This window comes from Rosa rugosa, chromosome 4, assembly GCF_958449725.1.
Source record: "Rosa rugosa chromosome 4, drRosRugo1.1, whole genome shotgun sequence".
Taxonomy (NCBI): Eukaryota; Viridiplantae; Streptophyta; class Magnoliopsida; order Rosales; family Rosaceae; genus Rosa; species Rosa rugosa.
In genome coordinates this window covers 11275240-11419418 of record NC_084823.1, presented here as the reverse complement: position 1 = coordinate 11419418, position 144179 = coordinate 11275240, and the positions used below count along the sequence as shown (strand labels likewise).

At 38.0% G+C, this 144179-nt stretch overlaps 7 protein-coding genes, 3 long non-coding RNA genes, 1 other non-coding gene and 1 pseudogene across 12 annotated transcripts in view; 7 read left to right on the top strand and 5 right to left on the bottom strand.

Annotated features, from left to right (window-relative positions):
- The window catches only part of LOC133743880 (probable rhamnogalacturonate lyase B), a 5269-nt gene extending 2085 nt beyond the window's left edge, over positions 1–3184 (top strand). Inside the window, exons 7-15 of the mRNA XM_062171948.1 lie at positions 162–332; positions 458–613; positions 700–806; positions 1170–1260; positions 1810–1951; positions 2042–2198; positions 2422–2538; positions 2627–2750; positions 2829–3184. Coding sequence (XP_062027932.1) covers positions 162–332; positions 458–613; positions 700–806; positions 1170–1260; positions 1810–1951; positions 2042–2198; positions 2422–2538; positions 2627–2750; positions 2829–3083 — 1320 coding nt within the window. The 3' untranslated portion in view covers positions 3084–3184. The remainder of the gene's footprint in view (positions 1–161; positions 333–457; positions 614–699; positions 807–1169; positions 1261–1809; positions 1952–2041; positions 2199–2421; positions 2539–2626; positions 2751–2828) is intronic.
- Positions 3185–3672: 488 nt separating this feature from the next.
- Positions 3673–10595, top strand: LOC133743881 (probable rhamnogalacturonate lyase B). The gene is made up of 15 exons (XM_062171949.1): positions 3673–3794; positions 3908–4029; positions 4275–4331; positions 4757–4876; positions 4981–5100; positions 5457–5598; positions 7260–7430; positions 7542–7700; positions 7802–7908; positions 8338–8428; positions 8733–8874; positions 8972–9128; positions 9547–9663; positions 9748–9874; positions 10159–10595. Exons 1-15 carry the CDS (start codon positions 3753–3755, stop codon positions 10405–10407), a joined length of 1923 nt encoding a protein of 640 aa, XP_062027933.1. The 5' UTR covers positions 3673–3752; the 3' UTR covers positions 10408–10595.
- On the bottom strand, positions 10595–13029 carry LOC133743882 (flavonoid-6-hydroxylase-like). Its single transcript, XM_062171950.1, has 2 exons — positions 11993–13029; positions 10595–11484 (listed from the first exon to the last, which is right to left on the bottom strand). Exons 1-2 carry the CDS (start codon positions 12980–12982, stop codon positions 10855–10857), a joined length of 1620 nt encoding a protein of 539 aa, XP_062027934.1. The 5' UTR covers positions 12983–13029; the 3' UTR covers positions 10595–10854.
- A 375-nt stretch (positions 13030–13404) lies between these two features.
- On the top strand, positions 13405–16167 carry LOC133745863 (uncharacterized). The gene is made up of 4 exons (XR_009863842.1): positions 13405–14060; positions 14142–14431; positions 14985–15063; positions 15994–16167. It is a non-coding gene; the product is annotated as an uncharacterized LOC133745863 (long non-coding RNA).
- An 11861-nt stretch (positions 16168–28028) lies between these two features.
- LOC133744336 (uncharacterized) lies at positions 28029–28436 on the top strand. The gene has a single exon (XM_062172465.1). The coding sequence runs from the start codon at positions 28029–28031 to the stop codon at positions 28434–28436; it is 408 nt and encodes a 135-aa protein (XP_062028449.1).
- A 16960-nt stretch (positions 28437–45396) lies between these two features.
- On the bottom strand, positions 45397–46793 carry LOC133745906 (uncharacterized). The gene is made up of 2 exons (XR_009863863.1): positions 46433–46793; positions 45397–46312 (listed from the first exon to the last, which is right to left on the bottom strand). It is a non-coding gene; the product is annotated as an uncharacterized LOC133745906 (long non-coding RNA).
- A 9258-nt stretch (positions 46794–56051) lies between these two features.
- On the top strand, positions 56052–78354 carry LOC133746075 (uncharacterized; annotated as a pseudogene).
- Positions 78355–81787: 3433 nt separating this feature from the next.
- Positions 81788–89410, top strand: LOC133746072 (probable rhamnogalacturonate lyase B). Its single transcript, XM_062174236.1, has 15 exons — positions 81788–81939; positions 84625–84746; positions 84835–84894; positions 85002–85115; positions 85327–85446; positions 85524–85671; positions 86089–86259; positions 86555–86710; positions 86858–86964; positions 87166–87256; positions 87981–88122; positions 88231–88387; positions 88518–88634; positions 88752–88878; positions 89006–89410. The coding sequence occupies exons 1-15, from the start codon at positions 81898–81900 to the stop codon at positions 89252–89254; spliced, it is 1923 nt and encodes a 640-aa protein (XP_062030220.1). The 5' UTR covers positions 81788–81897; the 3' UTR covers positions 89255–89410.
- Positions 89411–93876: 4466 nt separating this feature from the next.
- Positions 93877–95917, bottom strand: LOC133746076 (uncharacterized). Of its 2 annotated transcripts, none has more exons than XR_009863926.1 (2): positions 95807–95917; positions 93877–95290 (listed from the first exon to the last, which is right to left on the bottom strand). It is a non-coding gene; the product is annotated as an uncharacterized LOC133746076 (long non-coding RNA). The 2 variants fall into 2 exon arrangements; XR_009863927.1 differs by having other exon boundaries at positions 95782–95907.
- Positions 95918–103464: 7547 nt separating this feature from the next.
- LOC133746073 (probable rhamnogalacturonate lyase B) lies at positions 103465–122947 on the top strand. Its single transcript, XM_062174237.1, has 15 exons — positions 103465–103554; positions 115632–115753; positions 115840–115899; positions 116312–116425; positions 116541–116660; positions 116819–116960; positions 118000–118170; positions 118448–118603; positions 118721–118827; positions 119626–119716; positions 121378–121519; positions 121710–121866; positions 121957–122073; positions 122198–122324; positions 122450–122947. The coding sequence occupies exons 1-15, from the start codon at positions 103513–103515 to the stop codon at positions 122696–122698; spliced, it is 1917 nt and encodes a 638-aa protein (XP_062030221.1). The 5' UTR covers positions 103465–103512; the 3' UTR covers positions 122699–122947.
- On the bottom strand, positions 118971–124003 carry LOC133746074 (uncharacterized). The gene is made up of 3 exons (XM_062174238.1): positions 123736–124003; positions 122951–123072; positions 118971–119400 (listed from the first exon to the last, which is right to left on the bottom strand). Exons 1-3 carry the CDS (start codon positions 123862–123864, stop codon positions 119391–119393), a joined length of 261 nt encoding a protein of 86 aa, XP_062030222.1. The 5' UTR covers positions 123865–124003; the 3' UTR covers positions 118971–119390.
- On the bottom strand, positions 123339–123410 carry TRNAW-CCA (transfer RNA tryptophan (anticodon CCA)). Its single transcript has one exon. It is a non-coding gene; the product is annotated as a tRNA-Trp (tRNA).
- Positions 124004–144179: the final 20176 nt, after the last annotated feature.

Genomic DNA, 144179 nt, shown 5'->3' with positions numbered 1-144179 from the left:
GCGGAAAGCTCACCAGTTAGTGGGTTATGCCCTTTTATATTAAATGAGTGATTTTTGATCTTACACCTGTGGAGAATACAGTGCTTTTCTCTGTATATTTTTGTTATGTATAGGATGGTTTGTTTTCTGATTCATTTGTTACACAATTTCCTGAGATGCAGGTAGATGACAAGTACCAGTACTCATGTGTGAACAAAGACAATCAAGTTCATGGTTGGATATGCACCAACCCACCAGTCGGCTTTTGGCAGATCACACCAAGTGATGAATTCCGGTCTGGTGGACCTCTGAAACAGAATCTAACCTCACATGTTGGCCCCACCACTCTTGCAGTATGTGGCTGATATTAGAATACTAGTCATTAGTAGAATTCTGCAATGTGGGTGACTTGCTCAATATAGATGTTATTATAATTTGGTGACATTAGCTATGCTTATAAACTTTGCGTTATTGTCAGATGTTTCATAGTTCTCATTATGCGGGACAAGATCTGGTGCCAAAATTTAGAGGTGGTGAACCATGGAAGAAGGTTTTTGGCCCTGTTTTTATCTATCTCAATTCTGTGGGAATTAGAGATGATCCATTCTTTTTTTGGGAAGATGCTAAAATTAAGGTTTGCCAGAATACTTGTATTTTATCATTCATTGTAAACTAAGAAAGCAATGTTATGGGTAAATGATGATGCAAAATGATGTTCAGATGATGGCAGAAGTCCAAAGCTGGCCATATAGTTTTCCAGCTTCTGAGGATTTCCAAAAGTCGGATCAACGGGGTAATGTGAGTGGTAGACTACTTGTCTTGGACAGGTTGGTAATTAGGACACCTGCAAATACAGGGAAGAGGATTCTCTATCTCTGGTGCAATGATTTTTTCTATGTATTCATGCATATGGTTTGGTTGTTTGTTTAAATTGACATTTATCCTCTCTCTCTCTCTCTCTCTCTCTCTATCTCTATCTCTTATTTTTTATTTTATTTGTTCAGTTTAAGTATACCAAATAGTAGGTTGATACTAAGAAAGTAATGACATGCGTGGGTTATAAATTGATTCAAGTTTGTTTCCAAGTATTGAATTGATGGTTCTCATTGCCAAAAAGAAAAACATTGATGATTCTCAAGTACCTTTTTTCCCATAAATGTAATTAAAGTCTTTGTAATTATAATGTTCAGGTATGTTAGTGAAGAATATATACCAGCAAATGATGCTTATGTTGGTTTGGCTCCACCAGGAGATGTAGGATCATGGCAACGAGAATGCAAGGTGACCTTTGTGAAACCTCTATTTGGTCTGCATAACAAACTCGTAAAGTTTGATTCTATAGCTAGTGACTAGGTTTTAATTTCCTAACATCTCCTGTAACTTTGGTATAGAAAATTACTGGTTGACAGTATTCAAGGTTAGCGAACAATAAGAAATTCGTCTATGTGCTTTGTGTTAAATGTAATTTGAAATTTTCCACCAATTTCATATCAATTCAGATATAAATCATATAACAGAATCCTCATGGTTCCAATTTTCGTTACTTTTCCAGGTTTTTTTTTTATTCTTGCCAGCTGAATGACGATTAACTGGAATTATTGAATTTCATGATTTTCTAGGCCTCAAATGAGATATAGATACTGTTGTGGTACTGCTGTTAGCATGGAGCTTTGTGTCACCTGTTTAAGCATCTGCTCTTGTGATTAAGGCAGAAAAATGTTCAAATGATCTGTTATATGCTATACTTAATTATGCGCAAAGCAAATTTATATTTCATACATCATTCCTGAACAAACCCTTATGGATGGTTGTTATACTTATGCTTCTTAGGACTATCAATTCTGGTCGAGGGCAGATAACAGAGGTTACTTTTGCATTAACAACATACGTACTGGCACGTACAATCTTTATGCCTGGGTCCCTGGTTTTATTGGAGATTACCGGTATGAAGCAGTCATTAACATAACCTCAGGTGTTGTTCTCAACTTTCTAATTCCAAGTCAATTGTTTCCTTTCTTTCATTTGATTTAATGATAATCGGTTTGGTTAACTTGTTATCCAGGTTCTTTTACTGAAATGGGTGATCTTGTGTATGAACCTCCAAGAGATGGGCCTACATTGTGGGAAATAGGCATTCCTGATCGTTCCGCTGCAGAGTTTTATGTTCCCGATCCCGATCCGAAGCATATTAATAAGCTTTTTGTTAATCATCCTGACAGGTTAGTCATCTTTGATTGCAATTTGAAAGAGTTAACGGTTTATGGATCTTCATATCAGGGTGGTCAAAACTATCATTTTTTACTCCCAATGTGCAAATGGTTGAAACAGTACTTATATAATCTAATAGCACCTGGCTTCGCTGATAGTCATTTCAAATGCCATCAAGGGAGTTTACGACTTATTCATGTTACGAATTTAACATTGAGTTTATGCTTATGGCAGGTTCAGGCAGTATGGTCTGTGGAACAGATATACCGAATTATATCCTCATGAAGATTTGGTTTATACTGTTGGTGTTAGTGATTATAGTAAAGATTGGTTCTTTGCTCAGATTCCCAGGTTTGGATGGTTCTTTGAAACAAATGGTGGTCATTCTGAAATCATAATGACATAATGATATCTGCTGGTTAATGCTGGTGTACTGCAGGCAAAAGGACAACACACATGAAGGAACAACATGGCAAATTAAGTTCAAACTTAACAATGTGGATCGAAACGTTACCTATAAACTGCGAGTGGCAATTGCATCTGCAACTCTAGCTGAAATGCAGGTAAAATCTTGATTTGTTCATTACTGTGTTACAACTTACAAGTGGCACTGATTTTTTTTTTCTTCGTTTCATTTGTAGGTTCGTATCAACGATCCAAACGCAAGACGACCTCTATTTACGACTGGACTGATAGGGAGAGATAACTCAGTTGCGAGACATGGAGTTCATGGGATCTACTGGCTGTTCAACATCAATGTACCGGGTGCTCAGCTTGTTGAGGGTGATAATACTATCTTCCTGACACAACCAAGATGCACCAGTCCTTTCCAAGGGCTTATGTATGATTACTTACGACTTGAAGGCCCCCCATCTTGTGGTTCGAGCCCGTCTTAAGTACGAAATTCATATATTTATATGTAATATTTGATTTGCATTTTCATATTTGTAGTTGAATCCTGCTATATGTTTGATATATGGTCTTATCCGATGACTTATTCCATGTGTATATAATGACCAAATCTCTCTCTCTCTCTCTCACATCTGGCACTAATCCCAAATTGAATCTAACTTGATTATCCATGTCAGCAAATCTACATGTTAAGCCCATAATTAACTAGGTGCTTATGTAATTGTCAAATGACACTTTCGTAGCACTCCAGGAAATAACTATCATAATAGCTACAGTACAACTGCTCCACAATCTACACAAACGACTCTTGCACGCTTACAGTGGTGCCGACTAAGTAACGACATTAAAGAAAAGGGTATCTTGGAAAAGATTGCTTTATCTTAAGTTCAAGAATACTATACCTAAACGTAATATTAATAATGTTCTTATAAACCTATATAAATCCTATTTTGTTTTACACAATGCAGCTAGCTTTCAGCTTTTAGAGAGGTAAGAACAAATACTCTTATGTTTTTCATTTTATAAATAGTCATCATCTTGCTAGCTTTTAATCAACCTATAGTGCCATTGTTCTTTATTTTTCAGGAATCCCCAGCTGCTGTAGAAACTGCTGTACAAGCTGCGGAAAATAGCAGTCGGCTGGTCTCGTCATCATGCCACCTATTGGGGTGCAACTGCTTATTCAAGATCGTCATGTAATCCATTTCAAATTTTCAATTACTGGCTACTACTATATATGGTTTGCATAGAAATGTTAGTTTCTGCATAAAAATTTAAGCTAAATAGATTCATGTCACGTGTACTGCAGGTAATGATGGATAATGGGTTTGTCCAAGTGACATTGTCAAATCCAGAGGGAATAGTCACTGGAATACGATACAATGGCATCGATAACTTGCTCGAGATTCGTAATGAAGAAATTAATAGAGGGTATGTACAGTTAGCTAGCCTCAAAAGTTATTTCCAAACGGACGGACGGAGAATTATTTTTGGTTGGAAATTGTGTTATTTCCAACGAAATAATATCCTCATCGGTAAAAGTTGGTCGGAAATGATCACCTTTGTTGTAGTGACATGAGGCTTAGTTAGAGATACATCACATCTGTCTTTCTACTGATTTTTCGTCATGCAATACTAAGTTTAATTTAGTTTCGGGATAATGAACATTTATGTAGCTACTGGGACCTAGTTTGGAGTGAAGCGACCACCGGAACAACAGGAATATTTGATGTGTAAGTCTCAAACCCTCCATCTCTCTCTTGTGGTTAGGGTTTAGGGTACTCACTGAGTTAGTTTTGGTAAATACTTGAAGCGAGGTTTGAAGCCATTTGAGTAGAAGAAATACCATCATCTCAGAAATGGCGTCCTGAAATTATAGTCTTCGATCAGTTTATATTGAATTTTGAATTGTTAGAATGTGATGTATGTTGCATGGAGCTGAGAGAAACCCACACATAACAAATTAATGTTCAAATATAAATAACTAACCAACAACCTATCACATAATGTATGCTTCCAACTAAACGATATTATTTAGTACATTTTCTTTCTCAATAAACTGATTTTGTTTTGGGACAAATTTTCAGTAAACTGAATGACATAATTATATGAATCAGTTGGGAATTTCTGTAATAATTAATTGCCAATATAAATGCAGGATCAAAGGAACTAACCTCAAGGTTATAGTGGAAAACGATGATCAGGTGGAGCTCTCCTTCACACGAACCTGGGATTCCTCCCAGAAGGGCAAGCTCGTTCCCTTAAATATTGATAAAAGGTCCTCATTGTTGATCAATGTAATAAAAGTATAAAACAAAATGAAGGTATTGATAACAGCAATATTGATTTGATGATCATAAATGATATTCTGTTTATATATAGGTTCATAATGGTTCGAGGTTCTTCAGGCTTCTACTCATACGCTATCTACGAGCACTTACAGGAATGGCCTGCTTTTGAGCTCGGAGAAACTAGAATTGCGTTCAAACTCAGAAAAGACAAGTACACAAATATATCCTAACTTCATAATCCTTGTTTTAAATTGTATATCAATTGGACCTATTGACTCACTAGTCAATGATTCATTGATTAGGGAGTCAATAGATCCGATTTGCACAATATGCATAGGTGATCATTACACATGAATATGCCATTACCTATTCATGAGTTTGAGTTTTACATTCATTATAAATCCAAGAGCTATCACACATCTTTGACTATCATATTGAAAGTCTTGGATTTGAGACACGTTATATTACTACTAAAAAGGTTCACGAGTATAGAATCCATATCTTCGAACATTTGCAATACCAAGAAAACATTGCGTGCTGAGGTGTATAAGCATTGTGAATGGGCAGGTTTCACTACATGGCCATGGCAGATAACAGGCAAAGATACATGCCGTTGCCTGATGACCGTTTACCACCTAGAGGCCAACCCCTGGCGTATCCCGAGGCAGTTCTACTCGTCAATCCTATCGAGCCTGATCTTAAAGGAGAAGTAAGTTACTATTACTTTTAGGGAAAAATTCACCAACAGTGTCTGGACACTTAGGGGACTTTCAGAATGATACCTGAACTTACAAAATTATCAATGTGATACCTGAACTCATTTTTTCGTATCAACGTAGTACCTACGACCAATTTCCGTCACGGCTCTGTTAAATTTTGCACGTGGAACACACATGAGGTCGAAAATGAGGGCAAAAAGACTTATTTACCCTCAAAAGTTTTTTTTTTCCATTTTCTTTCTTTCTTTTTCTTTTCTTTTCTTTCTTTCTTTCAATTTTTTTTTTATTAAAGATTGTGTTTGCTCAAAATCCTGAATTGGAAACAGGTTCTTATCCCAACTCCGTGAAATGGGTTCTTCCCAGAAAAGCTCCCAATGGAGGAGCGTCTTCGACGACGTGAAACTCAAGACCATCCCATCAATGCCAGAAGCTCTAATGGCCGAGATCAACACTGCAATTTGCAATCTTGAACACGCACGCGCCTCTGTTCTTCTCGAATCTACGTCCCCTTCTTCTTCCTCTTCTTCAATCTCAAAGAATGAGAGCTCTGCTCAACCTCAGTTTGATGCCCGGAAAGAGGATCAGGCTTACAAGGCAGGCTGTGCTGCCTTGGCTGCTGGGAAGCTCGATGAGGCTCTTCTGTCATTGAATGTTTCGCTTTCGAAATGCCCACCTGATCAGACCTCTGCCGTTGCGAAGCTTCATTCGCTTATCTCTCTCACATCTCAGTAGCTGCACAAACCCACCAACTGAATTTATTGATGCAGCTTTTTCAGGTGTTGTATCAGATCGAAACAGTAGCCAGACCCAACAACAGCGGCCATGGAAGATCCAAATAGCAACCTGTCCAAACCATTGGTAATGATGTCGCCGTCACTGCAAGTCGCCGCCGTCGTAATTGAACTCCCACCGAACCCAATCTGGAGCCACCCCTACCAAACGTCACCCCCGGTGCGTTACCGTCTCCAAACCCGATCGAACCGGCAACCAGATCCCACTCCGGCAGCCATGGCGATCCGATCTGGTCCCATACTCCTCTCAGCCCTTCGACCCACTTACCTTCATCTCCCACAACGAAACAACCTCAAGCACAACACCAGTCCAACAATACCATGAATTGAACACTGAACCTAGCACATAGAACCCAAGCACAACACCAGTCCAACAATAAGGCGTACTCGCGCCGTCGGGGAAGAACTCCGAAGAAGAAGAAGAAAGAAAGAAATAAAAAAGAAGAAAGAAAGAAAGAAATAAAGAAAGACAATAAAAAAAACCTTTTGAGGGTAAATAAGTCTTTTTGCCCTTATTTTCGGCCTCACGTGCGTCACACGTGCAAAATTTAACAGAGCCATGACGGAAATTGGTCGTAGGTACTACGTTGATACGAAAAAATGAGTTCAGGTATCACATTGATAACTTTGTAAGTTCAGGTATCATTCTGAAAGTCTCCTAAGTGTCCAGACACCGTTGGTGAATTTTTCCCTTACTTTTATCTCATTAAACTAAATATTCTACATCTAACATCACTTAGATATATATATGGTGGCTATTGGCTATCTTCAATAATTTCAGGGAGCCTAGTATTCTTTTTATTGAAACCTGGCCTAATTTTGTTTAATTGGATGCTTGATGTGCTTCATTGATTTATAAGGTGGATGACAAGTACCAATACTCATGTGACAACAAGGATAGCCGGGTACATGGGTGGATATGCACTGATCCGCCGGTGGGATTTTGGCAAATTACACCCAGCAACGAGTTCCGATCTGGTGGACCTGTTAAGCAAAACCTTACTTCTCATGTTGGCCCTACCACCCTTGCGGTAATTAGAACTAAAGCTCAATGTCATATACGTGCCCTATCATGATAATTAACTAGTACTAAAAGTTTGTCATTGATAATTTAACATTATACAATGATGGTCATCAATCAGGTGTTTCTAAGCGCTCATTATTCCGGAGACGATCTGGTGCCAAAATTTGCAGCTGGTGAATATTGGAAGAAAGTTTTCGGCCCTGTTTTTATGTATGTCAATTCGGAATATGCAGGAAATGACCCGTTGATTTCACTATGGGAGGATGCTAAAATACAAGTAAATTTATTTTCTTGTACAAATATATTTCTCTGAGCTAAATAAATTGATAACTGGCACATTTCTCTGAGCTAAATAAATTAATGGATTGCTTCACTCAGATGATGATTGAAGTCCAAAGCTGGCCATACAGCTTCCCAGCATCTGAAGATTTTCCCAAGTCGGACCAACGTGGTGACGTTAGTGGTAGACTACTTATCCGAGACGGGTATGCATACATAATAATCCTAGAAATGACCAGTTAGACCATATTTGCAGTTCGTTCACCACATGATGTGACAGTTGGTGGACTAATCTGTTTATCAATCAATATGACAAACTTTAATTCGGTCTAAACATGGACTTCTTTAGCACTAGTACAGTAGTATTTAACATGCTTCGTCTGTGGTTAATTAGCATATGTGTGGTAGAATGGGTAAACCAAAATGTTATATAGGACGTCTATATAGTTTCTCTCTGCGTTGTATTTTGCAGTATGAGTTTATGTGAATTCAATCTGACAATGTCTACATGAATTTGGTTATTTCCTGCTCATTTGTTGTTCAGGTCGATCTTTAATTTTCTTACTACTATTATTTTGAAGTATAAGTAATTAGCTTTGATATCTATGTTATTCTAATAATTTTGACATATCTAGATATATTAGCGATGATTATATATCAGCCAATGGTGCATATGTCGGGTTAGCCCCGCCAGGAGACGTTGGGTCATGGCAAAGAGAGTGCAAGGTGACTGAATTTTGGACTGCATAATTTTAACATATTCTTAACTTTCTGCCGAATGATGTGTTAATTTGACAAACTATCAGTCAAAATCATTAACCTATGGATTCTTGTATTAAGTTGAAGTCTAGATTGATGTAATTCTCACTTCAAAATGCATTAGTAATTGAAAAGTGAATTATCTTGATCAATAAATTGAAAGTGAGAGAAATGGCATATCTATTTGTTCTTCCATTTGTTAGATCAACATGCATATCCGCAAATTTACTTTAATTTCCTCCTAATCTCATAGTTAGTTACTTATTTCCAGGACTATCAATTTTGGACAACAACAGACGAGGATGGCTACTTTTCTATCAATGACATACGGACTGGTGATTATAACCTTAATGCATGGGTCCCTGGTTTTATTGGAGATTATCAATATGATGATGTTATCAATATAACCTCAGGTAGGGTGAGCTTCCTTAGTTTTTCTTGTACAAGATTATGGTGAACTGAATGTATATCTCATGCATTCAAAAATGGAAACAATGTAATGCAATGTAGGTTGCGAGGTTGATATGGGTAAGCTTGTGTATGAGCCTCCTAGAGATGGCCCAACCTTATGGGAAATAGGCATCCCAGATCGATCTGCTGCAGAGTTCTATGTTCCTGATCCTAATCCCAACTACATTAACAATCTCTTTGTCAACCATCCGGACAGGTTAGCCTTGCATGCTAGCTACTGTAATATTTGATCATTTACGTTGTCATTTGACCATTCCTCTACAAGTAAATGTTTTGGGTCCGGGATTGTCTAACATGTTATTAGAGCATTGGTTGCATGCATGCTAGCTCCAATTAAATCTGTTTGTATCCGTATCTTGTTGAAAGGCTGCATTTAAGGAAGAGTGTTGGCATTTATATTTATATTGCTAACTCAGTCTTTGGCATTTAAGCTTTTAGGCAGCTAACATCGTTCATAACATATTCATATTAGATGGCCAAAGATTGGTTCTATTGTCAGTGTCAGATTGCTCACAAACTATTTCGAATATTAGTGATCATTGTAATTATCAGAGGTAGACATAAAAAATATCAAACTAAGATATTGGTGTATAATGTTGCAACTAACTTGGCAGGTTTAGGCAGTATGGACTGTGGGATAGATACACAGAGTTATATCCTGATGCAGACTTGGTTTACACGGTTGGTGTTAGTGACTATAGCAAAGACTGGTTCTTTGCTCAGGTTACCAGGTCAGCACCCCTTTCCTCTCGTATTGTGATTGCAGTGATTCAGGATTTACCTGTAACATAGTTTCCTTGTTTCTTTTATTGCAGGAAGAAAGATGACAATAAGTATCAAGCAACAACTTGGCAAATCAAATTCAAGCTTGATGATGTAGACAAGAACGGTACCTATAAGCTGAGAGTAGCACTAGCATCTGCAACTCTTTCTGAATTACAGGTATGAAACTATGCACTAAACCACTATCCACTATTTAACTTGTAATGATATGTAGATGAGTGCAGATTTAGAAATTCTTCTTAGCTTGAGATGGAGAATCCGGCAGGCCAAATCACATTTTACTTGTCCAGCTTTCGTTGACTACACTCAAGTCTTTTGAGGCAATTTGTCGAATTCCACATTAGCATTTTTTTTTTTTTTTCCTCTCTCTCTTTATGTGAATCTTGTTAGCTATATATATCTTCTTTTTCATTATTAACTTGTAAATTTTAACATCTTTGTAGGTTCGAGTAAACAATCCAAAGGAAAATCCTCCTCTATTCACAAGTGGTTTGATAGGGAGGGACAATTCCATTGCAAGACATGGAATCCATGGCCTCTATTGGCTTTACAATGTCAATATACCGAGCTCTCGGCTTGTTGAGGGGGACAATACTATCTTTCTAACTCAACCAAGAAGCACTGGCCCTTTTCAAGGGATCATGTATGATTATATTCGCTTAGAAGGTCCCCCATCTGTAAGTTCCAAATAAGGAACTTGATTGTACACATTGCATGAGATTGATCCCTGATACAAATGCTCGAAATCAATTGTAATATATATAAGCAAAAAGAAACTATATGAAACCTACACTCAATAAACAAAGTTGTAATGTAACCACATACAGCTAGCAGTTTGCCTTATTAGCAAGTGAAAAGTCACAAATAGCATACATTTCAATGTTGCTCCTGTAGTAGAAAAGTTTTTACCAACACCGGCCCTTGGGATGTTCGTTATCAATCTCAGTGCAAACTTAAAATTCTGTCCAACGTTAGAGATCACTGGTTGATCGAGTCTAATTGATGGACCTTGGACAGAATCCTGAACTACTTGGACTGAGATGGTAACGTTCATCTTTACAACTTTGTTATTAGAAACCTTTTTGTTGCAACAAGAGTACATAAAAATGAGAACTAACCCCAAACTACAGCAAGAAACATTAATGCTCGTAGAGTCGAGCGGGAAGGCGTGGAGTGAGAAAGACTTCAACTTTGCCAGCTTTATGGTTGGTCAGTCCCCCTGCCTCACTCATGTCAACCGGCTCATCCCCTAGGGTCGAAAATTCAAAACTGTGAAGCAAAGAAGCGAGAAGAAGAGGCATACTCTTTAGGGCAAGATACATTCCAGGACAAATTCTTCTGCCACTGCTGAAGGGTATCAACTCAAAATCCTGACCTCTAACATCAACGCTCTTGTGAGTTGTGAGAAACCTCTCAGGTCGAAACTCATTCGGGTCAGGCCACACCTTCGGATCACGTTGAATCTTGGAAATATTTATCACGAGGCGAGTTTTTGCTGGGATATGGTAACCGCCGACGACGCAGTCTTCCGTGGACTCGTGATCAGGCCTTGGGATTGGTCCAGGAGGGTATAAGCGCAGGGTTTCTTTGATAACGGCTTGGAGATAAACCAAGTTTTCAGTGTCTGATTCCTTGACTTGCCTCTCTCTACCAACATGTTGATCTAACTCTTGTTGAGCCGTCTTTAGCACTCCGCGGTTGTTGAGAAGTAAAGTCAGAATCCATGTCAATGTCCCGGTTATAGTATCTATACCTCCTAAGATAATAGTCTGCAAAACACGTACAAATCAATATTTGAGTAACAATATTGCTTGGGACTTAGCAACATGCAAAGAGTATATTGCTCGAGAGAAAAAAAATTATAACTGCCTACCATAATTATCTTTCAAAATAGAACTACATGTACCTACAGACCCAAAAAAGAAGATGAAAAACAATAAGGAAGAAAGGAAAAGAAGAAGATCGATGCTTGAGAGGTGACCAAATTGTTTGTTTTATTGAGATATTCATTTGGTCACCAGTGATCATGAAATTTTTGGTCACCAGTGACCATGAGATTTTTGGTTACATATCATTAAATTTAAATTCGATGATAGGTGATCATTAATTTCTTCAAATCATGTAAATACTCACAAAGATAATTTTTTTTAGAAGTGCAAATAACTGTTTTTTTTTCCAATATATAGTAATCCAATCTATAATGAAGAAAAAAAAACACAAACAAAAAGGAAGCTAGTATAGAGCAAGTGAGAATTTGGGTGTTCAAAATGCGCATACCAAGGAGACAGCTTTATTGATAGTATCAGCATCATAAGTAGAAGTAACATTGTCATCACCATCTAGAATTGAAATCATCGCATCCATGAAATCTCTCTCCTCATTATCATCACCATCACCCTTTGAGTTATTCATCTTCCTCTTCTGCTTATGCTCTTCCAACCATCCTTCAAGCAGAACGTCCACCTCTTTAGCCATCTTCTTCATCTCTCTCTTAACCCTAAACAAGTCCAACCACCTCAAGAATGGAATCGTATCGGACACTGCGAAAGCCGCAAGCAATTTCACATATCCCCTAATCTTCTCCCTCAAAATCAAATCACCTTTCTCAGAGTTTAAGATCTTCCCAGCTTCCGAAAATCGTTTCCCTACTATCATCCGAAATATCACGTTCTCGTTTATGCCCTCAAACCATTCTTCCATCTCCACCACCACCCCGGAATCCTTCTCCGAATTCGAACCACCACCATCCCTCCTCCTGATTCTGTCGAAGATTCCCTTTATCGCCGCCTTTACTTCGGATTCCCGAATGTGTTTTAGGGTTTCGAGGCGGTGGCTGGACAAGGCTTCCTTCATGACTATCCTCCGTATCTTACGGAAGTAGTGGTCGTAACGGCTGAAGACAAAGAAGGCACCGTCGTAGCCGAGGGTTTCTCTGGCTAGACTCTTCGGACGGCCGGCGAAGATGACCTCATTTGTCTTTAAACACTCCTTGGCCATTTCCGAGTTGCTGACGACTATGGTTCTCTTCATCCCCATCTTCATAGTGAAGATGGGTCCGTACTGATCGGCCATCTTACCCAACACTATGTGGGCTGGTTCTGATGAGCCTCTCAATAAGTGGAGGTGGCCGATTATCGGCCTAGCGCCGCCGGCTTGCGGTGGAAGGTTGAGTTTTCTCGCTACCCTTGAGGAGTATTTTAGTATCAGAGAGTAGAGAAATATTATTGAAAATGCCAAAACAACAGGTAAGAGGTGGGAGTACTCCATCTCTATGACTGATCGTCTGGATTTCGAGTGGGTTTGAGAGTTACTTTGAGGATTTGGAATGGAGAAAACGTGTTGGGATATGCGGATTAGACCGCTGATGTTAAGTACAGCTCAGTGGAGTTGGTGCATGAGTGCAAATTGGCAAGATATTGCGCATGGAATTGGAATTGGTCATTATTACATGGCATTTTTTTCTTTTTCCAAATTTGGAATTTTTTTCTTTTTCCAAATTTGTTCCAAATCGGGACCCTTTCTTTTAAGGGATTTTGTCCATTTACTCTAATTCTAAAGATTTTTTTGCCTACTTACCCCATTAAGTTTTTTTAATTCCCCTTTTGTAATACCCCGAAAAATCTAAATTATTTTTCCGAGGACATTTTAGAAATGATTTCGTGGTCATGGGAGAAAGTATGAAGCTTGGAGGAGTGGTGAAATTGGTTCGAACAATTTTTATTCGAAAACTGAACGTTTTAGGGGAGGTCAAAGGAGTTGACTTTTTATACGTTCATAATTGGGGAAAACTTCCTTCATGAAAGTTGTAGAGCTCGTCGATACGATCTCGTGCATATGTGGTATGCAAAAATCAGAGTTCGTATGAATTAGTTATGATTTTTTTGAAAAAGTTTCCAGTTTAGTATAAAGCTGCCATTTTTGGAAATTACCAAAAATAATTTCAGTTCCATTTCTGGAAACCGAACTCTCTCTCTCTTGCGCGCGTCCGAGCCCAGAAAAAACAGAGCAAAGCTCTCCGGCCGAGTTCTCCCTCCTCCGGCCACCAATCGACACCAGACCACCTCCCTTGCCTTCGCCTCGACGCCGCCTACCTGCTAGACGTGATCACTTCCACCGGAACGGCCTCAAATCCGGCAGTCGGAGCCGCAAACTTTGAAACAAAAATCGGTCAACGCCGGTTTTCTCCTAGCTCCGGCCACCAAAACTCACGATCCTTAGCTCCCTGAACTCGCCTCAACCTTCTGATCATCATTCTAGAAGGATCGCACCTGGAGTGATCGGATTCACGTTCGTCGGAGCTCGCCGGATTCTGGAAATTTTCCACCACCACCGAAGCTTTTGATAGGTATATCTCGAGTTGTAGTGCATCGTTTTGAGTGATTCTTGAACTGGTAAACTCACCTTGAGTTTCTTAACAACTCTCTAGAAGGAATCGAAGCCTGAAATTGAAGTTTTGACGTCGAAATCAAGCCTTGCCGGATTCTGCAAAATTCTGGAATTTTTCCGACCACCGAAGCTTTCGATCGGTATATCTCGAGCTACAGACCATATTTTTCTGTGATTCTTGAACCAGTGAGTTCTTCTTGAGTTTCTTAACAACTCTTCAGAAGGAATCGAAGCCTTAAATTGACGTTTTTACGTCGAATTGGAGCTCGCCGTTTTCTGCAGTTTCTCGCCGGTTTCTGGAAAATTCCGGCCACCTTCATACTGTTCAAGGTAATTTTCGACCCCTTCCGGTCATTTTCAGACTTCGTGCTAGTTATGAAAGTTGTCAAGCATGATGAGAGGAAGAAGAGCAGCCCGGCCCCGACACCATTGGTGGTGGTCGGCGGCGGCTCTGCCACTAACTCCGGCGGCCCTTTCCGGCCACCTCCGGGGATCAAAAATATGGTTTCTGTACATTTTCAGATTCTATATTTCAATACGATCATTTCGATATATTATACGCAATTTTTGGATATCGTATGATTAAGTTATGAATTTTTAAGTTTAGATCGATTTCGATCGTTAGATTTGTGATCTGTGAAGTTAGTACCGTCAGATGGACTTGTAGTTTTGATATGATGATCTTATGACAGTCCCAGTGGCTTTGTGTAGTCATGGGCGAAGATCCGACCGTTGGATCTTCGTATAAATGCAAAACAGTGATTAGGAAGGCGATCCGTGAGGATCCGACCGTTGGATCATCATTTAATTTCAATCCGACCGTTGGATTGTCGTTTGATTATGTTTTTGAGTTATTTGCTAAGTTAAGGTCATGTTTGATTAGGTGATCGACGGTTTGATTTGGCGGACGATTCGTGAAATTGTATTTTGAGCTGTTAAGAAGACGCAGCGGGAATTTAGAGGTGAGTAAACCTCACGTGGTTCATATTACGAACCGAATAAATTTAATTACCTTATTTTGTCGTAATTGCGTGAAAATATTTATGGAATAAATATTTGTTTTTAAATCATATGGACTTGATCAACTACGGTCCATGGGTAAGTAAAATGATTTTTACTATACAAATGAATTTCTCGGTTTTATTGCATGTGAACTATAGTTGGTATTAGTGATTATCCCTGAGCGGATAATTACGTATATATATATTTACTTGATTATATATGAATGGTGTGACATTGAAGAGTGTGGAATTGGGATGATTAAATTATTATGAATTGACATGTGACTTACCATATTTATATGTGATGAACATGATTGATGAGTTCTTGTTAATATTCATGATTTACATTGGAGGATGTATAGAGTTAGAGAATGTAGGGTTCTGAGGATGAGGTGTCCGAAGTTCGACGGTTAAGGATAACCGGAGTGTTTGTGTGCTGAGGACGGGGATGTCCAAGGTGCGACGGTTTATTATTAACCGAAGTTGTGTGCTGAGGACGGGGATGTCCAAAGCGCGACGGTTTATTATTAACCGAAGTATATGGTGCTGAGGACGGGGATGTCCAAAGCGCGACGGTTATAGTGTTAACCGAAGTATTTTTGCCGTTGCTTGACCCTAGGCCAAGGTGTCAGAGGTAACGAGGCAGTTAGAGCTCTAACGTGTTATGGGATGGGACCAAAGTGGTGATAGTGTTGTGTGATAGGACCAAAGTGGTGATATTGAATTGGTTGACGTTTGCGTCGTGGATGTTGAGATTGTTGGTTGTGTTGTTGAGTTATAAGAATTGTAATTTAAAATCAACAGTTCTTTCTTGTTTACTCATACTGGCTGTAAAAAGCTTACCGGGTTTTGTGTTGTTGCAACTCCCGGTACACTATTCAAATTGTGTAGCGGGTAATCCTACAGGTCAGGAGAACCAGGACGGTGATCGGGCTGCTTAGAGTAGTGTTATGTGAATTACAGCATTATATTGTGAGGTTTGTTATGCTCATTTAGAGCTTTACGATTTTACTTTGTAAGAGTGAATTGTAATAATTAACTCGAGGTTTTCGAGTTTTGTGTTGAGTGGCGAGTGGTGTGTTTGTTTCTGAGAAAAAAAAATTCAGAACGTTATTTGTATTAATTGTTTATTCATGTTTCGGATTTGAATTTATTATTCAAAATTCGGGGCGTGACACCTTTATCTATGAAGACTCTAATAAGGTCTTCCCTATTACCTAATTATGTTTTTTTTTTTAGACTATTTTACCCTCACCCATTTGTTACATAGAGAGAGAGAGAGAGAAGCCATAGGAGACTTCGCAGGAGTTAGGTCATCGGCTGTCAGATTCCAGTCGTCGGAATCTAGCCAACGATGTCCTGATTCAGGTCACCGGCAGTCGGATTCTCGCCACCGATCGCCGGAATCCTGTCACCGGCCGCCACTCACCAGATTTCTCTGAAAACCTCGCCGGAGGTCCCCAAAGAGGTCGTTAGAGATCTTATAGGTCGCTAAAAAAGTTTATTGCCCCAAACAGACGTCTATTGCCTCTCAATAGACGTCTATTGCCCTTTATGAAACCTCACCGGAAGTCCCCAAAGAGGTTGTCGGAGATCTCATATGGGGTTGGAGAGGTTTATTGCCCCCCCCAATAGACATGAATTGCCCCCAATAGACATTTCAGTCATCGGAATTAGAACTAATCACCATAAAACTTTGATTAAGGAAAAAAACGAGGAAATTACATCAATTCAAAACATTTATTGCCCCCCAATAGCCCTTTATTGCTCCGGGATAAAACTGTTTTTTTTTTTCCTTTCATTCTGAGCCTTCCGCCCCCATTTTACCAAAAAAAAAAACAAAACAAAAACAGATTGTATAATGAAAACAAGACCAAATTAGATGATGGAATTCTTTTCAAAGCTGTGCATGTATAAAACAAGATCAAATTGTATAAAACTTCTTCTTTTTTTTTCGTTTTTCTTTCATTCTCAGACCCACAATTTACCAAAAAAAAAAAAAAAAAAAAAAAGACAGAAAAAAACAAAACAAAATGGTTTGGCCACCCAGATAATGCTCTGGGCACCAAATCGGAGCAAACCATGAAGCCTTCTGCTCAGAAGAGGACCATCATGGCTCAAACACTTCAATATTGCTTCGTACTCTGCAAATCGGAAAATTTCTTCGCCGGTAGCAGACCCGTGACTGGAAGAATAGTTAGAGCTCCGTGGAATTTAAATTTCAGTGCTCTGTTATCTCTTGCTCCTTGAATTTCAGTGAGACCTTATCGAACTCGGAAATTGCTGATTCAGTAACTGCTTCAGAACCTCCAATTACCTTTGCAATTCCGCTCTTAGTCTTCAGCTTCACCTTTCTCTCAACGAAGCCTCCAAAATCAGCTCCAGAATTAGACTCTACGCACGACGACTAAGAAGCCTCAACTTCACCGCCTCCGGCGGCCGATTTCCTCACCGCGTTTCCTCCATAACCCAATCGAGTAACTTCCGAGACGGTGCTTTGGTTTCCCCGAAGCTTCTCTTCTTCAAACTCGACCTCACCTCACTCTCCAATCCAACCGAGGCTCTGCTTAACTCGCACGAAATCTCGCTGCCGAAGTACGAGTTCACAGAGAAACCAGAGGCCTCACTGCCTCAGATGCTATGTTGGGGCAAAAACGGCGTCGTTGGCAGAGGAAAAGATGTACGGTGGTGGAGGAGATGAGGATGAGAGAGACACCGTGCCGCCATCGTCGTCGTCGGCGTGGAGAGAGAGGAGAGAGAGAAAGAGTGACACACTGGCATGGATGCAGTTTCTTAATTATGCGAAGGGTAAAATTGTCATTTTATTTTAAAATGTGTAAGTGGGAATAAAAATCTGTTACTGGGGTAAGTGAGATAATTTTTGTCAATTTTAGTGCTTTGGGTCAAGGACCCTTCTTTTAAATAGTCTGTCACCTATCCCAAGTCTCAACAGCAGATACTAATTAATATAATTTTTTTTGTAACATTGATAATTTAATATTTAATAAATTAATAATTTTTAATTAAATAATATTTTTGATTAGGACAACGTGCTAATTTTTTTTTTTTTTAAGAGGATCAAAAGATTTCACTCCTAGCCCCATGGTGACTCGAACCCATGACCTCGATCTTAGGTAGTGGGTGCTAAATTAATAACTCGCTAAATTTATAAAATAATACATTTATAAAAATTTATATAGACCCCATGTAATCTATAAATTAATTATTCTTTGATACATAGTGTTTATGATTCGATTATGAGGCATTCATAAATAATGGCTCAATCGTTGTATGTTTTTTCTTGAAATTGATGTCACCTTGGGTCTAATCTCTGTTTTTTCTTCACATGGTGAGAAGTTCTGATGTGGTTTTCTCATGTTGCAACAAAAAATTATTTAATGTCATCATTGCTTTGGGAGATTTCTTTCACGAAACAGGCTCCATAGTAGAACTATCATTTTCAACTTCATCATCTTGATAATTTCCCATGACGCTCACAATTATCTGCTCCTCAGTCAATATAGCATATTGAACAAAATACAACAATATTTAAGAAAAATAAAGTATATATATATATATATATATATATATATATATATATATATATATATATATATATATATTGATAAACTAATAAGTTATTAGTTTATCGATGATTTAATATTCGCTAACTTAGTATAATTTTCTTGGTTCTAAGTAGGGCTGTCAATAGGTCGTGTCGGGTTGGGTTCGTGTCGGGTCAAGGTATTTGTCGTGTCGCAAGATATAAACCCAAACCCAACCCATTTAATAATCGTGTCAAAAATTTAAACCCAAACCCAACCTGTTTATTAAACGGGTTACCCGCTTAACCCATTTAATAAATAAGTCGTGCCTTGTTAGACAAAATGACCCATTTAAGCTTTAACAATTGGACCCATTTAACTTAAAAAATGCATAAATTAATTAAATTCACTAAAAACTCCACAAAACGAAGAATATAAATAATTATATATAATTCATAAATAATTAAATCCAATAATTAAAAAGCGAAATATTTCAAATTGTCTAATATTATGATCAAATACTCCGAACGTTCAAAATTTTAAGAAGAAACATAGCACAATCGGGTTAGACGGGTTCACTTCGTGTTGGCAGGTTGACCCGTGGCCGACCCATTTATTAAATGGGTCATGGCGGGTTGACCCACCGCCGACCCGCTTTTTAATCGTGCGGGTTCAACCCACTTTATTTCGTGCGGGTTTCGAGTCGTGTTATCGGGTCGTGTCGGAATTGACAGCCCTAGTTGTAAGGCTATTAATATATAGAGGTTTAAATGTATTTGGACGAGAGAGGCAGCCCACCAGTCCAGGAACATTTGAACCGCTCGTGGCTTGCAGGAACCCAGCTAACATCTGGGTCCAGCACCAATTACCACGTGAGAGCAATCATACCTTGTTGGTCAAAAGTTTTCCACCTTGAAACCCTGCAGGCATTTGGCCCTCATGGCCAATACTCACCAATGAGGGACTTGTGAATGTTGGGGCTCGAACTTGGGTGGGGGTTCTACTCAAGCAAGTGCCTTGCCATCCCTGCAACCCTCATTATAACTAATTAATAAAATTTAGTCTTCTTTTGTTTGGTAACTTACTAGCACATAATCCGGAATATTGCCGTAGTGATTATAGGGTAAAGTAATAAATGGTTCATGTGGATTGGGGTAATGCTCATTATTATTATTTTTTTATCAAAAGAATGATTCATTCGTAAACAAAAACTACATCAAGGAGTATATAGTGACCTCATTAAACCCACCACAGTCGGTTGGGAAGAGTACCACACTCCATTTCACAAACTTTCAACTACCAGACTCATTGACTAAAATTTGAGCAAGCCAATCTGGCGCCATCATCCACCAATAAGTAGGGTAGGATAGTGACAAAGCTGCTCTGGCCACACAATGGGCAGCCTTATTACACTCTCTAGGGACAAAACCCCAACTACAAGACTGAAATTGACTTAAAAGTATCTTTGCTTCATCTACTATAGCTCCATCCATGCTAAAGTCTTCTTGAGTGGTGTCCAAAGCCAAAAAGACGTTATGGGCATCCCCTTCAATTTCCACATGTGAGAAACCTGCTTGAATACAGAAGTGTAACCCATTGACAAGAGCAAGGAATTCACACGTCTGGGGGCTCACGTAGCCAACACCTGGCACGGCCAAAACCCCAACACAAACTCCTAACTCATTGCGACACACAGCCTCAGTTCCTTACACTCCTTGATCCAATTGTAGGGCACCATCAATATTCAATTTGATGACACCATGCCTAGGCTTTACCCACCGCTTCAACCTCAAATTGGAGGACCCCACTGCCATAACATGGCCACCCTCCTTTGCTGCACCATCTTCCATACTCACCTTTACATAATTCTCCCACCAACAAACTGCTTTCTCTATCACCTTCTCTGGGCCCAAGGCATAATTACCATGTACTCTATTATTCCTTTCATGCCACAATTGCCAGGCTACTACACCAAACCACTCTAAGTCATTCTCTCTAGCAACAGAGTCTACATGCAAGAAAAGCTCAAAAAAAAACCCCTCTCTCTCCACACCTTACACACATAGCAAGGTGAAAATTTTATTAAAATAATGGAAGATGCAAGCATAAGGAGAGAACATATCCTACCCCTTCAAAAAACAAAGTACCAATGATCAATGTTCTGAAAGTCGCTAGGCGTTGGGCGGTCGGTGGAGAGAAGCCTAGCGCCTAATTGCTTAAGCAAGGATTAGGCGGGCGCCTAAGCGGATATTTTATTTTTTAACTTTATTATATAACATATAATTAAGTGTCTAATTAAAATAATAAAAAATTATAGTTTGCAATAATTGATTGAAAACATGGGAAAAAGTAAGTACATAAGAGCATCTTTAGCAATGCTAGCCATTTTTGAGTCAAATTTTAGCTAAAGTAGCTAAAAAGTCATTTTGGCTAGCCACTTTAGAAATACGTCTGCATCAGTGCTCTCTATTTTAGCTAGTTTTGAATTTATATTATTTTTTAAAAGAAGATTAAATGGTTTAAATATATTTATAAATTACTTAAAATAAGTCAAAATGAATGTTTTAAATTATAGAGAGCATCATCTCGCTCTCTATATTTAGGAGCGAGATAACTAAAAATTATAATAGAGAGCCATTTAGGAGTCTGGTGCAGCTGCTAAAATATATAAAAAGCTAAACATGCTCTCCAAAATAGCTAAGAAGCCAAAATAGAGAGTGTGCTAAAGATGCTCTAATAAGTACTCACAAATCAAAAGTTAGTTTTAAATATTTCTCAAAAAAAGAAAAAGAACATTTTTTCTTTAACCCTGCATGCCTAGGACCTGTCTAGACTAATCGAGGTGGCTAACAACCTTTTAGCGCCTAGGCCCGGCCCAAAGGATTTTTAGAACACTGCAAAAGACGAGGAAGGCTAGGACATACAACAACCCGCCTCAAGGATAAAATTAATCATTCTTAAACTACACAATTAATATTAAGCATCAATCCAAACTAGAGAGACCATTTATAACTTTTAGCGGTGATTATGTTGATATTTGTTATGTAGGGAAATAAATCTAACTATAAAAGATAGAGGGCCTAAGCAGCAGGACGTTGCTGGTAATTATTTATAGATTATCATTTGTGTGGCATGAGTTAGTTCTTTTGTTTTTCATTCTTTTTCTGTACTTTGATTTATCAAAGAAATCATTTTCTTGTTTGTTCTAGCTAGCTGAAAACAAGTGGTTTACATTGGCAATGGTGCTTGTATTTCTCTCTCTGAGGGAGTTGGATTATTGCTGTCATATATTGAACAATTTATTTTTGACTGTTGTTGCTATGATTCCTTTTGTTATTTAAATTTTTCATAAAAATATCACTATATTACTTTGAAAAATTCATTATATTTAGGGCAATATGGACGATTATATATAAAGACAAATTAAAAAGCAGTGTATACCTAAATTGACACGACCAATCACCTATTCCGTAAAAGGCCTCAGTGCAATTAGCATAAATCACTCTCCTACATGTTATATTTTATTTTGACACTTTTCTAATATGAGGTTCTCCTTGAACAATTTTGTTCAATTTCGTACAACAATAAGATGCCTACATAACTCGTTTAAAACATTTGAAAGATGCTTCAACTACAAAGCAAGTCTATTCTCAAATTCTGACTATTTATTTATTTATTTTGTTATTTGATGAAGTGAACAATTTTTTTTTGAGTTAAAAAAGTCATCCATTTATGAATTACAGCAAGCAGTATAATAACGGCTTATACATGGGGCCATCAGAAAAAGCCATTACATAGAGTACACCAAACAAGCACACCCGAAATCCAAGCATACTTCAAAGTACACCCCTAACACACCAACCTTTTTTGAATAAGGGCAAAAATAAAAAACTAAATAACTCTGAAATTAAATAAAGCTACCCACGAAGCTACTAGCATCTTGTCAATCTTTTCCACTGCATAAACCAAAATAGTGTCCACATCCTTAGTTGAGGTAATCACCTCTGCAGATGAATCAGGAATCACTTCCTAGTCCTCCATCTCAACGACAACATTATTCACTTCCTCAGGTTTCTCCACTATTGAAGTCATCACTTCTTCAATAACTTCAGTAGGCTCCTTAACAACAGGAGCTTCAGTCACCACATCCTCAGCCTCAAGTATTTTGAGGAAATGTTCCCCCCTTTGACCTCCACATGAGAAGTCTTCAGATGTTCAGAAGTGCCATCCACCTTGGCTTTGTTTTTGAACCCTTTTGGGCGTCTAGGTTTCTTCTTCTTCTGAGGTGAAATTGTCAGCCTATCATCCTTCTGAGGAAGAGGGGAGAGAGAGAGAGAGAGAGAGCTATATCTATCGTACCTTTAACCAACAGAGGTTCGGTTCTTGGTCGCTGTTGAGTCACAAATTACTTATGCAATTGTGCCCCATAATTACGATTTGTCTTCCATGTTATTTTACCATCTTTAATCCATTTCCTTTTATTTGTAGGAAACCATGCATTGAGAATAAAATGACAATTTGAGGCTTGAAATGCAGAGATTTGAAGCTAGAAGAAGAAGACACGGAGATTGGAAGAAAATTGCAAATATACTTTTCCGGCGAACTTTTCTAGCGATTTTTCTGGTGAACTTTTCCTGCGAGATGCCACTCATAGAGGATCCTTTCTTTGGAAAAGGAAGACCATGGTTGTGAGGATCTTCCACCACTTGAAATTCAAACATTTCCTTACACTTTGTCACCTTGCAAATTTGGGACCATTTGGGGACCAATGGTGTAAGAGCATCTCTTGCACATCTTGGGACCAACATGACATAGCTGATCAAAAGAGACAAAAGACCTAATCTTCATCATTCTTGACTCCATTCCATCATCTTCATCCTAGCCAAGACCCATTTTTTTCTCTAGAGAAAACACCAATCTCCATCTCCACCACTTCCACCACCCATCAATTCCACAGCCACCTCAACACTATAAACCATCACTAACTACTCAAGAACCCATAATCCCTACACCATTAAGGAGCTTGAGGAACAAGGATGAGAAGACAACCACCACAACATCACACCATGACATGGGAGATCCATCTCCACCACCACTTCCACCACCATCAATAGTCACTTCTCACTCTCTATCTCTCTCTAATTACTTGATGTATTGTAGTATGTTAAATCTTGTTTATTTAGTTATGAGTAAGTAGTGAACTTATTAGGGCTAGGATTGAAAGCCCTAGCCAACCTTACTTGCTTGTAATTGATTTTATTTTTATTTTTTATGATTTGATGAAATTCATGTCGTCACCTTCACATGTTAGATCAAAAGTCGAATGCATTTACTTAAACCTAATCAATTTGAGTTAATGTGTTTGCCATGACATGAAGTTTTTGCTAAGAGATTGATTACCTTTAGGCAAAAGAAAGCATATATGAAAGCACACCATGTGTGCATGTGAGGGTGGGGTGAGCTAAAATCACATAGAGATAGGATTGGTTTGCTTGCTTGGTTATCTAAACTCTAAGCTTTATGCATTTAGGGGCAAAGGATTGAGATCTATCTGGTAATTGAATTTGTCCCTAGGTATTAACTCTAGACTTATCCGGTTCGAGTCAATAAAATCAAAGGAGTTTAATTAGGCCTTAGAGGTCTTATTCGGAAGCTAAGAGGGTAATTAGGCAATAGGTTTAGCATCATTCATATTCAATTGCATTGTTGCATCAAGAGAGGTTAGTGGTAGACAATCCAAACCCTAACTCCCATCCATTTTTCTACAACCTTAAGCGACTAGTCTTAGTTTACTTTCCTTGCATTTAGTTTAGTTAATCAACCAATCATTCAAACAAACAAACAAACATTCACTATCCATTTGTGCATAACATCATTCACTTGCCACAACTTTTAATGAGCTTTGGTTTTGTGAACTTGTAAATTGTGTGCATTCTTTCTAGTTTTCCTTAAGTCTTCCCTAGCTAGGAAAAGATTTGCCAATCCTCATGGGTTCGACATCCTTACTTAATCCACCTATTCCATAACTTGGCCCTTATACTTGAGGGTGAATTTAATGCTAACAGTCGCTGGTTTGAGGAGGGGTAAGGGATTTTCAGTGCGAAAATCTAGCGTTGCATGAGATCTTCTACTCGCCATTGATTGGCAGTAGGCCGGCTAACCTGCTTGGATATAGATTTGGTGTTATTTTGGATTCCAATTTGGGTTCATTGACGGAGGAGGCCTCCGCGGGAGATGTCAGTGCAATGATGGCTATTGGATGGAGGTGGTGGGGTGGTAAATGTAGTGGCGGCAAGTTGGGAGTGGCTATGCATGCTATAGGCTTGGCTTGCCTTGTGGGTTCAAGCATTCTCCTTGCTTCTTTGGTTTAGGCTTGGGCCTGGGCTTTATTTTGGGGTGCTTAAGGTTGGGCTTTTGCTTTGGGTCTAGGTTATTTGGGTAACTTTGTTGTTTATATGGTTTGGTTTTTACTTTTTTTAGATTGTGGCTTTATGCCAGTAATAGGCACCTACCGCTTAGTGGTAGGGAGATGCAGAACTTTTCCAAGGTTGTGCGCTTTAGGTGCCTTGTCTGCTCTAGTCAAGCGGCCAGTTCTTTACTTCGTCAAATAGTCGCAACCTTCCAGTGACATTATGAAACTCAGTGCTACTGATTGTTTTTCTGGGGGCAACATAGTGGGAGAACTGAAAATATTAATTATTTATGGCTTCGCGTAAACAGTATCTTTCCGGTATTAGAGCATTCTTCACCACAATTGTAAAGCGAATGGAGTAGCCATTAGAGCATTCTTCGCTAGTTGGTGCAAATAAGAATGCATGTGTTTAGTTGAGACTCCTATTATTATCAAGATATTCTCTTGATGCTTATTGCAATTTAGGGTTTAGGCTCAATGTCCTCCCTCTCTTCCATCTTCCCCCATATTTATTCAGCAATTTCATTGATGATAGACAGTACTTAAGGGCAGCCGTATTTAGCCCCTCCTCAAAAAAAACAAAATGACTTTAGCAATCTGGTCAAATTGAAATCTTAGGCCTGAAGTGCCAGAATATGGTCCAAACTCGAAAGTACAATTCCTAACAGATAAATCTCATTCATACTATTAGGAGATCATTCCTACCTATTCTGGTTTACTTTCGTGCTACAGCGAGTCTAATACATTTCATTCAAAACATTTTAGAAGATTCTCAAACAGCTCAGATTATTAGCTCTGATTTTTTAATCTGGGATTAACTCCATTAAGGTTTTGACATTTGCCTTTGCACAAAAGAAATTAAAAAAAAAAATTGTGAAACAGTAATCTATAACAAGAAGTTGGACACAAAAACCGGTTAAAATACAATCCAATGCCAAAACCTATTTTGATTCTATTTGCGTGACATAATGAGGTCTCTAAACAGTGATTCAAGATTTCAAGATATTTATACGATGTACCAACCGCTAAGCTATTCATGCATACTTTTAGGCAAAATCATCTTTCCTTGAAAAGAAGTTTAAATTTTAAAAGGAACACCACGAATATGCAAGTTTCATTAGTCACGTCAACGGACTTCAACATCGGATATTAATTGTTGTGTTTTAAATGATTACTCGCAAGTGCACGAATCGATTGTAGTATAATTAGTGCAAGCACGAGGTCATTCCAACAAGGACTGAAACTCAAATTGATTCTAACTCAAATAACCAATTGAACACACAAATAAACAAACATTTGGGAAGATTGTGATGATTGAAATTATAACTAAACAACTAAGAATAGAAACAAAAGAATTGAGAGAATGGTTTTTTAGAATGTTGAAAAATATGAGAGTTGAATGCTAAGACTTTGAATCCACCACCTAGTACTTCTACTCTATTGCTAGCTGACAACCATTGAATTCCCTAGATTTTATGTTAATGATTCCCGTACATAAGCCTTATTGATCCCGGACATATGCCAAAGTTCTTCTAACTTATGAATTCTAACTTATTGATCCCATATAGAACTCAAGTAGCCAAACTATAATTTACTTCACTTAATGATCAGGTTCAAGCAAACATGTTCAACTCCATTAAGCACAAAAGAACTAGAAAATCATGCAAACAAGAATATCGACTATGATCAAGCACTTGTATTCTCAATTCACAACTCTTTAATCACAAGATTGAATTATCTTTTGGCATCCTAGAAAACATCTACTCTTTGATCAAGCATCATGTTCTCCAACCAAATAACTCATAAACAAAACCTAGGTCTTATTGATCCCAAGCAAAGGATTTTGAATAAAAGTTCTATTGAAACGGTGATTAAGAGTTTAACATAGAAATCAGAAATTCAATAGTAAACCAACTAAACAAATAGAATAGTCATACTAGGGGCTTCATCTCAGCCCTAGCTTAGAAGTTTAGCAAAAAGAAACAATAAAAATAACTAAGAAAAACATAGTAAAGGAGGAATAAAGATGGAGGTGACTCCTCTTGCTCTTGTTGCGTCCCAATCTGCTCTCCAAGCCGCCTCTTGTCTCTAGACGTCCTCTTTTTCTGCCTTGTATGTCTCTTTTTAATTCTTGCTTGACTTGGGCTTCTTAAGTCTTCTAGTCCAACTTGGAATAGATTTCTTCTCTCCAAAGAAACACAAGGTTATTATAGTCAACACAAGAAATTACTCCAAATATGTCAGATACGTTCAGTCTTGTTCCATTCGAGTGCTAAGAACAACGGACTTGGGCCTCACAAGTCTGATTCCGAAAAGATATGCAAGATCCGTCAGAATCTGCCTTCCTGAACTAGGTTCACTTAAATCATCATAACTTCCTCCAGAAGAATGCGAATCCACTTCCGTAAAATTCTTAAGAAAGCTAACATCCGTATCTTTCCAATGGTATATGGCTCTCCTGCTAATTCTTTGTGAGAAGGTACAGTTTAATCCTCAAAGTTGACGCACAGCAGAGACAATTCTGGACGCTCAGGATAGCAAGCACCCTTTCAATCCAGCCTTTGACTTTAAGCTCCAAATCCTTCTTTTCTCCAATTTAACCTACAAAACACAAAGACAAAGTAAATGACTCAAAGATGACAAGTTCTAAGCCTAGAATCCTACATTTAAGGGTATAAAAATGTATGAAATTATGAACCTATCATTAATCTAATATTAATTGGCCTACATTATCTACTGCATGATTTTTGACGCAATTTGGTTCAAGTCAACTTCGGAGTTGTTGTAAGATATTGATAGAGTTCCCTATTTTCCTAGTTTGATTAGGTTTTCAAATTCTGGTCGAATTAATTTTATATATCCTAATTGCACAAGTATTTTCTACAAATACCTCCACCCGAGGATATAACTAATCTCAGATTTTCTCTTATATTCTAACAAGCTAGGGATTTGTCAGAGATCTCAGTGCGATGGGGAAGAAGAGAAAATCCATAGCCACGAGCCTTGACGAGGTGGATCGAAGCATGCACGCCTCCTTCTGCAGCGCTGCTAATTCCCTCTCTCAGTTATACACACAAGGCATGAACAACCAGAAGCTCTCCTTCCAAGCCGGCGAACGCCATGCCCTAGATAAAATTTATCAGTGGATCCGCAGTACACAACAAGGAGGATCGAGAGTTACGACGGACAATGTACTCAGTTACCTTCAGAATGAGCTGGGCTATTGTGGAGACGAGGCAACGCAGGCGATATGCCGTAGAGTACTGCCAGTTCAATATCAGCATACACATACCAATGTGCAATTTACAAATTCTGCTTTCCCTCCGAGTTTCAACGACTCATCAATGGACATACATGATAGTCCTTCTCAATACTGAAAATAGTTAGAAGGCAGAACATAGAAGTGGATAATGCAGCTTATATGTAGTTACCGTATTGTTTGAGATTTTATTTTATTATTATTACTATTTTTTTTTCTTTTCAATCTTCTATGGAGCATTCTTTTTGGTGCCTAGAATCTAGATGTATCTCGTTGTGTTTTACCAAATACTATTGGTCTACATATTGTGTTTTTATAGGAATTGTATTTCCTGGAAAGGTATCTATGATTTTGCAGAAGTGATGTACTCGTCTCTCACTGGAAGGCCCTTAATATAACTGCATGCTTGATGAAAGAATGAACTTTGAACCCTATGCAGTTACTTGCATAGGCTCCTAAAAATGCTTTCAAATGTAAGAGACGGTTACTTCTGTTATTGAGTTGGTTCAGGATACAAATCGCAAAGAGAAACTGATATCGATGATACATGAAGTGATGGAAGCTTATTAAGATATAAACTTTTTTTTTTTTTTTAGAAGAAAAGGAAAATTACAACTTGAAACTCCTAAAACAGAACTAAATTGATCGAAATTAAAGACACTAAGTGCAGACATCGGCAGCTTCTTGATCAAGACAGTTTGGTGAGTAGAATGTGTCCTAGATTCGTAATTGCAGATGAAAGTTGGCTTCATGGGAACATGCTTGAAGCTTATACTTTCAAAGTTGGTTGCCAGGATTTGGATGTCTTTGATAAGAGATCGAATTCTCCAGGGCGGGGTACATACATTATGAATGAGTCGATGATTTTATTTTTGATACGTGAAGATATATAAAGATTGAAACGATGACGGAAAAAATTCTGCATAATTTATAAAATGTAGGAAATTTATGTCTTTTGACACTCAAAAAATGTTAAAAAATTAAATTATTTTGTAAAGGTGTGTTATAATTCAATTCAAGATCTTAAAAGAGGTTATTTTTCTAAATTTCTCGAGTTTATGAGTTTTGTTGCTAATAACGATTGAAAAAAAATGATGTGCAAAGTCTTAAAGAAAATTAAACACGACCTAGCGCTCTGCTAGGGTTTCGGAATCCTTCTCCTCTGGGCGGCGGGTTCTCGCTTTCTTGCTGTTGCTTGTCAATGGCGGTGCTGGCAGATTTTGGTCTGCTTGTTCTGTTCTTCACTGCGTTGTGGGACGCTGAGGCGGTGTTGAGTTCAGGGGTTGCAGGCGTTGTTGTTTCTGCGTCCAAGCTCGACGGTGACATGAATGATGCGGCCTCCAGGAGGGAGTTGGCATCTAAATGGCAACTGAGCAGCGATCCGGTCTTGGTTTGGTCAAGATCGGATCGGAAAGGTCGATTCCGATCGAGTCCAGGGGAAGATGTTCTCTGGCGTGCAGGCGATCTTGATCTCCCGGACGGTGACAGAGCGCGGGTTTGCTCGGACGCAGGGACTATTGCTTCTGCTGGTGGTGCTGATCGGTATACCGACGGTAAGTACGGAGGTAAGAGTGGCTGTCAATTTGCACCGGGGATTCCGGAGCTGAGGGAGGATCTGCTTTTCTCCGACCCGGGTAGATCGTTGGTGGGGATAATGGTGCGTCTCTGCGCATCGAAGATGCTTACCTTTGATGGTGAGGATGCTTGGTGCAATGACGGGCCCTACCACGTCTTTGGTGGTCACAGCTTGCTGGTTGGCGGCGGCGGTGTGCAGGTCCGGTGGGGTGCATCCTGTGGGGTGCTCTTAGCAATTTTTGCTTGGGCCCTCTGGGCTTCACTCTTTTCTGTAGACTTAGGCTGGGCCTTCAGTATCAGGTTTTGGGCTGCCTTGGTTAAGGGAGTGGATGGTGATCTGTCACAATCCGCTCATATTATTGTTTAATTTTTGTTTTGGGTCGCAAAAACCAGTGCCTTAGTTGGAATCTTTTTATGTAAGCTTCGAGGTTTCTTGGTTTTTGTTAGAATAAAGGCGCGTAAATTTACCAAAAAGTGGGTGTACTCGGGATTTTTTGGGGTTTTATTCTTCTAGAATAGGGTTCCTTGAGGTTCTAAGGAACGATTTTTTCTGTCGACCCCAAAGGGGTGTTTCGTTTTTGTACTGCTTGCTGAATTATAATGAAAGGGCTGACCTATTTCTATAAAAAAAAACAATTGAAAATTACTAGTTCTTCGTTTCTAGACTTTTACTTATTCAGCCCGAAAACCCAACCTGAAATATATCGGTCCGGGCTTTTACCGGTCCATGCCTTTCAATTCCATAAAGCTGGCATATAAAATACTAATTGGGCATGTCCCGGACCTTGATATTTCAGAAAGAAACCGGCCCGTGTCCAGGCCTACTTGTTACCGAAAGGAAGCGGCGCCCTTTTACATTACTAATCAACAAATAACACCAAGCGACGTTGATTCAGGCCGAGATAGTTACCTAGTGACTAATCAACCATCTTGGTCGTGTCGTGGTCGCAAAGTGTTGGAGGCGGGACCCTTGATCTTGACCCAGACGGGAAGATGAGACACCTTGCTCTACCTCATCAAGATCACATTGCATGTCAAGGAAAAAAAAAATTCAAGGGCTATCACAAAGGACACTATCCTTGTCTTCCAAGTTGAATCAGACTAGGTATTTATATATCTTCTATCTATTCTCGGATCAAAACCTGTCTGCGAACAGGCCGTACGAGGGACATAGTTGCTTTGATGGAAGTGGACCAGATCAGATTTAAGTTGGATGACATAAGCCGTGCAACCAGAAAATGGCCTCTTTTTTGCAGCCAATAGGTTAAACCCCCAGCGCCACCAATGTGGAGGACTAGAGTCGCCACCAGTCTAACGATCATGACATCAACGCTAGTCATGGGAGCATGAGGGTGAGGGTTGTGTAGCAAAGGATAGAGAAGAAGGAGATTATTATGGGTTTGGAAATGATAGTTGTTGCAGCTATAATATAAGAAACGAGAGGGAACTCTCAGTAAGGTTTCTTTGTTACCTCTAAATCATGTTAGAACCTTATTATAGGCGAAAGTCAAACAGAAATAGGTTTTGCTACTCATTAGGAATTTGACCATGGTTAGAGTACGTACACAGTATTCCTTGAAAAATATACGTGGACGCTAGGAATATTGAATGACTGGAGGAGATCAGTAACCCAATTTTGTGACGTTTTAAGCACTTAGATAAAAAGAAAAATAATAATAAAAAAATATTTTAAAAAAATCTCCATCTTAATTACCATTTTTAATGCTAATAAGTAATTTGTGTGATACATTGTGGTGTGCTTTTTGACCTATTTATCAACTTAAATGTTTACTGGCATAAGTATCTTGTATGTATGTATGTATACCTAGTAAGGAAGAATAAATAGGGAGCTTATGTTTTACTCATATTTGGAGCGTGATTTCAATTCGATCCAAGTGAACCATATATCAAAGTTTCTCTTCTTGATCTATCCTTATGTGTTTCCTCTACCTTGAAGCACTTTTGATTGAGAATTCTTTCTTGTACTCCTTCTTGTGCTTGTAAACTTTTCCTCGATATAAAAAGTAGAACTACAAATGAATGTGACCTTTAAGGATCTTCACCAAGTGGATTAAGAGTTGAAGAACGATGAAATAAAAGAAAGAAGTATGCACGTGTTGTTCCTTCCTTGTTATAACCAACATATGTACTAGAGAAAGAGAAAACTTTCTTCTACCAACTAAAAATAGTGGTACAAAGACACACAATAAATTTTGGTTATGACTTTACCTTCAATAGTTAGAAACTTATTCCAACAACTAAAAGTGAAATATTTACTTTCACAAAGCCAAATACATTGGCTGGACATTCCGAAAGCCAAAAATGTTGGATGGTCTATGCATGTTATTGAGCTTTAAAATTGTGTCTTAGGATTACAATTAAGTTTAACTTTATAAAGGCCAAGTCTATACCAAAAAAAGGTTGATAACATTTACGCCCCATAAACTCGGTTTTACCCGAAAAGTTTAACTACGTCTAAATAATAAATCTACTATCTATTTGGTCATAACCTACTCTTGTTTAATCTTCTTCATGTACATTCTCAATGATCCACTTATATAGTGATTTTTTACGTTCTAATTCACGAGGCAATGAAGTTTGTGAAACCACTTATGAATCAAAACTTCATTTTGATTCTCCCTTGTCATTAGGATTAAAATTGTTTATCAATCCTCATGGACTTTGTTAGACCATAATTTACATATATATGCATTCTCCTAAATATCGAATTCAACTTGTTTTGGATTATGTATTAGCTTTCACTAAATCATTTCTTGTTTATCTAGGAATATTGGAAAAATGAGGAAATCATCCACTTTGGGAAATTGAAGTAGAGAATCGGAGCAAGGAAGAATGATGATCTAATAGGAGAAAAAAAGTAAAATTCTGGAAGAATGTCAATCCAATGGGAGAAAAAAATAAAATTCTAGATTCTAATGAACCACCACAAATGGCGGCACATATGGCGGTCCACCACCACTTATGTTGGTGCTATGCTTTTTCGGTCACAGTTAAGAAAAAGCAAGGAGTAGGAGTATCGTTACATCCATCCTATAGGCATCACTATGCATACCTTCTCTCTCATGCTTGTCCGCTTGACTTTAGTGACCCAAAACCATTTGCACACTTCTCCCTTGCTTATTCACCATGCACAATAGAGAAAGCTAGTTGCTCTGTTTACTCCTTAGTCACCTTTTTCTACTCTGCACTCTCTAATATCATCATTATGCCCCTACGCATCATCCCTAAAGTCTAACTCCCATTGTTGACTTTTCTCCTTATTCTTCCTTTGTTTCCTAATATAAGAAGAAAGAGCTAGCTGCTCTTCTTTCTCTCCTTCCTCTATATAAACTTTTCTCTCCCCTACAAGTTTCCCAACACTCATCTTCCCTCCCACCACCTTCATTACATCTTTCCCCATCTCTCATAATCAAAATCTTCTGTTTTTCAAACTCTATCTCATCCATCACCACCACTATTTCTTATCTTCTACCTCCATTAATATCACTACTACTACATCATTCCTCCACCCTTAAATCTGTCATCTTTTTTTTTCCATCTACTCCACCTATTCACATAATACATATATAATTAAAGTTTTACTATCTTTTATCATCAAATCTTCAAGAGTGAGAAGGAGATGGTATCACCACCACCACCGACCATCAGTACCAAGACGTGAGCTTGGGTCCAGTTTGCACACCAATAAGCCAACTCTATCCTTTTTACTCTAGATATATTTTGGTGTTTAATTTGATTATGAAGTTAGTGTATGTAATTATGAGTGAGTACTAATTTGTTGGGGTTAGGGTTGAGAGCTCTAGACAAACTTGTATGGATTGATGTTTTAGTTTACATTTGATGCTATTTATGATTATCATTTTTATATGATAATTCAAGAGTGCATTCATTTGAACTTAACTACTCTGAATGTGTTGTATTTGTCATCTCTTGAAAAATATTGATAGCTAAATTAAAAGTTATTGATTTTCCTTATTCACACTTAAGATTGTCAATTGTAGCAAGGGTATACAAAAGTCTTTCCTGCAGAGGACAAAGGTTCTAACTACTCAAAATTAACAATGTCACAAAAGTGATCACTGTTCCTAACAAACAGCAGTCAAAAATCTAATTAAAAACTTAATCTAAACTATTCAAAAAATTATGAAAATTTACAAAGAAGTAATATACACAGAGGGCGTCCGGCACACAAAATTTCAGATTATTCGGAGATCATTTACTATATTAAAAAAAAAATCGTAACAACAAGGGACATAACATAAAACGAAGTAAAACAGTTTCTAATAGAGGTTGAGATTAATGAGATGAAGCTAGTTAGGGAGCACGCATCCATTCCGAAAATCACACACAAGATAATTTATTCAATCCTAATTCAATTAATCTAGATGAAGTTGCTCAGATTGGCTCGATACGCTTGAACGTACACAACTGATTACCCTTTCTTACTTTGTACACTAGGCAGGAAGTGCTCTACACCTAGACTATTCTCTAAAATGCAACCTGTAGGTATGTTTATTAGATTTAACAAGAAGAGATCATTAAGTTTTAAAAGAGGTAATTGAGACATCACTAGGCATCGCAATAAACTTTGCACCTTGCTAAACCTAGGACTTAGTTTACCTGATAGTGAAGACTAACAATTGCTTCTCTAGAAGGTTTGAGGAGTCCAACTATTGATACAAGCATCGAACAATCAAAGTGTTAGAATCCTAACATGCATACTAAGCGTGCACTCAAAGCATAAAAGCAAGCATTCATCAATGGAAAAGTAGTAAACTAAAGTCTCATCTTAAATTAAAAGTAAATAAAATCAAAGGCCAAATCATCTTGTTAATAAAAACCTAGTTAAACATATAAGAAAAAAAACAAGAAAGGGTTTAGAGGTACTACACATGGATCCTCTTTTATATGCTTAGAGGTTGCCCTCATCTTTCTTGTTGTGTAGGAAGTCCAAAACCTAAAAGTATTAGGGTTAGCATGCTTAGGTGGAATTTTCCTATTAGCTCTTGAACTTGATGACTCATTCCAACCATTCACGTCACGCCATTTGTCCATATTAAGTTGGAATATGAAGCACAAATCCGGTCTGGGCTTCCCAATGTGATTTGGGTCTCGAAACATACGTTCTCGTCCAACCTCAGATTCATGCGCAAACTAACCTTCTTATACTAAATCAGCCATAACTTCTTGAAAAATGATATTGACAAATCGTAAAAATATCTGGAAAGTAGACATCTAAGGCTTTCCATAAAATCTAAGGCTTTCCATAAATATAAAGATCATCATCTGGTTCATCCTGAGCTGGTCTCAATTTGTTGAAGTTGACTGATATGCATAAGTAGATTTGCCGATTTTGCCTCAATCCCTCTTTTGCTTCATTTATTCTTCTTTGCTCCAAGATACCTATAAAACAAATATACAAAGTAAATAACTAGAAAATACACTAAACTAACAAAGAAAGTATAGAGACTAATGTTATAAACATTGCATAATTATGCTCCTATACAATATTTAGCATTAAAAGCATGATATATAGCATCCTCTATGTGTATGTGAAGGAATTGTGTGCACAAACTCACCATGAACCTAGATTTTCTTGTGATTCAAGATTTATGATTGTACATTTGCATATTCTAACTCTCTTTATGTTCACACCTTATCTAGTGAAAGGAAATATCCTCGTAGGTTTGATAACCTTTCTTGAATCCCTATACTATTACTTGTACTCCTTATACTTGAGGGTCATGACTATTTGGCTAACAGAATTCACAAATCATGAATGATGTCTTGCAACATATCATGACTAACCTAGTTAATATATATGACATAGAACTCATTCAGTTGGAATTACAATACAATACATTCTTGGGATAATGACCATTTACAAAATTTTGGGGTTAATTAACCTCACTTACCTAAACACTCTAAGAGATTGCTCACTTACCCAATAATTTATATATATTTTGCCTATTTACCCAATTAAGTTTTTTTTTTATTGCTTTTTATTTATTTTTAGGACAATTTTGCCCTCTCCTTGTTTGTTACTTAGAGAGATAAGTCATTGGAGACCTCGCGAGACTCCGGTGATCGGTGACCGGCCATGGACTCTGGTGACCGAAATCAGGCACCGGTGACCGGATTCCGGCATCCGATTTTATTGCCCCCTAATAATACCCAATAATCATATTATTGTCCCCCAATAATCATGTTATTACCCCCCAATAAATATATTATTGTCTCCCAATAATTATATTATTGGCCCCCAATAAACATATTTTTGCCCCCCAATAAACATAATTCCGATCAATACAAGTCAAGTTTACATATCCAATTAACCCAAATAGATCATCACAACCCAGGTTGAAAATGGCCCGATAGAACTAGAACCCAAATCTTCAGATCCAGAGCTCGAAGATTACGACGACGACATCGGGTCTCTGACAACCCGATGGACCCGGACATGTACAACCAATGGAAGATGCTCCAGTGGCACTGGAAGACCGGCGATCTGATTCGCGAGAGGCCTAGGTTGCCAGAGGCCTGGGTTGAGCGTCAGTGAGAGAGAGAGAGAGAAGTCGTCGCGGTCTGATTCGCCAAAGGCCTGGTTCACTAGAGACCTGGGTCGAGCGACAGTGACAGTGAGAGGGAGGCTGTCGCGGTCTGGGTCGCGGGAGTTGTCGAGCGCGGCGGAGTCCAAGACAGAGAGAGGCTAAGAGAGAGAGAGAGAGAGAGAGAGAGAGAGAGAGAGAGAGAGAGAGAGAGAGAGTCTGAGACGAGTTGAGAGAAAGAGAGAGAGAAATCGGTGAGGGGGGAGGAGACAGAGAATAGATCGAAGAGGGGAGGAGGAGAGAGAGATGTGTGTAATTTATTAATTAAAATGAGGGCAATACTGTCAACAGATGTTAGTGGGCAATTTTTAGGCCAAAATTGTGTAAATGGTCATTATCCCTACATTCTTTCCCTAATACAATGTTTTAAATCATATAATCCGACATGGAATTGATATGTCAATCTCATAATGTGATTTCTATACTTATTTGATTCTAAGAATTTGATTAGAAACTCTTTTTTAATCTTATTCAACATTTTTACCAAAGACTCGTTGAAACACATCTTTGAACATACACCTCATTTACTTAAGGATAGAAATTCTTTACTGTACATTCACATGTCTCTATGAGCAAATTGAGTACACCAATGAATGTATGGATCATATCCATTAAGGGACACAATATTATTGTATCATCAAAACTTGATTAACTAACATATAAGGCAACTATAGTGTCTTAGGTCAAAAGACAAATTTGTATTTGACATGACCCGCCCCAGATTTCACCATGAAATCATAAGTGGCCTTGCATGCCCACCTTAGGAGAAATCTTACAAAAAATTTGGCAGAACTTCTCCTAAAAGTGGACTACCCAAATATCAAACGTGCAAAAAAGATTTTAAACTAATGATCCCAACAGCCAAATTCAAATTCCAAATGCTTAACTTTACAATTAAATTCAATAGCCTGGTGATCAGACCAATCTAAGAATTAAATTGATATACTACATATGTATGTTAAACAGTAACCTATAACGAAGATAGAAGTGGTGAACACTATGCCACAACTCTTATGCACGCCTGACCTCAATTAATCTGCAAGCTGGGCACGAAAAACCTAAAAGCTAAGGGAAAAATATTTATATAAACTATTAGAGTGAGTTGACCAAAAATAAATAATTTCGATGAACATGAAATAAAATAAAATTAAATGCTTTCTCAAATTTTATTTTCATATAAAACCAAACATGCAGTAAAGTCTTGTGAAAATACTTTTAGTTATTCTCTGGTACTGAAATCTCAAATCATGCTGTAAATTATCTCATTTAAAACTATTTCAAATCCTATCATGATAAAATATCTCAATAGATACTGTAAATCAACTCAAAATTCGTTTCAAAACCTCTAATAAAGATATCTCAAAATATATTGTAACTCATCACATAAAATATGCGATACTAAAGGATACTGCCGACTAGTCATCTCATGTCACTTGGAGGGTACTGCCAACTAGCTGACGCATCGGAGGGTGCTGCCGACTGGAATACGAGGAGGCAATGACTAGAGAGTACTATCGACTAACCATCATATGCTATATGGAGGGTACTGCCGACCAGATCGGAGGGTACTGTTGACCAGATCAGAGGGCACTGCCGACCAATATAATATGAGGCAATGGTTAGAGGGTATTGCCGACTAACCATCTCATGCAATCTGGAGGGTACTTGTCACGCCCCTAACTAGGTGGAGGTGAGATCAGGTACCTAACACAGAATCTGAGGTGTGAACATAAAAATGTGAAGTGAAAATTAAAAATAACACCAAATACATTTTTCCAAAATGGTCGAAAATAGAACATTTGAGATAACAATACTCAATTAAAAGAAAATTACATCGTGCTCTCTAGTCTAACTCGCTTTTGTCTTCTACAATCCTTTTTTGAATCTCGTAAACATAAGTAACATCTCACTTAGTCCTCTCCATAAACGTGTCGAACCTCCTGAACAAGGTAAATATCTATAAGGGTGAGCTTCCGCTCAATAGGGCCAAACCTCTTTATGTCATTCTTAACTACGTAAAACAATCAAGTTATCTATAAATGATAATAATTGATACATGTAAGTCAAATGAACTCCACTTAATTACCCGTTAGTCCATATATTAAAACAAGAGAGCATACACATCTCATACCGTGTATTTTACCAACTGAGGGTGGCCCTAGATGTTTCGGATATATGATCTAACACCCGTAACAATTCAATCCACATTCCTCTTTTTTTAGTCATCTTGTTTACTCATGATCTTAAGACTCGAAACTCGATGTCGTTTTACCAACACTCTTTGTTGAAAAGGCTTGCTTTCCCTCAATGTGCACTTACAGGCTGACTATAATCACAGTTCCGAAACTTGTTTTAGGTTTATCATAGATCTTGAATGCCTTATGACGTAAACTCAACTACACAAAAGAATACAATTCTTTCAATCTCATTTTGATATCAACATCCCTCACATCCTTCCGCATACACCACTTTCAAATGCATACCCACAATGCCTCTTTATGCATTAAGTATTGACAATTTGAATATCAATACTCGTAATATAAGGTCCACCACATGCTTTTATAGAAAGCAATAACATTCGCGATTTAAGTCAAGCAATGTCAAACAATTCACCGATTTCAATTATAATACTATTTAACATTTAATAGAAAAGATTCCCCAAGATACCCTACTTGGAAATCCAAGCTTTAACTGCATCGCTACTCGAAGTTAGTAACACTGCGACTCGCATTCTAAAATCTTTGTTCTTATGCTTATGACATTGGTAGCACCACATTCCATCTTCGAATCGAATCCTTTTTCAATGATAGTAACCGAAGTACTTCAAATCAACTCGATCAATTATTCTAAAATAGAAATCGGCCAAATCCCTCAATTTACTAAGGACACCTAAATTTTCATTCCCGATTTTTCAATACTTTCCCAATCAATATCACATAGGTTCAATTCTGTCAGCGTACCCAATCTGGCTCCAAACACTAATCCAAACTTCGAATGTTCCATCTTCAATAATGACATCAAATCATAACTTCATTCAATCTAAATCTCCAATATTACTATGGACACCCAAAAATAATCATCTAAACTAATTCGTCGTAATTGTCTGATCTGAAACGTAAATCAATTCTAATTCCCCGATAACTGATGTTCTTGAACTAATTCCGACTTCCTGCATTCAATAAATCATTTCAATCCCAAATATGTTAGCACAATGACTGTTCTGTTATAAAGTAGAGAGAAGATGGAGAGAGAATAGTTGGGAGAAGTAGAAGTGTTCTCATTCAGTCTCATTAGTCTCCTTTATATAGAGGTAGGGTTTACATCAAAGTACATAACTAATGAGTATTTACGTGGACAGCCACATAGATAATAATATTTACAACACTCCCCCTTGGATGTCCACAAATGAATGATGGTATTGGACGCGCTTATTGTTGCCTAAAAACCTTGCCAGGTAACAAAAACCCTGTGGGACAAAAATAACCCTGGTCAAAGGACAAAGAGAGCACAACGCGCATATGTCCTAGGTAGCATGCTTCTGGATGCTCCCCCTGATGAAAATCTCCCCCTGATTGTTGCAAGCCTCATTCATGTATGTGATAAGCTACATGTAACATGTATAGTAGTTTGATGTGTCTTTCACTGAAGTGAGACCATGTGTGCTTTGCATATAGGGGCTCATCACAAATTTTCTTACCTGCAAAGATTAAGCAATACCAACAAAGCTAGACGATTTTCAATAAGCCTTACCTCATATGATAAGGTTAGAAACAATCTCATATGATCAAATTCATACACAAAGTAATAGCTAAACAATATAAAGAAATTGACACATTTAACTTTGTATAGTTTAAAACATTGAAAAATCATCATGGCATACCTAGCCATACACATCAATATCTTTGTGTGTTGATATGTCTCATATAAGCTCTTCAAGAGCTCTAAGTAATTCATAACTTTGCGAAAGTTAGAATATGTTGCAACATTATAATCATAATTCGAATTCGATAGTAGTCTCGTCATAGTACTCATTAAGGCAATTTAGATCTCATTGACTAGAATGAAATGAGTACATATGAGCTAGCTTTAGACTCTTTGATTCCACGAGTGAGCTTCAGGCTCTTTCAACCATTCATGGACTTGCATTTGAATCCTTCAAGGACTTGATAAGCAATAGGCTTATAATGACACTTTACTTTTGAGATTTTGCTTTTAGCAATGTATCTTTAAGATCTTCATAATATACGATGACAACGGGCCATAAATCTCTCATCAATATAACAGCTATATGTAACACTGTATTTATAGAAAATTGTCATTCGTATAAGGGAAGATGTTCACAATCTCGTGTCTCTATAAATAGACATTGTGTCATAGTGATTTATCTTCACTTTTGATAAATACCCTTTTGTAACTTGTAGGGTTAAAGGTCCAAGTATTTCATCACGTTTCAAATATTCAATTTCATTGGAATTGCCTCTTTCCAATTTGGCCAGTAATATACTTTGTCGACATTCATAATGAAACGTGGTATGGTATCCATACAGCCCTTAATGATTTTGGTAGCTACCAAATGTAAATTATCATATCGATGATCATTGATCATAGATCCCACACATTCTTATATGCATGCATTAGCTATAGTAAGCTTATTGATATTGGGTACCCATGCCACTTCTGGGGCATATATTGTCGCTTCTAGGACAATCATCTCTCATAGATGAATCACGTAGAGAATGTGGATCATTTTACTTATAATCTCATGTAGAGCATTATAGGGCTTGTATTATCTTCCCTTTTTGGGGGCTTAAAACTTTAGACCTGGTGGATACATTCCACACAAATTCACGCCGTTATTCAAATGACAGTACTATTTCCTCCCCCTAACGGCGGGAAAACTGTCTTATTATGACCATGCGCAAAAGATGCGTTCAAATATCTATCACTTTCTTTGGAGTGAAGATGTTCATTGGTTGGTGGCGAACTCAAACCAAGATTTAGGTCAAAACATGCTTTGTTCATTAGCATCAACCATATTGATTTATTATTGTATCACCAAGACATCATTTCCTAATGGCGTACCTACACCCTTTGTATGTGTAGCCATATTAGGAGCTGTGATATTGTTTAATGACATTCTCTTCAGGAGAATCATGTTAATTGGATACACTTGCATCCCACAAATCAAATGGAGTCTACATTGTTTGTATTAATATGGTTGGTCTCTGGGACTTTAACCCAGGCAGATGTCTTTGCATTTAGCATATAATTTTGTCACTATCTTTTATCAAATCACTAGCTTAGATATTTCCCAAAATCAAAATGAGACGGTGGATAAATATCTCACACCAATTCATGTCGTTCTTCAGGAACAATCTTTCTCCCCCTCATGGCAGGAGGATTGTCTCATTAAAGTGACAACTCGCAAATATACGGTAAATAAACAATTTCCTTGTGTGTAAGGTTAGCAGTCATCAAGACTTGTAAGTGATTCCACGCAACATGGTAGACAAAAGATGACGCAACTTTACATGCCAAAATAGTGTATTTGATTCAATGAACTTCTGGTTCATGACATTACATATATGCCTCGATTTACTGTGAAAATTTGACACAGTATATATCAGATAGCAAAAAACATCTTCTCCAACCATATTGAAGGCACTTAGTGTTACAATATTTCAAATTTGGTAACATGATAGTAGCTCATTCGAAGCCATAAATCAAGATCTACAACTCCTGATATGAGTGTTACCTTAACTTTAGTAAACATCAATTGTGAAATATCAACAATTGCAATGGACCAAATTTATTTTGAACTGCTGGCCAAAATGATATACTCGAAATTTCGAGTTGAAAACTACAATCCATAAAACTTTATCATGTGGAGAACCTCACACATATAAATGTGTAGTCATAAAGAGGAGGGACTTCAGGCCCTCATATAATTGGAGATCCAAGAAACTTGAGGTTTCAATTTTTCAATTTATAAAAACCTCTTAAGGAACATCAGGTTCCTAGATAATCGGATTAAGAAACATTTAGTTTCAGTGGAAAATCAAGAGGTTACAATAAATCAGTGGAATAACATAATAGTGCTTTCAATTTGCTTATTGTAAGCAAAAGACATAAGACATATGTGATGAATCACAATGTTATTATTAGTCAATGCAATTTAATTTGAACAATGCCTTTTTGAAAGTGGCTTGAGAAAAATCCACCATATAGTATACCATAGACACACGCCCATTTCTCAATTTCCTCACATGTGTGAATGCTAGGGCAGTATTTGCATTGACTCATGATTTCTCTCTTGCCATGATCCACTTCTGGTGGGATTTCATGGTGTAGCCATGTCAATCGGCTTTCTCACCAGACAATGAGGCCATGATAGTGCGAGATTGAACATCTATGGTAATAATATTATGTGCTCTACTGGAGCCATTTGTTAAGGTCTTTAGGATCAGAAAAGCTTGTTACATAAGCTTAATTGTACGAAATAATTTCAGCGAATCATGAACATCCATTTGGTCACATCCAAGCCTTGATTTTTACTCAATTATATATGACACTTCAGGGTCTTGAGCAATTTACATATATCCAAAACTTCTAGTTTGGCATTTTATACTAGTCTTGGGAGGACCAATTTATAATGAACTTTAGATTCATTTCAAATTCATTTTGAGCTTCTGGCTAAAGAAAAAGATGTACTCGAAATGTTGAGTTTGACTTCATGATCATAACTTTTAAGTGAGAAACTTCAGGTGCTCATCTAGTCAGTATGATCATTGAGGAACTTCAGGTCCTCATGTAATTAAGGATCAAGGAACTACAGGTTCTGATCTCTTTTAATTACAAAAGTCACGATCACAAATTTTGGGGTATACTCATACTCATTCATCATAAGCCAACGGTTAAATATATGCTTACTTTTAAATTGGTGTCAATATAATTCCCTCAAAAACTTCAGATTTGAGGTTGACCGAGATTAAAACTCTTCGATAAATTGTCCATATATCCACTCGAAACTTAAGGCTCGAGTCTGCACAATTAGAACTTCAGGTTCTAAGGTGAAATGCTTTAAGCAGGCATAAAGAAGAATGTATCAATCGACATATGAAAATTTACTCGAAACTTCTAGTTCGAGTTGACATAAAGTCAAGTAAACTATGAATGAATTATATGTGTAATCGAAGCTTCAGGTTCGAATTTTTTTTCTATGAACTGTAAGTTCTAAGATTTTGTAATTTGAACTTCGGGTTCAAATAAATTTGGTGCTCGAAACTTCAGGCTCGAGGTGACTAAAGTGAATCTTCAAGTTCACTTTTAACTAATTTATATTTTATACTCAAAGCTTCAGGTTTGAGTTTTACTGTTAGAACTTCAGGTTCTACTATGAAATTTTGAACTTCTGGTTCAAAAATATTACATTCGAAATTCATATGTTCGAGATATAGGAGGGCTGCTAGCCCATATGAATAACAAAAAAAATTAAAAGATAAGTACTGTAATGAAAGTACATAACAAAATACGAAAATTGCAGAGAAGAAAAAGATAAATTATGGATTAATTTTACAGTGGAAACTTCTGGTTCCATGAATGAAGAAAATACGTAGAATTTCAGGTCTGGTTAACTTCATAAATATGATAATCTTGTTTCTCTCCTCTAATTGCACAACAACATAATATTGTCTTCTAGACAGATTCTCTTTATAAAAAAAAAAATGTAAAGCCAAAAGGCTTCTGGCATTGACCAAGTGTGCAACCTCAAACTACATCTTCTAGAGGTAATTTGAAACTCCAAATTCACAAATAGTCATAAGGCGGAAGGAAAACCCCAACATCAAAAAATAATCGGAGGAACTTCAGGCCCTCTTATAATTGGGGATTAAGAAACATTTGAGTTCATATACGTGATTATATAGCTCTAAGGATCTTCTCGCCCTCGTAATTTCATAAGTTATGAGGAGCTTCATTTCATGACCCTTGAGGAACTTCAGGTCCCCATATGATCTGATCAAGAAACTTCAGGTTTCGATCAGTTTAAATTACAAAACCGAATAATGAGTAAGAAAAATAAATGAACTTGATCAATTATGCTTAAAAGAACATACCTGAAGCTATAAGTTATCAAATAACTGGTGCCATGATATTGTTCTTGCAATATATAATCGATATGCATATGGACTGATATATGGCATCTAAGCCAAAAAAAGCCAATAAGATGGACTAGGATGACATATTAATTAAAGAATCAAAATAAATTCTCATTTTACGTGACCACATACAGAGTTATAGATGGTTCACATTAAGTAGTAATGGACAAAATTGGCTGTATCAAGCCAACAAAAAAAACTGTGTCGATAAGGGATAGAACAATAATTAGAGGTTATCAAGGATTCTAAAGCTACCTCGCTACGTAATATGTCATAAGAAGTCTATTCATAATGAAATTTCAATTTTCATGATTGTGTAATTATGGTATGACATAATAAATAACGAAACAAAATAATAAAATAATATACAAATAATATTGCATCGGGAATCATATGTATATATATAAATCATTCAAGTTGCATGTATGATCAGCATATACTTGAAAACGAAAATCGTAGAAACTATGAATTATGGATGCAGGGATACAAAGGAATCAGAATCGATGAAACAAAAACAATCAAGGTAATTGACGAAATTATAATAGCTGTGCCATGATATAATCTAAAAATTTTGACTCGTAGATTATGAGTTATGGTCAAAAGCAATAAAGTTGCACCAAAAACTCTTAAATCATCATAGAGTGAAAAAAAAAAAAAATTATAGAGCAGAGCGTGCTGATAACGTGTTATAAAGTAGAGAGAAGATGTAGAGAGAATAGTTGGGAGAAGTAGAAGTGTTCTCATTCAGTCTCATTAGCCTCCTTTATATAGAGGTAGAGTTTACATCAAAGTACATAACTAATGAGTATTTACGTGGACAGCCACAAAGATAATAATATTTACAACATGTTCTTTTTTTTTCAGAATTTCTGAACCTAAACGACCCAAAATAAACAAATTGCACACTAATTCTTCATTTATATATTTTTCAAATCATGGGAAAATCATCCGTACAATACTTGATGTTTGACCCATTCTAAACTTTTGTATCTCATGTTCATATAATATCAGAATGATACATGAAGTTCTGACCCCGGCCGAAGATTAATACATGAAGTTGTTAGCTCCGTAACCTGGAGCATTTAGCTCCGTTAAAGATTTTTTCGTCTTTTCATGTCTTAATCCATTATTTTTTTATCTAAACATTTCACCCCCTCTCTCTCTCTCTCACGGCCCCATTCAAACCCAGAATTCTCTCTCTCGCGTCCCCTCTGGCCTATTCAAGTTTGGAGTGGAGTCTTCAGACTAACCATTCCGCTATCAGTTTCCTCTGTTTCTCTTCCCTTAATCGATGAATATATCTCTCCCATCTGTTTATTTCACACAAAAATCAAATCCCAGAAAGCATAATCTTCAAAAGACAATAATTACAAGCAAACTAAAACAGAATGGTCGGCGAAAAACATGGAAACTCGCCGGGAATTCCAAAATTCTTCTCCCCTTCGATTCTCTCTCATGCCTTTGGTGAAAATCAAAGTAACCATTCCCATTTTGGAGTTCAATTACTCCTCCATTTCTTGAATTCAAGCATAATCAACAATCAAAATCGTACTCTTAGGTTAGAACTTGCTGATTAGATGATATTTGATATACCTGGTTTGAAGCTAATCGTCGCCGGAAAGTACACAGATTAACTGCGGAAAACACAACAAAAACGTCGGAGACCCAAAACAACCAAATCTTAAAACATGAACCGAATCTGAAAACCAATTGCACCAACATGTAGAGCTCAACGAGGGGATGAAGTTTGATACCTTTACTCGTCGAAGATAATGGCCGAAGTTGCCGGAAAAGCAAGAAAACCCGCCAGAAGCACCGAAGCTTACTGGCTTTGATTCTTTCTCATACCTTATCATCTGGAAAAACATGCACCATAGATAGATCGGCAAGGTCGAGAGGAAGCTGCCGCTTCCCGTCCGTCTCCGAGAAGTGGCCAGAATTAGAGAATCTGCCGGCCAACACGAAAAGCTTTCGGGCTTCTTCTTACCATCGTCGCCGGTCTTTCGAGTCGGAGCGACCGCGCTATGATTCGCACATCCGAGACGAGCCGAACTACTCCAGTGTGACGTCTGGAGGTGGCTGGACGGAGGAGAAAAGGTCGGGCTGCAAAACAAGTCGTCGACTTGGATCGGTCTGTGCTGATCCGTTGTATATCTGTTTCTTCAACGGTCTACATCTTCTGCCTTTTGAAATCCACGGTCCAGATCAAGCCACCTCAAAAAGATTTATTTTTAAATAATTCTTGGATAATTTCAACTGCCAAAAATCATTAAAAATAGCTTCGGTGTTCGAAAAATCCTCCGAAAATTTCTACGAACTCGTAACAACCTCTAGTTTAATCTTACAGGCTCAAAATATAAAATTTGATAAAATAAAAATTTAAATAATTTTTGAAAGCTATAAAAACTATAGGAAATAATAGAAATTAAATAAAAATATGGCTCTGTTTTAGAGAAACGGTAATTGAGAGGAATTTGATGTATATTCTCATTGATAATATGGGCCTCTTTATATAGAAGATTACAATGCATAGAATCCAAATCATACAAGGGAAAATAATCATACATTGAATAGGAATCTAGATCCTTCTAATGTAACCCTATTACCACTAGGTCAAGTAACCTATAGTTTGGGCCAGACGCAGAATAGAGATTTACTTAAACACTCATCCTTGTGTCTCCCAAACGCGGTGCTTCTCTCGTTGTCTCGCTAAAAACCTTGCTGAGTAACAAAAACCCAGTGGGATAAAAATAACCTCGGTCGAAGGGGAAAAAGAGCACAATACACCCTTCACGACTTCACGTTTCGAGACCATACATGTAGACATCTCCCCCTAATAACTACGTTCATGGGAGTTCGGATAACTTCCGCAAAAGATGCTACCAACATGTTTCTCGAAAGTGGGATTTAGGAAATGACTTAGTGAGCAAGTTTGCCACACTGTCCTCAGATCGAACCTAGTTCACTTTGATCTTGAGGAGAGTCTGTTGTTGCTGATTATTCTTGGTGTTGTCACTTTTGATGTAGCCTTGCTTCATTTGTTCAAAACAAGCAGCATTATCCTAAATGCTCGTAGGCTTATCTGTGGTAGACTTCAAACCACAATTGTTCGAACATGTGTAATTATGGATCCAATCCATATACATTCACAAACCACTTCGTGAAGAGCAATAATCTCTGCATTGTTCGAAGATATAGCGACTATGGTCTATTATGTAGAACTCCAAGATATCACGGTCTTTACCCATAGTGAACATATAACCTATTTGGGAACGACCTTTGTGAGGGTCAGAGAGGTACCCAGGATCAACAAAACCTTCCAAAACGCTTATGTCGTTTTGGGATGGGGAGAGGGGACGCAGGCCAGTGTTGGCGGCGTTCCTGGTGTGTGATGGGTCAGAATCAATCGTCTCTCTGTAGGGATAGAGCAAGCCCATATCAATCGGACATCTCAAGTACCGAAAGATATCTTTTACACCAATCCAATGACATTGCGTTGGCACAAAGCTATATCTAGCTAAAAAGTTCACAACGTATGAGATGTCCGGTTTTGTGCATGGAGCTAAGTACAATAATGCTCCTATTGTACTTATGTAGGGCACTTCCGCCTCTAGCACATCTTCGCCATCATCCTTCGGACGAAGAGGTTCCTTTTCAGGATTAAAACTACGGACGATCATGGGGGTGCTTGAAGGCTTGACCTTGTCAAAATGCCTAAGCATCTATCAACACGATCCTCAAGTTCCAAACCGAGACATAATCATGTTCTCCCAAAATCTTTCATCTCAAAATCGGATTTCAAGTGTTTAGCGGTTTCCCTTAACTCTTGAAGGGCTTCCAATAAAGATCATGTCCAACATGAACCGCGATAGAATCCAAAAACTTGTTATGGAAACGAGCGGGCATATCCCTTCCCAATCAAGTAGTCACTTTAGTGAGCGTTTCAACCTTATTGTAAACACGCTCCGTGGTCTAGAGCCACATGACTTGGGTAAATGAAGTTCACCATGAACCTTCATATACATTCTGTATCTAGATCCCCATAGAGATAGGTAGTGACCACATTTGTAAGCTGCATGTTCAGTTATTTGGAAACTACCAAACTGACAAGATAGTGGAGTGCAATGACATCCATTATGAGAGAATATGTCTCATCGTAGTCGATTCCAGGGCGTTTTGTGAGAAGCCTTGCGCTATAAGGCGAGATTACCATCTCTTTTTCTCATCACGCATTCTAACGAAGACCCATTAGTCAATAGGTTTTCTGTTAGGAGGTGTTGGCATCACTGGCTCGAAAACCTTCCTCTTCGTTAGAGAATCCATCTTAACCTGGATCGCATCTTTCCATTTAGGCCAAATTTTTCTACGTTGGCATTCATTCATCAACGGAGCGTGGTTCGATATCATCTTACTTAACAAACTCATGCGCAATGAAATGCGTGCCTACATCATCAATTATGATGGAGTTTCTATCCCACGTCTCATGTACACTAGTGTAATTTTCATAGAGCTCTATATTCTCAGGAATAGGTTCTGACATTGAGGCGTCCCCCAACGATAACCATAACCCGGAAGATTCTCATGAGACGGATTTTGAGTCTTGATGATCAAAGGATTAGGTTGTTCCAAAGTATCATTCGAACCCATAGGCTTCCCATGCATCTTAGCTGGGTCCATGGCCTATAACGCCAGAATGTCACTCTCTTTGGCGTTGGCGCCATACCTACCTCTGTATAGGGTGGCGCTATGTCCTCTCGTAGGGACGTCCTTCCTTGCAGGCATGTTTGCAGTGTATTTGTGTGATCTCGTCACTTTAACAGGGATCGAGATGAGACATAGTGAGGACAGACCACGACAATTCTTGTCGTTCCTGTTGAACATTCATGTTGTTATCTCCCCCTAACGACAGGAAGATTGTCCCATCAAAGTGACATCCGCAAATCTAGCGGTAAGGAGATCGCTTTGCAATGACATTTAAGGGGCAGACGATTGTTGGAGTCTCAAATCCAACTGAGTTGCTCATTCGTTTTTAAGGACCTATCATAGTGCGCTGTGGCGGCGCAATTGGCACATAAATGGCTCACTCAAATGTGCGTAAGTACAAAATACTTGTACCCAGTCACTAGCAAGGTTCTAAAAAACGCTAGGCGATAGTCGGGCGGAAGGCCGGGGACTAGCGCCTAGGGGCCTATGTGGGAGCCTAGGCGGGGACTAGGCGGTTTTTTTTATTTATTTTATTTTTATTTTTATAACATATAATTAATCAAAACATTCAATTCCCATTCAGTCATTCACAGAGGCCAAAACCAGCTGCAATTCAATTAATCAAAACATTCAATTCCCATTCAGTCATTCACAGAGGCCAAAACAAGCTGCAATTCAATTAATCAAAACATTCAATTCCCAAAACAGAGGCCAAATATCATTATCTCAAAACAATACAGTAACTCAGTAAGCAAAGTTCAACACAGCTCCAAGCCTCCAACAATCATGAATCAGAAACACCAAAATCCAAAACTTGAGAATGAGATACACAAGTACAAAACATTCACAGTTTGATACTTTGAGATAATGATTCAATGCCCAGCATTCCAGCAACTTAACAAGACTCACAATGTATTACAGAATCACCGAGCTTGAACTCCTTGAAGCCTTGAACCCAGAAATCGAACCCAGAAAGCCCTGAAAAGTGTGAACCCAGAAATTGTGAGATTGAAACAATGAAACCTAGAAATTCGATTGAAAGTTTGAAAAATTGAAAGACAAAAACCCATAAATCGAACCAAAGTTTGCTGCTTGAGGAGTGGCTTGACAGCTTGAGTGAGTGGCTTGACCGCTTGACAGCTTGAGGAGGAGTCGAAGAAGCAAACCAAGAGTGAATGAGTGATGACTGGAAAGTGAAAACCCAGAATGAGTTCTTGAGATTGTGAGAATCATGATTCCAAATTCGATTGAATCATTGAAAACCCAGAAATTCGTTGTCACCGGCGACTCCGACAGTCGGATAGAGGTTGAGCCACTGAGAGCCTGAGAATCGTGCGGCAGGACCACAGAGAGAGGGAGAGACTGAGACTCTGAGTCTCTGAGAGAAAGAGACTGAGAGAGGGCGACTCCAGTTTTGGTTCAAAACGTGAAAACGGCGACTTAGTTCATGATAGGGTTCTGTCTTCGATTCTTCGATTTGGGAATTGGGATAAATTGGCTTCAGTCTAGAAAAAAAAAAAAAAAGGGGTGAAACGCCTAATCGCTCCCGCCCAGCTTCCGCCCAGAACCTCCCAGCACCGCCTAGGCGGCCGATTTTCTCCTCAGCGCCTAGCTCACTCGACTAGTCTGAAATCGGAACGGGGTGGAGGCGCTTAGCGCCTAGGCGGCCGCCTAGCCCGATTTTTAGAACATTGGTCACTAGCTGTAACGCAGAGATACATTGAGTGGCGGTAGGTCGTAGACGAATTAGCATAGCTGCATGCGATATTGCATCACCTCAAGCGGATATAAGGAGATTGGTGCGCATTACCAATTTTCGGACTACCATCGTAGTCGTTTCCGCGAGACCATTTGGGTGTGTACATGGGAATGTGATGTCCAACATCAGTCCCATTGAGATAACCATAGAAAGTCTTCGATGTAAACTCTCTAGCATAGTCAAATCCAATTGACTGAATAGGATGATCCGGGGAGTGAGCCCGTTGTCATATGATATGTGCTAGGAGTGTAGAATAAGTAGCATTACAAGTGGACAATGGCACAACACGTGACCAGTGTGTTTGCGTGTCAACCAACATCATGAGATATTTAAACGTCCGCAAGTCGGTTGAATCAGTCCACAAAATCCCCACAGATTCTATGTAAGAACAGAATGAGTATTGTCATATTCTTTGCATAGGACGGTCTCAGTCCTAACTTCCCTTAAGGAACGGGCTTTGCAAAAATGAGCGAAGTGCCTTAGAAGCAACCAATGAGGAGTTTGGTTGGGCATGAGCGTCTGTAACGCTATTAGAAGCAAAATGTGTGACTACATCACCCATCATGGCGTTGGAACCATGGAAAGTGGCATCCATGGCGGCATGGCCATGGGGAAGAACATCCATGGCGACATGGCCATGGTTGGCGCCATTTATGGCGTTATCACAAAGGACTTTCGCGGCCCTACGGTGGCTAAGGACAGCGGCAGCGCCAAATGCGGCGGTAGCGGCGGTCACACTAAGTCCGGGAATCAATTTTCGATTTTTGCTTCGTTTCGCTCAAAAGAATGGATGTCCGTGTGAAGTCTTTAGTAGACGGATCATCATATCATGACTAGGATGATCTATGCTGTCGTGGCAAAGCCAATATGTGTCTAAATCCAAGAGATCTTCTCTCATAACTTTATTGAATTTAATAGCTCGAATAGTGACATAGAGTCCACTAGAGAGACACATAAACTTCTCTAAGATGCGCCTTTGTTAGCAATCGTTAGAGGCATTGCAAAGGAACTCATTTCCGTTCTCTACATGCATTTCGCATGGAATCCGTTGGCTATTCATAGGTGTGATTTGCCTTAGGAGCGTAGATAGTTACTGTGACAGTAATCAAGGTGCCATTTGGCAAGGGGAACTTGGGCTATTCCATGTCCTTGAATTAATACTGATGGCCCAGCCATAGTAGTCACAAAGTCAATGCTCAGAATCAAAATAGAGTCATAATGAAAAGAACTCGAAATTTTATTCATAAGCCAACGGAGTTACATCATTGTCTCTTTGGCCAGAGAAAATCTAATCCAAAATGCTAGCTAATGCAAAACAATGGTAGTCGTCTAACTTCTTTCGGTAAGTCCAAAATAAATGTGACCAGGTGAGTAGAGAGATGTCGATGGAGCAAAGCTCGCTTAAGTACCACTAATCTCATAACCTTCCTAGACATCACACTTACTTTGGGTGAGCCTACTTTGAAGAAAGACTAAACCATTGGCATCTACTACAAAAATATATATGGCAATTGCCTATTACATCTCTTGGAAAATAAAGACTTAAACAAAATTGGCGATCTATTGATCTCAGCCAGATTTGTAGTCTTCAACCCTTCACTCTAGATCATCTCCTTGATCTTCTTGTTCCACATAGTGAGCTTCTCTTGCTTCACAATATGCTTTGTAGGCGGTGACAATTTCTTCACGAGCTCTACAAATGTGTGCCCAATGACCGGATACTCCACATCGAGAACATCATCTCTTTGCTCAGACTCCATTGATTGAGGCGCTTTGAAAGCGTCATTTAGATGGCTCTTAGTATTGGTGGCACTACCAACATGGCCAGAGGCGTTGCCTCCCTCTCTCTTTCCACGTTAACCTCTTCGGTTCCGTGTTTGCCTATTATGACGGTTACCTTCCCGAGTAGAGCGATTATATATACCAGAACGTCCAGAAGTATCCCTGAGATTAGGGTTTCACTCTTGGCTCATTCTCTTAGGGGCGCGACTATAATTGGACTCCGGAATATGCTCTGTTTCCACGGATCTCGAATTATAGTTCTTCACAAGGATGTTGTCATGCTTTTCAGCGACATTCATAGCTCCAATAAGCTCATGAAACCTTGTGATCCGTCCTGCAGGAACATCGATTCGATAGTTCTTAGCAACCATCAATGCAGAGACCGGGAAGGTAGAGAGAGTCTTCTCAATCAACATCGCATCTGTGATCTCTTGACCACAGAATTCCATTAAGGATTTAATGCGAAGTGCTTCCGAGTTGTAGTCAAGAACTGACTTGAAATCACAGAAGCGGAGGCTATGCCATCTCACTTCTAGGTCAGGAAGCAGGGAGTCACGGACGTTGTCAAATCTTTCTTCGAGTGAGACCCACAGCCTTTTAGGGTCTTCTTCATTCATACACTCGTACTGGAGCAAATCATCCATATGACGAGTCATTAGGATGACGGTTTTCACTTTATTTGCCTCTAAGGCTGCTCTATTTGCTTCCAAAGCTTGAGCTTGCTCAATAGTTAGCATGTCCTGGCTAGGCTCGAGAATCATATCCAAGATTCCATCAGCCTTGAGATGCTGACGGACATCACGAACCCACCTGCGATATCCAGAGCCAGTTGTTCCCAATGGAGCGAAGTCCAGTTTGTTCAGGTTATTCATCCTGAAAGAGAATAAGAAATTAGGGTTAGTTTCGGAGCGAAAAAGGCTACCACGAAAACAATATAAATTTCTAAGCATAGTCGCTTCCAAGAAATTTAAGGATTTCTGAGCGTAGTCGCTTCCAAGAAATCCGATTCCAAGAGGAATTGGATTAGATCGAAACAATGATGTGTTTGTGGTCGATCATAACATCTCAACAAACTCTAAGTTTGGAGGACTCTACAAGCTCCAAGCTTGGAGTGAGCACGAACCCCCACAGTTCGGCTATTGGTCTCCCCTATGATGAAGAAAGGGGGGGGGGGTAGAAGAATGGAGATTGCAAGTCCCCGAGAAAAAGAAGAGAAAAAGAAGAAAAACTCAAAATCGGGAACTTATAGTAAAACATACCTCTTAGGAGTTAGGATTGCGGAACGTATTTGGTCCTTGTCGTAGGATTGCAGCGTGGTCGCGGAGTCGCGGGGGTCGCGGAATCACAGATTCCCGTGGTTGTGAGGTTGCGGGGTCGCGAGCGAGTTGCGGTGACACTGGGGTCGCAGGGTCGCTGGTGAGTCGCGGTTGCGAGGGCATGCGAGCGCGCGCTGGGGCAGAAGGAAAACAGGACTTGCGGGCGCTGCAGGGGCAACGAGGCTAACCTGGTAGGGTTAGCGTTGAGTTGCGACGCTGGGGCTGCGAGGGCAGTGGTAGCGCAGGCAAGGCTAATCCGGTGGAGCTTGATCAATTTCTGGGGTTTTGGTTTCTAAAGCTAGGGTTAGGGCTCGTGCTGATAACGTGTTTTCTCTTTGAGAGGAATTTGATGTATATTCTCATTGATAATAGGGGCCTCTTTATATAGAGGATTAAAATGCATAGAATCCAAATCATACAAGGGAAAGTAATCATACATTGAATAGGAATCTAGATCCTTCTAATGTAACCCTATTACCACTAGGTCAAGTAACCTAGAGTTTGGGCCAGACACAGAATAGAGATTTACTTAAACAGGCTCAAAATATTTTTCCCTTTCAAAAATAGGAAACCAAATTTCAGAGGTCTCACAATACTACCCAAGATGACACATCAGATGGTACTGCTGACCCGAATATATAATATATTGGAGGATATTGCCAACCAAAATACTGTCCAGAGGGTACTGCCAGCCAAACTATTACTTCGAGAGATTCCTCTACTCCAAAGAAGGCTATGGCGTGTCTAGTGAGGATTATTCTCAAATGAGCCTGTTTCCAGTAAATTACTTTTAGCTGCTTCGACCAAGGGTAACAAGTATTACCTATTACCTAAATATATTATTTATTCACTGTCGTAGAATGAAATTATGATTAATCATACAGGAATTGAAGGAATAAAAATAAATTGAAGATTCCTTAAAAGAAAAAAGAAAAACAAATCGAAGATTAGATTTGGTTATTAAAGATTGCAGGAACCAAAGAAGAACATATTTAGTCGATCATAACAGAGAGGATATTAATGATATGATTTGTAAATATTCATCAATTGCGGTGTTAATGAACCCGTGTATGATAAATCTAAATGGTATCCTGAATTAATGTTACTTTGGGTATGTATGATTTGAGATCAAATATCATGGACAGAAAAAGAGTTTCGCTCTTAGCCAAAAAAAAAAAAAAATGTTGCGATTTATCCAAACAAATACAAACAGAAGATGCATCTCAGTATAGACTGTGATTCAGTATTATACTTAACAATGGTCAAAGTGCTTGTCCAAAGAAAAAAAACAATGGTCAAAGTGCTAATTTGCTAAGTATTCTATATATAGAACGAAATAATTATGCATCGTTAGATATTTCAAATGTATACCAAACGATGTATTAATGATTCATGATTTTAAGACTTAAATATTTCTAACAAATGCACATATTACATTTTCCATAAATGTAATGACATTGAAATTTCTTAATAATCTGACCCAATTATATTTATGACTGAATCTTGACAGTTCACCAAATCAATAAGCAGACCGTTAAGATCATGCATGAGATCACTTCCTAATTGTAATTCGGTAGTAATTAAACAGCTACCTAGCTAAGTCTCCCCTCCCAACTCATATAAATATTTTCATCTGTTTCTCAACAAAGGAATCATGCTTCACCCACATCTGGTTCACCAAACACAAATGTACAGTGGTAGCGACAAAGTAAAGCAATCAATCAGAAGAAAGTGAAAGCAACGTAGAGAATATCTACATATCATCATAAGCCTAGCCTTTTGTTTGTTGTTCACGGAAGCTTGGCCAAAAAGTTCACATGTCGACCTTTCCTGTTGGATTAGGCAAAGGACAAATCCGCACCATTTTTTCGCTTTCCACAATAACATGGATTTCGGCAAAGTTGGGTACCATGATTCTCCTCCTCTTCTCCAGCCAGACATTTCTGGATGAGGATATATTCATCCAAGCCACTGCTTCAGAAAATACAACAGGCCTGCAACTGCATATCTTCAATCAATATGTAAGTTTAGTCCGAAACTCAACCATGCACCAGTGTTTTACGTACTGTTGGAATAGATGAACAAAGCCGGTGCATGGTAGAAATAAGTGGTCTCTGTATAATAGTGTTCTTACCATTTTGATTTAAACATTGAGGTAAGGAATCAGTTTCTGACCGATTTTACTTTATATGCGCAGGTGGTCATGGATAATGGCATTCTCCAAGTCAATCTTTCAAAACCACAGGGGATGGTTACTGGAATACAATATAAAGGCATCGACAATCTGCTTGAAGTTCTTGAAGATGAAACCAATAGAGGGTACCGGCCTCTTGCTTGCTACTATTTCATGTCATGATACAACATAATTTTCAAATTAAGGATTATATTAATTGATTATTTTCAAATTAAGGATTATATTAATTGATTATGACATACAAGGAATCTCAATATAACCCCGGTTAGATAAGGCATGTTCAGTATTCAATGCTGTATGTATCAATTCACGTACGACTCGCTTTATTTGGAATCCATATAAATAATTCCTTCCCTAAGTGGCTAGTCATGATGAGAAAATAATTACGATTACTTTTATTTCAACCAAAACGTACAGAAAGATGTATCTAACTAATGTTTTAGTCAATATATGCATGCATGCTTATCAACTCATAATATAACGATGTAGGTACTGGGATATGGTTTGGTCTGCACCAGGAATTACGAGAAAGAAAGGCGCATTTGATAGGTACTACATTACATAGAGTGATTGTCTATTTAATTTGGTCAATAAGATTACTACAATCATCGATTATGACAAGAAATGTTCTCTTGCTAGATAGTTGAACATGCATTTTGCTCAACTATAGTGTTCTACTAAGACCCTCTAATAAAATAATGCAAGTTTTCTGTTTAAGTTAACATAATAAGCTTGCTACATCTATGTGCAGGATGGAAGGAACAAATTTTACGGTTATAGTGGAAACTGAGGATCAGATAGAGCTTTCATTCACCAGAATGTGGGATCCCTCTTTAGAGGGCAAAGTTGTCCCTTTAAACATAGACAAAAGGTCTTTTATATTACACTAGTTTCCTTTGATTAATAGGTGATTAAAATGATAATAACACAATGACATGTGAATTTTGAAGGTTCGTGTTGCTTCGTAACTCGTCGGGTTTCTACACTTACGCCATTTATGAACACTTGAAGGAATGGCCTGCTTTCAACTTGACCAACACCAGGACTGTGTTTAAGCTCAGAAAAGACAAGTAATTTACAACTTCCTCCATTTTTTCTTTTATTTACTCAACTTTTCATTTTCTTCCTGGGTTAGTTGGGAGCTTAATTCTTACCCCATATATAAACAAAGAGATAAAAGAAAAATGTACGGCTAACCTTTCTCGTGATTTCTGATCCAAAAGACAACAAACGGTCGCTTTCTCGTGATGGTTATGATCCTTTCAAATATATCTCATGCAAGCAGATCCAGAAATATTATTAAACCTCCAATAGAGAGGCACCAGCTTTAGCTTCAACAAAGAGTAAATCAATGCATTAGGATTTAGAACCTAACTGTAGTGTAGGATTTAGTTTGTGTTAGGTTTGTCTTGGCCAACAAACCCAGGAAGGTCGAGAACGCTGGTCAATATTTTATCCTCGTTAGCTATTTAACCTCAAATGATTTACAAACTTATACTTCTAAGTAGGTAAACGTGTTCACTAGTGAATATGAGGTTTTTAATTGTAAAATTTGTTCATCATGTGTGTTTTTTCATTAGTTTTGATGTTTGCATAGGTTTCATTACATGGCAATATCAGACAGCAGGCAAAGACACATGCCCCTTCCAGATGATCGGTCAGAAAAAAGAGGGCAAGCCCTGGCTTACCCGGAGGCGGTCTTGCTCGTCAATCCGGTCGAGCCAGAGTTCAAAGGAGAGGTATGCATTGTTTTCTTCCTGATATAACTTATAAAATAAATAAAATAAAACAATAAAACCTTGCACTGTATTTATATTGGACTTTTATATTCACATTATCGATAAAATTTTCTTGCGCACCAAGAATTTGACACGCCATAAAAAATGAGCATAATAACCCATAATTCAATGGTGCCAACTGATATGTTGGCAAATACATGATAATAGTCTAGCAATAAAACATAACATCTTTGATACAACAGAGTTAGGGTTTAGTGTTGCGACTAACTAATCACATTAATCTCCTTCTTCTACTTTTGGTTGATCTATTTTTCAGGTGGATGACAAATATCAATATTCGATTGAGAACATACATAATCGGGTGCATGGATGGATAGCAAATGACTCACAGGTTGGATTTTGGCAGATTACTCCCAGTGAAGAGTTTAAATCTGGAGGTCCCTTCAAGCAGTGCCTTACTTCACATGTGGGACCCATCACCCTTGCCGTAAGTATTGTTCAACAAGTAAAGTTGTTTTTTGTTGAATATCTGTTATGTTGTTAGGTTCTGAATCTAAATGATGCTTGTAATTAGGATTCTTTATACACATAACGTTTTCTCTACTACAATATGATCGAAGATCACTAAGTAACAATATGCAACTACCATGCTAATTTCGATTGCAATGGAATAATCAACAGATCTTTCATAGTACCCATTACTCAGGAGAGGAACTGATAATACAATTTGGGTCCAATGAGCCATGGAAGAAAGTGTTTGGCCCAGTTTTTTTCTATCTTAATTCTTTGGTTGATGGAGCTAACCCTTTCCAGTGTCTATGGGAGGATGCTAAGCAACAGGTCCAAAGCTTCAATATTTAAAGTTATGCATATAATTACAACTTCAATGGGTAAATGGGTGGAAATTTACTATAAAAATAACATTTTGCAGATGAACGATGAAGTTGAAAGGTGGCCATATGATTTTCCAGCTTCAAAGGACTTTCTGTCGCCTGAGCAACGAGGAACAGTTAGCGGCAGACTATTGGTCCGCGAAAGGTACTTACTTTGCTGATTCTTAGCTTATATATAATTGAACTTCTAGCCTGATATATTGTTTTATAAGAATGAGTGCAATCTGCTCGATAAAATGTCTCAAACGACCGGCAAAATTTATTTGTTTGAGAGCTTTTTCCACTTGGGATTGTCTAGAGTACTTGGATGTTTATCATACACTCATTTACATCTAATTGAACCAAAATTACAATTTAGTTTAACCAAATTTACAACATTAACAACAAAGTTATCACATTTGTTTTACACATTTACATATAATTGAACCAAATTACTACATCGACAACAATTTGTTCATAAACTTGTAAAAATATAGTAGGTGGAGTAATTACCTGTAATAGAACTAAAATTACTCAAAAAATAACTTTATTTACCACAATGACAACAAAATTGTTGTCAGATCTGTAAATTAGTGTATCACATACATACAGATACCGTAGAATTTCCCTTTCCGCTTGCCCTATATATCGAGAAATGTTCACAAGTTGATCAGAAAAATTTTCACCAAGTACGTATATACACTTGCATATATAGGTATGTTACGGATGATAAAGACGTACCGGGAAATGGAACTTTGGTAGGATTGGCAGCTCCAGGAGTTGTTGGATCGTGGCAGTTAGAATGCAAGGTACATTATTTTAAATCTCTCATGCAAGGTCTGTTAAGATAGCAATTTTGTATTTTCACATAACATATTTTCATATAAAACCGTAGGGTTACCAATTCTGGACCAAAGCAGACAATAATGGCTACTTCTCTATTCATGGCGTACGCCCAGGGACCTATAATCTTTATGCATGGGTTCCTGGTTTTATTGGTGATTACCGAGATGTTTCTGAAATTGTTGTAACTCCAGGTCTTATTCTACTTCGATCTTTACATAAATTGTCATACATAATATTTTGGTTTATCTTATACTAATGTAAATTACGCTGCAGATGTTGATGTTGATGTGGGTACACTTGTATATGAGCCTCCACGAACTGGCCCAACTCTGTGGGAAATAGGCGTCCCCGATCGAACTGCAGCAGAATTTTACGTCCCAGATCCTAATCCAAAGTACATTAACAAACTCTACGTCAACACTGACAGGTTTGTTACACTAGTTGGTAATTATCTTCTTAATGATTGGAAAAGGTATGTTATGAAACTTATGTGCTTATTATGATCGACAGGTTTAGACAATATGGATTGTGGGAAAGATATGCAGAGTTATATCCTGACAATGACTTGGTATACACAATTGGAGTTAGCGATTATAGAAAGGATTTCTTCTTTGCTCAGGTTACCAGGTTCGGTTACTCTTCAATTGTTCTTCTTCTTTGGAAAAATTCATGAAACCACCGTTACTTAGCTACTACTACACATGCATGCCAGCTTCTAGCGTATAGTAGAAAAAATGATCAATTAAATATCGATCTACTGCTTGTTTAATAGCAGGATTTCATTTAATATTTAATATTACGTGTTTCCAATTCATATATCATCAGATAACAACATTAAACCTTGTTTTATTGTTCGCAGGAAGACAGGTAATAACACATACAAAGGATCAACATGGCAGATTAGGTTTAACCTAGACAATGTGGACAAGAACACTACCTACAAACTACGAGTATCACTTGCAACAGCACATGTTTCTGAATTACAAGTATTACTCTTGAACTCGATTAATTTTTTATTAGCTTTCCCTAAAATCATTATACTCACGAAAATTTCAATCTCATATATATATATATATATATATATATATATATATATAGGAAAATTCTACAAAATGTTAATGTATGACATGCATACAATTGCCTTAAAAGTGGTAATTTGAGTCCTCAAAATAGTAATATTAGTTCTCAAAGTGGTAACATGAGTCCTTAAAGTGGTAAATTTTCTCAGTTACCACATGAGTCCTCAAAATAGTAATATTAGTCCTCAAAGTGGTAACATAAGTCCTTAAAGTGGTAAATTTTCTTAATTTACCATATGAGTCCTCAAAATAGTAATATTAGTCCTCAAAGTGGTAACATGAGTCCTTAAAGTGGTAAAAATAGTTGATGTATGAGAAATGTTAACATACCATAGCTTTACCCATATATATAATATCTATTTAGATGCAGTACTCGAAAAATGTTCTCTTTCCAAGAAATAGTACATCTAATATTTTACTGCGCACTTACAAAATATAGCAAATGATTTATTTAACTAGATAACATAATATGACGTGTACATTTTATATGCAAGGTTGTTATTCTAATAACAATCTACTGGCTTGATAAATGAGAATTGGTTGAGAATGAAAATCTGTCAACATAGCATATTAAATTGTTTTACTTTAGTATTCTAGTGCATGATCATGTAATTAACATATATTATTATTTGCTAATGATAACTTTTTTTTCAACTCTTCAAGGTTCGGATCAATGACCCCGATACAGAGAATCCTCCTCTATTTACTACCGGACAGATTGGGAACGACAACACGATCGCGAGGCATGGAATTCATGGACTGTACAGGCTATACAATGTGGTCATTCCAAGCGCTCAGCTAGTCGAAGGGAACAATACCATATTTCTAACTCGAGAATTGAGTATCAGCCCCTTTCAGGGAATCATGTATGATTATATTCGGTTAGAAGGCCCCCAATCTTCTAATGACAACAATACTATTGGATTTAGTTCATAGAAAGAAATAAGAAATTAATCATTCATTTTACTATGTAGCCACTAATCTGATAGTATAGAAAAGAAGAAAAAAATATTTCTCGTACGGAAAAATTTTATAGAAAATCTCTTCATCTATTTCTGACTGGAGTGAGAGTGAAAACTTCACGCTCAAGAAATTGACTATGCGTATTCAAAACTTGAATCGCTGTTTCACAAGCTGACCTTAAAAAAGATGGTACCTGCAAAAGATAATTCAATGCCTAAGTCAATGATACATAGGTAATCTTGATTCTCAGGACGATTCTCCACCTTCTGGAAGCGCCGCTGGTGCATCAGGCGAACGAGACATGTCCAAAGATCGTAGATGTAGATGAGATTGATTACTTGCCTCAAATGTTCACTTTACCAAGTATTTATAAGCAACTTGAACGAAATCTCGACTAGTGTGCAAAGTCCTCAAGTCATGCGTGGATTTACTACGTCACTCTCAAGTCTCAAGATAACATGGGAGAATGCTTCCCGCTCGCTACGGATTCGGTCGAGCTGACTGGTTCCGCCTTATCTAAATTCACCTCGAGAGGATTTCTTCTTGAGGGGATCTAACAATTTTCAGAGCTCCACAAATAGATCGGACCGTCTCTCTTTTAGCTCATCTCTTAACTAGAACATGATTTCACCACACTATGATCCGCCTTGAAGAGATTTCACATCACTTTGATATGTCTTGAGGGGATTTCGATCACCTCACTTGGATCTGTCTTGAGCGGATTGCACCTCATTTAGATCTGTCTTATGAGGATTTCACCTTATTTAGATATGTCTTAGGGGGATTACACCTCACTTAAATCCTCCCTGAGGGAATTTTAGCTTGAGAAATTTTTCTCAACATGTTTGGCTCTCTCTATCAAGCAATTTTGTGACTAAAATGGTTTTAAATTTTATTTTATTTATTTATTTATTTATTTATTTATTATTATTATTATTATTATTATTATTTAATATCCCCACAATGTTCCCTTTTAATGAGCTTTTACTTTAAGGCTGTTGTTTGTCTTTTCAATAATTCCCTTCATTTAGGGAACTCTATTTCCTTTGTTTTTGGGAAATTATAAGTTTTTACCGTAGACTTGCTTATTTACTATGTCTTTTCATAGTCTGTAGGCTTGCTTAAATAAGTGAGCATGGGTACTGTCAAATGATCGGACCTAATCTATGTATCGCTGTGGTTTTCCACAAACTCTTTATCTACCCAGAGATGGTAGAGGGAGGATATGTAATGGTCCTTTCTGGCCTGAGAATTAATATATATCGACATGATATTCTTCAAAAAAAAAAAAATGAGCTTAGAGTGGGAGAGGAAAAACTCTTCAAGCTTTGCCGTCGGACTTTCACAACTTTGTCAGTTCTGAATATATCGTTTGAGGTTCGTCACTGTTACCACCTTGATGTGATCCTCCTATGCATAATTTCTTGTCAGTGTCTTGATATCTCATGCCTCAATGAATTAATTTCATACTTGCGTGACCCTCCTTTCAGAACTCTGGACCACCTCCTTTCATAATTTTTTGGTGTAGTAGATCTAGTAACGCATGATTTGCGAATTTTGCACACCATTGTAAGCACTAATCGAGATATTCGTTTAAACTCAACTATAAATACTTGGTAAAGTGAACATTTGAGGTAAACAATCAATCTCATCTACACCTATTACAACGTAAACTTTCACTGGCTTAGACATCATAATATCTTTAATTTGCAAGTTCTCCCTTCTCAAGCTTGGCTTGACAAACACCGATCTAAGTTCTGAAGACGCCTAGTCAATTATTTGACCGTGAAGTTTTTGCTCCTACTCCAATTACAAAAAAAAAAAAAAAAAAAAAAAAGTGAGGAGTTTTTCCGCACCAAAAGGTAAAGAATCAAATTTACTCAAAAAAACATATAGGGGAAGTTCACGTTTCCGTTGGACATAGTTTTCAATATTGGCATTGGATTGCATATTGTGTTCTGGTGCACGCATCACGCTTGTAAGCAATTTGCAACCATTAGTGCTTTATTGGTTGGTGAATGTGATTCTTGATGTGACACGCACGTTGCAAGATCACATCCTTTTACAGTTGAGTTTTACCGTCATATATATTTGCTTTCGAAGGTGTAAACTCACATGGAACTACATTTTGATGTCGCCCAGAACACATGCATATGCTTGGGCGACCAACGTTGAATTGTCCTAAGTTTACATCATTTGTTGAGTCTAATCAAGTAGTCGTTGGAGGGTTACTTTCATGTGAGTTTATGAAAATTGAGCTTTAGCGATATGTTACTTCCACTGGAATGACTTCCAATGCAGTCAAGCTAACTTAATCTTGAAGATAAGCTCCCTTGAGTCCGTGACCTTTAGCCTCTAAACAACAATCCAACATCAACATCCAGATCTTATAATAGAATATAGACAGAAAACTACAAATTAATCACATACATTTTTGGTTGTTTATTACAGCCTCGTTCACATGTATTTGAAGATGTTAGCAGATATTCCAATGTCGTTTGATCGAAAAGTAACTAATTGAAGAAGGATACAAAGAACTTCACGCATTATATTATACATGTGTAAATAAGAACCACACGCAAGGGAAAAGTAAAGAAAGAACGCATCTTTTGATCAACTACTAAGTTGAAGCCAACCATTATATATAACAGATTAATGATGAAGAAGCAACGCGCGTGTACGTCTTTCATAAAATTCAGTTCTGCCTACAAACCCATATTGAGATTTTCTTAGGGAGGTCTTCACACAATGTCGTCCCTGGGTGTGCAATTGCATATTCAGGACCATCATGTAAGTCATGCTCTAAGGTTTTCATTTTATTTATTTATTTTTATTTTATTTTATTTTATTTTTTTATCGTGAGTGTATGGTTGTATGCCTATAAATTGTATGAAATGTTTGTTAAGAAAACATGTATAGAAAACTTGCTAAAACCGATAAGTTTTATAATCGATTCTCTTTTTTCACACATTTAATTAAATAAATTAAATATTACTTCAATCAAATTTTCATAATTCCGTCAATTCATCAAACTTTCAAAAAGAAAGCAATATTATACATATTATCCACTACATAATTAAATGATTAGAAAAAGGAAAAATATACTAATAGGTGAAAGAATGATGAGTTTTATGTTTTGTGCTACTTTTGAAGTAAATTTAGTTTTATTTGTATCCATCAGTCACATATTAGAGTTTGAGTGACAGAAGTTTCAAAGAAGAATCTACACTTTCACTTAAAGAAGAGTTTGGTGGAAACTTTTATATACTGCAAAGTAAATTCTTTTATATACTGAAGAACTAGTCAGCTTTGAATTATTTATATATTAATAAACTTTAATTTCTTCGAATATTTCATTACTATGTAGAGCTAATGAATTTTTTTTTTCTTTTGTATATAAGCTAATTAATGGATTCTTTTTGAGTTTTTGGTTAGCATTTTCAGAGGTTAATATATGTTTCCATCACACAAAATTTAGTATTGCTCAACATCATGTTAATTTTATCTAGTAAAGCATCCTTCGTCATACACTATGCATTATTTTTTCATTCATCTTTTATCGATCAATCAGTATGTGAGAAGGGGATTCAAATTAACTTGAGGCACTTTCTACAAATACCAAAAGAAATCAAAATACTAATAGACTAACATGTACCAAATAACAAATATATTATATACACACAATGCATGCAGGTGATTATGGATAACGGCATACTCCAAGTTACATTATCAAATCCAGATGGAATTGTTACCGGGATCCAATATAACGGCATTGACAATTTACTTGAAGTTCTTGATGAAGAAGCTAATAGAGGGTACGTACATAGCTACTTCACCTACTTGCAACTACTTACAATTCGTTCCTCTTTTCATGATCGAGATACTACAATTTGAACTTTGAAGGTATTGGGACCTCGTTTGGAGTGAAACGGGAAGTACCGGAACAACTGGAACCTTTGATCCGTACGAGACTACTACACCTAAACGGCTAAACTCTAACACACACACACACATAACATATATGTATGTGTATATATGTATATGTATACATATGTGTGTGTGTTTGTGTATATAGGGACAAAACTCACCTCGTGATACGTAAGTTTCTGCATGTGAGATTTAACCATGTTTATCCATTGCAGAATGATAGGAACAAAACTCACCGTTATAGTGGAAAGTGAAGAACAAGTAGAGATCTCATTCACCAGAGAGTGGAATCACGAGGACAAGAATGTCCCGCTAAATATAGACAAAAGGTTTGATTAGGTGATGCCATAGATAATCTTTATATACATACTGTACGATATGACAAAAAAATGATATGTTTTTCAGGTTTGTAATGCTTCGTAATGTTAAGTGAGCTAATATCAACATGAAGAACAAAGTCTGTCATGAGTGGACTATAGTGTAGTTAGCATTATCATTAGTGTAGTTAGCACTATCATCATGGAGTTAGCATTATCATTAGTGGAGTTAGCAATTCCTATATATATTAGCAACAGTTTATTCTGTAATCTTCCTATATAATCCTCTGTTTTGAGGTAAATGAAACAAGACAATTAAGTCTCTCAATTGTGTTATACTTAACATGGTATCAGAGCATTTTTGCTCTTGAGACCTATACCCATTTCTAGAAATCTAGATTACCTATACCCATATTCCGCTGCCAGAAACACCAAGAGAAGAACTCTGTTCTTCATCTTACTCAGTAACCAGAAAACATAACCATACCAGTGCCAGTACCCAGTGTCCAGAAGAACTCTATTCTTCACACTACCTATAACCCATAACCAAGTTTTTTGCTCAAGATCGAGCACAAGCTCATACCCAGAATTGACAAACATTACCTGATCTCTTTATCGCTGGTGACCTCGGAGATTTTGACTTTGAAAAAATTGGCGTACGACCTATCGCCAGGACACCTTGCCCGGACTGCGATCGCTGACCTCGACTCTCTCCGCCTGCAACTGGTTCCAGTAAACTGCAGTCTCTCTGTCGCTCGGATCCACCGCTTGCAACTAGTTCCGTTGCCGGGAACTAAACTACAGTCGAGCTCCGCATCTAATAGATCGGAATCCTCGTCAGACAAGATTCTCCGGCGGAGCTTCAGAGCCCAGAAGAAGGTCCATCATCGTAGCGCTCGGCTTGCTCCGCAAGCTTGGCCGTGTAGACATGGTTCTCAGCCAAGGAGGTCGATCTCGCCCTCTCTTCTTTAAATAACTCCTAAAACTTTGATTTGTGCACGTGAAGAAAGCAAAAGTGGATGCTCTGTCGGCCATCCTTGCCTCTATATCTCCACCCACCTACTTTCCTGTTTTGTTTTATTCCACCCACCACTACAACCCCACGGCAACTTCTCTACTTTTCCTTTCTCCTGTCTTCTTTACTTTATTCTTCCTTTCTCCATCCACAAATCCACTTTCTTTTTTAATAAAGAAAGCTTTTTAGCCTTTTCTTTTTCTTCCTCTACTCCATCATTTTTTTTTTTTTAATTTCATTTGCTCACTATCACTCGGTGAGACGTTCCAAAGCCTTATTTGTCAATTTGTTGCTGATTTGGGCCGGCCCACTTCACCAGACCTATTCAAAAAAAAAAAAAAAAAAAAAAAAAAAAAGGTAAATTGGATTAGAAATTTTATTCTTGTACCGTCGAGCTTACTCGTTCAACCACATAGGTCCATCCAATTAATGGGGTGTCTAGGTTGATTGGATACGAGAAGTGCTAGCAAAGGGTCTCGTCCCCTGCTAAACAAGTGAGCTGAGCTCCGCCAAAATCGTTCCTCTACTACCTGGCTTCATTAAAAGGAGTTACCGAAAGGTTGCTCGATAGGCAACACCCAAGAATCAGATTTCTCTTCTCTTTACTTAGATCTGCCATGCATACTCAATACCGGCCACCACATATTCGTAATTCCCAGTCTTCACCATCTGCCTCCTCTTGGAAAGCACCACCTCCAGGACCTATGAAATGCACTCATTGTAAGTCTTTGAAGCATACTGTGGATAATTGTTTTCCATTGAAAGGTTATCCAGAATGGTGGGATAAGCATGTTGCCCGTCGTAAGGAAATCCAAGCGAAAGAGGAAAAAGGATATCGGCCCAAAGGTAAACCTAAGGCGACCCTTCCAATTGCCTCACCAGCTCCGGAAGAACCTACTGAAGGTGATTACACTAGTGACCCTGCCTTCACTTTCATGACTAATTCAGGTACACTGAGTTCCTCTCTGTCTAGTGTTTCTGACTTTAATTGGAAAGATATGTGGATAATTGATTCAGGCGCAACAGACCATATGACTAATGACTCTAGGAACCTTCAAAATTTGACCCCCGTTCAACGATCTGGCGTAACCAATGCAAATGGTGTTTCCTATCCTATTACTAGTGCTGGATCTGTCATTTTGACAGATTCTATTACACTTGATACTGTTTTACATGTGCCATCATTATCACATAACCTTTTATCTGTCAAACAGATAACTAAACAGTTCTATTGTTGTGTGATTCTTTACCCATGGTGTTGTATATTTCAAGACATCCTAACAGGGGAAATCATTGGGCGTGGTATTGAGAAGGGGGGATTGTACTACATGGAAATGACATCTGCTGGTAATCGTCGTGTAAGTGAGGTGAATCAAGTTCAGAAGCATTCGTCTACTGAAGCAGAGATCTGGTTATGGCATAAAAGATTGGGACATCCATCCTTTGGTTATCTTCAAACTCTACTACCTTCATTGTTTAAGCATCATAAAGCATCAGACTTTAAATGTGATACTTGTATTTTGGGCAAGAGTCACCGTGTGAACTATCCTTTGAGTTCTACTAAAAGCATTGCACCTTTTGATTTAGTTCACTCTGATGTTTGGGGGCCAGGCCCAGCAACCCCTTCTGGTATGAAATGGTTTATTCTCTTCGTTGATGATTGCACCCGAATGAGCTGGATCTATTTGATGAGACATAAGAGTGATGTGTTCTCTGTGTTTCAGTCCTTTCATGCCATGATCCATACCCAGTTTCAAACTCCCATTAAAGTTTTACGCTCAGATAATGGTGGAGAATATGTCACACATACCTTCCGCCAATATCTCAACACTCATGGAATCATACACCAGACCACCTGTCCTTATACACCTCAGCAGAATGGTGTGGCGGAACGCAAGAACCGCCACATTCTTGAAGTTGCCCGATCTATGTTGCTTGGAGCTCATATGCCAGAGTATTTATGGGGTGATGCCATCCTTACTACTGCCTACCTCATAAACCGACTTCCCACACAAGCTCTCTAAACCTCTCTTGGGGAAAATAGTCCACCACCAAAAACACCTATCCAAGCCTTGTCCAAACACTTACCTTTACCACCTACCCATGCCCTTGATCCAAAGATTTTTGGTTGTGTCGCTTATGTACATATCCATCGAAACCAGAGAACTAAGTTGGAGGCTTGTGCTGAAAAGTGTGTCTTCATTGGTTATGCTTCTACTCAAAAGGGATATCGGTGCTTTAATCCCATCACTAAACGGACATATGTTACTATGGATGTCACGTTTTGTGAACATGATCTCTATTTTGCCCCGAAGACTCCTCTTCAGGGGGAGAATCGTGATATAGAAGAGCAGCCTTCGGATATATCTTGTCCTTTCGAGATAATAGACAATCAAGTACATAGTGACAAATTACCAACTGCAGGCGCAGATTCACCAGATTTTGCGATAACTGAGAGTAACAATCACTCACCAGTATCAGAAGGTGATACAGACGACACCCTCCCCCCTTCTACTACTACATCAACTCCAATGCCCCTTCAGGATGATCCAGAGGTAATTACTGACCCTGCCTTTCAATCCCATGATAATACAAATGTTGAACATTCCCCTGAAATAGGACCAAGTAACACCACCAGCATGTATCAATTGCCATTTCGAAAAAATAGAGGTCAACCAAAGGCTCAATATGAACCAGATCCTAAAGCCAAGGCCAAATATCCCATAAGCAATTACATGTCATCCCATAGGTTATCCAAGTCATATGCGTCTTTTGTATTTCATTTATCTGCTATTGTCATTCCAAATAAAGTGCAGGATGCTCTAGCAGATCCTAAGTGGACTAAAGCTATGGAAGATGAAATGGAAGCCTTGCAAAAAAATCACACATGGGAACTAGTGCCAAAACCCGCAGGGAAAAGAACAGTAGGGTGCAGATGGATCTATACATTGAAGTACGCAGCTGATGGTACACTGGATAGATACAAAGCCAGGTTGGTTGCAAAAGGGTATACTCAGACATATGGTATTGACTATCAAGAAACTTTTGCACCAGTGGCCAAGATGAATACCATTCGAGTACTACTGTCATTAGCGGCTAACCTAGACTGGCCTCTGAAGCAGTTTGATGTAAAGAATGCCTTCCTACATGGAGACTTGAAGGAAGAAGTCTACATGGATCTACCTCCTGGCTATTCTCTACCTTCACAAGCAGGAATGGTGTGCAAGTTGAAAAAGTCCCTTTATGGACTAAAACAGTCCCCCAGGGCATGGTTTGGAAGATTCAGCCAATCTATGAAACAGTTTGGTTACAAACAAAGCAACTCTGACCATACACTGTTTCTGAAGCACAGGAAAGATAAACTTACTGCACTTATCATTTATGTTGATGATATGATTGTGACAGGAAATGACCCAGAAGAAGTCAAGAAACTGGAAGCACATCTATCATCTGTTTTTGAGATGAAAGATCTTGGAGGACTGAAATACTTCTTGGGAATTGAGGTGGCTAGATCAAACGAAGGCATTACCCTATCTCAAAGGAAGTATGTGGTTGACTTACTCATTGAGACCGGTTTACTAGCATGTAGACCAGCAGATACACCGATGGAGCAAAATCACAAATTAGCAGAATATCCAGACCAAGTGCCTACTAACAAAGAGAGATATCAAAGGTTAGTAGGCAAGCTCATTTATCTCTCACACACCCGACCTGATATTGCATATGCTGTAAGTGTTGTAAGTCAATTCATGCATGCACCAAGTGAAGATCACATGGAAGCAGTACATAGAATTCTGAGGTATTTGAAGACAAATCCCGGTAAAGGGATCATGTTCTCCAAGAACAACCATACAGACATAGCTGGATACACAGATGCAGATTGGGCTGGTTCTATCACTGATAGAAGATCTACTTCAGGTTATTTTACTTTTGTGGGAGGTAACCTGGTCACATGGAGAAGCAAGAAGCAAAAAGTGGTTGCTAGATCTAGTGCAGAAGCAGAGTATAGAGGAATGGCTCATGGAGTATGCGAAATGTTATGGCTTCGTAATTTAATGAAAGACTTGGGATTCAAACCCAAGTATGCTATGAATTTGTACTGTGACAATAAAGCAGCCATTGATATAGCACACAATCCAGTTCAACATGATAGAACAAAACATGTTGAAGTTGATCGACATTTCATTAAGGAGAAGTTGGAGTCAGGAATCATCAACATGCCACATGTACCTACTGAAGATCAACTTGCAGATATTCTTACCAAAGCTGTTTCTGGAAAAGTGTTCCACAGCTCACTAGACAAGTTGGGAATGCGAGACATCTATTCCCCAACTTGAGGGGGAGTGTTAAGTGAGCTAATATCAACATGAAGAACAAAGTCTGTCATGAGTGGACTATAGTGTAGTTAGCATTATCATTAGTGTAGTTAGCACTATCATCATGGAGTTAGCATTATCATTAGTGGAGTTAGCAATTCCTATATATATTAGCAACAGTTTATTCTGTAATCTTCCTATATAATCCTCTGTTTTGAGGTAAATGAAACAAGACAATTAAGTCTCTCAATTGTGTTATACTTAACACGTAATTCATCAGGCTTCTACTCGTACGCCATCTACGAGCACTTGAAAGAATGGCCTCCTTTCAACCTTCCCCAGACTAGGATTGTGTTCAAGCTCAGTAAAGAGAAGTGAGTACTTAGCCATGTTAACTCCTTTATATATATGATCATTGTTTACTGCTGTCATATATGATTGGACGTACAGGTTTCAGTATATGGTGATAGCTGATAACAGGCAAAGAAACATGCCCCTTCCTGATGACCGATCACCAGAGAGAAGCCAAATCCTAAACTCAGAATTCCCAGAAGCACTCCTTCTTGTCAATCCTATAGAGCCACAATATAAGGGAGAGGTAATATCTACACCGACATTAGGATATATATCTATTATAACACACACACACACACAAACTACCCCCATGTTATCCGCTATATTATTATATTTAAGAGAAACTCTCAGTATCATTGCATCACAAAAGTCAATTACGTCTACCCTATGGCGTTGAATAATTTTCAAAATTAATTCTAAGCCGTTGTTAATGGCAGTTAAATTAAAGGAAATGCCCCTATATATACACCTAGGGTTAGCAATTCATGTTCAGATTTTCACCGGCTTATAAACAAGTCGTGTTTGGATTTACCTATATCTGGTGACCTAAATATCTGAAATATATTAAACGAAATTAATGTCCCATAAGTCCAAACTTTCAGGTGCAAGAAATGAGAAACAAATAAGCATTTCCTCGCACATTACTATTTAATCGTGCCACCCGCTTTGTTTCGTGTTTAGCTTACCAATAAAATAAGGTTGAAATAATTTTTTTTCAGGTGGATGACAAGTACCAATACTCATGCGAGAACCAAAATTTGTGGGTTCACGGTTGGATATGCATGGACCCTCATGTAGGGTTTTGGCAGATAACGCCCAGTGATGAGTTCCGATCTGGCGGGCCTCTTAAACAAAACCTCACCTCCCACGTCGGTCCTTATTGTCTTGCAGTAAGCTGAATGAACTTTATACATTTAGCATATATTTAGGGTAATGAAGCTCTCTATATATAATACTGCTTAAACAAGCACCTACCTATCAATTGCATGCTTCCTTTAGAAATGTTTGATCGAGAAGTGATCCAAGGTTTGAGATTTGAGAAGTACTAGAACTTTTATCGAATTATTTGTGTTTCTCATCAAGAGGTTTTCATCAAAAGCATTTCCCAGTAGATATGAGTTTTTTGTATCTTATTCCAGAATAGTGAATTGATCAAGACGGCCTTGAATATTAATGTTACTATATATAATTCAGATGTTTCTGAGTGCTCACTATTCAGGAGAGGACCTTGTGCTGAAGCTTAAACCAAATGAGCCATGGAAAAAAGTTTTCGGCCCTGTTTTTATCTATCTTAATTCTGCATCTGATGCAATAGATTCATCACCACTTTGGGAAGATGCAAAGAAATTAACAGGTTTTTATTTCATATATAAGTTTGTCTCAATTATTATTAGGAGGATATATTTGAAAACAGAGAATCAACAAGTTTCCAAATTATGGTACTTTTCTCTTATTCTATAATTTCATTCTTAAGGTTACTTACGTGCGCGTTTTCAACATTTCAGATGATGACAGAAGTACAGAGCTGGCCTTATGAGTTTCCAGCTTCCAATGATTTTCCAACGTCAAAGCAACGGGGTAATGTTAGTGGTAGAATACGTGTTCGAGATAGGTACTAATTAATCAACTCCGTCATTCTTTTTGTTTCTTTTTCCTGTTAATCATGATGGCCGTTATATTTAATCTAATTAAGCACTAATATGTTGTTAAATTAGCTTATTAACAAAGTTGAACAGATAGAACCACGTAGTTTATATATTTAGATTTCTAATCAAGTTAGTTGAAAGTCTTACGTAAAAAGTAATGGTTGTTTAGCTTTGTTAGCGACAATCACATACTCGGCCATGGTGCTTATGTTGGGTTGGCACCCCCTGGAGATGTTGGATCATGGCAAAGAGATTGCAAGGTGAATGTACTTTCAAACAATCTTTCTTAAATGATACTTTAGATAACATAATTAAAGGGGCACATTAATTATGCCTGATTAATCTTATACTTCAGTATTGGCTTAAATTAATTATCTCCCTCATTAGTTACTTTTCATAAGATTACATGACATGTATATGAAAGATCGAGATATATAATTACCCTCTATTTTTCCACCCTGATTAGTAATCCAAATAGCATCATTTATCTCAATAACACATTATTCTATCTTATCAAAGAATATAAAATTAATCTCTTCCAATATCTGTCTTCGATCCTACGGTTGAGGACTTGAGGTTAGTATACACCAAATAGTATAATTTAGCTTAATAACCAGTGGCGGAACCACTATTTGGTCTGCAGGGGGCCAGACTCCCTGAGGAATTAAACTAATTAGCTAATTAACATGGTCATAATTATATATTTAATATATAATACTAAAACATATGATGAAGAAGAAAACTGAAAAATAAATTGATACAAGATGATGAGATAGAAATGTTAATTACACCTCATAATTATGTACTTATCAAAAAATAATTTTCATTAAGTATTCACTAGCTAAAATATAAAAGAACTTGTTTAATGAGACTAAATCACATATAAGGAAAATCAAATAGAAAATGTATAAGAATGGACGTTGCATTAAGCAAATCAATTTTTTTGTTTGGTAATAAGTATATTATTCTTGCCCCTGTTTTTTTTTTTGAACCAAGTAATCATTCATTCATCTCAAGCCAGAATGGCACAGATACATACCTTCTCTTGCCAATCTCAAGGGCAAGTTTAGGACGTGGTATGCTAGCACCACTCATTAGACAACCAGTGCTCACTGATTAAAAGCAAACCTATAACTATGACAAAACTAGGACACAGTAAATAGGCATAGTTCAACAAAAAACTAACTTTTCTCCTTGTCTTCCACACCCTGGCTAGGAGGTTTGGTTGGGTCCATCCTCCTGGATCCCAAATACGAAACCCCATAGAATTTGAATCCAAGAGTTTGTCCCACGAAAGAGGCACAATCCATAAGAGACCCCGATCTGTTTTGGCCACCCAACACCTATTTAGTACCCAAACAGAGTTGGGCTTCCACTTCTCTCTGGACACCCAAGTCATGCCAGGCATTACCTTGAATATCCAAATTGCAATGGGCCACCACCGTGACTTGGGCCACAAAACCGATCTGGGCACCCAACCCACTGTTGGCCTACCCTCTTCTGCATCCGCGGTCAACATCGCCGCCGCCCAGTGCATGCTGGGCACCGCAGCCTCCAACCGTGCTACCACCTTTCGATCAGCAGCAGTACCAACACCCAGCATCGCCACAACCCGCCATGGTCTTCTCGCTGCATCTGGACGCAACTCAATGGCAAGACCAACGTGCGATTTCACAGCTTCTGCAATTCGAAGTCGAATTGTTGCATTGCTGGAATACCAGATCGCCACCACCTTGTTTTGGGGGCGGAAGCGATCCTCTACCGCATCCCACAACCGGCCAGAGCAGATCCCTTCTAGCTGTGCAAGCCAATCATCCCGATTCTTCAGACGTCCTCTGCGTGGTCGATTGACAGAGGATCTCATCTCCATCACCCACGACTGCCAACGCCGGCCCCCGACGTTCACATGAGAAGAGTATTTCGTAGTCCCCCATCTACATCGCTCGTCACTTGTTGTTGGACGCACAACAGCGCCTTCCTTTGAAGATTGGAGCACGAGTTCGGCCGGCAGAGGCGTATTCTCGACACTCTTAGGGCGGTTATCATTCTTCTCCTCTCGAGGCAAAGAAAGATCACCGATTTGGATTGACGCAAGGGAGCGCCATTGGAAACCTAGCAAGCGGCGGCTAGGGTAGAGCATCTTTTAAATTATTCTTGCCCCTGTTAATAACACATTATTCTATCTTATCAAATAATATAAGATTAATCTTTTCCAATATCTCACGTTATCTGAATCTTTCTACGGGTTGAGGTTAGTATATAAGTTGGTATCATATGCAAATAGTCTATCCATCCTTAGCCATGCACTATACATGCATGATTTAATCACAAAGTTAATGTTAATTGGAAATTACTCAGGTACATTTCATTTTTTCTATAAATGTTGTAAATGTGACCAAGAGAAATGAGACATATCTAGGGTACACCAAATAAAAGAGCCTTGATATACTCGTTGCACGAGTTGTTGGACCAGTTTGTGTGACTAAGGGCATCTCCAACAGACTACTTATTTCAAAATAAATTTAATATTTAGCTAATTTTAGGCTAAAATTCTACTCCAGCAGAATACCTAAACAAAAGTTAAATTTAGCTTTTGCTAAATTTTCTAGCTATATTTAGCTAGGATGAGAGAAAATTTAACTAAAACCTAAATTTAATTTAGAATTTATGTATTCTGCTGGAGCATAATTCAATAGCTAACTAGTTATATTTCACTTTTAGCTATTTTTAGCTATGAATATAAGTATTACTGTTGGAGATGCTCTAAGGTCTCCCTTATTTGTTCTTTATTGTACATTAATTTTGGGGTTGCTCCATGGTGTAGAGTTTGGAAAGGAGAATTTTATCCAAAAAAAAACTGTTTAAAGTTATTGCTTTCTTTGTACCTTCTTTATTCTATTTAATTAGACACGCAGACTAATTACCCTTCTAGAAATACCTCATCAAGTCTCAACTCCTAACAGAATTTGCCAAATTTGAATGGAGTTGTGACTTCAATAGGATGTAATATTGACGGTGGAGTACTGTGGTTTGTGGTATGTTGATTCATTTCATGCCAAATGAGCCGGAGATGTCAATTAAAAGTTCAAAACTCAGAAAATGCTGTAAAACTGTGCTTCAAGAGTTTAATGTTTTAATTCCTCACACAAAACTGAAATGGGCCCTGAAAAAAAAAAGGTAATTGCCTAATACCGAATTAAAGCGACCGAATACCGAAATATCGGTTTGCTCTTTGACCGGTTCGGTTTTGGAGTTTGGCAGCGGTTCGGCCCAAATAAGGTCGGTTATGGGCCGACTCCAACACTATTCTAGATTAGTTTTCTATGCTAGCTTGATTAAAATACTTGCTAGCAGGGTTACCAGTTCTGGACAAGGGCAGACGAGAATGGCTACTACTCTATCAAAAATATACGTGAGGGGGACTACAATCTCTACGCGTGGATTCCTGGGTTTATCGGAGACTACCGCTATGGTTTAACCATTAACATCACTCCAGGTCTACTTCTCTTGTTCTTTTACCTTTCTTTTTCTGAACTCTGATGAATTTATACGTAGAACTAAATTACAACTGATCGATATCATCCATATGTATATATGAATTGGGCAGGTTGTAATATTGACCTTGGTGATCTTGTATATGAGCCTCCAAGGGATGGACCAACATTGTGGGAAATTGGTTACCCGGATCGCTCTGCTGCTGGATTCTATGTTCCCGATCCTAATCCAAAGTATATCAATAAACTTTATGTAAACCATCCTGACAGGTGAAGCTCGAACTTTGTTATATTTGAGCAGTCCATGAAACTTTAATCTAGTCACACCAATCTAACTTCCATCAACTTTTTGAGTTTTTTCTATATGTCTGAAGTTTTGTGTCCTGACATATTTTGTTACACTTGAAGGTTTAGGCAGTGGGGGTTATGGGAAAGATATGCCGAGTTATATCCTAATGAGGATTTAGTTTATACTATTGGAACTAGTGACTATACTAAAGATTGGTTCTTTGCTCAAGTTACCAGGTCAAGTTCTTTATATATTCTCAAAGTTAATGTGTAAATAGAATTTGGTAATCCCATTGATAAGATATTAAAAAACTCATAGCCTTACCTTCAAGTTATTGTTGGGTACTAGGAAGAAAGATGATGGCACGTATCAAGGGACTACATGGAAAATCAAGTTTCAGCTTGACAATGTCAGTCAGACCAAAATCTACAAACTTCGATTGGCCCTCGCTACTGCAAATATTGCAGAATTACAGGTCAGTAACGCTAGAGCGACCATATTTTTAGATCCACTTACGTACATTAGCTAACAACATGAAGTGCGGTGGAGATATACACATGCTAAAGCTCTGATCTAAGTTTCCGTTTTTTTTTCAAATGAAGATTCGCATAAATGATTCCAAAGCAGACCCTCCTCTGTTTACGACCGGTGTGATTGGACACGATAACACAATTTGCAGACATGGAATTCATGGTCTCTACCGGCTGTATAGCATAGACGTATCCAGCACATTGCTTGTGAAAGGTGACAATACAGTGTATCTAACTCAAGCAATGAGCACCAGCCCTTTCGTGGGAATCATGTATGACTATATTCGTTTAGAAGCTCCATCATCTTCAACTTCCGCCTAAATTACATATACTTGCAAATGAAGTGAAATACCTCTGCTGCATGTTGTGTTTGTCAAAGAATAAAACTTTTAAACATCGTGTAACAAAACTTGTTGATCTTCATTTGCAAATGAAGTGAAATATCTCTGCTGTTGTGTTTATTTTTGTTGATTTATTTCTGAAATATTTGTTGGTTCATCATTCGCAATAATATTTTAGCTAGCACTGTCATTATTGTACGTACCACAAGAAATCAAATGTATCGTGCGAAGTAAAGGTGTTACTTTCGACCAAAACGAGGAAGTAACGGTGTTACTAGCTAGCTATATACGCTTGACAAAATTAATGATTTTTGGACAATAATAATCTTTAGTGATAATAAATGGTTATGTTTTGTGTGGATTTCATCTCACTTAAATCTGTCTTAAGAGAATTGCACATCTGCTTTGAGAGGATTTCATTGCACCTTATTTGGATGGAATTTTACCTCGACGAATTTATCTCAAACAAGTTGGCCTCTCTCTCTATCAGACCATTCCGTGACTAAAACCTAAGTTAAAAAATTTTCATCCCCACAATGCCCTCTGTTTTCTTTCCACATGAGCTCAGAGTGGGGTAAGAAAAAACTTTTCAAACTTTACCGTCAGCCTTCACATGCAACTTTGACAATTCTGAATATTTAGTATGAGGTTCGTCACTACCACCTTGTCCTCCTACGCATAATTTCTTGTCAAGGTCTTGATGTACCATGCCTTGATGAATTTCGTACTTGCGTGACCCTCATTTCAGAACTCCAGACCACCTCCTTTCATAATTTCTTGGCCGGTTTAGTGGATCCACTAAGGCATGACTTGCGCACTATGCACACCACTACGTGCAGTACTCGAGTATCGAGATATGCATTCAAACTCACCTATATATACTTGGTAAAGTGAACATTTGAGGTAACCAATCAATTCTGGCCATCTAAACCTACTACAACTCAAACCATCACTGATTTAATCAGGCATCGCAAGTACCCCAAAATACTGATCTAAATTCCGAAGACGTATAGTCAATTACTTGACAGTAAAGTTTTCACTCTCACTCCTGTCAAAAAAAAATAGGAAAAGAGATTTTCTATTGAATTTTGGGAAATTCGTCCAAACAGTGTCTGAACTTTTCCAGACTATTAATTTTCATACCTATACTTTGAAAAATGTCATAATGGTACCTGAAGTTTTGGCCCCGACCTAATTTCTGTACCTAGCAACAGTAAAGTCGTCAAGGGCGTTAAATTTTGAGGGGTAAATCTGGAACTTCAGGTATTCTCAAGGGAAAATCTTCTAAACAGTGTCTAAACTTTTTCAGACTATTAATTTTCATACCTATACTTTGAAAAATATCAAAATGGTACCTGACGATTTAAGCCTGACCCAATATTCATACCTAGGAACAGTAAAACGGTTGACTCCGTTGAACAGTACCAGAAAAGTATGCCAATAACTACCGTTGGGTTCAAACATTGCCCCCCAGACCTCGAAGTCGAAGTCAAAGGTCTTTGTCTTACCTCAGTTGAGAGCAGAACTCAGCTACCTACCTCAGTTTTCTATCAGGAGAAAAAATTGAACTCGGGTTCTTTACTCCTAACAGAAGCTCTGGTACAAGAAGATATGTTGGAATTCGCTATTACAGATCGAATCCACAATGTGAGGCGTCAACCACCCAATTATTCCCTCTCAGTGATGGCTTCGCCGGCAACGCGATCTTCTCCAGCATCTTCTCTGCTTCGATTTCAATCAAAAATCCCAAAACCCACAATCCAAAAAATCAAATTCAATTATTTGCAGCTGAAATCAATTTCAATTTTTCTTTTTTTGATGGGTTTGGGAGAAGACAACAGAGAAGAAGCATTGAAAGTGGAATTACCAAAATTTCAGATTCCTTTGCTATCAGACTCGTCGGATTCCAACATAAAGCATTGAAATTTCCTTGTGCATCCACCCGAATAATCTCCATGATTCCAATTATCTGGTGAACTAGGCTTAAAACCGAGCAAACACTTGCAAACCAAACCATTTTTGCTGTTATAGCTACCAAAATTTCCACATGCATCTACCTAATCACGACTTTTCTTTCCTTCTTCTCTGTTGTCTTCTCCCAAACCCATCAAAAAAAGAAAAATTGAAATTGATTTCAGCTGCAAATAATTGAATTTGATTTTTTGGATTGTGGGTTTTGGGATTTTTGATTGAAATCGAAGCAGAGAAGATGCTGGAGAAGATCGCGTTGCCGGCGAAGCCATCACTGAGAGGGAATAATTGGGTGGTTGACACCTCACATTGTGGATTCGATCTGTAATAGCGAATTCCAACATATCTTCTTGTACCAGAGCTTCTGTTAGGAGTAAAGAACCCGAGTTCAATTTTTTCTCCTGATAGAAAACTGAGGTAGGTAGCTGAGTTCTGCTCTCAACTGAGGTAAGACAAAGACCTTTGACTTCGAGGTCTGGGGGGCAATGTTTGAACCCAACGGTAGTTATTGGCATACTTTTCTGGTATTGTTCAACGGAGTCAACGGTTTTACTGTTCCTAGGTATGAATATTGGGTCGGGCTTAAAACGTCAGGTACCATTTTGATATTTTTCAAAGTATAGGTATGAAAATTAATAGTCTGGAAAAGTTCAGACACTGTTTGGAAGATTTTCTCTTGAGAATACCTGAAGTTCCAGATTTACCCCTCAAAATTTAACGCCGTTGACGACTTTACTGTTGCTAGGTACGGAAATTGGGTCGGGGCCAAAACTTCAGGTACCATTATGACATTTTTCAAAGTATAGGTATGAAAATTAATAGTTTGGAAAAGTTCAGACACTGTTTGGACGAATTTCCCTTGAATTTTTGTTGGTATATAAAGGAAGAAAAAAAAAAGGGGCAAGTTCACGTTTCCTTTGGACATAATTTTCAATATTGGCATTGGATTGCATATTGTATTCCGGTGCACGCATCACGCTTGTAAGCAATTTGCAACCATTAGTGCTTTATCGGTTGGTGTATGTGATTCTCGATGTGACCTGCATGTTGCAAGATCACATCCTTTCACCGTCATATATATTTGCTATCGAAGGTGTAACATATGGAACTACATTTTGATGTGGCCCAGAACAGATGCATATGCTTGCGCAGTTGGGCGACCAACGTTGAATTGTCCCAAGTTTTCATCATTTGTTGAGTCTAATCAAACCTATGGGAACTTCATGAAAATTGAGCTTGAGCGAGATGTTACTTTTACTAGCATGACTTCCAATGCAGTCAAGCAAACTTAAGCTTGAAAATAAGCTCCCTTGAGTCCGTGACCTTTAGCCTTTAAACAACAATCCAATATCAACATCCAGATCTCCTTTCAAAAAAAAAAAAAAACCATCCAGATCTTATTATAGAACATAGACAGAAGACTCCAAATCACGGACATTTTTGGTTTCTTATTACAGACTCGTTCACACGTATTTGAAGATGTTAGCAGATATTCCTGTGTCTTTTGATCGAAAGCTAATAATTGAAGAAGGATACAAAGAACTTCAAGCATTATACATGAGTAAATGAAAACCACACGCAAAGGAAAAGTAAAGAAAGAATGCTTCTTTTAATCAACCCCTAAGTTGAACCCAACCATCTAGGGGTAGGGTAGGTAGGATATATTATATATAACAGATTAATGAAGAAGCAATGTGCATATCTTTCATAAAATTCAGTTCTGCCTATAAACCCATATTGAGATTTCATAGGGAGTCTTCACACAATGTCGTCCCTGGGGGTGCAATTGCATATTGAGGACGATCATGTAAGTCATATATACTTTAAGTTTTTCGTTTTGTTTAGTTCTTATTTTTTTGTAATCTGTGTATGCATGGCTATATGCATATAAATTGTATATATGACATGTTTGTTAAGAAAACATGCGTATAAATCCTGCTAAAACCGATAAGTTTTACACAATTAATTAAATAAGTTAAATATTTAGAGAACTTCAATCAAATTTTCATAATTCTGGTCAATTCATCAAATAAGTTTCAAGAAGAAAGCAATATTATACATATGTAGTGGATAATGATCAAATGATTAAGAAAAAGAAAAGGAAAAAAAAAATTAACTAGGAATACTATAGCATGTTTTACTAATTAACTGGTAATCGCTCATAGAAAGTTCATGTATTAGACTTTTGGAGAAAGAATGATGAGTTTTTTGTTTTGTACAACTTCTGAAAGAAATTTAGTTTTATTTGTAATTATCAATCACATACTGAAATTTTAGTGACAGAGATTAAACATACACTGTACTTTCACTTAAATTCTTTTATATATGAAAAAAAGTGTCAGCTTTGGATTATTAATTTACGAATGGGTAGATATATTAACATGTTGAGCTAATGGATTGTTTTTTATTTACATTGGATTGAACTTTGAACTTGAGGTTAACATATGTTTATCACACAAAGTTTAGTATACTCAACATCATGTTGATTTTAACAAGTAAGCATCTTGGTCATACATTTTGCATTAATTTTTCATTTTTCTTTGAATTAAATACTGTTTAGTTCCAGAACTTTTATTGAAAAAAAACACTTCAATGCATGTCCTTCTAATTTCACACACTTCAATGCATGTCCTTGTAATGTCATATGTTTAATCATTGTAATCTCAATTTTAGACCAATAGATTCATTCTTTTACTCTCAATCCAAAAACTCCGTTAAATTGCTGACTTGGTAATTTTTTAATGCGAAAATGTTTATACCCTCACTTCTTCTTTCATTTTTAATTTTTTTTCTTCTCTTTTTTCTTTTATTTTTCCCGTTTATCTCTTCTTCTTCCACCTTCAAGAGTTCAAGGGTGTATCTGCTTTTGGCTTCGGCCATTGTTCCTTGATAAATATACAATACCATGAATCAGATCAAACGCACGACAAAATCATAACACCAATGTATTAATAGACAATTCTAATCAAAGAAGATAAACTACCAGAGACGGAGAGACCATAAAGAATGGTTCTTTCCAAACATTTGAGCTAAACATATTACACTACAACCCCAGATTAGATTTTGCAATAAAGAATGGTTCTTTCCAAACAACACAGCAGATTAACAACAAATGGTACACAACCCAGAAAAAGTCTCACACAAAGAAACAAACTTTTTACAGAATTCATATAGATTCACACATCCAAGAACAGATCAAAACTCCAAGATACAAAACAGAACGTTGTAGAAAAAGCTGCGAGCTTCATAATGAGGCAAAACCAGATCGAAAAGACTGACCTTGATTGCCGAAACCCACCACCAGATCTTAGAGGAATGTCGTCGCTAAACACAATATTCTACTACAATCCCAACCAAATAAACCAGCCCAGATAGCAGTTCAGCACAATTTGACCAAGATAAAGACTTGGCAGTTGGTACTTGGTACCTTTGGCTTCTCCCACACTCTGTCAGATTCACTCGCCGGTAGACCCGACGCTCAAGAACTTCACCCAGATTTCAGCCCAGACATCCGATCAGTCCCAGAACCCCGACGCACTGATCGGAGCCTTCTCCACAGTCACCACTTTACCAGTACTCTCTCCGGATACTTCTCCCTGATTCGACAAGCTGCTGCTTGCCTCCTCTCCAGACCGTGTTCTTTCTTGAACAAGCTTTTGTCATTGGCCATGGCTAAACTTGCACTCCGACCTTCCTCTAAATTGACATGAAAAGAGAAAATCGATTAGGGTTTTGGGGATTGATAGGGAAAAGTGACAATCAAGAAGGAAATCTGGAGCGACTCGACGACCGGGGCCGCGGATGACAGGCCGGAGTTGAGGAGGAGGCGGCAGAGGTGGTTCTTGTTCTCGGCGTAAATCTGGAGCCTGGGGCCGGACTATCTCGTTTGGGTTAAGACTGTGTCCAAGAATCGAAGAACCAAATGATGTGAGAGTGTGGGTTGAGATTAAGAAATGTGGGCGGGAGGTGGTGGTTGGGAAAAAACTTAAATGCTACAGCTAGTTTTTTGTCAGTCAAACTCAAGACCTTATACTTATAAAGAGGAGACTGTGTCACTAGACCAAATGGTATTGGAAAAAGATGTTGGGGGGTTTTTGGAGAAGTGGTAAGCAGAAAAAAATAAAATAAAATATAAAAAAAAGTAAATTAAAAAAAGAAGTGAAGGTATAATAGACATTTTGGTGAGAAAAAATTACCACGTCAATAACTTAACAAGCTTCTGGATTGAAAGTAACTGAATGAACTTATTGGTCTAAAATTGAGAGTACAAATATTAAACATGTGAAATTAAAAAGATATGAACTGAAATGTCTTTTAGTAAAAATTCAGAGACTAAACAGTATTTAATCATTTTTTTTTTTATCAATCAATATTAGATGAGAAAGGGGTTCAAACTTGAGGCATTTTCTACAAATACCAAAAGAAATAGAACTACCAATACACTAACATATACCAAATAACAAATATATTATGTACACACAATGCTCTGCAGGTGATTATGGATAACGGCACACTCCAAGTTACATTATCAAATCCAGGTGGAATTGTTACTGGGATCCATTATAACGGCATTGACAATTTACTTGAAGTTCTCAATGAAGAGGATAATAGAGGGTACGTGCATGTGTAATTCACCTACTTGAAACTATTTATGGTTCATTTTCTTTTAATGATCGTGCTACTATGCTTTTGAATTTTAAAGGTACTGGGACCTTGTTTGGAGTGAAACGGGAAGTATCGGAACAACCGGAACCTATGATCGGTACGAGACTACTAGATAAACCCTAACATATGATATGGAAGTTTCTATAATTCCACATTTCCACATGTGATCGAGATTTAACTTGCTTGTTTATCCATTAATTGCAGAATTATAGGAACAAAATTCACGGTTATAGTGAAAAGTGAAGAACAAGTAGAGATATCATTCACTAGAGAGTGGAATCACGAGGACAAGAATGTCCCGCTAAATATAGACAAAAGGTTTGATTAGGTGATGCCATAGATAATCTTTTTTTTTTTTTTAAAAAAAAAAAAAAACCCCACCCCATTCCCACCCTTGATGGGGCTCGAACTCCTGACCTCTTATATATGAGATCAAAGCCTTAACACCCCACCAAACACACACACCCTACCATAGATAATCTTTGTATACGTACTATACGATATGACAAAAGAATGATATATTTGTCAGGTTTGTAATGCTTCGTAATTCGTCAGGCTTCTACTCGTACGCCATCTACGAGCACTTGAAAGAATGGCCTCCTTTCAACCTTCCCCAAACCAGGATTGTGTTCAAGCTCAGTAAAGAGAAGTGCGTATTTAGCCATGTTAACTCTATTATCTATATGATCAATTATTTACTGCTGTCATATATGATTGAACGTACAGGTTTCAGTACATGGCGATAGCTGATGACAGGCAAAGAAACATGCCCCTTCCTGACGACCGATTACCCGAAAGATGCCAAATCCTAAATTCAGATTTCCCAGAAGCAGTCCTTCTTGTCAATCCTATAGAGCCACAATATAAGGGAGAGGTAATATATACGTGCGCGCACACACACACAAACTAACCCCATGTTATCTGCTATATTTATTTTTAAGAGAAACTCTATCATTGCATTACAAAAGTCAATTACGTGTACCCATGAAAATTATTAATAATTTTCAAAATAAATTCAAACCCACTGATTATAGATGTATATATACCACCTAGCTAGGGTTAGCAATTCATGTATTTTCACCGAATTAAAACATTTCTTTTTCGGATTTACCTATATTATGGTGACCTAAATATCTTATATGTGTTAAAGATTTAAAGGCAATGTCCCATAAGTTTAAAATTTCAGGTGTAAGAAATGAGAAAGAAATATGCATTTCCACACACATAGTAGCCACCCGCTTGTTTCGTGTTAGATTCCTAAAAACAAAACAAAAATATAATAAACTTTCAGGTGGATGACAAGTACCAATACTCATGCGAGAACCAAAATTTGCGGGTTCACGGTTGGACATGCATGGACCCTCATGTAGGGTTTTGGCAGATAACGCCTAGTGATGAGTTCCGATCTGGCGGACCTCTTAAACAGAACCTCACATCCCACGTCGGTCCTATTTGTCTTGCAGTAAGTTGAATGAACTTTATACATTAACAATATTTTAATTTAGGGTAATGAAGCTCTTGACAGTACTTCTGAGTTCTGAAACAAGCAACTATATATCAATTCCATGCTTCTTTTAGAAGCGCTTCGATAAGTGATCCAAGGTTTCATAAGTACTAAATTTTTTATCGAATTCTTTGTGCTTCTCATAAAGAGTTCTGATATATAATCATACAATCAAGTATGCTTATTCAAGAATCTTGAATCAATTAAGATGCCTTCAATATTAATGTTGATATGATACTACTATATAATTCAGATGTTTCTGAGTGCTCACTATTCAGGAGAGGATCTTGTGCTGAAACTTAAACCAGATGAGCCATGGAAGAAAGTTTTCGGCCCTGTTTTTATCTATCTTAATTCTGCATCTGATGCAAAAGATTCATCACCACTCTGGGAAGATGCAAAGAAACAGGTTTTTATTTCATAATTTCTTCTCAATTATTATTAGGAGGATAAATTTGAAAACAGAGAATCAACAAGCTAGTTTCAAAAATATGGTACTTTTCTTTTAGTCCACATTTTCATTCTTAAGGTTAAGTGCGTGTTTTCGACATTTCAGATGATGACAGAAGTAAAAAGCTGGCCTTATGAGTTTCCAGCTTCCACTGATTTTCCAACGTCAAAGCAACGGGGTAATGTTAGTGGTAGAATACGTGTTCGAGATAGGTACTAATTTAACTCGGTCATTCTTTCTCTGCTTCTTTTCCTGTTAATCTTGTTGGCGGTTATATCTAATCTAATTAAGCACTAACATGTTGTTAAATTAGCTTATTAACAAAGTTGAGCAAATATAACGAAGTAGTTTATATATTTCGATTTCTGATCAAGTTAGTTGAAAATCTTACGTAAAGGGTAATGGTTGTTTAGCTTTGTTAGCCACGATCACATACTCAGCCATCGTGCTTATGTTGGATTGGCACCACCTGGAGATGTTGGATCATGGCAAAGAGATTGCAAGGTAAATTTATTTTTAAACAGTCTTTCTTAAAGAATACTTTAAACAACATGAAGGGGTACATTATATATGCATGCCTTATTAATCTTATAGTTCGGTATTGGCTTACTTAATTAATTATCGCCTCATTAATTACTTTTTATATAATTAAATTAATTGTGACATGCATGCGAGATTGAGATATGTAATTACGTACCCTCTTTACCCTAACTTTTTCCACCCTACAATTAGTAATCCAAATGGTATAATTTATCTCATTGTGTTAGTATTCTATCAAAGAATTTAAGATTAATCTCTTCCAATATTTTCTGCTATTTAAATCTCCTACAGCTGAGGTTAGTATATATTTTGGTATCACTATCACATCAAAATAGTTTATACATGCTTAGGCATGTTTTAATCACAAAGTTAATGTTAATTGGAAACTCGATCTGTTACATTTCTTCATGTCTATAAATGTTGCCAATGTGACCAAGAGAAATGAGACATATTTAGGGTATACCAAATAAAAGAGTTTTGATTTATCCATTGCACGAGCTGCTGGATCATTAATTTCGTGTCACTAAGGTTTGCCTTGTTAATTTGTTCTTTATTGTACACCAATTTTGGAGTTGCTTCTTGTTTAAAATAGCTTCTTTATTCTTCTGTAGACATCCACACTAGCTAATTACCTTCTAAGTCAATTTTCTATGCAAGCTTGACAATTTTATATTTTACTTGCTAGCAGGGTTACCAGTTCTGGACTAGGGCAGATGCGAATGACTATTACTCTATCAAAAATATACGCGAGGGGAACTATAATCTCTACGCGTGGGTTCCTGGGTTTATTGGAGATTACCGCTATGGTTTAACCATTAACATAATTCCAGGTCTACTTCTCTCGTGTTCTTTTTTTTTTCTTCTGAAATTTGATGAATTTACGTAGAACTAAATTAAAACTGATCGATATCATCCCTATATGCACATGCATTGAGCAGGTTGTGATATTGACCTTGGTAGTCTTGTATATGAGCCTCCAAGGGATGGACCAACATTGTGGGAAATTGGTTACCCGGATCGCTCTGCTGCTGGATTCTATGTTCCCGATCCTAATCCAAAGTATATCAATAAACTTTATGTAAACCATCCTGACAGGTGAAGCTCGAACTTTGTTATATTTGAGCATTCCATGAAACTTTAATCTAGTCACACCAATCTAACTTCCATCAACTTTTTTCTATATGTCTGAAGTTTTGTGTCCTGACATATTTTGTTACACTTGAAGGTTTAGGCAGTGGGCGTTATGGGAAAGATATGCCGAGTTATATCCTAATGAGGATTTAGTTTACACTATTGGAACTAGTGATTATACTAAAGATTGGTTCTTTGCTCAAGTTACCAGGTCAAGTTCTTCCTATATATATTCTCAAAGTTAATGTCTAAATAGAATTTGGTAATCCCATTGATAAAATATGGAAAAACTCATAGCCTTACCTAGCTTCAAGTTGTTGGGTAACAGGAAGAACGATGATGGCACATATCAAGGGACGACATGGAAAATCAAGTTTCAGCTTGACAATGTCAGTCAGACCAAAATCTACAAACTTCGATTGGCCCTCGCTACTGCAAATATTGCAGAATTACAGGTCAGTAACGCTAGAGCGACCATATTTTTAGATCCACTTACGTACATTAGCTAACAACATGGAGTGCGGTGGAGATATACACATGCTAAAGCTCTGATCTGAGGTTCTTTTTTTTTTTCAAATGAAGATTCGCATAAATGATTCCAAAGCAGACCCTCCTCTGTTTACGACCGGTGTGATCGGACACGACAACACAATTTGCAGACATGGAATTCATGGTCTCTACCGGCTGTATACAATAGACGTACCCGGCACATTGCTTGTGAAAGGTGACAATACAGTGTTTCTAACGCAAGCAGTGAGCACCAGCCCTTTCGTGGGGATCATGTATGACTATATTCGTTTAGAAGCCCCATCATCTTCAACTTCCGCCTAATATATATCTACATACTTGTGTTTCTCAAAGAACAAAACTTTTAAGCATAGTGTACCATAAGTTGTTGACTTCGTTTGTAAATGAAGTGAAATATCGCTGCTGTTGTGTTTACTTTGTTTATTTCTGCAAAGATTTGTTGGTTCACAATTCGCAATTATATTTTATCGTAGCACTGTAAGTCTATATATATATATATATCAAATGTGTGATGCGAAGTAACAGAGAAAATTAATGTTTTTTAGATACTAATTAATCCTAGAGGATGGTAATAATGAACTGGAAACATACAAATTCCATACCACAAATAAGAAAGGATGCATGTTGTCTAATATATATATGTTATACATGTGTGTGTGTGTGTGTACAAGCAGAGCCAACATCCTATGTATGTGGTGAAATATGAAAGGGTGTACCCAGCAAATATATCCTGGTGTAACCAGAATAATTTTTTTTTCCTCAAATTTCCAATTTTACCCCTATTTCTAAAAGTCAAACGCCAACCTCACCTCCCCTGCCCCCAAACTCTGCATCAAATGCGGCTTATCTTTCTTGGTAATCCATCAAACGGAGTTTGGCGAAATTCTCTCCGTTTGACGAAATTCTCCAACTGAGGTTTTCTTTCCTCAGTCCAAAAACACCCATGTTTCATGTTGGAATGATTCAACAGTTTATTAAATTCCAATTAGCTTGTTGAGAATTTTCATTGGTGTGTTATCGTCCCTATATGAAAGAATTCCATGTCAAAAGAAAATTACAATTAATCAAAGATCCAATTGATTAAAAGCAAGCAAGTTACTTGAAGCGATATAAGAAGGAATTCTCCACAAACATCTTGATGAAACGAGGCAAAAAAAGTTTCATTAAGAACTAATTAGGTATATATATGATCGTTTCAAAAAAAATTAGGTATATATATGATTGCACTGAGCTTTCACTAAATTACAACAGATATATGTCCAATTTGAACAACTCGAACTATTAATCTATACATGTATAGACAAATGATCGTAGAGAGACCACAAACTATGGTTACTTGGAAGAATTTTGAAGCGGAGCCGAAGTGGAATCATGACGACGGGGAAGTTGGTGCTGGGTACAACTAGGGGTGAAGTTGGAAATAAATGACAAATTTTTGTGTGCTGGAAATACTAAGAAATTTGTTGGATTTATTTAGTAAGACCCAATATGATATACTGGGGAGTTTCTGAAAGTTCTAGAGAGGAATAGTGAAACGAAGAGAAAATATCTGGAAAATGAGTCTTATTCAATTGAGCTGGTACAAAGAAGAGTTTTTATAGTACTCAAGAAAACGCCTAAGCTTGACACGTGTCAAGACGGCTGTGGAGCACTAATGAACTAAAGCATGCAACTAAACGTAATTAACATAGGCTAATTATCCTAATTGCTTATTACAAAACAGTAGAAATTAACTAAAGCAATTAGCTAAACAACACAATCCTAAGACCCTCCCTCAACTTGATGAGGGGATAGAAACATCAAGTTGCTGCAGAAATAGTTGTGTTGAGGAGCACAAAGTTCCTTTGTAAACAAATCTGCAGGTTGCTTTCTGGAAGTGACAAATTGAAGCTTGAGTGATCTAGCTTTGACTTGATTTCTTGTAAAGTGAAGGTCCACTTCAATATGCTTAAGCTTGGAGTGATATACTGGATTTGTAGCTAGTGCAAGAGCTGATATATTGTCACAGTATAAAGTAGGCACATCAGAGAGAGTTGTATGCAGATCACTCAGGAGATGAGACAACCATTTAATCTCAGAGGTGGTATCAGCCATGCATCTGTACTCTGCCTCTGTAGATGACCTTGAGACAGCAGATTGCTTCTTACTGCACCAGGAAATGGGAGAATCATTGAGCAGAATGACAAAACCTGTTGTGGATTTCCTATCATTGGGATCTCCTGCCCAATCTGCATCACAAAATGCTTTGAGATATAGTTGTGTTGCAGTGGCACTTGATGCCCTCTTGAAGTGTATTCCATGCTCCATAGTACCTTTAACATACCTCAATATTCTTTGAGCTGCCACAAGATGAGAATCTGTAGGAGAGTGCAAAAATTGACACACAGAATTCACTGCAAAAGTGATAGCAGGCCTAGTGAAAGTTAGGTATTTAAGACACCCCACTAAGCTTCTGAACAATGAGATATCATGATCTTGTAAAGGGAATCCAGCATCCTTCATAAGCCTTACACCAGATTTACAAGGTGTCGAATGAGTGTGGCAATCATCAAGTCCAGCCTTGTGTAACAGATCTCTTGCATACTTAGATTGAGAGACAAACAATCTAGAGTTGAGATATTTGATCTCAATGCCTAGAAAATAATGCAATTTACCTAGGTCTTTCATATCGAACTCCTGTTGAAGAGCAAGTTTGACAACAGCAATGAGGTCTTCACAATCACCAGTCAGAATGATATCATCCACATATAGTAAGAGGAACACTCGAGCGGTATCTGTGAGTTTGACAAACAAGCTGGGATCTGCAAAAGATGGAGTAAAGCCAATTGAAGGTAGGAAAGCAGTAAACCTCTCATTCCATGCCCTAGGTGCCTGCTTAAGACCGTACAGAGATTTGTTTAATTTGCACACAAGATTTGGTGCATTCTGATCAACAAAGCCTCCCGGCTGAGTCATATATACTTCTTCATTCAGGTAGCCATGCAAAAAAGCATTCTTAACATCAAGTTGGTGAAGCTTCCAGTTATAATGAGCAGCCAAGCACATAATCAATCTAACAGTAGTGTGACGCACAACAGGAGAAAAAGTTTCTTCATAGTCAATTCCAAATTCCTGGCTAAATCCCCTTGCCACAAGTCTGGCTTTGTGTCGAGCTATGGATCCATCTGCATTTCGTTTGACTTTGAACAATTACTTACATGAGACTAGATTCTTGTTTGGAGGCAAAGGTACAAGGGTCCAAGTATTCTGCTGTATCAACGCATTATACCATGAAAGTTCTAGAGAGGAATAGTGAAACGAAGAGAAAATATCTGGAAAATGAGCCTTGTTTACACATTCCCTGATAGAGTATTCTGCCCTGCACTTTGTCCTGAATGACACACATAAATTCATCAAACCAGACACTACAATTGTTTTGTTTACACAATTGATAGATAGAGAGTAAATGTGCTGCAAGTTCAGGAATTAGTAGCACATTATCAAGTAATAAGGGTCCCAAAGTAGTGCTACCAGAATGTGTGATTTTAAGGTGATTACCATTACCAACTTGCACAGTATCAGTTGCAGGGTAAGAGACAGCATTATCAAGAAGTTGAGCATTGCTTGTCATGTGGTTGGTGGCCCCTGTGTCAGCCAACCAAAATTGAGGTGCGAGATTAGATGCTGCAAGCATAGCAGTCCCAGTCACAGGTTTAGAAGATTGTTGTTGCTGCTGACCAGGGAAACCAATAATGAAGTAGCATATCTTTCTGCTGTGTGTCCTTGTCTCCCACAATACTGACATCCAGAATTAGAATAGTTGTTGTTGCCTTGTTGATAGTTCGACAGGGTTCTGCAGGTCTTAGCACTATGACCAATTTTCCCACAAAGTTGACAAATCAAGGGACCAGCTCCAGGATTAGCAGTGTTGTTTCTGAAACCAACAAAGTTGTTCTGAGCTCCAATAGCATTGTTCGAGTTAAAACCAGCATTAACAGGTGATGCAATGCCTCTTCCAGCATATTTGAAATTTCTGTTGCCAAAATTGGCAGGTGGTCTAGAATTGCCTCGTCCAGCAAAGAGACCAGTCATACCAGCATTGAAATCAAACACAGGATACGGTGTGTAGGGATTGTACCCATAAGAAACAAGAGACATAGGAACAAAGGAACCTTGATGTGAAATCGGAGCAGGAAGAGGAGCTTGTGTTGGTGGTTGAAAACCTGGTGGAACACTAGGTGCAGCATATGAGGGCTGAGACATGGCTGGTGCAATATTGGCAGATGTAGATGAAATATTTGATGTTGAGGTAGCTGGTACAGGAGTGGTTCCAACAGGAACAGCAGAAGCAGTAGAACCAACACCATCAGAGTTAGTCTTCACCAACATTGCAGTCAAGAGAGTTTGCAAACCTTGAGTTTCATTGCCAATGTCAATCTCTGCAGGTTTGAGTAAGGTTTTAAGTTCACCAAGTGAGTAGCTCACAAACTGAGCTCGAATGACAATTTTAATTGCTGCAAATTCAGCAGGCAAACCTCTTAACACAGTGACAACAATGTCTTCATCATCAATGACAACTCCTACAGTTTCGAGAGCATCCTTAGCTGCTTTAATTTTGTCCAGGTAAGTCTCAATATCATCATTCCCCTTCCTTAATTTTTGCGAATTGGACTTGAGTTGGAGGCAAGGTTCTAAAAATCGCTAGGCGCTAGTTGGGCGGTAGCCCGGCGCCTAGCGCCTAGGGGCCTAGGCGGGAGACTAGGCGGTTTCTATTTTTTAATTTAATTTAATTTTTATTACATATAATTATGTAAATAAAATAATAAGATCTTCAACCATTAATATATTAGTCTATTACAGCCTATTGCATCAGTGCCATCTAATCAAATAATCAACATGTTGAATTATATATTTATTGAACTAACATAAGGATGTCTTTGGGTTAATTCATTCAACATAGCCCTCTTTTTATTCAATTTCTTTTTTGACAAATAGTATAGAAACAAAGTCTAGTGGGCTAGAAGAGACAATGGGTCAGTGACCAAACCCATGGAACAATTAAGGAAAAAGTGGAAAACATATCAAACCTATCTCAGCCTTCTTTTCTCCTTCTCCTCTCATCATCCGCCTCCGACCCCAAGTCCCCAACTGAACAGTTGTCGCCCCACACCCTTATATGATTCCACAATTTCTTCATCTCAATGATTTCAAGGTTTCCCAGGTATTGATTTTGAAAGTTTTGTGATGGATGTTTGATTATATGATTGAAATTAAATCAAGATGATGTTTGGAGGGAGTGAGGGACAAATCGAAGTCGTTGAGGAGAGAGAGAATGAAGGATCAGAGTTGAGGAGAGAGAGAGTGATGGTGAGAGGACTCATAGGAGAAATCAGAGAGAGTCAAGAGGACTCAGAGTACAAACTAGAGAGAGAAAGTCGAGTCGTCGAGCCTGGAGAAGAGAGAGAAAGTGAACAGATATGCACCGCCTAGCGCCCAGTTCACCACCTAGAACGCCGAAACGCCCGCCTTCTCCGTCTAGGCGCACGTCGAAAGCCAAGCCGTTTTCCCTTGTCGCCTAGCCCAAAATCGGGGCGGTCAGTCTGCGCCTAGAGCCTAGACGCCTCCTAGGTGGCCGCCCAGACTGATTTTTAGAACACTGGCTGGAGGATGTTTTGTCTATTTGGAGCTGCAAATTTCAGCTTGAGTCTAGACCACATATCTTGAGCAGACTTGCTTCCCACAGCACAGACCATAGCCACAGTGCTCAATGTTTGGCCCATCATGTTCACTATACTTTGATCTTGTGTTTTCCAGGCAATGTACTCAGCATTGGGAACAGAAGTAGTGCCATCAGAGGATTGAGTGAACTGTGGAGGACAAGGAGTTGTACCATCCACAAATCCAAAAAGATTTTGACCTCTAAGGAAGGACTCCATTCTGAACAGCCATGTAGGGTAATCGGTCTCATCAAGTAAGATGTTAGGCAAGTACACGGTAGTCTGAGTTGTGGCAGATGAAGCAAATTGAGGAGCGCGTGAAGTAGTCATGTTTCCACTATGTGCATGAGATCACAGGTCAGTATGAGCAAATCACAATTGCAGAACACATCAGCATAACAGTTTAAGAAGTTTTGGCTAGGTTCAAAATCTCATTTTGCTGAGAATTAATTGCAGCAGAGTACATCAACACCTCATACAGTATCTTCAAACAGCAATAGGATGTAGATGAACAGTACTCTTGAGAGAAATCAGTATATGAGCATCATTGCAGTGAGTATTATGAACAGTTTTTCCACTTCAGGCATGAAAATGAACTTCACACATCATTCTAATCATCCTCATGAAGTACAAGAGCTTCGATCTACAATATAATATGACTAGGGAGAGAAATCAGTATATGAGCATCATTGCAGTGAGTATGAATAGTTTTTCCACTTTAGGCATGAAAAACGAACTTCACACATCATTCTAATCATCCTCAAGAAGTACAAGAGCTTCGATCTACAATATAATATAAGCTAGGGTTTTGATAACAAAGATATCAACTCACAGATCCAAAATCATCCTTATGAAGTACTAGAGCTTCGATCTACAACATAATATGAGCTACGGTTTTGATAACAAAGATATCAACTCACAGATCAAAAAGAAGCACAAATCTAGTCAGTTTTAGCTATTTTTTAATGAACATACGCAATTTCTGAACAATCTGAGCTTAATTCCAAGTATCGATGTTATAGAATAGTACAATCTTGTATCAATAACCATAAAATCTTCAGGATTCGAGTCATGAACTTCTCAATTTCTTCAAAATTCTTTGAAAAAGAAACTTATCTAAATCAGAGATCTCACACAAGAGGAAGAGGAGGATGAGCACCAGCTAAGATTGTAGATCAAGCACGAAGATCAACCACGATCGCAGCCTAGGCTCTTGATACCATGAAAGTTCTAGAGAGGAATAGTGAAACGAAGAGAAAATATCTGGAAAATGAGCCTTATTCAATTGAGCTGGCACAGAGAAGAGTTTATATAGTACTCAAGAAAACGCCTAAGCTTCACACGTGTCAAGACAGCTGTGGAGCACTAATGAACTAAAGCATGCAACTAAACGTAATTAACATAGGCTAATTACCCTAATTGCTTATTACAAAATAGTAGAAATTAACTAAAGCAATTAGCTAAACAACACAATCCTACAAGTTGACAAAGAAATGTATGCTATTTGATGTGTACTACAGTAATCTACATGCACCAAAGGAACTTGTTATAAAAAATTAGATATACGAACAAGTTTCTCGACGAACATTCAAAATCAGATAAAGATTATAATATTAGCTCTGTATGAGGCCTCCGTAGTTTATGAAGTGACCTTGAGAGGGAAAATTAGGTTTCGTGTGGTGTTGGCGGTGACCTTAAGGTCCCCAGACCAGGCAACAGCAGCGTGATGATGACGGCGTGGTTGGAAAAGGCGATGCTCCTGCAGGCTTCTCTTTTGACGGCGTGGTTGTGTTTCTTTCTAGGTGTAGCTCGATAAACAGATTGAGGAGCTGCTCAAGGCTCCGATAGCAGCGGTCTTTGGCTGAGACTGTTATACCATTTACCAAAATCTTTAACTTATTACAGTTACAATTAGTAAAAAATGATTTTTACTTCGTGGGTTTCTACTTTACGTTTAGGGGACAAAGAGTTGACTTTTTCTTTGACCCGATAATTTATAAAATTTCTTGTGGAAGTTGTAGAATACATTAAACCGAGTTCATAGACTTGAATTTTGCCCAAAACGGAGTTTGTACGGAAAAGTTATAATAAAAAACCCTAAGTAACTATTCTAGGTAATTGTGGATATATATATATATATATATATATATATATATATATATATATATATATACAGATCCTATCTAGAGCGGAGCTCCGCTTTGAAATTAACGTGTGAAGTTTGAGTTTTTGGTCACTTTTCGGTCGCAGATCCACATCTCGACCGTTCAGTTTTTAGATACTAGTGTATAGATCATCTCTGCAAATTTTCAGCCAAATTGATGATCGTTAAGGTATCTAACTCGCTTAAACCAATGGACGGACTGAATCTGTCAACTTGAACCGTACTAGCTTTACGGGAGTTATCAATGCCTTAACGATCATCATTTTGGCTGAAAATTTGCAGAGATGATCTATACACTAGTACCTAAAAACTGAACGGTCGAGATTTGGATGTGCGACCGAAAAGTGACCCAAAACTCGAACTTCACACCGTTAATTTCAAAGCGGAGCTCCGCTCTGAATAGGATTTGTATATATATATATATATATATATATATATATAGAATCATTCTCAGGTGCGGATATCCGCACCTAAGAAAAAAGGTGCGGATTTCCATTTTTTCCCCACTTTCCGATCACATTTTCACATCTTAGCCGTTCAGTTTTTAGGTCCTAATGTATAGATCATCTCTACAAAATTTCAGCCAAATTGGTGATCGTTAAGGCATCCAAAACTGCATTTTACACGAACGGACCGAATCTGCCGAACCGGAACCGTTCGTGTACATTGTTGTAAATTGCAGTTTTGGATGCCTTAACGATCACCAATTTGGTCGAAATTTTGCAGAGGTGATCTATACATTAGGACCTAAAAACTGAACGGTTAAGATGTGAAAATATGATCGGAAAGTGGGTCAAAACTGGAAATCCGCACCAATGAAAAACTGCGGACGTCCGCAGTGGAGAAGGCCTGTATATATATATATATATATATATATATATATATATATATATATATATATATATATTGAGGTTTCTACTTTTGGAAGAGAGAGGGTTTCCATTTCAGTCAACCACACATCAAAAGGCCCCGACTTGTTTTTTCTTTTACGCTGTACGGACCCGAAAATAGATTTTAGGCGAGTTCTCCGCCGTCCAACAGCCGCTGAGCACGCCACTGGTCACAAAATGATCCTTTCTTCCTCCTCTTCCAATCCATGTAAGTATTTCCCGTTGAGAAGCCTTGAATCGAGCTAATTGAAGTGGGATTGTTCAAGTCGGAGTTTTGCCGATTTTGTTTGGGTTTCCGATTTCCGGATGTTTCCGGCCAGAAATCTTGGGGGGTTTTTTTTTTCTAAGGAGGCACTGATCACTTTGCTAACCCTCTTGTAGCTTGAATCGACCAGATGAGGAGAAATTAAAGAGGCGCAGTTAGGGTTTGTCAGATTTTTGCTTTCGGGCCGATTTCCAGCCAATTGGTTGTGAATTGATTGTTGTTGCAGTAAAAGTTGTTCTGTATGTTGTGGAAATCATTTTGGTGTAGGTGGTGTGGCCGGATGTTGGTGTTGGTGTTGGTGCGGTGGCGCGTGAAGGCACATGCAGCCACTTAAAATGCTTTGTTTTAGCTTATAAATCATATCCTGGCTCCTGCAATTAGGAACCTTTTGCCACACTTTGTGTTAGAAAATTCGAAATTAGATATTGATCGAGAAGTGTTAGTTTTGAAATTATTGGGTCAAACTCGATGGTATCCTTATTGGATTGTAGCATGTTAAAAGAAGATAAAGGAATGCTAGAAGAGGATTTGGGGACAGTTAAATGGTTGAGAATCTTGGATTTCAAGTATTAAGAACCTTAAATTGGAAAAGTCAGGTTTAAGGAAAATTATGAGTAATTTGTGTTATTAATATTTTGTGAAAGAAATTGTCGATTTAAAACTTTTCCCGTTTTATTATTTATACGCTGCCAATTTGTACAGGACGTAGTGAGCACTCGAGTGAGGAGGATCCCTGCAGGCAGCAAGCATAGCTGTGAGGCTTACCTGTGAGTAGATGTTAGCATTGAAGTCACCCTCAAGTGCAAGAGGTACAAGTTATAGAATAGGGGATTAAGTAAGGATGTCGAACCCACGAGGATTGGTAAATCCTTTCCTAGCCAGGGAAAACCTAAGGAAAAACTAGAAGAATATGCAAATGTACAATCACAAACAAAGGCTCACAAGTGAACCAAAGTTCATGGTGAGTATGTGCAAGATGGTGTGTAGAGATTTGATTTTGATTTTGAGATTGGTTTCTGTTCAAATTGAAATATAAACTAAGCTAAACTAAACAAATTGTTATCAAATGGATGGGAGTTAGGGCATCGGGTTTCACATTTTGCCTCCCTTGCAAGCACTAAAGCAATTGAATATGAATGATGCAAAGCAAATTGTCCAACTACCCTCTTAGCATCCCTCTTAGCATCCAGATAGGACTACTAAGGCTTAAACCCCTTTCATTTTATTAACTCTAACCGGATAAGTTTAGAGCTAACTACCTATAGACAAATTCAATTACCGGATAGGTCTCAATCATTTGCCCCTAAATGCATAAAGCTTAGAGTTTAGATAACCAAGCAAGCAAACCAATCCTATCTCTAGGTGATTTTAGCTCACTACCCTCACATGCACACATGGTGTGCTTTCATGCTCCCTTTTTGCCTAAAGGTAATCAATCTCTAGGAGAAACTTCATGTCATGGCAAACACATAACTCAAATTGATTAGGTCTAAGTAATGCATTCAACTATTGACTTAGCATGTGAGAATGACAACATGAATTTGCATCCATTTATAAACAAAAGCATCAATACAAGCAAGTTTGGCTAGGGCTTTCAACCCTAGCCCCAACTAGTTCACTATTCACACATAGCTAGATACACAAGCTTCAACATTCTATTAAACATCAAATACATAAAGAGATAGGGAGTAAATGGTGACTATTGATGATGCCGGAAGAGGTGGTGGAGATGGGTCACCAAGAACATGATGTGGTGGTAGTCACCTCCTTCTCCTTGCTCCAAGCTCTTGATATTGATAAGAATAGCGAAATTTGGAATCTCTAAGGTGAGTTGTGGAGGAAATGGAGGTTGTAGTGGAGGAAATGGAGGTTGTAGTGGTGGAAATGGTGGTTTTAGTGGTGGAAATGGTGGTGTCTTCTCTAGAGAGAAAAAAGGATCTTGGATAGGATGAAGATGATTGAATGGAGTCAAGAATGCTGAATAATGAGTCTTTGGCCTCTCTTTGATCAGCCTTTGTGTGTCATCTTTGGTCCCCAAGTGTGCAAGAGATGCTCTTACACCATTGTCCCCCAAATTGTCCCAAATTGGCAAGGTGACAAAAGGACAAAGTGTAGGGAGATATTTGAATTTCAAGTGATGAGATATTCTCACCACCATGGTCCTCCTTTGCTGGAGAAAGGACCCTCCATGAGTGCCGGCTCGCCAGAAAAGTTCGCCGGAAAAGTCGATTTGCAATTTTCTTCCAATCTCCGTGTCTTCTTCCACTAGCTTCAAATCTCCGCATTTCAAGCCTCAAATAGTCATTTTATTCTCAATGCAAGGTTTTCTACAAATAAAATGAAATGGGAAATGGATTAAAAAGAGTAAAAGAGCATGGAAGACAAATTAATCAATTTTCATAATTATGGGGCACAATTGCATAAGTAATTTGTGACTCAACAGTAGACCTTTGCTTTTAAATTAAATTATTCATGCAGTACTAAATCTTCGATTATGGTTTCAACTTGAGATTTAAAATATTTGATTAAATGTGATTTCATTGTTATCGAAAGGAAATGAGTTTTAAAACGTGACTTGACAAGGAGGCTATCGTATGTTGCATGCATGCATTACTTGGTCGGCAGTAATCTCCAGGTAATAGTCTGATCGGCAGTACCCTCAAGACTATATTCCGGTCGGTAGTACCCTCCGATATGTCATCTGGTCGGCCGCACCTTCCAGATGTCATCAGGTAGTTAGTCGGCAGCACCCTCTAACTATCTGTGGTTAGTCAACAGTACCCTCTAACCACTACCTCCTAGATTCCGGTCGGCAGTACCCTCCAATGCGTCATCTATTCAATAGTATCCTCCAGATGGCATGAGGTGACTAGTCGGCAGTACCCTCTAGTCATCGAATGTTTTACACTGAACCTTGATTTTAAAATGATGGATTTGAATGGTGATTTTACTACGCTGCATGCCGGATTTAAGATGAAGAAAATGGGAAAGAATTCAGTTTACTTTTATTTCTTTAGTAAATTACTTTATTTTTGTCCACTCACTCTAATGGTTTTCAATGCTTTTCCCTAGGTCCTTTGGTTTTTCAACTGCCCAGATTTCAGATTGTCGAGGTCATGCGTTCAGGAATTCAAAGCTTAGGATTCATCGCTTCCGTTTTGACTGTAGGTTATTACTTAACCTACTTATGTAAGATATCAGCTTAATTTTCGTAGTATTTCTATGATAACCAAACTTAAGTTGGAAGAATGTCTAATACCTTAAATTGGTTGTTATGGTTGTGCTAAGGTGAATTACTATCCGAAATGTAATATACCTGGAATGTATATATTTGGGATATACATTTTGGTGTCGTGTTGTTAGTTTGAGCTTCATGTCAAAGTTTTGTTAAATTTGGGTAGTCCAATTTTAGGGGAAGTTCTGCCGAATTTTCGATAAAACTTTACCTAAGGTGGGCCCCGCAGGCCCGTTCGGTTTTTGTTAGAGAATGTTGAGGGTGTAGATCTGGGGGCGTAGTTCGGTGGGTGGTGTTTCTCTCTCGTGCCGGTGTGCTGCATTGGAGGGTCCTACAGCAGCTACATCGGAGATTGTTGGTTCTAAAGACGGTAGCCATCTGCTTTTGCTGTTGATCGCGGTTGATTGAGTCCAAATTGGGGTCAATGTTTCTTCCTTAGACCAAGATGATGGTGGAGGGTCGAGTCCGGCCGCCGGAGTGGTGACTGACTGCAGCTATCTTAATGGTTGGTGCTAGTCGATTTGGGGGGATGTGGTAGGGATGGTGGGCTTCGTGCTTTTGGGCATCAACCTGCTTTGGGTTGTAGCAGTGCAGCCTAGCTAGCTGGCTAGCCCACTATTTTTACCTTTTCCTTTTGGATTGGACTTGGGATGGGCTATTGAGGAGTGGTCTAGTCCTATACTATCTTAAATTAAAGTTGGTCCTGTGTTGGTTGCTGTGATGTACACCATTAAGATCTCTAAGCGTCAAAGTTCCAAGAGTGTGCTTTGATCTAAGATTGTGTAAGCGTAGATTTTTTCTTCTTTTGTTTTGAATAATTGAGCTTCGCGATGTACACCATTGAGGTCTCTAGGAGTCAAAGTTCCAAGACAGTGCCTTAATCTAAGATTGTGTAGGCGTAGGTTTTTTCTACTTTTGTTTTCGAAGCTTCACTCTACTCTTAACCCTATTTCTTCCTTTGATTGGTTGTTCTGATTTAAGGTGGAGGGGTTTGACTTTTGTTTTTTAGTTTTTTGTTTTTCTTTAGGGCTTTCTGTTTTGTGCAGTTTGTTTTCTGTATCGAATTGTAATATGAGGGATTTTCGAATCCATCTAACTTGACTGATATACCTAATGGAACTTGATTTCGTTGCCCTTAAAAAAAAAAAAGTTTCTCGACGACCCAAAAAAAAATATATATATATATATATAAGAGATCATCTTATGGATATTACTTTAATTAAATGAGTTATATTAAGATGTTGAAGGAAGCTAAAAAATTAAGAAATTTCTTTGAGAGATTTGTATAGAATAATTTCCAACTGAAAAATGGGCTATTGGTTTTAGAACTAGATGAATCTGTATGTGGTTATGGCTGGGTGGGTTTTCGGATAGGTTTCATACTGTATATAATGTCATGTTGATGTTGGGAAATTCTAGTGTACTTGTGGGTATCTCATACCCACATTTACAAAAGTGACAACAAATTTGTTGTCAGAGTGGTAATGTTGAGTCCTATTTTGTGTAATCTTAGTTCTAATAATAGTAATTACACCTCTTACGACATTGTTACAAGCTTTTGAACAAATTCGTTGTCAATGTTGTAATTTTTGTTTAACTATATGTAAATAGTGTAAATGAATATGGTAACTTTTGTTCTCAATGTTGTAATTTTTGTTTAACTATATGTAAATAGTGTAAATGAATATGGTAACTTTTGTTCTCAATATTGTAATTTTGGTTCAAATAATTGTAATTTTTTGTTTAAATAGTTGTAAATGAGTGTATGAGATACCCACAAGTACCATAGCTTGTCTCGTTGATGTTAGCAATACAGGTCTTTGGAGAATAAAATAGTAATTAGACACTATAAAAATTTATGATGAAATTTCTTACTGACTATTAATTTCAGCCAATCTTTCCACTATTTTGATAATAAATTGTTAATATTTTCACTCTCCGGTCTTCATTTTAAATATCTTCCGTTCGTGAGCAAAGTTTTTGTTGGATCAATATCACAAGTATTTGATGATGTTAGAAAATCGTAATGCTCTACCATAGTATTTCACACACCACTCATGACTATGTATGATGGTTTCTAAGCTAACTTATAAAACACTCGACGAGCCCAACACGTCTACAGTAGTAGTGACGACTGAGTAAAGAAATCGCACCAGAAAGAACCCTTCATTTCTAAGTTTGAAGCCAAATGATCATTTGTCGATAAGAAAATGGAACTATATATAGCTAACCCATTATGACTTGCAGAAAAGTAATTGTATTCGGCCTCCAAATCCACACTAACATTTCAAAGGGAGTCCTCACAATTGCAATGTCGTCCCAAGCTGTGCAATTGCATATTCAGGATCATCATGTAAGTCATATATGCTGTAATTACTTTTTTCTTTTTTCTTTTTTCATGAGACCTGTCTATATATGACAATAATCATATACACAGTAACAAAATAACGAAAGCTTATGCAGTAAATGGGTATACACTGTTGATTGTAGTAACTGTTTGAGTTACTTTTCTACCTTTGGTCGTGGTTACTTGCATGATATGTATCAATCGTGAGGAGAATTGGTCAATTGGGTACTGAGTTCTGAAGGACTTGTAGTGAATTTCGTATAAGAGGATTAATTACTGTGATTTGCAAATATGATAGAGGATAACTTTTGGTTGCTCTGGCACAACTTAATTAAGTACCTAACTTTGGTTGTTTCACAAGAAAAGCTACAGAGCTGCCAGCCTCCTCGTTGGGTGTTTAGTAGGGAAAGAGTTGGCATTTAAAACTAAAGGATCAAAAGCTCGGATGCTCGAGTTTCATATTGTTTTATAGAGGAAAAAAAATTGGCAAAAGAGAATTTTAAATCCTGGTTAAAATTTTAAAATTAAATACTATAATATAAGGATAAAATAATGAAATTGACAAGAAAGTCTTTTTTTAAAAAAAAAAAAATTTTACATTTGAGCATAATTAGACCTTTTACTAAACCTAATTAAAAAGAAAAATTCTCCCAAGTATTAATTTTCCCTCACGTTTTCGCCACAAGTTAAGTCCAACTTAAAATTTTCCCAATAGCTCTTATAAAGCCCAAGCTTTTTTGTTATATTTTTCTGACCATTTGTCCTTAAATCTTCCCGTCTTCTCCTCTCTCTCTCTCTCTCTCAGCTCTCCAACTTCTGCAATCTCTCCAATGGAGTCCACAGTAAGCCTTGAACAATCGCCCACATCCCAACCTATTACAGAAAATTTTCTTAAGGGTCAGGATATTTGCCTCTGTGTTTTCTTTTTTCCTAAGGGTCAGATAATGTTTCTTGAGGAAATTTTTCCTTTTTTTTTTTTTCCCGGAGGGTCAAGAACTTTTTGTAAGTAAAATTTGGGAGCCATTTTTTTTTCTTTTCCTTGAGGGTTAAGAAATTTTTGTTAGTATAAATTGGAAACCTCTGTGTCTCTTTTTTAGAGTCGTGAATTTTTTTTTGAGGGTTAGTACATTTTTTTTGAGAGCAAGATAAAGTATATATATATATGGGTTTAGTGTTCTATGGGGAACTTTTTTTTTTTGACAACTTGAGGGAATAAAATATTGGGGGACTTTTGTCCTTATGGGTCAAGGACTCAAGGACCCTAATTAAACTAGGAGGGTGTGGCCGTGTGGGGAGATATGAAATAGCAGAGAGTTTTATTTTTATTTTTATTTTATTTTATTAGGGGGTAGGGTGTTTCTTTCCTCCATTTTTTATTTTATTTTATTTATATTTATATTACATTTATGAATATACTAAATTTGTTATTTAAAGCTTACCAACATTTCCGGGTTATAATCCTAAAAAACTTCAGTTATGAAGAGCAAGCTCTATTCTATCAATAATATTCACTCAACTTGTGGAAAAATAAAATGTCCTTACGGTCAAGGACCCTAATTAAACTAGTAACGTGTGGGGAGATATGAAATAGTCATTTTGGGGAGGGGGGAAGTTACCGTGTTTCTTTCCTCCATTTTTTTCTTTTTATTTTATTTATATTTATATTACATTTATGAATATACTAAATTTGTTTTTGGGTGTGGCTATTGCCACTCTACCATTTTCTTAGTTCACCCTACAAACATTTGAATTATTGAAAGACTATATTACCCAAGTGCAAAATGACTAATAAGTACACTAATTTTCTAAAATCCAAATATGTAAGAAAAAAAATAAATATATAAGTAATTAATTAAGTACAAAGACTACGTCATTTCTCATTGGATAACATTAATCTTTATCTTCTCCACCCAAATTTGAATTTATTACTATTTTTTTGTCTTTTTGTTGCCTCCTCATCGTTAATTCGTTATTCAATTCACAAAACCATTACCTTTAACTTTATCAAAATCTTTGCAATATTCTTTGTGAACACCGAAAGTAAAAATTTAAAACACGAAGAAAAAAAAAATCAATGTCTTCTTCATTGATCATAGTTGTAAATTTACTAATCTTTTTACATAGATTGAAATAGAGAACATTGAAATTGAAAGAAAAAATTAAAAAAATGAGAGTAAATCAGATTATGATTTTATTAGGAAACTTTAATAAATTTTAATTTTTTATGAGTATAAATTAAATGAGAGATTTTCATTAAAAATATTTATTTTTTAATTGGATATGTCATATAAGGATATTCTTGGAAAGAGAAATGAGTTAAATAAGTAAATTTAGTAACTAAAATTAAAATGTAGGGTGTAATGAGCAAGTAGGGTGAACAAGAAAATGGTAGGGTGGCAATAGCCGCACCCTTTGTTTTTTTAAGCTTACCAACATTTCCCGGTTATAATCTTAAAAAACTTCAGTTATGAAGAGCAAGCTCTTTTCTCTCAATAATATTATAGATTGATAATGAAATTTAATAAAACTCCAATATAAATATGCTATCTGTTGTAGAGAAACTGAAATTGAGAGGAAATTGTTGTGTATTCTCATTGATAATAGGGGCCTCTTTATATCGAGGATTACAATGCATAGAATCTCAATCGTACAAGGAAAGTAATCGTACATTGAATAGGAATCTAGATCCTTCTAATTTAACCCTATTACTACTAGGTCAAGTAACCTAGAGTTTGGGTCAAACACAAATAGAGATATCCTTAAACACTCCCCCTTGTGTTGTCCAAACGCGGTGCTTCTCTCGTTGCCTCGTTAAAAACCTTGCCGAGTAACAAAAACCCAGTGGGACAAAAATAACCTCGGTCGAAGGGGAAAAAGAGCACAACACACCCTTCACGTTTCGAGACCATACATGTAGACATCTCCCCCTGATGTCTGCATCTCCCCCTGATGACTACGGTCATGGGAGTTCGGATAACTTCCGTAAACGATGCTACCAACATGTTTCTCGAAAGTGGAATTTAGGCAATGACTTAGTGAGCAAGTCTGCCACACTGTCCTCAGATCGAACCTAGTTCATTTTGATCTTGAGGAGAGTCTGTTGTTGCTGATTAAGCTTGGTGTTGTCGCTTTGATGTAGCCTTACTTCATTTGTTCAAAACAAGCTGCATTATCCTAAATGCTCGTAGGCTCATCCATGGTAGACTTCAAACCACAATTGTTCGAACATGCGTAATTATGGATCCAATCCATATACATTCACGAATCTCTTCGTGAAGAGCAATGATCTCTGCATTGTTCGAAGATATAGCGACTAGGGTCTATTTCTGTAGACCTCCAAGATATCGCAGTCTTTACCCATGGTGAACACTTAACCAGTTTGGGAATGACCTTTGTGTGGGTCAGAGAGATACTCAGCATCAGCAAAACCTTCCAAAACGCTAACTTCTTTTTGGGATGGGGAGAGGGGACGCAGGCCAGTGTTGGCGGCGTTCCTGGTGTGTGATGGGTCCGAATCCATCATCTCTCTGTAGGGATAGAACAAGCCCATATCAATCGTACATCTCAAGTATCGAAAGATATCTTTTACAGCAATCCAATGGCGTCGCGTTGGCGCAGAGCTATATCTAGCTAACAAGTTCACAATATATGAGATGTCCGGTCTTGTGCATGGAGCTAAGTACAATAATGCGCATATTGTACTTAACTAGGGCATTTCTGCCCCTAGCACATCTTCGTCATCATCCTTTGAACGAAGAGGATCCTTTTCAGGATCAAGACTACGGACGATCATGGGGGTGCTTGAAGGTTTGACCTTGTCAAAATGCCTAAGCATCTATCAACACGATGCTCAAGTTCCAAACCGAGACATAATCGTGTTCTCCCAAAATCCTTCATCTCAAACTCGGATTTCTAGTGTTCAGTGGTTTCCCTTAACTCTTTAAGGGCTTCTAATGAAGATCATGTCCAACATGAACCGCGATAGAATCCGAAACTTGTTATGGAAACGCGTGGGCATATCCCTTCCCAATCAAGTAGTCACTTTAGTGAGCGTTTCAACCTCTTTGTAAACGCGCTCCGTGGTCTAGAGCCACTTGACTTGGGTAAATGAAGTTCACCATGAACCTTCATGTATATTCCGTATCTAGATCCCCATAGAGATACGTAGTGACCACATTTGTAAGCTGCATGTTCAGTTATTCGGAAACTACCAAACTGACAAGGTAGTGGAGTGCAATGACATCCATTACGAGAGAATATGTCTCATCGTAGTCGATTCCAGGGCGTTTTGTGAGAAGCCTTGCGCCATAAGGCGAGATTGTCATCTCTTTTTCTCATAACGCTTTCTAACGAAGACCCTTTTAGTCAACAGGTTTTATGTCAGGAGGTGTTGGCATCACTAGCTCAGAAAACCTTCCTCTTCGTTAGAGAATCCATCTTAACCTGGATCGCATATTTCCATTTAGCCCAAATCTCTCTACGTTGGCATTCATTCATCAACGGAGCGTGGTTCGATATCATCGGACTCAACAAACTCATGCGCAACGAAATGCGTGACTACATCATCAATTATGAAGGAGTTTTTATCCCACGTCTCATGTACACTAGTGTAAGTTTCATAGAGCTCTATATTCTCAGGAATAGGGTTCTAACGTTGAGGCGTCCCCCAACGATAACCATAACCCGGAAGATTCTCATGAGACGGATTATGAGTGTCGATGATCAAAGGATTGGAATGTGCCAAAGTATCCTTCGAATCCACGGGCCTCCCATGCATCCTAGTTGGGGCCATGGCCTGTAACGCCAGAGTGCCACTCTCTATGGCGTTGGCGCCATGCCTACCTCTGTGTAGGGTGGCGCTACGTCCTTTCGTAGGGATGTCCATCATTGCAGGCATGTTTGCAGCATATTTGTGTGATCTCGTCACTTTAGTAGGGATCGAGATGAGATATAGTGGGGACAGGCCACGACAATTCCTGTCGTTCCTGCTGAACATCTGTGTTCTTATCTCCCCCTAACGACGGGAAGACTGTCTCATCAAAGTGACATCCGCAAATCTAGCGGTAAGGAGATCGCCATGCAAGGGCATTAAGTGGCGGACGATTGTTGGAGTCTCAAATCCAACTGAGTTGCCCATTCGTCTGTAAGGACCCATCATAGAGCGCTGTGGCTGCGCAATTGGCACATAAATGGCTCACTCAAATACGCGTAAGTACGATACTTGTACCCAGTCACTAGCTGTAACGCAGAGGTACATTGAGTGGCGGTGGGTCGTAGACGAATTAGCATTGCTGCATGCGATATTGCATCACCCCAAGCGGATATAAGGCGGTTGGTGCGCATTACCAATGTCCGGACTACTATCGTAGTCATTTCCGCGAGACCATTTGGGTGTGCTCATGGGAATATGATGTCCAACATCAGTCCCAAATGCAATAACTATCGAAAGTCTTCGATGTAAACTCACTAGCATAGTCAAATCCAATTGACTGAATAGGATGATTCGGGGAGTGAGCCCGTTGTCATATGATGTGTGCTAGGAGTGTTTCATAAACAGCATTACAAGTGGACAATGGCACAACACGTGACCAGCGTGTTTGCATATCAACCAACATCATGAGAGATTTAAACGTCCGCAAGTTGGTGGAATTAGTCCACAGAATCCCTACGGATTCTATGTAAGAACATAATGAGTATTTTCATATCCTTTGCATAGGACGGTCTCAGTCCTAATTTCCCTAAGGAACGGGCTTTGTAAAACGAGCGAGAGGCTTTAGAAGCAACCAATGAGAATTTTGGTTGGGCCTGAGCGTCTGAAACGCATATTGAAGCAAAGTTTGTGACTACATCACCCATCATGGTGTCATGACCATGGGAAGTGGCATCCATGGCGTTATAACCATGGGGATTGACATCCATGGCGTCATGGCCATGGGTAGCGCCATATATGGCGTTGTCACAAGGGACTTGGGCGGCCATATGGCGCCCCAAGACAGCTGCAGCGCCAGATGCTGCAATTGTTGCGATCTTGCTAAGTCCAGGAACCAATTTTTGATTCTTGCTTCATTTCGCTCGAGGGTGTCCATATGAAGTCTTTAGTAGACGGATCACCATATCATGACCAGGGTGACTTATCCTGTCGAGACAAAGCCAATATGTGTCTAAATCCAAGAGATCTTCTCTCATAACTGTATTGGATTTAATAGCTCGAATAGTGACATAGAGTCCACTAGAGAGACACATAAACTTCTCTAAGATGCGCCTTTGTTCGCAATCATTAGAGGTATTGCAAAGGAACTCATTTCCGTTCTCTATATGCGTTTTCGCATGGAATCCGTTGGCTATCCTTAGGTGCGAGTTGCCCTAGGAGCGTAGAGAGTTTCTGTGACATTAATCAAGGTGCCATTTGGCAAAGAGACTTGGGCTATTCCATGTCCTTGAATTAATACTGATGGCCCAGCCATCGTAGTCACAAGGTAGCATGCTCATGAATCAAAATGGAGTCATAATGAAAAGAACTCAAAATTTTATTCATAAGCCAACGGAGTACATCATTGTCCCTTAATCATTAGGAGAATCTAATCCAAATGCTAGCTAATGCAAAACAATGGTAGTCGTCTAACTTCTTTCGGTAATTCCAAAATAAATGTGACCAGGTGAGTAGAGAGATGTCGGTGGAGCAAGGCTCGCTTAAGTACCACTAATCTCAAAACCTTCCTAGACATCACATTTACGTTAAGTACGCCTACTTTGAAGAAAGACAAAAACATTGGCATCTACTACAAAAATGATATGGCAATTGCCTACATCTCTTGAAAAATAAAGGCTTAAACAGAATTGGCGATCTATTGATCCCAGCCAAATTTGTAGTCTTCAACCCTTTACTCTAGATCATCTTCTTGATCTTCTTGTTCCACATAGTGAGCTTCTCTTGCTTCACAATATGCTTTGTAGGCGGTGACAATTTCTTCACGAGCTCTACAATTGTGTGCCCAATGATCAGACACTCCACATCGGGAACATACATCTCTTTGCTCAAACTCCATTGATTGAGGCGCTTTGAAAGCGTCATTTAGATGGCTCTTAGTGTTGGTGGAGCCACCAACATGGCCAGAGGCGTTGCCTCCCTCTCTCTTTCCACGTTTACCTCTTCGGTTTCGTGTTCGCCTATTTTGGCGGTTACCTTCCCAAGTAGAGCGATTATATGGACCAGAACGTCCAGAAGTATCCCTAATATTAGGGTTTCGCTCTTGGCGCCCTCTCTTTAGGGCGCGACTATAATTGGATTCCGGAATATGCTCTGTTCCCACGGATCTCGAATTATAGTTCTTCACAAGGATGTTGTCATGCTTTTTAGCGACATTCATAGCTCCAATGAGCTCATGAAACCTTGTGATTCGTCTTGCATTAACATCGATTCGATAGTTCTTAGCAACCATCAATGCAGAGACGGGGAAAGTAGAGAGAGTCTTCTCAATCAACATCGCATTTGTGATCTCTTTACCACAGAATTCCATTAAGGATTTAATGCGAAGTGCTTCCGAGTTGTAGTCAAGAACTGACTTGAAATCACAGAAGCGGAGGCTATGCCATCTCACTTCTAGGTCAGGAAGCAGGGAGTCACGGACGTTGCCAAATCTTTCTTCGAGTGAGGCCCACAGCTTTCTGGGGTCTTCTTCATTCATACACTCGTACTGGAGCGAATCATCCATATGACGAGTCATTAGGATGATGGCTTTCGCCTTATTTGCCTCGAAGGCTGCTCTATTTGCTTCCAAAGCTTGAGCTTGCTCAACAGTTAGCACGTCCTGGCTAGGCTTGAGAATCGTATCCAGGATTCCATTGGCCTTGAGATGCTGGCGGACATCACGAACCCACCTGTGATATCCAGAGCCAGTTGTTCCCAATGGAGCAAAGTCCAATTTGTTCAGGTTACTCATCCTGAAAGAGAACAAGAAATTAGGGTTAGTTTCGGAGCGGAAAAAGCTACCACGAAAACATATAAAATTTCTGAGCGTAGTCGCTTTCAAGAAATTAGGAATTTCCGAGCGTAGTCGCTTCCAAGAAATTCGATTCCAAGAGGGATTGGATTAGATCGAAACAATGATGTAAGTGGTCGATCATAGATTCTCTACAAACTCTAAGTTTGGAGATCTCAACAAGCTCCAAGCTTGGAGTGAGCACGAACCCCCACAGTTCGGCTATTGGTCTCCCCTATGAAGAAGAAAGGAGGGTAGAAGAAGGGAGGTTGCAAGTCCCCGAGAAAAGAAGAAGAAAAGTAATAAAAACTTCAAAAACGGGAACTTTTAGAAAAGTTTACCTTAAAAGATGGCGGGAAAAATGTTGTCCGAAAAATACTGTAGCTGACCGGAAGTTACTGTAGCTGACCGGAAAGTGGCCGGAAAAAGTCACCGGAAACTGCAGAAAGTGGCCGGAAAAATCGTCGGAAAGTGGCCGGAAAAGTGTTGATCGGTCTTTGACCGGTGGGTTGACCAGCGTTGACTGATCGTTGACCGATGTGCTGACGTGGCACGTTGCTGATGTGGCAGATCAGTTTGGCGGCTAGGTGGCTTGGCTTGGCGGCTTGGCTTGGCGGCTTGGAGCCTACTGCAAGTGGGCTCAAGTTTTGGGCTGCAGCAAGTAGACTTGGGCTGCAGCAGATGGAATTGGGCTGTGGCTTCCTCCTTTTTTTTTTTTGTTTTTTGTTTTCTGTCGGTTCAGGTCATGAAGATTCCGGTGGCCGGTTCGGATATTTTCCGGCCGGTTCTGGGGGTGGGGCCGCCGGTTCTGGACTCCTGGAGTTGAGATCTTCAAGGTGGGCGGCGATGGTTTATGGGATTTGAAGGCTACGAATTTAGGATTTCAGGGTTAGGGCTCGTGCTGATAACGTGTTGTAGAGAAACTGAAATTGAGAGGAAATTGTTGTGTATTCTCATTGATAATAGGGGCCTCTTTATATAGAGGATTACAATACATAGAATCTCAATCGTACAAGGAAAGTAATCGTACATTGAATAGGAATCTAGATCATTCTAATTTAACCCTATTACTACTAGGTCAAGTAACCTAGAGTTTGGGCCAAACACAAATAGAGATATTCTTAAACACTATCCTTTTTTTTTTTTAATAAACTATCATAGAGTTTATCATTAATATAAAGGTAATGCCAGAATGACAATTACATATTCTTCCGCTACCATCTATAGATAGACAAGAAGTTGTGATAAACACACCACAGTGATACATAAGATGAATGGTCCTATTTGACATGTCATGCTCACTTAAACAAAGCAAACTCATTCCAACTATGAACTAGTAGTGCATAATAATAGGCAAAGGTAAACAAACTTAAATAAAACCTAGCTCTAAAGAGTTAACCCACTTCCTGTGAGGCCGAAGATAATGCCCGAAGGCCCCATTCTAGCGCCAAAGATAGCAAACTAGCTCAATAGGCCCAAACAAAACTGACTGTATCATCGACCAAACTGGCGCCATGGGAGTGCTGATGCGATGGCGGCCAAGATCGGACTCGGGCAACTCGGGCCGATGTGGACTGACATTCAGCCAAATCCATGTAGAATCTCTTTGGATCAATCTCGAGGCCTCCCTTGGAAGCCGAACCGGTGTCGTAGGGATGTCTGAGGCTGTGCCTGGCGGTGCCCAAATAGTAGTAGTGTCAATCACCTCAGTGAAGAGGGTAATGGCGACATTGAAGTCGCCAGCAAAGTGAAATGCTTTGCTCTTGGCTTTGGCTTTGTTGGCCGTAACATCCCGATATCTAGAGAGTTGCAATACCACCGACCACATTGATTTGGACACCCAGGCCCCTGGCACCTACGCAACTATTAGCAACCATCTTTTTTGGCATCATTTGCAACTCTGGCAACTGCAATCCTGGCCAAGGCTGAAACCAGCCTGATGTCGACAAACAGCTTGTAGAGTCGCAAAGCTGCGGCCATCCAACATTACCGCTAGTAGTAGCAAGATTAGAGCAATCAGAACCCAGCTAATGAAGGTCAACCAAGCCCGATTCCTTCCGATTTAAAATTTTCAGCGTAGAAAACACAATTTGCCATGGAGCCCAAGGCTGAACCATCCTACTACTGCCAAGTAACACGCAACCACCACACCGTCCAACAAGGATTGAACTGATCTACCAACGAATAGGGATGTGGAGGCGATGAGAACCTCCTTGGAAGCAGCCCAAAGGCGGCGCTAGAAATTTCAAGAGAATCCGCTCTCGGAGTCTCGGTTGACATGTTTTTTTTTTTTGATCAGATAAACAACTTATATGCTACAATTAGTCTTTCGTGAGTCGAACTCACAACCTCCCACTTACGAAGGGGAGACTATGCCACTAGACCAAATGGTACTGGGCTCGATTGACATGTTAAACATCCTTTTAAAAAACAATATGCTATACTTTTATTTTTAAGAATATAAATTGTATGTTGGCTCTCATACGTTCACATCTAAAAGTTAGATGTGTGGTGGTTGAATTTTCAATTGTGCACTTAGTTAAGCATTTTTCTATCTTTACCAAAAAGTAACCAAAGTTTTCGACATTTGTTAGTGATACTCGAAAAAAACCAATCCCAAGAACAACTCAAATATCAATCGAAACATAATACCAAATAAATAAAAAAGGCTCAATCTAGTGATACTCGAATTTCTCTTTGCACATTAGGAAATTTGGATATTTATACCCCTATTATTCTTCACAGATGACCCATCAACGATTCCTCAAAGTTGAGTCCTCCGTATCCCTTTGAATTAGGAACAAATATCTTATTGTTTTAGTGAGAATCACTGCCAAGATCGCTCAGGTACCTGTCAACTCGGCTTCTATAGCTATTGTGATGTCATGTCCATATGGCATGTTATCCTTCCTTCCTTCGGTCATTGGAGAAGACAGGATTTTTGGAAATCAACGATCCACTATAAGTTTAAGAGAGAGGTCTCCCAGAATGCCACGCTAGACACACATGTCACATGTCACTTAATGGCTCCACTGGCCTATTTCATCTTGGCTTCTCTTTGGAATTTGTTACTAACTTCAATTGGTCGACTAGGCTAACGACATTGCTGATGCCGACGATGTTTAGGAAAAGAAAACTAATGTCTATGATTCAAAAGACTTAATTACTTCTAATGAGAACATTGAGTGCTCCGCCTATATATCAATATAATGTTAGTGCTGGTCTTGTGGGTAATAACACGAAAATTTTAGTTTGTTCCAATATCTTATATATTTACAGATAGAGTGAAGTGAATTAATAGTTTTGGTTTCCATTGGATTAGATACAAAATCTGATACTTTCTTAAGTTATGATATCACACAAAACTAGTCTAATTGCCATCATGGTACTTTTATTCAGTTCTTAGTCATAAGTCATAACCTAGCTATAGGCATGGAGAATGGACATACAACAAAATTTCTATGATGTTAATAGTTTTCTTTTTTTCTTAGGAAAATAGTTGATGTCTCGGGTTGTTTTTAGGATAATTTATTTAGAGAAGTGAAATCCACACTCCCACTTTCATTCTTTAGTCAAAATTCTCATAAAAAGATAAAATTTAAGTTAATAAAGACAAAATTTAAGTTACTAAAAAAGGAAACATGTAGTATGAATTGTAAAATGGGAAGTATGAATTTCACTCCTCTTTATTTATATATTCAACTCAAGAGTGAGGCTCCACTGAGGACCTTTAAAATAAGATTTCATGAGGACTTTTAAATTAACTAATGGATAACTTGTGTGTTAAATAAATATTATTCAACTAAAATTTGGACTGCTCATCCAACCATTAGTTTGAAAGTTCTCATGAAATTCTTTATTATTTTTGCTCTAATGTTCTCATGGAGTAGTTCTTAATTCAACGTCCTCACTGGAGACTCTTTGCTTAGAGTAACATACAGTACCGCCATCAATCTTATCTACTGCAATCTCATGTGTCAATTTTTTTCGTTCTTTTTTCTTTTTCATTATTACCTCTAGAGATTATGGTTTTATATATATTTGCCAAAATAATATGGGAAAAGAGGGCGACTTCTCTCGTAATGATATATGCACAAACTGCAGGTTATAATGGATAACGGCATACTCCAAGTTACACTATCAAAACCAGGTGGAATTGTAACTGGAATACAATATAATGGCATCAACAATTTGCTTGAAGTTCAGAATACAGAAACTAATAGAGGGTACTGCTTCTACTTCACCATGTGGCTACTTACCATTCTTATCTTCTTCATTTATGTCTTTATACAAATTTGAACATTAATTGAAGGTATTGGGACCTTGTTTGGAGTGAAGCAGGAAGTGTCGGAATAACCGGAACATTTGATGTGTACGAGCTACACTACTACTCCACGTTAATCTAAATCATTCTCTTCTCTTTTGTATATATGGAGAATATATTGACAAGCAAACTTTGCAAAATGAGTGCACTGTTTGAACAATTGAGGAACATTATTTGGACGGGAGCAAAACTATGGATAGCTAGGGCTGCTCTACCTAGGCGTTGGCCAATGAAATGGATTTGCAGAGGGTGGGTATGGGAGTTTGGGTATTTATGATGCAAAAGGAGTGAATAACTTCATTGCTTACTTGCTTAGTCCTACGTAGGGCAGCCCTGTACCGAAGTTTTGCTCTTTAGACGTCCGGCATTTTAGCAGGGCATTCATTTTACACGGGACTAATACATTTATCAGTTTTATATCTTAGAGTATATTTTGCTTAATTGTTTTATCTATTTACAGAATTAAAGGAACAAAGTTCACCGTCATAGTGGAAAACGAGGAACAGGTAGAGATATCATTCACAAGGAACTGGAACCATAAGAACAAGCATGTCCCGCTAAATATAGACAAAAGGTATGATTAATGCCCATATAGTCTTTGTTAAGTATCTCGACGTCTTATGTCGATCGATCGTATTTTATATATATGAATGATAATTATTGATAAATATGATCATATATATTTTCAGGTTTATAATGCTTCGTAATTCGTCGGGCTTCTACTCGTATGCCATCTATGAGCACTTGAAAGAATGGCCTCCTTTTAACCTTCCCCAGACCAGGATTACATTCAAGCTCAGTCAAGAAAAGTAGGTCGCTATATACATTCGACCCTAGCTAATATTAATTGACCTTTTCTAAGGAGTAAATAATCGCCTAATCCTCTAATTAGATGAAACAATACTCATACATATTCATGAAGAGATAAATCAATTATGTCATGTATGAGTGAATATGTATCATGCAGGTTTCGGTACATGGCCATAGCGGATGACAGGCAAAGATACATGCCACTTCCGGATGACCGATTACCAGACAGAAGCAAAGCTTTAGATTTTCCAGAGGCAGTTCTTCTTGTCAATCCCATAGAGCCAGAATTTAAGGGAGAGGTGCATAATAAAACTTTGCTTAGAATTGACAAGCTGGCTAAACTTATACATGCATGCCTACCGTATGTTATTCTAGTAAATTACAATTATAAGTTTAGGATGAAAAATAATATCCATTTAAACTTACAGTACAAGTACATAGCAAGCTAGGAGAACGTATATATATATTTGGACTAAATACTCGTTACTCCTCATACTTTTGCATGAAAAACAGTTTAGTCCAAAATTTTAAAATTAAACAGTTTAGTCTTTATTCTTTCTAATTCTCACACAACATGTCCTAAAATGACTATTATACCCCTCACTTTTTATTTTTTTATTTTTCTCTCTTTTTATTTTTTTTATTTTTTCTGCCTCTCTCTCTATATATATATCTCTCTATATATACACACACACACACACACACACACACACACACACACATATATATATATATATATGTGTGTGTGTGTGTGTGTGTATATATATATATATATAGAGAGAGAGAGAAAAAAAAAAGTGAGGGGTATAATAGTCATTTTAGGACCTGTTGTGTGAGAATTAGAAAGAATAAGGACTAAACTGTTTAATTTAAAAAAATTTAGACTAAACTGTTTTTCATGCAAAAGTATAAGGAGTAACGAGTATTTAATCCTATATATTTCGATCAGCGTTCCTCCAAGAGCCACTCATGTATACTACCCTACTAGGGTTCGAGTTCTATGGTTAAGCACAGTTAGGATTTGATTGATCTCCACCCTGGCTTAGTTAGCTGACGAGAATGGGGTGGTGGATTCTTCACACACAAAATCAACCCCCAACTCGAAAACAGTCACAACACTCGAGGTCACCGCCGTGGACCTTGAGAGAACAAATCATCAAGAAGCTCAAAAACAATTACACTCAAAACACACACGCACTCAAAGAGCTAAGCCTTGTGGGGTGGGTGAATCGGCCGGTGAAGTAAAAATTGTATATAAAATAGCTCACGAGATCTATTCTGCTGCAATACACACACTCGATGTAAATTGTAAATTCCAATTCCATTATACAATTGTAGGTCGATGACAAATATGAGTACTCCTGCGAGAACCAGAATCTGCAAGTGCATGGTTGGATATGCATGGATCCACCCGTCGGGTTCTGGCAAATAACACCCAGCAATGAGTTCCGATCTGGTGGACCTCTTAAACAGAACCTCACCTCCCATGTTGGCCCAACTTGTCTTGCAGTAAGTTCTTCTACACCCAGTGCGTTTGATAGAGAACTGGTCCACAACTACATGGAGCGTTTGAATTGAATCTATAATGTACATCTTCAACTACTAGAGAACGTACTCCTTGAATATTGATCAATGGAAATAGTTTTGTTTTCCTAATAAAAGTGTTTGAGTAAGGTTTGCTTTAATTCTAATTATGCCTGCATTTCAGTATCTGGCCTGTTAAAGAGTCTTGAATGAATAAGCAACCCTGATTTTTTATATATTGATAAAATGCTACTATATTCAGATGTTTCTCAGTGCTCACTATTCAGGAGAGGACCTTGTGCTAAAGCTCAAACCAGATGAGCCTTGGAAGAAGGTGTTTGGCCCTATTTTTATCTATCTTAATTCGGCGCCGGATGCAAAAGACTCGTTGCCACTCTGGGAGAATGCAAAGGCACAGGTTCAAATGTTCATAAATTTTTCTGAATCAACGTCATTAGACAAAGATTATTAACTTATGGAAACTATATGCTTCTCATTCTTGTTGTTAAGTTTGTAATTTGGACCTTTACTTTAGATGATGACAGAAGTAGAAAGTTGGCCATACGAGTTTCCAGCATCTCATGACTTTCCACCATCAGAACAACGGGGTAATCTTAGTGGCAGAATACGCGTTCAAGATAGGTACTTAACTAAATCACTTTTCCTTCCCATTAATCCTTGGAGACAAGCTATGGTACTTGTGGGTATCTCATACACTCATTTAAAACTATTTGAACAAAAAATTACAATTATTTGAACTAAAATTACAACATTGAGAACAAAAGTTACCATATTCATTTACACTATTTACATATAGTTAAACAAAAATTACAACATTGACAACGAATTTGTTCAAAAGCTTGTAACAATGTCGTAAGAGGTGTAATTACTATTATTAGAACTAAGATTACACAAAATAGGACTCAACATTACCACTCTGACAACAAATTTGTTGTCAGTTTTGTAAATGTGGATATGAGATACCCACAAGTACACTAGAATTTCCCTAATCGTTGATAGGGTGTATTATTTTTACCGAATCATCGTTCAGCCATTCTTCGAATATCATCAATGAAGAATTCAAGCAAATTCAAGATGGTTTATTCATCCAACTCGGATCAAACAATTGGAACAAATGGATGAACACAATCTTTCGAGAAACCAATGATTGCTATATTAATAGTCAATCATGCACCGGATTTTGGCTATGATGACCTGCAAAGAGGAATGTAAATAATCGGTTGTGTGGATTATAGAGAGCTCCTATATTACTAAACTAGCTGGCTTCATAATTAATAATACGCCAAAGCTTATGAATCAGAATAGACGTGTGTGTGTGTGTGTATATCTATTATTTCTTCTTGATAATTGATATCATTTAAAAGTTTGCATTAATTGATAAAACTTGTTTGAAGTGCTACTGAATTCTATGCCTGGCAGGTACGTAAGCGATACTTATATACTCGCCAACGGTGCTTATGTGGGCTTGGCACCTCCGGGAGACGCTGGATCATGGCAGAGAGATTGCAAGGTGATAACACACTTGAAAGATGAGATTCTTATTGCCTTGATTGATATACATATAATAGCTTCATAATTGTGATGTTCCCATTTATTTAGATAGTCAATGAAGTCGTATACATGAAAAATTAAGAATCAAATGCAGACATGCTTAAACTGCAGCAGGTTCATAATAATCATCAAGGTTGTATAACAACAATGGGGAATCACACACATCTTTAGACCGAAGCAGGTTGTCGAACCTAATTAGTATTGAATTTTCCAACTCAAAAACTAGATAAAGACTACAAATTTACAAACAATACGGAATATCTTTAAACCGAAGGAGGTCGATCCTGTTAGTATAGAGTTTTACAGTTGATATGTTTACAAACACTGCCGCTCTTCATTCACACAAACAAATTAGGAAAAGAAGAAGAAGGGATGACTAGAGAAAAGGAAACAAGTTGATAACACACTAGTATCATATTGAGTTACTTGGCTATGATAATTTGGTGATTGTTTCGCACAAATATTGTTCCAAATTTATTCATTGAACTCCATTTAGACATAATAGTCTACACATTGAATTAACAGAATCTTCAGGATCAAAATTTCAGGAAAAAATCGGTTGAACTGATTAGTATGTTTCAAGCATCTTATTAAATGTAAGTAGCAAGTTTGTAGACAATCAGACATTACTATAGCTCAAGTAAAATATAAATGTCAGTTATTTTTCGCCATATAATCTCTTCCAATTAATATCTCAAATTGTCTATATATGCTCTACAGGTGAGAAGTTTGGTTTTTCTATTTGTTGGAACTTGGAAACTAGAAATGATGACACATATATTTAATTTGTATATGTGTAGTCTGTGTATTAGTATCATACATAAAAGGATATACCGTCAGATTAGTACTATTTTGATGATCCCGTCTCAACCTCTGAGCAAGTGTGTGGCACTGGTATCTATTGTGCACTACATGGGCGATGAGGTAAGAGGAGGTGAAATGTTTCATATATGCAGACACATATGGAAAGATGCGGAGGTATCAATAGGGTTTGCCAAACATGCAGTTGCTGAGCCTATTGGCTTAAGAATTTTGTTCTTAGATTTACAGACCAAATAGGACGAATCTAAGTAATATTTCTACAACTCCATATATTCCCTTATTGACATGAAGGACTTACCTGCATCCATGAGGTTCACATTCAACCCCTGCCTAGTGAACGTGTTATAAGCTGCTTTATTTTCATCTACTTATGGAGCTTTATTTTCATCTACTTATGGAACAATGTACGTAATGTTTCTGTGCCATGCAAACCAACCAATGTGCCCCGGATTTTAGTGCAATGACATGGTGTTCAGCATTTGCCGAATTATGTACTGATCAAAACTGGTCTTTTCCTACTGCATGATCTCCTCATAACTAAGATTAATTTGATGGTGATTTTGGATCCTTGATGAGTTCTTGTGTCATATATGGCATATAAGTTTATTAGTTTGCCACATCAATCAGTGAAATTAACAAATCCATGGGAAACTTCAAAGACACTGTACTACTATATTACATGACTTATGGCATGGTACTGATTATTGATTGCAAGTATGACTAGCCTGACTTATAATCCCGTTTTCTCTCAAACAAATCAGTACTATGCTTGACAATTCTCATTTTCCTTTCAATTAGGGCTACCAGTTCTGGACTAGGGCTGATCAGAATGGTTATTACTCAATAAATGATATACGTGAGGGCAACTACAATCTTTATGCATGGGTTCCTGGATTTATAGGAGATTATCGATATGATGAAACCATTAACGTAACCGCAGGTTTAATTCTCTTAAATCTACTTGTACTTTTCTTTCCTGGAACTTATTAATCTACTTGTACTTTTCTTTCCTGGAACTTATTAAAGGACTTTCTAATCGTAATGTCTCTCGTTTCTTTTCCAAACAAATAGAAGAACTAATATTGAGTTGAATCGCAACTAGTCTGATCAATACCTTATGTATTGAGCAGGTTGTGATATTGACATTGGTGATACTGTATATGAACCACCAAGGAGTGGACCAACATTGTGGGAAATTGGCATCCCTGATCGTTCTGCTGCTGAATTTTATGTCCCAGATCCTAATCCAAAGTATATCAATAAGCTATATGTCAACCATCCTGACAGGTTAGCTCAAACTCCATTATATTTATGAACTCTACGGAATCATTTATACAGAGTTAACACACCAGTCTTCTCATTTCCTTACAATTGCAGGTTTAGGCAGTATGGTTTATGGGAAAGATATGCAGACTTATATCCTGAGGAGGATTTAGTGTTTACAGTTGGTGTTAGTGATTATACTAGAGACTGGTTCTTTGCTCACGTTACCAGGTCAAGTTCTTCCGACTTCGTCGTTACTATGTCAAAGTTTCATCATTTGTATTTGAAAGTTTTGGTGTCAGTTGATAAACTTGTAACATTCATGGCCTTAACTTCAAGTTGTTCTGAGAAACAGGAAGAAGGATGATGGCAAGTATCAAGGCACTACGTGGCAAATAAAGTTTCGACTTGACAATGTCAGTCAGACCAAAACATACACACTTCGAATTGCCCTTGCTACTGCAAACGTTGCAGAACTACAGGTGCGTAATTCTAGAGGCACCATATTTTCAGGCCACATTACGTAACCGGCCACAATAAGTGGCTGGGAGTTTATGCTTACTTATTAAAGCTCTAATCTGAATTTATCTTTCTTTTTCAATTAAAGATTCGCGTAAATGATTCCAAGACAGATTCACCTGTGTTTACGACCGGTGTGATCGGACACGACAACACAATTTGCAGACATGGAATTCATGGTCTCTACTGGCTGTATACAATAGACGTACCTGGCACATTGCTTGTGGAAGGAGACAACATAGTGTTTCTAACCCAAGCAATGAGCACCAGCCCTTTCCAGGGACTCATGTATGACTATATCCGTTTAGAAGGTCCATCAACTTCTATTTCTACCTGAGCTATTTGTTCTCTAAGAATAATAGGATAAATTTTAACATTGTAACACCATAAGCAGTTGGTTTATGTATTCTACCCGTGAAAATTCACATTGACGTGTGTGAAAATAGATTATTCTATTTCTACCCATGCGCTATTATATACATTATAGTAATAAACCAGATGAAAGAGAACATTGAACTTTAAAATATAAATGTCATTAAAATGTGTACTGCAATAGAAGGCTTCAGGGTGTTTGAGAAATGAGAATTACACTGATTTGTTGAGTCTGTTTTTGGTATCCTCGGCTGCATCAGTAGCTTCAACTTGCATTTTGGCAGTTACTAGGTCTGCTTCTGCTGCTTCTTTCTCATTTCTTGCCGTCAACTTTTTGGCCTGCTTCCAAAAATGACCAAATCAACAATGTAACCCAGAAAAACATGCCTAACAAATAGAGAACCTGCTTCCAGAAATAACCAAATTTACAATGTAACCCAGAAGACATGCCTAACATAGAGAGAACCTGCTTCCAAAAACAATGATATTAACAATGTAACACAGAGAACATGCCTAACATTTAGAGATCAAGTACATCATCAAAACACATGCCTAACATAAAGAGACCCAACATACATCAAAATGTAACTTCGAAAGAAAAGGATTGAACCTGACGTGAATCGAACACGCAACCTTCTGATCTGGAGTCAGACGCGCTACCATTGCGCCACAGATCCAATTATTTAACTTAGTCTTTAAAGAAATGAAGACCTCATAATCTTAGAAGATTTCAAAGTGAAATGCTTCCCTACAGATTCACATAGAAAATATTCCCACCCAATCAATTAATCCATCAGCACCCATTTTTCATTGGGTCCTAAAACTCCTAATAGTCAAGTATTTTATCTCTCTGCTTTTTGTTTTTTTCTTCCTCAAGTTGCATGGTCTAAGTGGGCAGCTATAACTTCATGAAAGAAAGATTGAGAACGTTATTCGACCCAAAAGAAAGAAAAAGAATGTTATTAACCAAGAAAAACAGGAAAGCTACGAAATGGGGGTTACCTGACCAACAAAGAAGGCCTTGACATAGCGAAAACCCTCTTGCAACGAAACTGTGAAGGCTATGCATTCCGTCTTCATGCGAGACATACCAGAAATCTCTGCTTGCTTTCTATCAGTCCTGTCGTCCATGGTGCCTGGATTTGCAGTACTACTTGACTTGAGGGAACTAATTGCCTTTTGTTTAAGATAGCTGAGGCTGGAGTCCAACACGTTTTGTAGCTTTGGGTCAGAGTCAAGAATGCGTGGCGATTAGATAAAGCATCCACGTTTTGGTTTTACAGAGAGTACTGAGTAACTACCATGCGTCATTAGTTATACCAAAAATAAATAAATAGATAAATTAAAGTGACAAAAATGGGTTTGCTATACAAAAATAGGCATTCTGATGTTTCCTGTTACTAATCTAAGAGTTTGCTTCTTCCATCTAGTTTGATTAATTGTGGTTTAATTGCTTTAGTGTTGAGATTGGTAGGAGCAGTTGAGATTGGTAGGAACAGAACTACAGAAGGAACTTCTTAATTGTTTCTTCATTTTGTTTGTCTGAAAAACAAATTTAAGAATATTTATTCATTACGTTACTTTATAGGGTTTGTGAAGAATGCTTGGAATAGTAAGGTCTTGGGTGGGTTGGGTTTTTCTTGATTTGGTTAATGGAGACTTTATAGAAAATAGTACCGACATGCACTTACACCAATAATTTTTTTTTTTTTTTTTAGAATAATAGTCAACCATTTTATTAATAATAAACATAAGAAAAATTACAACCTAAAGATGTAGAAACTACATCAAAATATAAACGAATAAGGGAAATACTAGATACCATAAAGCAACGGAAATAAAACCGAACAAAGGTACGAAGGGATGCAATTAAGCATTTGATGACGCCCAAGACAGAGTCCGGGCGATGTAAAACGGTTCCAATAGTATGGCCGACCATACTTCCACGCATATAAATACGTTGAATAGAGGGTAACCTTCTATCAAGGTAACCGCCGGTAGTGTGACCGACCTTACCCACTCCACACAAATTAATACGTCGAGTAGAGAGCAATCTTCTACCTAGGTAGCCAAAATTCCAAATCCAGAGTATAGCAGAAAGAGAAATCTGTAAGAAGTCGCCTGGATCCCAAATACGAATCCAAAGAGAAGACAGAACCCAATCAAAGGCCCATCTTGAAAAGCCCAAACCAATAGGAGCCCAGGTCCAGATTACACCAGTATGAATGGACACCTATCGGAAAAAAAAAAAATGAATGAACAACTGGATAACATTAATTGCATTTTTGTGTTATTAAAAGAAAAGATGATTACAAATATTAAATAAAGGCCAAGATTGTCTAATAGGTACTGGTTCACTTGTATTACCGATGCATAGAAGAATTTTTTTGTATACTTTCTGTTGTTAAAAAAGAAAAAGAAAATGATGATTACAAATAGTAAAGGCTGAGATTGTCTAATAGGTGTTGGTTCACTTGTATTGTTGATACATAAATGAATTTTCAGGTTTTATATTCCTTTTAAATTAGAATGAAGATGGGAAAATGACAATTACGCATTAATTGTTGAAATGACGAATTAAATATGCAATGGGCAATTATGAGAGCAATGCTTTAGTAACCCTTGAGAGAGGTTTGGGATTTTTTTTTTAATTTTTTTTTTAAGGATATTGATATCATTATATTCAATAGTTGTTAGAACAGGCTAGAGTCTAACATGTACTTGAATAGGATTGTAGACACAAGAAATTTAATGAAAATAAAATTCATTAAATAAATCGGTCAATCTTTGAAATTTTGGCTAAACAAGCTTAGTTGGCACATGGGTCCTATAAAAGGTGCACGTGGCTCGTACATCACTAAAATTATGTGAGTTTTGAGGATGACACATGTTAAAACACGAGTGATCCATTGATTGAATGACGCGGAAGCATCAATTGTGGAAGCGTCAATTTATCGCTGATTGATTATTGCTCGAGTTAAGCATTTAAAGCGGATCAATCGTATTAAACTGATTGATCTCAATGAAAATCAAGCATCAAATACAAATATTAATTAGATTAAATTGTTTAATTCTGATTGAAATCAAGTATTAAATTCAAATATCAATCAGATTAAATTGTTTAATTCTGATTGAAATCAAGTATTAAATTCAAATATCGATCGTATTAAATTGTTTAATTATGATTGAAATCAAGTATTAAATACAAATATCGATCAGATTAAATTGTTTAATTCTGATTGAAATCAAGTATTAAATTCAAATATCAATCAAATTAAATTGTTTAATTCTGATTGAAATCAAGCATTAAATCAAATCATATTTGATTGGCATATTCCTTAAATAAAAGGTAATTAAATCAACGAATTTAAACTGATTGATTTAATTACATATTTACGGAATGTGATTAATGTTATGTCATCAATGCATTCCAAATTGAGGGAGGCAACAACACTATAAATACCCCCTCTCAAATCAAGATGAGAGGACAAACGAGGACGACAGACAGACGCAAGCAGACGGAAGAAACCTCTTCAAAGCTCAGAAGTCTCCCAAACTCGTGAAGAACCATCAAGCTGCCAAATAGCCGGTCTCTTTACCTCACCGACTTCAGACAAACAAAGGAAATCACTTGCAAGCTCAGAAGTCGTCAAACTCGCGGAAAATCAACAAGCACCAAGCAAACGTGCCGATTCATCCGCCATCAAAGCCATACTCGCCACGTGACACCTCTCGTGGTTCAGGTCTGATCAAGATCAAGCCTCTTCAACCCTTGATCATCCATCGCCTTCAAGTCGTCAACAAAGCAAAACTTTTGCCAAGTTCTTCATCAAGCTCGTGGAGAATCAACAAGCACTAAGCACACGTGCCGATTCATCCACCATTAAAGCTAAAGAACACTCACCACGTGACATCGCTCGTGGTTCAAATCCGATCAAGAGCAAGCATCTGCATCCCTTGATCAACCGCCTCCTACAAGTCGTCAACAAAGTAAATCCTCTATAAGTTCTTCATCAAGCTCGTGGAGAATCAACAAGCACCAAACACACGTACCGGTTCATCCCCTATCAAAGCCGAAGAACGCTCTCCACGTGACACCACTCGTGGCCTAAATCCGATCAAGATCAAGCCTCTACAGCTCTTGGTCAATCGTCAACATAACAAGAAGTTTACACTACAACCGTTCGATTCAAGATCAAGTGATCACCACCCTTGGATCAAATCAACGTCGAAGATCGAATCAGAGGAGATTCTTGTGAAAGAACATCTACAGAGATTGTAACCCACACTCAAATTCTTAATAAAAATTATATTATTTTGTACACGTGTCCTTCTTTCATTTGTTGCAGTATTTTCGTGTTTACAAGGATAACGGACAACAATCACTCTATCAAGCAAATGCAACTCATTACAAATCTGCTTTACAATTGCATCTTGCTTTCATTGTAATCCACATGGAAAGTCAAGTTTAATCTTTTTGGAGTATAAATTCAGTATATTTTGGAATGGAAATGAATTGATTGAAGCTTGATATTGTGAATAAATATGGGTTTTATTGAAATTAAATGTTAACGGGTTGGATGTACGTGTACTTCTGAGAAGCAAATACATTTATTGTTTAACTGTAATTGTTTGAAAAATAGTTGTAATTGTTTGTTATTCAATTGTGCAGTAAATTAGAAAAGAAAATTCTTCTATATAGTATAAAGCATGATGTGTTATGGAAGTACTATTATGAGACCAAGATGAACAATTAAGGAATCCTGACAAAGAAGTATAGGTTTTCTCTGCAAGTTGGTTTTGGAATGGCCTCCGGCTTTTTTCGCCCTCTCGTGAGTGTGATGGCGGTTTCGTTTGGCATCTAGCATGCATGTGTAGACTTTTGTCTACTCAGTCTCCTCTACGTCTTTCTCCATGGAGGGACGTTAAGCATGGATGTGGGTCTCTCTGGGAGCGGGGATGAGAGGTGGTGCATCGTGCTGGCATTCTTCATTCATTGGGCTAACCTTGGATAGATCATAATTATTAATTTTTTGGCTAGATTAAGGTGATGGTGGTCGTGGAGCTTCTGCCAAACGATGCAGGCTTTATGGTTCTTTATTTCAAATGCAAGGGCCCTAAGCTTTGTTGATGGCGGAGCTGATTGGGTTGAGGTAGCCAGCGACGATGCATGTGACTTCTCGTTTGGGATCGCATAGTGGTGGATCTAGGCTTTGGGCCTCTAACATTAGGCCTGTTTCAAGTTGGCATTTTTTCCATTGGGTAATACCCGTGGGTAATATACGCACCCAGAAACCAAAATGAGTAATACCCATGATACCCATACCCAGTCTTATTTTTCGCGTGTATTTCCATACCCACCCATCTGGTAAATGGGTACCCGACTACCCATCTGTTTTCTTTAATTTTTTTTTCCCCTAAGAAAAGCATCCCTAAGAAAAGAACAAAAAGGGTCTTGCGCTGGGATTCTGGGAATACTGAAATCAATTCCTTCAATTCTTCATCACGTGTGATTGATCAGACGACTCTCGCTAAGCTCAATGCTGACCAGTTTTGCTATTGATCAACCCATTGACAGATCACCAGTCCTGCACTCCTCGTAAATCCTCGTCTTTGATTCTAGAGGATACACCTCACCGGTGGCCACCGAGTTCGTGAAGAAGATGCGCACGTAGGAGGAAGATCTGGAGCTCTATTCCAAATTAAAGGAGGAAGGAATGGAGATTTGGGATTTGAGAAGATGAAGATCTGGGATTAGGATTTTCGAAATTAAAGGAGGAAGGAATGAAGATTTGGGATTTGAGAAGATGAAGATCTGAGATTTTTGAAATTAAAGGAGATGAATCTTCATCTTGATAGAGATACGTGAAAATTTTTTTTTCTTTTTCATTTTTTTTTCTTTTTTTCATCTTTTTTTTTTTTAAATCATAAACTTAATTTTGTAGGAATATAGCTTAATAAGTTTTGATAAAAAGAAAAAACAGTTTAATAAGTTTTTTGAAAGGAAACAGTTTAATAAGTTATATGGGTATGGGTACCCGCGGGTATACCCATATCTGAGCGGGTATCCAACACCCATTACCCATTTATCCATGGGTAATTTACTGCTATAAATACCCGAATTTTTTTACCTAAATTGAACGGGTACCCGTGGATACCCATACCCGTGGGTTTTTATGTCATCCCTAGTTGTTAGGGATTAGTAAGCCTCTCCAGGCATTGTGCTTGTTGTTAGTATTTAGCAAGTCTCTTCAAGCTTTAGGTCTATTGCTAGGGTTTAGTACGCCTCTTCAGGCAGTTGACAGCCCTGTGGTAGCCAAGGTTCTTAAAAACGCTAGGCGCTAATTGGGCGGTAACCTGGGGCCTAGCGCCTAGGGGCCTAGGCGGGAGCCTAGGCGGGGACTAGGCGGTTTTGTTTTTTTCAATTTTATCTATATTTTTATTACATATAATTATATAAATAAATATGTAACCAACCATTTTACTCATCCTCACTAACTAATTATATAAATAAAGACTTTCAATGACATTTCGAAAACGTCATAAACTTGAGACGAAATTTTGATCCATGACGTTTCCATTAGAAAACGTCGTAGAAAGGGTATTTAATTAATGACGTTTTTGAGTAAATGTCATCTAAATATTGTCATTAAATGTCATATTTGTAGTAGTGTATCACTTCTAATTAAATAATAAATATTAATTTATCTAAGAACGTATGCAACCACCTCTGTTTTAGCAACGTGCTGGTCTAAAATTCTTGGTTACCTCAATTAGTTTAAGTCTTATGACTCTTAACTACTCAAGGGTCTAGCCTTATCTCTTAAAGTCTACATACGGTGGTAAATAGAGAAGGTGACACATCACACTTTCTTCATCAATTGTTTATTTGGTTCTCTTCATCTTCGCTCCATGTCTTCACTTAATCGCACTTTTCAGACGAAACCAGAAAATCAAAACTAGAGAAAGGTGAGTAATTTCAACCCCATGAGGGATCCGAAGAGGCCGATCCTCATCGTATAAACATGGGTCTGGCGCCAATTGACAGAAAAGAGTCATTGACTGCCGCTCTACCGCTGCATCGACGATCGAGAAGACTGAGAATTTGAGAAAGCCAAGCTCCCAGCGCTCAACGCCTAGGACAGCCCAGCCTCCGCCTAGACCGCCTAGGCGGCCGCTTGAGAGCCCAGCGCCCAAACCATTCGCCCAGGCCAAAATCGGATCGGCCAACCTGTGCCTAGCGCCTAGACGCCGCCCAGGCCGATTTTTAGAACCATGGTGGTAGCCCCCTCTGGCCTCTACGTAGGGTGTTCCTAGGGTTTGAGAATAAATTAGGGTTGGATCTTGAAGGGACTAATCTTTTGGCTGGATCAGATGCTAAACTTTTCTAGAGAACTGTAAAATGGTTGCATTAACGTATTGAAACTTGGAAGGAGTTCAACCTAAAAGGTAAATGAAAACTCCAGGCCAAAGTAAAAGAGAGAGACTTCTTTTGCATTTTGGAGTTTTAAGAAGAAAGACCACAACCAGTTCACCGCCACCACACCACCACCACTTCCATATCAGCTTTCGAACCACTCTATCTTGTCGAAAAGTCAAAGGCCTTAATCACGAAACTAGAGGGAAAGCCGGTAAACAAGAGAGACTCTTGCCTTTGTATAGTTTAACGAAAATTTTCATTGTTAAAAAAAAAGTAAAGAGAGAGAAATCGGACCAAGAAAGTTGTGTGAAAAATAGTTGATCTATCTTGTATAAGGTGGCTCAAGGTCATATGATTTGTGCATAAGTGCGTGAGTATAAATGATACAACTAGTTTTGTTTATATAAATTGGAAATAGTCATATTCATTTATCTCTTAGTTACAATCCATCAAAATATGCATCTTAAGTGAGTAGGGGAAGTCTAAGGTGTGTTGATGTTTGTCATGCATCAACTTTTTAATAGATATATATTAAATTAAATTAATTAGTGAAACCTGTTGTACAGGTCAACAAGTTATCCACTTATAATTTGACATGTGTACTTTTTTTAAAAAAAATTACTGTTCTAAGTACTCATTTATTGTTTTATATGTAAATCGTTCAAAAACTTGTAATGAAGATCGTAAATATAGTAATTACTTTTATTACAACTATAATTATTACTAAATACATCCAATGTGGTCGTTTATTGTAAAGTATCTCATCGATGATATAATTTCCAAAAGAAAGGTCTTTAATTATAAAAAAGAACAACTGGATTACAAGAATAAGGACTTGAGAAATTTTAGGTCTAATATGATCGTTTACCATATAAACAAAACATTTGTTGTAACATTGGTAAAGTGATCGTCTTTTTTGTAAATGGAATCATATTTCAAGTAATTATCATAAATACAACCATAATTACCACTTTACACCTCGATTGTTGTAATTTATAGTAAAATGCACTGTCAGACGAGTAATTATCTCATGGATGATAAGATTTACACAAGAAAAGTATTAGTTACAAAATAGAGGACTTTAATGTACAATTAAGGACTCACGCCTCATTTACTATATATACATAAAGTTTTACCACTTTGACAACAATCTGTTGTCAAAGTAGTAAAATGGTTCTCAGACTTGTAATATAAAAAATTACAGCAAATAAGAGCTTGATTACTACTTCTACAACAATTCGTTGTCTCATCAATCAAATGGTTTTCAAACTTGTAATATTGAAGAATTACCACAAATATATACAACCTTAGTTACTACTTTGGACCTCGATTGTCGTAAATCAGGAAAAAAACATCGTCAAATAAGTAAATAACTCCTAAAGGATAGTAGTTACAAGATTGACAACCTTATTATACCATAAAGAACTCACCACAAATTTACTTAAATATATGAAGTTTTACCAGTATAGCAACACATTCGTTGTTTTATTAGTAAAATGATTATGAAAACTTATAATAGTGAAGTATTAACACTTATTACAACTAGATTACCACTTTTTACCACAATTCGTTGTTTTATTTGTAAAAAGGCTCTCAAACTTGTTATAATGAAATATTAACACTAATTACAACTTGATTGCCACTTTTTACAATAATTCGTTACGTCATCAATTTTATATGACTTAGGCTTGGAATATTAAAGCACTATCAAAATTACAACCTTCATTACTACTTTTGACCTCTATTATAACTTTATAAGAGAATATGGTTAAATAGTTTTTTTTTTTTCCTCTCAAAAGATCAGATCTATCTGCCTTTCTCTTCCTTTCTTCTTTCTCCTTCCTTCTTCTTTCTTTCTTCTTCCTTCTTCGTCCATAGTTGAAATTCTAGTATATCAGAGCCATGGCGGCCTGACCATCGCTCTCCTATCACTTCTCCACTGCAATTCTTAGTTTCTTTCCATCCTTAGTTTCTCTTGTGTTTGAATTTAGAGAAATCTTGTGTTCAAATTTAGACAAATCTAATAGAATAGCGGCAAAACTTTCCTGGCAAAATCTAGCGGCGCATTACCCATCTAGCGAAACCGTAACTAAGTAATGACGGTCGAAATAGCAGCGCATTACCCATCTAGTGAGACTTGATGTGGTTCCCTGTAGACTTTCTTGGAACGATTTGGTGAGACTCGATTTGGGTTCTTTACTTTTACTTTACCATCCGGGTCTTGTTGAGTCTGTCAATTTGATGTAATTTTTGAGGTGGATGAACTGATGTTTGTTGATTTTGCTATTGTAAGTTTGCATTTTGACATGTAAAAATTGTAGCTTAGCTCTTGGTTATATAACGACGGGGAAATTTCAGAGACGGAAATTATGGGAATTCTTCGATTTGGGGCTTTTCCATTCTGGAAATTTCGGGGTCTGATAGAGAGTGAGAGTCATGGGCCTTCTAAAGGTGGCGGAGAGGCATGGCGCCTGCCTTCTGCAGGTGGCCTATCTCCGGCTTGGTAAGCTTCCGGTCGCAGCCATGGAGGAAGAGAAAGGGGTGGATTTGTGGAAAACTTGAAAAAGAGAGAGTGTAGAGAGAATCGGAGAGAAATACCTACAAAAAAAAAAAAGGAATAGGAGAGAGGAAACTTGTGAAAGTACTAAGTTACCCTCTGATAAATGAGTAATGACATTAGAGTAAACGGTGTTAATGACGTTGTGTCTATATAGTGCGTCGGACGTTACATTTGGTGTACCAAAGTTCATAATTTGTAACTTCTTGTACACAAATGCATAGTGGGCTAAACTTCATGTACTATTTCTAAAATTTTCCCTTTCATGCCCCATCCGCCATAGCGATGCCTACGAAAAGGATCCATTTCAACCTTCAGCCAAGGCCCAAACGGTTTCCCTTCACCAGGAGAAGGAACTCCACGGAGATTACAATCACTAGTCCAATGATCCACCATGCCGCATTTGAAACATAAATCTGGAAGAAGTTCATAAGAAAATTCCACCCAACGATCCTTCTGATCTTTAAAATGAATTAACATTCTCCGCCATAGAGATTGAGTGACATCAAACCGAACCCGGATGCGAAAGTAATCACCCAGAGAATCCCCATTAACATCACAGTCCACTTCTTGACAGACTCCGATCTGGTTACCAATTAATCTTCCCAAACGATCACATATACTAAGAAGTGGCAAGTGATACACACGAATCCAAAAGGCCACTGAATTTAGAACAACATCAGAGATTGGAGAAGCACCACCAACTTGAGCCAACACAATCAACTTCCTGTCAAAAGCCCATGGTTCGTTTTTGTAAACTGGAAGAGATACCGATTGTCCCTGCAATCACGAATCACTAAATCATTCGGATGCCGCCATAGATCGATCACCATGGTTTTGAAGTAGCGATAGTTATAAGGTAGCTCAGAAAGAACAGTACCCGGCCACCAGACAATAGCGGAATTCGGAGTGCACATTCTCCAGCGCCGAAAGATCCACATTAATTCCTCTTTCTTCCCGTTCAAATAATTTTAATTTTTGATGGGTAGGGGAAACAGGATCCGCGACCCTGTAAAAACAAAAGAACTGTAAGCAAAAGTCTTACAACATTAAAGAAAAAGCGGAAGAAGAAAAGCGTGCACAGAGCACTAAAGGCGGAGAACCGCAATGAGTTCAGAAGCACTTATAGTACAATTATGGTTAATTGAAAAAGGAATAGGGAATTACTTCTCCTTCCCTTTACTGGAGGCGTGCCAAGGGGGATCTTCATCCATCAGTTTCAGTAAATGGATGACCCAGATTGAAAGTCAAAGAAAGTGTAAGAAGATGGAAGAATCGAAGGAGTTCTTCTCCTTTTTACTTTAGGGTTTTCTAAATTTTATTTTCAATATGTAATTGGGAATCATAAAAAAAAAAAAAATTGATACAGGTTAACGGGTAAGCAGGTTACCATTATTGAATATTTCAGACCGTCAGATATATTCAACTTTTAATTAAATCCAACAGTCTAAAATATTCAAAAAACTTGATGTATGACATACGTCAACATATACTAGAATTTTCCAAGTGAGTAAATGTTGATAAGAATTAGTAACTACTAATATTTAAACTATTTTCAATCTAGTATTTGCATGGTTGAAAAGTTTAGTAACTATGTTGAGAAAATGATTCTCTTATATGTAGTAGCTTGTAGATGATGAATTATAAGCTGATGAGCTACATCTTTTAATACTTTTTTTTTTAGACGGACCAAACTATCATTATCAAATTTCAAGTTCATATGATGCTTTTATGATTTGGAGCCTAAGGTTCATCCCATACTCAAATTCTCCCACGCCAATCTCAATTTCCTTGGCTCACAATGATGAAAATTGAATATCAAATTTTTTTTTGCTATAACTAAATTTAAAGATTTCTTCAACGTAAAAGAGCTCGGATATAGTATTTTGTAATCTAAATGCAAAATAAAACCATCTCAAAGGGTCGTTAGTCTACTTGTCACACAAGTAATAGTATAAAGATAATAAAAAAAAAAAATTCAAGAAACTTAATAAGATTTTACCAGATTCTGGCAAATTTCATATACATGTCCTTGAAAAGTATACATCTTCACTATGATAGAAATACAAAAAGTATAAGAGTACACCACTGAACTTTATACGCAACTTGAGTCTTTGTATCCAATTGGCGTTTACACTCTTTTAAGACCTACTAAATCACTCCACCCCATGAGTTACACCCTCAAACACAACTCACTTTGCTTTGAAGCTGTGGTGACCTTAATGTTGTTCCTTTCACTCTACTTGCTTCCACACAAGCTTTCTTCAATTTATACCATTAATAGAAGTTTTTAAATTACTTTTGATGCGCATTCATAATTTAACCACCATCTCCCTCATTGATGTTGTAGGAAGACTAAAAGTCAATACATGAACCTGACAATGCATTTATTCCCAATAAATACACTTTAATCATACATCATTTTCACAGGCATGAGTTGTATCACAATGAATATATGCACCCAACCATTACTATTGTACTATGCATTATCGCGTGCAAAGTAACTCCATCGGGGATAAATATGCACAAATTTTTTCAACACTTTTTAAATAAGAAGTCTCTAACTAGAGGTCAAAACAGTCTAGAAGGATTTAACTCGAGCTAAAGAAGGCCGATAAGTGATAAAGATGAAATTTGATCAAGTTAGTATTTCAGTCGAATTGAAGTTCGTCAGCCGATAAGGAGAGTTCAATCTAAGATAGTCTACTTCAAGATTAATTACAGCCGTTGATGACGACCATCAGAGCCGATCAAGATAGAATCCAGCGTCAAGTCAACCGACGATAAGTATTGGAGCCAAATCAAGATAGAGTCACTGAGCCAAGAGGAGGCCGAATTCCACTCAACTTCAAAGAGTCGAGAGATCAGTTCAAGTCACAGAGCAACCAATACAAATAGAAGCATAGACAGAAGACAATACACACACAACTCCAGAAACTCAAGCCATCAAGCTTTTCTCTTTCGTTTTACCCTTTGCTTAGGTAGAATTTCCGTATGTTCATTAGTTAGTTTGCTCTGCTAGTTACAATTTCAATTACTTTACTTTCCTTGTAGCTTAGTATCGATTTTGAATTGTTTTCTTTGTTTTCTTCCAAACACTAGTTAATAATTTTCAGCCATTCCAGATTTCAGTTTCGTCATTATTGTCTTTGTTATTTGCTTTATGCTTTACTTGTTTGATCATGTTGTTTACTGTTCGTAGTCGCATAATAGCTATCAATCTTGAGAATTACATTCGTTACGAGTTCACTTTTACAGTTACATGTTATTACTTGGATCCAATTGACTTAAGCCCTGTGACCAGACAATTCATATTCACTCATACTCTCACAACCACACCCAATTCACCCGACCTTCAGCCATCAAGTCCTTGATCCAAAGGCAACGAACTATCGGCCGAGAATAAGTTCCTTCCTCGGCCAACAATTGTTTGATAAGTCAGAACTACATCTACTACATCCACAATTGCACATTTGGCCTTCTGGCCGTGTGTTGGCACGCCCCGCAAACTATTCATCGAGAAGGACATTTGTTCCTTGATCTCTCGGCTATCTAGGCCGAAGTGATTTTCAGAGGCAACAGCCATAAAGTGCAATGTTTATGGAAAAATTTGCAATATATCCACTATTTTGATGCTCGCCGAACGTGAGATTAACAAGATCTATTTGTATCTTTGTTTAGATTGGTTGTCTCTAATATGGTTGGGAAGAAAAGCTTGAATTGTTGTTTAGATTCCCAATGTCGGTATATATATTTTTTAGAAAAATGCACCATCAGTACCTCAACTCTTGTGCACCGCCCAATTTGATACCCGCACTCTCAATGGTATCAATGTGATATCTGAACCCATATTTTGCTATCGTCGAGGTACTTCCGTCAGATTTTGCTAACGGTTCCGACAGATATCTGACGTGGCAAGCATGTGGACCCCAAAAAGGCATGAAATGACTTAAATGATACCAGACTCTACCAGACCTTGATTTCCCGCCATTTTCCATAGGGGATGACCACCATTCCCTCCATGTTTGTACTCTTACCACACAAATTTCCATGAAAATGAAAATCTAATTTAATGGGGAGAATGGGTAAGCATTGAAAACACATATAGGAGACCACGTGTAATGAGCAGAAATTCAACCAAACTTCCCATTCAATTCCCTTTCGTCAACGACTTCGTCACCATCGTCTCCTCTGTCGTCGTTTTCCAGAACCGCCGCGACTCCTGCCTCTCCTACCTCCACGACCTCAGCTCTAAGTTTAAGCATACAAAATGTTCAATGCGATTTCGATTTCAGCTCAATCCAAAGTTCCAAACTTTACTAAAGTGATGCTCCATTAAACAAAAAATCAGTTCTCTAATCACAACCAAAACCCAACAAATTGCCAAAACCCAGTTCTCCAATCACAACCAAAACCCAACAAATTGTACACAAACCTTCAAAAGGGTACGAAGCAAATCACAATCAAATACCTTAGAGAAATCGCCAGCTGCAGGGAGACACAAAACCCAAACAATTAGCAATCAACACAATCCATCGACGCCGCCTTTCTTCTCCACAAGAAACAAATGAACAAAATCGCAACGATTATAGAGGAAACCTCCACCGCGTCCCGGACGTGCCTCGCCAGTGGCTTATGCTGAACCCCAAATTTCATATCGAGGTTTATGAATTGGTATTGGTACTGTGTTTTTCAGATATGGGACAATGATCAAGCAACCCAAATCTAAAATCCAAAAAATCGATAGAACGGAGTCTAGAAACTAATAGACGCGGTGGATTCAGAGAGAGAAAGAAGAAGAAGAAGAAGAAGAAGAAGAAGAAGAAGAAGAAGAAGAAGAAGAAGAAGAAGAAGAAGAAGAAGAAGAAGAAGAAGAAGAAGAAGAAGAAGAAGAAGAAGAAGAAGAAGAAGAAGAAGAAGAAGAAGAAGAAGAAGAAGAAGAAGAAGAAGAAGAAGAAGAAGAAGAAGAAGAAGAAAGGAAGAGGAGAAGAGTGAAGTGAATAAAGTTTATGTTGAATGGCTTGAGAAGTCAAGCTCAGTATGATTGGATTTATAGATGTTTACATTATTAAAGTCCTAGATGATTACAATATCAAAACAGAATTCTACTCTATCATAATAGAAAATATTCTAGAGTTCAAAATACAAGATAAGAAGGGTGAGATACTTGAATCTAAACAGATGATAAGAAACAACTTCAATTTGAATTTGCATCATTTGAATGATATGGTTTATCATCCCCCCACAAGCTGACTGAGCGGGCAACCGCAGGAAGCTTGGAAGCCAATAGCTTGAAACGAACTGGAGACAGTCCTTTCGTAAATATGTCAGCAAGCTGATCTTGAGTGCATATGTAATCAACATCGAGTTCTTTTTTGATGACTTTTTCTCTAACATAGTGGTAGTCTACCTCGAGATGTCTTGTACATGCATGAAAAAGTGGATTAGAAGCTAGAGAAATGGAGCTAATGTTGTCACACCAGATTTTGGGTCATGTAAGAGATAACTGTAAGTCTTTGAAAAGAGAGCGAAGCCAAGAAATCTCAACAGCCGTGTAAGCCAATTGGCGATACTCAGCCTCAGTGCTTGAGCGAGACACAGTACGTTGAGTTTTAGAACTCTAAGAGATGATGTTTTTGCCAAGATACACACAATACCCTCCAGTAGAATGGCGATCATCTGGATCTCTAGCATAATCTGCATCAGAAAAAGTAGTAATGGAGAGAGAGCTAGGTTGATAGAATAGGCCGTGAGTGGGAGTGTGTTTGACTAATTACAGGACTGTGGTTGACCATCCCCATGCCCATCCCTGACCCTGAATTCGGGGAGAACATCGTCCCCAGCCCCATTACTGGGTCAGTACTAAAGTAATTCCCCTTCGGAATCATCTCCGAGCTGCTGTTTATTGCTCCAGACTGGAAAGATATCGCGTGCCGGTTCAAGCCATAGCCAAAAGTCTCATCATGTAGAAACGCCATTTTCCTTTATTGCTTCCAACTTCCAAATCCCTCACTCTAATAGAGAAAGAGCATACAATCAACAAACCAAAGCACAAACCTTTCTCAAGCAATTGAAATTCCCCATCGTGTAAACCCAACGCTAACAACCAATCACACCTCTAGAGTAGCACAAGTATCCACAAAACCGAGCTCATCCAGAAACCGAAAATTACCAATAGAAACTTCAAATTCAGCACAGAAATCCCCAAACTTGAACAAAACCCAAAACAGAGAACTTGCCCCAAATTCAGAAACTCCAATCCCCATAAGCTAAAGACAACGCCTTTCGTGGTCTACTCACCAAAACACATGGAAATTCCTCAACCCAATAACTTCCCCAAGCTCCAACTGCCGGGTAATGGGCCAAGTGAGTACGATGACAAAGTGTTTTTAAGACTATTATATATATATATAGGATTTTTCTCAGGTAAGGATGTCCTTAGTTTTTCTTATGGAACGGATTTACTGTTTTCACCCACTTTCTGATCACATTTTCACATCTTAACCGTTTAGTTTTTAGGGTCCTAATGTATGGATCACCTCTACAAAATTTCAGCCAATTTGGTGATCGTTAAGGCGTCCAAAACTGCAATTTACACGAACGAACCGAATCTGTCGAACCGGAACCGTTCGTTTACATTGTTGTAATTTGCAGTTTTGGATGCCTTAATGATCACCAATTTGGCTGAAATTTTGCAGAGGTGATCTATACATTAGGACCTAAAAACTGAACGGTTAAGATGTGAAAATTTGATCGGAAAGTGGGTGAAAACCGGAAATTCGTACCTAAGAAAAACTAAGGACATCCTTAGTGTAGCCGGACTATATATATATATATATATATATATATATATATATATATATATATATATATATATATATATATATATATAATTTTGTTTGCAATATACCAATACCATGCAAGTGGTCCGGTGGGTTAGGGCTTTCATTTGCATGTGTCTTGGTGGGGGTTCGAGTCTCCCCAACCTCGAAGTCTGGAATTTATTTTGGATTTTTCCATATTTGGTCAGCCAGGGTCAGTTTGGGAATTTTCACTTTCGTGTGGGCCCCACTTTTGATGAGTTGGAAATGCCATGTCAGCACTTAACGTCTGAAATTGACGGAATTGAGTCTGAGGACCTATTGGACGAGAAGATGATAATGTGGGGGTGTTTTTGATGAAATTGAAAGTCGAGGGACTGAATTGATGTTCGACCAAAACCACAGGGTACTAAACAGTATTTAGCTCTTTAACTGCAACCCGATAGAGTGTAGTTGGTCGATGCATATACTTGCAGACTTGATTGACAGCAAATGCAATGTCAGGTCTTGTCAAAGTAAGATACTGAAGAGCTCCAACAGTGCTTCGGTACTGAGTTGGATATGAAAGTAAGGTACCCTCATGAATACTTAGGCGCTTTCCACTTGCTGCCGGAGAAGAGAGAGACCTGGCATCCAACATGTTCGTGCATTTCAAAAGATCAGTGACATACTTTGTTTGAGTAAGAGAGAGGCCATGTGACTGCCTTTGAACTTCAATTCCAAGGAAGTAATGTAATGGACCAAGATCCTTCATTGAAAACTGTAAGTTTAGTTGATGAATGAGAGTATCAATATGAGTTGAGCTGTTTCCAGTAATCAATATGTCTTCGACATAGATAAGTAAGAAGACAATAATGTTTCCATCCCTATAGATAAATAGAGAGTAGTCTGCCTTGGACTCTGCAAAGCCAAGTTCTAACAAATAATCAGAAAACCTCTGAAACCAGGCTCTTGGAGCTTGTCTTAGGCCATAGAGAGATCTAACCAGCTTGCACACATGAGAGGGAAAGTTAAGATAAACAAATCCTTGAGGTTGTCGCATATGCACTTCTTCAGTGAGATATCCATTCAGAAATGCGTTCTGAACATCGAGTTGGCGTATAGGCCACTTGTGATGAACGACAAGAGCAATGATAAGTCGAATGGTAGTATGCTTGATGACCGGGCTGAAGGTTTCAGAAAAATCAACACCTTCTTGCTGGTGAAACCCGTTTGCGACTAAGCGCAATACTGCCATCTGCCTTCTTTTTAATGCGGAATACCACTTGCAAGGGAGAATATTCATAGTGGGACGAGCTGGAACAAGCTTCCATGTACCACTTTTCTGTAGTGCATTGAATTCAGAACTCATTGCACTTCTCCATTGAACATGCTGCACTGCTTTGCTAAAACAGGTTGGTTCAACTTCACTGATATTAATAGAAGCATTCAGAGCATATTTTGGGTTTGGCTAGAGAGTCCCGGTTTTGCTTCGCGTGATCATATTATGTTGGGAAGAGGAGTTAATCAACGATGGTGCTTGGTGAGGCGGTTGGATGAGTGAATTATTATGAGGAGAGTTGGTGATGACTGAAGTGGTATTTGAAGTTGTATGGTGAGTGTTTGAAATATTGGACGTAGAGATAGGATTAGATACTTGGACTTGGTGAGTGTTTGAAATATTGGACGTAGAGATATGATTAGATACTTGGACTTGGTGAGTGTTTGAAATATTGGACGTAGAGATAGGAATAGATAATTGTGGAGTATTATAAGGAATTATGGCTAGAGTGGGAGAGCTGGTATTTGGTGTATTTGAATTAAGAAGTGGGCTAGGAGGGCTACTGTCAAATAGTGGAGAAGTGTTGTTAATTGGACTTGCATAAGATGTAGGGGAATTAACTAGATTATTGGGAGGCGGAGGATAAGGATGAAATTTGGTTAGGCGATGGTGAGGGTAATGAAGGGGATAAGGTAGATTTAATAGGAGAAGATAAAGTGGAGATAAGATAAGGAAATGAGTTTGAACCTGTGTCTGGTGAGGTAGAGGACGCCTTCGGAGATGTGAGATTGACTTGTTTGAAAGGAAAAGAATCCTCGTCAAATACGACGTGTTTAGAGAGATAGACTCTGCCTGTAGAGAGATCAAGGCAACAATAGCCATGGTGTACGTTGGAGAGAATAACCAATGAAAACACATAGTTTGGATCTAAGTTGGAGTTTATTGGTATTGTAGAAACGAAGATTAGGAAAATAGTTGCATCCAAAAACACGAAAAAAATTATAATTTGGAACACGATAAAAAAGTTTTTGATAAGGTGACACAAGATTAAGAACACGAGAAGGAAGTCTGTTTATGGTGTAGATAGTAGTGTTAAAGGCATTGACCCAATATTAGGAAGGCATATGTGAGTGAGCGAGTAAGGTTAGACCCATTTCGACAATATGTCGGTGTTTACGTTCAGCTATTCCATTTTGTTCAGTATGTTTTGGACAAGAGAACTAAATACCGATTCCATGAGTGTCAAGAAAAGATTTGAGAGCATTTTTTTTAAATTCCCCACCTTCATCAGTTTGCAATGTTTTGATTTTTCATGACAAAAGATTTTCAACATAGGCTTTGAATTTGACAAATATCCCAAGTACTTCAGATTTTAAACGCATTGGAAATAACCATGTATATCGAGAGAAGTCATCGACAAAGATCAAATAATACTTGTAACCACTATTAGATAAATATGGAGAAGTCCATACATCAGAATGTAACAATTCCAAAGGAAAACGGGAAACTGAATTTGATAAAGTAAAAGGTAATTTGTGACTCTTTCCAAGAGGACAAGAATTACAAAATTTGTTCCTAGACGTGCCCGAGATAGGCAGAGATTTATTTGAAAGCAAATTTGATAAAATAGAACTAGCTGGATGTCCTAAGCGAAAATGCCAAACTGACTACGAAGCTTGAGTGCCATAGAGAGCAAACAACCCTGGATTATTAGCTGAGGTCTTGGAATTTAGACGAAATGGATAGAGGCCGTTCTCACATTCACCCCGAAAAAGCTTCCTCTAGGTATGAAGATCCTTCACAAAAAAATAAGAGGGATAAAATATGAAATAACATGAATTGTCATTAGCAAATTTATAAACAGAGAGAAGGTTATAAGAAGCAGTAGGACGATGTAAGTTATTGTTAAGATGAAAGGAAGAAGCGGGAGAGTGGAGATGAGAAGAGCCTATATGAGAAATAGGCAAGGGATAATTTTTACCAGCACATGATCAAGACCATGATACTCTGTCGGATTGGCAATGTTACTTATATCACCAGTTATGTGAGTATTAGCTCCTGTGTCAGTGATCCATGTAGAGGAGGAAGCACCATGATTGGCAGCCAAAGCAGTAAGTTTCTTGCTTGGAGTTCGACCTTCGTAAGACAGATTTAGGCGATTGAAACAGTCCAAAGCAGAGTGTCCAGGTTTAGTGCAAATTTGACATATTATACGACCAGTTCCGAAAGGTTGTGAAAGGATTACCCAGAGCAGGACCAAGGATGGAGCCAGGAGCATGAGGAGGAGCTCGAGAGGGAGGCATGCTTCGACCAGTATAAGTGGTTGGAGGTGAGATGATAAGACAACTACGGGCACCACCACCACGACCGAAAGGAAATCCACGGTCTGATCTGCGTGGTCTAGCAGCGTGAAGGGCAGTTGGTACACCATCAAGAACTAGTTGAGCTTGTTCATTGAACCTTCTTTCAGCAGACAAGAGAAGAGCTTCTAGATCATCATAAGTAATGGGGTTGTCTCTAGCTTAAGTGGAACTAACTGTCGTTTCATACTTAGCTCCAATATTGTGCATTATAATAGTGAGTAAGTCCCCTTCAGACATAGGGCTTCCAGCCAAAGCCAACTGATCAGCAATTGAGTTTATTTTGTCCAAGTAATAAAAAATGGACAAAGAACCACGAGTTGTGCGCATGAGCTCACCACGAAGCTGCAAGATGCGATTGTGAGATGGTGAAGCATAACCCTTCTCAAGAGATTGCCAGGTTGTTCTAGAGGAGGTGGATCTTGCAACGGTGGATAAAACAGCAGGAGTGAGAGATGTGTTAATCCATCCCAAGATCATTTGATCTTGTTGCAGCCAGGGTTCGAACTCGGGGTTGACTTCATCAGTGAGTTTACCATCTTGATCTTTGATGAAGCATGGAGGGCAAGGAGTTGAGCCGTCAACAATGCCCATGAGACCTCTGCTACGGAGGACAGGAACCAATTGGGCAAGCCAGAGGACGTAGTTGGAGCGATCAAGCTTGATAGTCATAAAGCTGGATACGGAAGGGGCGGTGGCTGGTGGAGGATATGGAAGCAATGGTGGAGGAGGTGGTGGAGGAAGTGGAGGCCATTTGGATTTGCGGGAGAGAAAAAAAAAATTGGTCGTGAGACTAAAGGGCTCTGGATACCATGAAGTGAATAAAGTTTGTGTTGAATGGCTTGAGAAGTCAAACTCAGTATGATTGTATTTATAGACGTTTACATTATTAAAGTCCTAGATGATTACAATATCAAAACAGAATTTTACTCTATCATAACAGAAAATATTCTAGAGTTCAAAATACAAGATAAGAAGGGTGAGATACTTGAATCTAAACAGATGATAAGAAACAACTTCAATTTGA

Coding starts and splice junctions, on each gene's coding strand:
- LOC133746073 (XM_062174237.1), top strand. CDS start 103,513: ATGTCGTCCCAAGCTGTGCAATTGCATATTCAGGATCATCAT. Junction 115,900..116,311: donor ATAACCGGAACATTTGATGT/GTACGAGCTACA, acceptor ATCTATTTACAG/AATTAAAGGAACAAAGTTCA. Junction 122,074..122,197: donor TTCTTTGCTCACGTTACCAG/GTCAAGTTCTTC, acceptor TCTGAGAAACAG/GAAGAAGGATGATGGCAAGT.
- LOC133744336 (XM_062172465.1), top strand. CDS start 28,029: ATGGGGAAGAAGAGAAAATCCATAGCCACGAGCCTTGACGAGGTGGAT.
- LOC133746074 (XM_062174238.1), bottom strand. CDS start 123,864: ATGGACGACAGGACTGATAGAAAGCAAGCAGAGATTTCTGGTATGTCT. Junction 123,073..123,735: donor AGGCCTTCTTTGTTGGTCAG/GTAACCCCCATT, acceptor TTTTGGAAGCAG/GCCAAAAAGTTGACGGCAAG.
- LOC133743882 (XM_062171950.1), bottom strand. CDS start 12,982: ATGGAGTACTCCCACCTCTTACCTGTTGTTTTGGCATTTTCAATAATA. Junction 11,485..11,992: donor TCAATAAAGCTGTCTCCTTG/GTATGCGCATTT, acceptor CGTGTTTTGCAG/ACTATTATCTTAGGAGGTAT.
- LOC133746072 (XM_062174236.1), top strand. CDS start 81,898: ATGTCGTCCCTGGGGGTGCAATTGCATATTGAGGACGATCAT. Junction 81,940..84,624: donor TGCATATTGAGGACGATCAT/GTAAGTCATATA, acceptor AATGCTCTGCAG/GTGATTATGGATAACGGCAC. Junction 86,260..86,554: donor TCGGTCCTATTTGTCTTGCA/GTAAGTTGAATG, acceptor TATATAATTCAG/ATGTTTCTGAGTGCTCACTA.
- LOC133743881 (XM_062171949.1), top strand. CDS start 3,753: ATGCCACCTATTGGGGTGCAACTGCTTATTCAAGATCGTCAT. Junction 5,599..7,259: donor AGCCTGATCTTAAAGGAGAA/GTAAGTTACTAT, acceptor TTGATTTATAAG/GTGGATGACAAGTACCAATA. Junction 8,875..8,971: donor TGTTATCAATATAACCTCAG/GTAGGGTGAGCT, acceptor AATGCAATGTAG/GTTGCGAGGTTGATATGGGT.